Below are 136,731 nucleotides of genomic sequence, written 5' to 3'. Positions count from 1 at the left end.
GGAAGACCCCATAAAAATTTCACCACGATCGGCCCATAGGTGGCGCTACAGCACCAAATTCAAAACGAAAATTCATGATTATTCACAAACTACTTGTCCAATTTCAATGACATTGGCTAGGTTGTTGTACCATGGGCTGAAGCACAAGCCCAGAAAGTTTGACCACAATCCACCAATAGGTGGCGCTACAACAACAGATTCAATATGCAATTTCACAAGGTGCATAAGCTACCTGACCAATTTTCCACAAAAACCTTGAATAATCAGTAACGGACAGTTTTATTTCAAATCAAAGGGTTTATTTACGAACGTGACATGCTCAACTGTACAAAGAATCACTGTAGGTATCATCGTCATCACTCTCAGCATCATCTTTTGTATGATTATCACATGAACCCTCAGCAGCCTCACATTTGCAGAGCTCTGTGCATGGAAGGTTATTAAGTTTGCAAGAACAGCGGCCGCTACACTTGCTGGCAACACATGCACACTTGACGAGTTCAACAACGGCCTCTGGTGCAGGTGGAACCTTTGAGACTACAGGGACACACCTTCCATCATCTTGTTGCTTCCATCCTAAAGAAAGTGGATCTAAAACCTGTGGCTCAGCAACGATGTCTTGTGCCCATACATTGGCTTGCCAATGTGCTCGCAGAATGTGTTCGACGATGGACCCTTGCGTTGGACATATCTTTTCAACACCCTGATTGCCCTTGAGCTGTTTAAACATGTGCCACTGAAGTACTTCAGCTGATTCATACCCAGGTTTGAAGAGCTGACACACAAACTTTTCACACCCGGCTAACACCTCCAAGGATGGATGAGGGCCAACACCAAGTTCAGCAAGTGCATGGAGAACATCATCACCAGTCTTCATGAACGATTTGAAGCAGGAAGATTTACCTTTTCCTCGGATGTGACCAGTGGTATCGCAACCAGTGAGCGTGTGGAATCCTGGCAATGCGGCTGCTCGTTTGGGGCCAATGGCTGTGTAGATTGGTCTGAGTTTTATCGTCCGTCTTTGATCTCCTGTGCCCATGATGATTGCACTCTCTGGTTGAAGGTCTGGTACCCTTCGAAGGGCAAGTACCAAAACATCAGTGTCACATGAGTATATATGTGGCAGATGGGCTACTCTGCATGTCTATAGATTCTTCATTAGATTCCATCTCTGAAACCACTCCTTCCAATTCATGGATGAGGGCAGACTTGGCTGTAGTCTGCAACAGAGAACCATCAGACTTCATTAAGCTGGCATTGTGATCAGCAAATTCGTGTGTTCCCACAATGTTCTGCAGGTCCAGTTCTCTTGAGGACTTGGCAACGAGAAGCAAGCGAACAAACAAGGAGTTTGTTGCTTTCAAGCTGACTATTTCAGATGATGCCTTAAGCTTGATAGTTTTGCATCCATCTTTCCAGGTCAGATACTTCAGCTTCGTCATTTTGTCCCACATGTTCTTTTCCCCTCTGACCCTCTCATTCACAAAAGTTTCAAGTGCTCTGCTCCCTCGTAACTCAATGTCCAAGACATGGCTCTGCACTGCTGTTGTCATTATTTGTTTGGAAACAAAGTTGACTAACTTAATTTCAGCTTCATCATCGTTTTCTGGAGGACAGAAGGGGTTTGCGCTGGTCAACACATCCTTGAGTTGTTTCACAGATTTCTCCTGTCGTGCATTTCTAGTTGCTGAGTGTTGGTGATGCTTCTTTGGGTTGGCATCAGCTATGTTAAGTAGGCGCTCAGTTTCACCAGCCAGTCTTGCTAGTACTGGGGTACTCAGACAGTATTTCAGCAGACCCCGAGGATCAGTGGTTAAGCCAGAAATGGCACCTTCTCCTTTATGAATCTTGTTCACATGTTCTTGAGCGTGATCAGGTCCAATGGATGTGAAAGGAACAGGGTTGGTACTGACGACAAAATCACCACTCTTGAGATCTTGCCATACTGAGGGATGGCTATGTTCCAGGTGATGCATGTGTGCGATGTAGTCGGGTATGTTCTGGGCGTAGTCGTGTCTATTGTAGGCAAAAAAGTAAATACACATCTGCTCCAATGAGGCTAGGTGCAAGGGCCAGTTCCGATCACGAGTACCTCGTATGAACTGGAGGAGATTGTTGACCTGTCTCATATATATACGAGCCCATTTGTACATCGGGTACTTCTCATTCTCAATGTCAAATTGGTCCAGTGTTTCCATCAGCTTCAGATCACATACGATGTCTACCAGTCTGCCATGTGCTTCAGGGACACCTAGCCCATTTTCACATGCTTTTCTCAGATCTTCGAGTGCAAACGTCAAATTCAGGTGTAGCGTTGGCTGCTGTTCAAAGAAGGCGTCAATCCATAGGTCAAATATAACTTGGAGTGTGATCTGGTGAGCTTCCAATGCTCTGTTGTGGTGCTTGCCATTCAGTATTTGTACAACTGTGACAGTGCTGTATAGACCGGATTCAACCCAAGCTTCATCCAGACCGCTCCCTTCAAGGGTTGCTCCGAGACATCGTACAGCACACAGGACAACATGGAAGGCACCTGGACTTGCTATGATATTGGATTGGAACTGTTGATCAAGGAAGTTCAGTTTTCTAACCCTTTTGTACAAGTCCATGTCTAACCACACAAGTATAGGCTCAACATCCTGACTGCCTTCCATCATCAACTTGTTGAGATTATAGAGCTGAGTCAATGCTGTAGTAAGGGTCGTCCATTCATGGGCTGGTGCATTTATGAGGGGCAGTGCATGCACTCGATCAAGTGTCACAGATTCAGGGTGAGCTGACACACAAATAAGTGAATTATATGCGGTCCAGACAGGCACAGGCTGTGGTTGCACATAAGTGCCATCATGCGACTCAGCTGTGTCATCTGATGGTGTGGCATCAGTGCGATGGGAGTGGCGGACCAACAGCCAAGCTAGATCATCAGTTGCAGGTCTTTTGAGCTCCTCCTTATTCATTCCCAGTTTGAAGTTCGGATATTGCGGACTGTTCTGAGGCTTAGGAGCACCTTTTATCCAACTTGATAGCAGTGGGGTCACAGTCTTGGGTACATCCTCCAGTGACCTTGTTCCTTTTGTTGGGATTGCGTACTCCGTAACCTCCACAATTTGATCCCTGCTTGGTTCCCGTTGATACACAGCCAGACAAGTAGTTTGTGAATAGTCATGAATTTGCCTTTTGAATTTGTTGCTATAGCGCCACCTATGGGCCGATCGTGGTGATCTTTTTTGGGGGTCTTCTACAGCATATCATACACTCCTGGACCAAATTTGGTGTAAATCGGCCTGGCAGATTTGGAGATATGATGTCGACAGAAATACAGACAGACACAAAATATTGCTACACATTGCCATGTATTGCCATGGTGATCAAATATTGTTAGGGCGGGGGAAAAAAATGTAAACCGTTTTTTTTGTGTCCTCTAGGGTCCATAGAACAGAAAAAACATGGTTTACAAGAATCTTCACGAAACGTTCACTTAACTGGATTCTGCTACATAACTACATACACTACCAGCCTTCAGATACGCAAAGCCCACAAAGTAGGTGTCGGCAACTCGGCATAGCCAGTGCAAAGCAACGGCGATAGACTGTGTCGAAAGAGCAACGTTTCGAGTGACAGCCAAGAAGTTCCCTACCACAATCCTCAAGTTAAAGGTGGTGTGGGAAGCGGTTAAACTTGGAAATTGCAACAAGGACTCAGATCTATTAACCTTGCATATTGAGCTTAGCCTACACGTTTTTTGGATCTTTCTAATGAGCTGGTATTTGCAGTTGTTACATTGCTGGATAGTATAAGAAGAATTTAAATGACTCACTTAAGCAAGTGAACAGAGTTTAAAGGTTTATATAAAGGTGTTTGCATTAAGATTGCAATTTTGTGTTTTACCAAACTAAAGGGTTTAAAGGCATAATTAAGTCATTTTTGTATTTCATGATAAAGGGTTAAAATAATTAATTTTGTTTTCACAAAGGTTTAAGACGTTTAAAGGGTAACAAGCTCATTTTGTGTTTATTTAAGTAAATAGTTTAAAGGACAACTCATTTGGTTTTCAGCTAAACTAAGAAGGTTAAAGGAGAACTAACACTCCCTGTTTTTCCATAGCAATGTTTATTTATTTGATATGGACATCACATTGCACAATTGTACAATTTGTAGATGCATTGCTTACACTGTAAGCCTTGGTGTATTATCGCGAGTGCTAGTTTTCAACACCTGTGTTATTTAAAAAAATATATCAATTACACAAAGTTGAATTCACTGTGACAGTAAGTGGTGTGGGACAAAAGTACTTCAATTGCATATATTTTAATTTAATGAGTCTGAATTTACCTCAGATCTGGACAGTTTGTCGTGTATGTTCATTAACCTTTTGACTCCTTACCTTCTCAGCATCTATTGAGGGCTCAGAGCAAGTGAACATGACCACGATGGTGAAGAAGATTGTAGAAAAGGAGGGGTTCTTTGGACTCTACCGCGGCATCCTGCCCAACTTCATGAAGGTCATACCAGCGGTCAGCATTAGCCGGCCGGCCTCCGACGGGAGGCTGCCACCCTCGTCCTGGCCAGGAAAGCCCAAAAGCAGGACTGGCACATCCTGCATGGCACCACCACAACTCCAGCGCCTCCAAGCAGACTCAGGTCTCGTCACCCCTACAACAGGGCAGCACAGGAGATGCTCAACTCCATCCCTGAGGACATCTCCAGAGATGCATGGCTTGCAGCAGCGTGGAAGCAGGAGTGGGAGTCAGCCGGGCCCTCCCGCATGCACCGGTACATCTGGGAACCAGGAGCTGGTGCCATAGCTGGAGATGACCTACCTCGCCAGCAATGGACCACACTAAACCGCCTAAGAACTGGGGTTGGGCGCTTCAATGCACCAATGCAGAAGTGGGGATTGGCGGACCATTTATTAATTTATTTTTATTTATTTATTTATTTAACAGGGACAATGTACATTAATCAACACGTCATTTTTCAAATCCATGTAAATGGGCCAGTGTTAGCCATAGGCTAAATTTCATCTGTAGTCCCTGAGCAGGCTCTTCCATGCCTGCATGGAACCAGAATGCATAATTTATACACCATCGTATGCTGATATCGTGCACCGAAAAGATAGATCTTCTATTTTCAGCACACGACACCATTGTACATCCAAGTATAAATCCGGCTGAAGAACTACAGTAGAAATACTCAGTGATGATGATCTTTTGTCTATGCAGGTGATGAAAACCAGGCTGACTCTGGGGAAGACTGGACAGTACACTGGAATGTTTGACTGTGGAAAGAAAATCCTCAAGAAAGAAGGCGTGAAGGCATTCTACAAAGGCTACATTCCAAATATTATAGGCATTATTCCATATGCTGGGATAGATCTGGCAGTGTATGAGGTACACAATGTCTAAGGATACTACATTATAAAATATATGACAAGTAGTTAGACTGTATATTGCTGTATTGTGTGCGTACTCGCAGCCAGAAAAAACATAGCCTTGTCTTTTCTTTTTTTTTAAAAACATCTGTTTATGATTTTTGGCATACAAGCATTTCAAGAATGTTTAACCAGTAAGTTACAGATTGGAAAACAAATAGCAGAAACATACAAACAAACAAAACAAGAGACTTGTCTTAACATTAATACATTCATGTTTATAAATTCATTGATATAGTAGTTACACTATATATTGTGTAAACACACGCATGCACGTGCGCACACCTACACATGTATTATAGTTTTGATTTCTCCAACTGATTCTGTATATATGGCTTGCAACTACTATAACTTGGGCATAATCTGATTTCCCAAAATTCTTTCTGCCTACCATCTCTAGAGCTTAAAAAATGCCTGGCTGTCCCGCTATGCCAAAGACACATGCAACCCTGGGATTATGGTGCTGCTGGCCTGTGGTACCATCTCCAGCACTTGTGGCCAACTGGCCAGCGGTCAGCATTAGCCGGCCGGCCTCCGACGGGAGGCTGCCACCCTCGTCCTGGCCAGGAAAGCCCAAAAGCAGGACTGGCACATCCTGCATGGCACCACCACAACTCCAGCGCCTCCAAGCAGACTCAGGTCTCGTCACCCCTACAACAGGGCAGCACAGGAGATGCTCAACTCCATCCCTGAGGACATCTCCAGAGATGCATGGCTTGCAGCAGCGTGGAAGCAGGAGTGGGAGTCAGCCGGGCCCTCCCGCATGCACCGGTACATCTGGGAACCAGGAGCTGGTGCCATAGCTGGAGATGACCTACCTCGCCAGCAATGGACCACACTAAACCGCCTAAGAACTGGGGTTGGGCGCTTCAATGCACCAATGCAGAAGTGGGGATTGGCGGACCATTTATTAATTTATTTTTATTTATTTATTTATTTAACAGGGACAATGTACATTAATCAACACGTCATTTTTCAAATCCATGTAAATGGGCCAGTGTTAGCCATAGGCTAAATTTCATCTGTAGTCCCTGAGCAGGCTCTTCCATGCCTGCATGGAACCAGAATGCATAATTTATACACCATCGTATGCTGATATCGTGCACCGAAAAGATAGATCTTCTATTTTCAGCACACGACACCATTGTACATCCAAGTATAAATCCGGCTGAAGAACTACAGTAGAAATACTCAGTGATGATGATCTTTTGTCTATGCAGGTGATGAAAACCAGGCTGACTCTGGGGAAGACTGGACAGTACACTGGAATGTTTGACTGTGGAAAGAAAATCCTCAAGAAAGAAGGCGTGAAGGCATTCTACAAAGGCTACATTCCAAATATTATAGGCATTATTCCATATGCTGGGATAGATCTGGCAGTGTATGAGGTACACAATGTCTAAGGATACTACATTATAAAATATATGACAAGTAGTTAGACTGTATATTGCTGTATTGTGTGCGTACTCGCAGCCAGAAAAAACATAGCCTTGTCTTTTCTTTTTTTTTTAAAAACATCTGTTTATGATTTTTGGCATACAAGCATTTCAAGAATGTTTAACCAGTAAGTTACAGATTGGAAAACAAATAGCAGAAACATACAAACAAACAAAACAAGAGACTTGTCTTAACATTAATACATTCATGTTTATAAATTCATTGATATAGTAGTTACACTATATATTGTGTAAACACACGCATGCACGTGCGCACACCTACACATGTATTATAGTTTTGATTTCTCCAACTGATTCTGTATATATGGCTTGCAACTACTATAACTTGGGCATAATCTGATTTCCCAAAATTCTTTCTGCCTACCATCTCTAGAGCTTAAAAAATGCCTGGCTGTCCCGCTATGCCAAAGACACATGCAACCCTGGGATTATGGTGCTGCTGGCCTGTGGTACCATCTCCAGCACTTGTGGCCAACTGGCCAGCGGTCAGCATTAGCCGGCCGGCCTCCGACGGGAGGCTGCCACCCTCGTCCTGGCCAGGAAAGCCCAAAAGCAGGACTGGCACATCCTGCATGGCACCACCACAACTCCAGCGCCTCCAAGCAGACTCAGGTCTCGTCACCCCTACAACAGGGCAGCACAGGAGATGCTCAACTCCATCCCTGAGGACATCTCCAGAGATGCATGGCTTGCAGCAGCGTGGAAGCAGGAGTGGGAGTCAGCCGGGCCCTCCCGCATGCACCGGTACATCTGGGAACCAGGAGCTGGTGCCATAGCTGGAGATGACCTACCTCGCCAGCAATGGACCACACTAAACCGCCTAAGAACTGGGGTTGGGCGCTTCAATGCACCAATGCAGAAGTGGGGATTGGCGGACCATTTATTAATTTATTTTTATTTATTTATTTATTTAACAGGGACAATGTACATTAATCAACACGTCATTTTTCAAATCCATGTAAATGGGCCAGTGTTAGCCATAGGCTAAATTTCATCTGTAGTCCCTGAGCAGGCTCTTCCATGCCTGCATGGAACCAGAATGCATAATTTATACACCATCGTATGCTGATATCGTGCACCGAAAAGATAGATCTTCTATTTTCAGCACACGACACCATTGTACATCCAAGTATAAATCCGGCTGAAGAACTACAGTAGAAATACTCAGTGATGATGATCTTTTGTCTATGCAGGTGATGAAAACCAGGCTGACTCTGGGGAAGACTGGACAGTACACTGGAATGTTTGACTGTGGAAAGAAAATCCTCAAGAAAGAAGGCGTGAAGGCATTCTACAAAGGCTACATTCCAAATATTATAGGCATTATTCCATATGCTGGGATAGATCTGGCAGTGTATGAGGTACACAATGTCTAAGGATACTACATTATAAAATATATGACAAGTAGTTAGACTGTATATTGCTGTATTGTGTGCGTACTCGCAGCCAGAAAAAACATAGCCTTGTCTTTTCTTTTTTTTTTAAAACATCTGTTTATGATTTTTGGCATACAAGCATTTCAAGAATGTTTAACCAGTAAGTTACAGATTGGAAAACAAATAGCAGAAACATACAAACAAACAAAACAAGAGACTTGTCTTAACATTAATACATTCATGTTTATAAATTCATTGATATAGTAGTTACACTATATATTGTGTAAACACACGCATGCACGTGCGCACACCTACACATGTATTATAGTTTTGATTTCTCCAACTGATTCTGTATATATGGCTTGCAACTACTATAACTTGGGCATAATCTGATTTCCCAAAATTCTTTCTGCCTACCATCTCTAGAGCTTAAAAAATGCCTGGCTGTCCCGCTATGCCAAAGACACATGCAACCCTGGGATTATGGTGCTGCTGGCCTGTGGTACCATCTCCAGCACTTGTGGCCAACTGGCCAGCGGTCAGCATTAGCCGGCCGGCCTCCGACGGGAGGCTGCCACCCTCGTCCTGGCCAGGAAAGCCCAAAAGCAGGACTGGCACATCCTGCATGGCACCACCACAACTCCAGCGCCTCCAAGCAGACTCAGGTCTCGTCACCCCTACAACAGGGCAGCACAGGAGATGCTCAACTCCATCCCTGAGGACATCTCCAGAGATGCATGGCTTGCAGCAGCGTGGAAGCAGGAGTGGGAGTCAGCCGGGCCCTCCCGCATGCACCGGTACATCTGGGAACCAGGAGCTGGTGCCATAGCTGGAGATGACCTACCTCGCCAGCAATGGACCACACTAAACCGCCTAAGAACTGGGGTTGGGCGCTTCAATGCACCAATGCAGAAGTGGGGATTGGCGGACCATTTATTAATTTATTTTTATTTATTTATTTATTTAACAGGGACAATGTACATTAATCAACACGTCATTTTTCAAATCCATGTAAATGGGCCAGTGTTAGCCATAGGCTAAATTTCATCTGTAGTCCCTGAGCAGGCTCTTCCATGCCTGCATGGAACCAGAATGCATAATTTATACACCATCGTATGCTGATATCGTGCACCGAAAAGATAGATCTTCTATTTTCAGCACACGACACCATTGTACATCCAAGTATAAATCCGGCTGAAGAACTACAGTAGAAATACTCAGTGATGATGATCTTTTGTCTATGCAGGTGATGAAAACCAGGCTGACTCTGGGGAAGACTGGACAGTACACTGGAATGTTTGACTGTGGAAAGAAAATCCTCAAGAAAGAAGGCGTGAAGGCATTCTACAAAGGCTACATTCCAAATATTATAGGCATTATTCCATATGCTGGGATAGATCTGGCAGTGTATGAGGTACACAATGTCTAAGGATACTACATTATAAAATATATGACAAGTAGTTAGACTGTATATTGCTGTATTGTGTGCGTACTCGCAGCCAGAAAAAACATAGCCTTGTCTTTTCTTTTTTTTTAAAAACATCTGTTTATGATTTTTGGCATACAAGCATTTCAAGAATGTTTAACCAGTAAGTTACAGATTGGAAAACAAATAGCAGAAACATACAAACAAACAAAACAAGAGACTTGTCTTAACATTAATACATTCATGTTTATAAATTCATTGATATAGTAGTTACACTATATATTGTGTAAACACACGCATGCACGTGCGCACACCTACACATGTATTATAGTTTTGATTTCTCCAACTGATTCTGTATATATGGCTTGCAACTACTATAACTTGGGCATAATCTGATTTCCCAAAATTCTTTCTGCCTACCATCTCTAGAGCTTAAAAAATGCCTGGCTGTCCCGCTATGCCAAAGACACATGCAACCCTGGGATTATGGTGCTGCTGGCCTGTGGTACCATCTCCAGCACTTGTGGCCAACTGGCCAGCGGTCAGCATTAGCCGGCCGGCCTCCGACGGGAGGCTGCCACCCTCGTCCTGGCCAGGAAAGCCCAAAAGCAGGACTGGCACATCCTGCATGGCACCACCACAACTCCAGCGCCTCCAAGCAGACTCAGGTCTCGTCACCCCTACAACAGGGCAGCACAGGAGATGCTCAACTCCATCCCTGAGGACATCTCCAGAGATGCATGGCTTGCAGCAGCGTGGAAGCAGGAGTGGGAGTCAGCCGGGCCCTCCCGCATGCACCGGTACATCTGGGAACCAGGAGCTGGTGCCATAGCTGGAGATGACCTACCTCGCCAGCAATGGACCACACTAAACCGCCTAAGAACTGGGGTTGGGCGCTTCAATGCACCAATGCAGAAGTGGGGATTGGCGGACCATTTATTAATTTATTTTTATTTATTTATTTATTTAACAGGGACAATGTACATTAATCAACACGTCATTTTTCAAATCCATGTAAATGGGCCAGTGTTAGCCATAGGCTAAATTTCATCTGTAGTCCCTGAGCAGGCTCTTCCATGCCTGCATGGAACCAGAATGCATAATTTATACACCATCGTATGCTGATATCGTGCACCGAAAAGATAGATCTTCTATTTTCAGCACACGACACCATTGTACATCCAAGTATAAATCCGGCTGAAGAACTACAGTAGAAATACTCAGTGATGATGATCTTTTGTCTATGCAGGTGATGAAAACCAGGCTGACTCTGGGGAAGACTGGACAGTACACTGGAATGTTTGACTGTGGAAAGAAAATCCTCAAGAAAGAAGGCGTGAAGGCATTCTACAAAGGCTACATTCCAAATATTATAGGCATTATTCCATATGCTGGGATAGATCTGGCAGTGTATGAGGTACACAATGTCTAAGGATACTACATTATAAAATATATGACAAGTAGTTAGACTGTATATTGCTGTATTGTGTGCGTACTCGCAGCCAGAAAAAACATAGCCTTGTCTTTTCTTTTTTTTTTAAAAACATCTGTTTATGATTTTTGGCATACAAGCATTTCAAGAATGTTTAACCAGTAAGTTACAGATTGGAAAACAAATAGCAGAAACATACAAACAAACAAAACAAGAGACTTGTCTTAACATTAATACATTCATGTTTATAAATTCATTGATATAGTAGTTACACTATATATTGTGTAAACACACGCATGCACGTGCGCACACCTACACATGTATTATAGTTTTGATTTCTCCAACTGATTCTGTATATATGGCTTGCAACTACTATAACTTGGGCATAATCTGATTTCCCAAAATTCTTTCTGCCTACCATCTCTAGAGCTTAAAAAATGCCTGGCTGTCCCGCTATGCCAAAGACACATGCAACCCTGGGATTATGGTGCTGCTGGCCTGTGGTACCATCTCCAGCACTTGTGGCCAACTGGCCAGCGGTCAGCATTAGCCGGCCGGCCTCCGACGGGAGGCTGCCACCCTCGTCCTGGCCAGGAAAGCCCAAAAGCAGGACTGGCACATCCTGCATGGCACCACCACAACTCCAGCGCCTCCAAGCAGACTCAGGTCTCGTCACCCCTACAACAGGGCAGCACAGGAGATGCTCAACTCCATCCCTGAGGACATCTCCAGAGATGCATGGCTTGCAGCAGCGTGGAAGCAGGAGTGGGAGTCAGCCGGGCCCTCCCGCATGCACCGGTACATCTGGGAACCAGGAGCTGGTGCCATAGCTGGAGATGACCTACCTCGCCAGCAATGGACCACACTAAACCGCCTAAGAACTGGGGTTGGGCGCTTCAATGCACCAATGCAGAAGTGGGGATTGGCGGACCATTTATTAATTTATTTTTATTTATTTATTTATTTAACAGGGACAATGTACATTAATCAACACGTCATTTTTCAAATCCATGTAAATGGGCCAGTGTTAGCCATAGGCTAAATTTCATCTGTAGTCCCTGAGCAGGCTCTTCCATGCCTGCATGGAACCAGAATGCATAATTTATACACCATCGTATGCTGATATCGTGCACCGAAAAGATAGATCTTCTATTTTCAGCACACGACACCATTGTACATCCAAGTATAAATCCGGCTGAAGAACTACAGTAGAAATACTCAGTGATGATGATCTTTTGTCTATGCAGGTGATGAAAACCAGGCTGACTCTGGGGAAGACTGGACAGTACACTGGAATGTTTGACTGTGGAAAGAAAATCCTCAAGAAAGAAGGCGTGAAGGCATTCTACAAAGGCTACATTCCAAATATTATAGGCATTATTCCATATGCTGGGATAGATCTGGCAGTGTATGAGGTACACAATGTCTAAGGATACTACATTATAAAATATATGACAAGTAGTTAGACTGTATATTGCTGTATTGTGTGCGTACTCGCAGCCAGAAAAAACATAGCCTTGTCTTTTCTTTTTTTTTTAAAACATCTGTTTATGATTTTTGGCATACAAGCATTTCAAGAATGTTTAACCAGTAAGTTACAGATTGGAAAACAAATAGCAGAAACATACAAACAAACAAAACAAGAGACTTGTCTTAACATTAATACATTCATGTTTATAAATTCATTGATATAGTAGTTACACTATATATTGTGTAAACACACGCATGCACGTGCGCACACCTACACATGTATTATAGTTTTGATTTCTCCAACTGATTCTGTATATATGGCTTGCAACTACTATAACTTGGGCATAATCTGATTTCCCAAAATTCTTTCTGCCTACCATCTCTAGAGCTTAAAAAATGCCTGGCTGTCCCGCTATGCCAAAGACACATGCAACCCTGGGATTATGGTGCTGCTGGCCTGTGGTACCATCTCCAGCACTTGTGGCCAACTGGCCAGCGGTCAGCATTAGCCGGCCGGCCTCCGACGGGAGGCTGCCACCCTCGTCCTGGCCAGGAAAGCCCAAAAGCAGGACTGGCACATCCTGCATGGCACCACCACAACTCCAGCGCCTCCAAGCAGACTCAGGTCTCGTCACCCCTACAACAGGGCAGCACAGGAGATGCTCAACTCCATCCCTGAGGACATCTCCAGAGATGCATGGCTTGCAGCAGCGTGGAAGCAGGAGTGGGAGTCAGCCGGGCCCTCCCGCATGCACCGGTACATCTGGGAACCAGGAGCTGGTGCCATAGCTGGAGATGACCTACCTCGCCAGCAATGGACCACACTAAACCGCCTAAGAACTGGGGTTGGGCGCTTCAATGCACCAATGCAGAAGTGGGGATTGGCGGACCATTTATTAATTTATTTTTATTTATTTATTTATTTAACAGGGACAATGTACATTAATCAACACGTCATTTTTCAAATCCATGTAAATGGGCCAGTGTTAGCCATAGGCTAAATTTCATCTGTAGTCCCTGAGCAGGCTCTTCCATGCCTGCATGGAACCAGAATGCATAATTTATACACCATCGTATGCTGATATCGTGCACCGAAAAGATAGATCTTCTATTTTCAGCACACGACACCATTGTACATCCAAGTATAAATCCGGCTGAAGAACTACAGTAGAAATACTCAGTGATGATGATCTTTTGTCTATGCAGGTGATGAAAACCAGGCTGACTCTGGGGAAGACTGGACAGTACACTGGAATGTTTGACTGTGGAAAGAAAATCCTCAAGAAAGAAGGCGTGAAGGCATTCTACAAAGGCTACATTCCAAATATTATAGGCATTATTCCATATGCTGGGATAGATCTGGCAGTGTATGAGGTACACAATGTCTAAGGATACTACATTATAAAATATATGACAAGTAGTTAGACTGTATATTGCTGTATTGTGTGCGTACTCGCAGCCAGAAAAAACATAGCCTTGTCTTTTCTTTTTTTTTAAAAACATCTGTTTATGATTTTTGGCATACAAGCATTTCAAGAATGTTTAACCAGTAAGTTACAGATTGGAAAACAAATAGCAGAAACATACAAACAAACAAAACAAGAGACTTGTCTTAACATTAATACATTCATGTTTATAAATTCATTGATATAGTAGTTACACTATATATTGTGTAAACACACGCATGCACGTGCGCACACCTACACATGTATTATAGTTTTGATTTCTCCAACTGATTCTGTATATATGGCTTGCAACTACTATAACTTGGGCATAATCTGATTTCCCAAAATTCTTTCTGCCTACCATCTCTAGAGCTTAAAAAATGCCTGGCTGTCCCGCTATGCCAAAGACACATGCAACCCTGGGATTATGGTGCTGCTGGCCTGTGGTACCATCTCCAGCACTTGTGGCCAACTGGCCAGCGGTCAGCATTAGCCGGCCGGCCTCCGACGGGAGGCTGCCACCCTCGTCCTGGCCAGGAAAGCCCAAAAGCAGGACTGGCACATCCTGCATGGCACCACCACAACTCCAGCGCCTCCAAGCAGACTCAGGTCTCGTCACCCCTACAACAGGGCAGCACAGGAGATGCTCAACTCCATCCCTGAGGACATCTCCAGAGATGCATGGCTTGCAGCAGCGTGGAAGCAGGAGTGGGAGTCAGCCGGGCCCTCCCGCATGCACCGGTACATCTGGGAACCAGGAGCTGGTGCCATAGCTGGAGATGACCTACCTCGCCAGCAATGGACCACACTAAACCGCCTAAGAACTGGGGTTGGGCGCTTCAATGCACCAATGCAGAAGTGGGGATTGGCGGACCATTTATTAATTTATTTTTATTTATTTATTTATTTAACAGGGACAATGTACATTAATCAACACGTCATTTTTCAAATCCATGTAAATGGGCCAGTGTTAGCCATAGGCTAAATTTCATCTGTAGTCCCTGAGCAGGCTCTTCCATGCCTGCATGGAACCAGAATGCATAATTTATACACCATCGTATGCTGATATCGTGCACCGAAAAGATAGATCTTCTATTTTCAGCACACGACACCATTGTACATCCAAGTATAAATCCGGCTGAAGAACTACAGTAGAAATACTCAGTGATGATGATCTTTTGTCTATGCAGGTGATGAAAACCAGGCTGACTCTGGGGAAGACTGGACAGTACACTGGAATGTTTGACTGTGGAAAGAAAATCCTCAAGAAAGAAGGCGTGAAGGCATTCTACAAAGGCTACATTCCAAATATTATAGGCATTATTCCATATGCTGGGATAGATCTGGCAGTGTATGAGGTACACAATGTCTAAGGATACTACATTATAAAATATATGACAAGTAGTTAGACTGTATATTGCTGTATTGTGTGCGTACTCGCAGCCAGAAAAAACATAGCCTTGTCTTTTCTTTTTTTTTTAAAAACATCTGTTTATGATTTTTGGCATACAAGCATTTCAAGAATGTTTAACCAGTAAGTTACAGATTGGAAAACAAATAGCAGAAACATACAAACAAACAAAACAAGAGACTTGTCTTAACATTAATACATTCATGTTTATAAATTCATTGATATAGTAGTTACACTATATATTGTGTAAACACACGCATGCACGTGCGCACACCTACACATGTATTATAGTTTTGATTTCTCCAACTGATTCTGTATATATGGCTTGCAACTACTATAACTTGGGCATAATCTGATTTCCCAAAATTCTTTCTGCCTACCATCTCTAGAGCTTAAAAAATGCCTGGCTGTCCCGCTATGCCAAAGACACATGCAACCCTGGGATTATGGTGCTGCTGGCCTGTGGTACCATCTCCAGCACTTGTGGCCAACTGGCCAGCGGTCAGCATTAGCCGGCCGGCCTCCGACGGGAGGCTGCCACCCTCGTCCTGGCCAGGAAAGCCCAAAAGCAGGACTGGCACATCCTGCATGGCACCACCACAACTCCAGCGCCTCCAAGCAGACTCAGGTCTCGTCACCCCTACAACAGGGCAGCACAGGAGATGCTCAACTCCATCCCTGAGGACATCTCCAGAGATGCATGGCTTGCAGCAGCGTGGAAGCAGGAGTGGGAGTCAGCCGGGCCCTCCCGCATGCACCGGTACATCTGGGAACCAGGAGCTGGTGCCATAGCTGGAGATGACCTACCTCGCCAGCAATGGACCACACTAAACCGCCTAAGAACTGGGGTTGGGCGCTTCAATGCACCAATGCAGAAGTGGGGATTGGCGGACCATTTATTAATTTATTTTTATTTATTTATTTATTTAACAGGGACAATGTACATTAATCAACACGTCATTTTTCAAATCCATGTAAATGGGCCAGTGTTAGCCATAGGCTAAATTTCATCTGTAGTCCCTGAGCAGGCTCTTCCATGCCTGCATGGAACCAGAATGCATAATTTATACACCATCGTATGCTGATATCGTGCACCGAAAAGATAGATCTTCTATTTTCAGCACACGACACCATTGTACATCCAAGTATAAATCCGGCTGAAGAACTACAGTAGAAATACTCAGTGATGATGATCTTTTGTCTATGCAGGTGATGAAAACCAGGCTGACTCTGGGGAAGACTGGACAGTACACTGGAATGTTTGACTGTGGAAAGAAAATCCTCAAGAAAGAAGGCGTGAAGGCATTCTACAAAGGCTACATTCCAAATATTATAGGCATTATTCCATATGCTGGGATAGATCTGGCAGTGTATGAGGTACACAATGTCTAAGGATACTACATTATAAAATATATGACAAGTAGTTAGACTGTATATTGCTGTATTGTGTGCGTACTCGCAGCCAGAAAAAACATAGCCTTGTCTTTTCTTTTTTTTTTAAAACATCTGTTTATGATTTTTGGCATACAAGCATTTCAAGAATGTTTAACCAGTAAGTTACAGATTGGAAAACAAATAGCAGAAACATACAAACAAACAAAACAAGAGACTTGTCTTAACATTAATACATTCATGTTTATAAATTCATTGATATAGTAGTTACACTATATATTGTGTAAACACACGCATGCACGTGCGCACACCTACACATGTATTATAGTTTTGATTTCTCCAACTGATTCTGTATATATGGCTTGCAACTACTATAACTTGGGCATAATCTGATTTCCCAAAATTCTTTCTGCCTACCATCTCTAGAGCTTAAAAAATGCCTGGCTGTCCCGCTATGCCAAAGACACATGCAACCCTGGGATTATGGTGCTGCTGGCCTGTGGTACCATCTCCAGCACTTGTGGCCAACTGGCCAGCGGTCAGCATTAGCCGGCCGGCCTCCGACGGGAGGCTGCCACCCTCGTCCTGGCCAGGAAAGCCCAAAAGCAGGACTGGCACATCCTGCATGGCACCACCACAACTCCAGCGCCTCCAAGCAGACTCAGGTCTCGTCACCCCTACAACAGGGCAGCACAGGAGATGCTCAACTCCATCCCTGAGGACATCTCCAGAGATGCATGGCTTGCAGCAGCGTGGAAGCAGGAGTGGGAGTCAGCCGGGCCCTCCCGCATGCACCGGTACATCTGGGAACCAGGAGCTGGTGCCATAGCTGGAGATGACCTACCTCGCCAGCAATGGACCACACTAAACCGCCTAAGAACTGGGGTTGGGCGCTTCAATGCACCAATGCAGAAGTGGGGATTGGCGGACCATTTATTTATTTATTTTTATTTATTTATTTAACAGGGACAATGTACATTAATCAACACGTCATTTTTCAAATCCATGTAAATGGGCCAGTGTTAGCCATAGGCTAAATTTCATCTGTAGTCCCTGAGCAGGCTCTTCCATGCCTGCATGGAACCAGAATGCATAATTTATACACCATCGTATGCTGATATCGTGCACCGAAAAGATAGATCTTCTATTTTCAGCACACGACACCATTGTACATCCAAGTATAAATCCGGCTGAAGAACTACAGTAGAAATACTCAGTGATGATGATCTTTTGTCTATGCAGGTGATGAAAACCAGGCTGACTCTGGGGAAGACTGGACAGTACACTGGAATGTTTGACTGTGGAAAGAAAATCCTCAAGAAAGAAGGCGTGAAGGCATTCTACAAAGGCTACATTCCAAATATTATAGGCATTATTCCATATGCTGGGATAGATCTGGCAGTGTATGAGGTACACAATGTCTAAGGATACTACATTATAAAATATATGACAAGTAGTTAGACTGTATATTGCTGTATTGTGTGCGTACTCGCAGCCAGAAAAAACATAGCCTTGTCTTTTCTTTTTTTTTTAAAAACATCTGTTTATGATTTTTGGCATACAAGCATTTCAAGAATGTTTAACCAGTAAGTTACAGATTGGAAAACAAATAGCAGAAACATACAAACAAACAAAACAAGAGACTTGTCTTAACATTAATACATTCATGTTTATAAATTCATTGATATAGTAGTTACACTATATATTGTGTAAACACACGCATGCACGTGCGCACACCTACACATGTATTATAGTTTTGATTTCTCCAACTGATTCTGTATATATGGCTTGCAACTACTATAACTTGGGCATAATCTGATTTCCCAAAATTCTTTCTGCCTACCATCTCTAGAGCTTAAAAAATGCCTGGCTGTCCCGCTATGCCAAAGACACATGCAACCCTGGGATTATGGTGCTGCTGGCCTGTGGTACCATCTCCAGCACTTGTGGCCAACTGGCCAGCTACCCTCTCGCTCTGATCCGCACCAGGATGCAAGCTGCAGGTAAGACATCCACCACAGGCTGATACCTTGGGGTTCTTTCTATGCGGTTTACAATTTGAATGGTCTGTCATATTGGATTATAAGTAAAAGGTACAACATTAAAGGTGCTTTGTTATTTTTTTGTTTACATTTTTTGTTAAAATGTTAAAGCTCTATATTCTGATGGTAATTATTTATTTCTAACTCGAGAACTGTTCGCCCCACCGACTTCAAATTGGACACACGCGTTCCACCACAGGGACTGCAGTTCCCGGCTTTGAGTCGGTCGGACCAAAAGGCCTCTGTCCAGCCTCTGGACAGGGCCCAAATTAGCCAATTAATCACACCTGATCACCCCTATATCACCATATATGGAGCTGGCCTGTTCTGACATCACAATGTGGTTCTGACATCTGCATAGACTCCATATTTGGGCATGCCTGTGAAGAACTCCATATATGGCCATAAAAGGGACGCAGACATTATAACTGGGTGGAGCATGCATTTCTAACTTGCATCGTTCCAAGTAGGCCAGGCACTGCTCTAGTTGTTAATAGTTTCTCTTTCGCTATAATGCCATCCTGATAAACGCACTATTGTGCTGTTCCAAAGTGTCTCTCCAAGTTTCCTTTCTTTTGAATAGTGATGCTTGTTACATTTAAGGCAATGCACTTCGAATGGGACATAGTGGAAAGAAATGTCTTCCACATTTTATCTAACTTTGTCATTTTCTAATGATGTTGATTTGTGAACTACACTAGTTTTAAAAACAATGCTTTGCATTGGGAGTTTCAAGCGAGTGCAACAGACTAGGCAGCTCTATCTCCGTTTCATAAAATAAATTTTCAGGTGGGTTGCAAATTTCAGCCAATCAGGAGAGAGAACCCAACAAAGAATGTTTCAGCTTAAATGTTATAGTTCCAATTCTGTTTTCTTTTCTCTTGTTCTATGCTGTATGGGTTCTCTCTTCTAGTGGATAAAATTGGTCTTCCGATCTGGAAATATATTTTCTGTTAAAGTGTTGGAGAAACACTGAGAACCCCGTTATTGAACAATCTATACCAGGGTTCCCCAATAGGTGGCCTGCGGAGCGCCCCCTTGTGGCCCCTGGAAGGTCCCAGATATAAATGGCATTAAATGGGGGTCAGTAGCCTATGCATGTCAAACTGGGCATCCTTTTCAAATGGGGTCTTGCCCTGAAAATGAATTTTCAGGGCAAGACCTTGTGCGTGCGGACTCGGCCCCCAGCCTGGTACCCTAGTCAAAATATGGCCCTTGAGGAAAATTAATTGGGTAACCTTGCTGTATGGGTTCTCTCTTCTAGTGGATAAAATTGGTCTTCCGATCTGGAAATATATTTTCTGTTAAAGTGTTGGAGAAACACGGAGAACCCCGTTATTGAACAATCTATACCAGGGTTCCCCAATAGGTGGCCCGCGGAGCGCCCCCTTGTGGCCCCTGGAAGGTCCCAGATATAAATGGCATTAAATGGGGGTCAGTAGCATATGCATGTCAAACTGGGCATCCTTTTCAAATGGGGTCTTGCCCTGAAAATGAATTTTCAGGGCAAGACCTCGTGCGTGCGGACTCTGCCCCCAGCCTGGTACCCTAGTCAAAATATGGCCCTTGAGGAAAGTTAATTGGTTAACCCTGATCTATACTATAGTCCGGCAGCCGAGGTGGACGGGTGGGAAATTTGGTATAGTCTTTTTTTTATTGGCCTAAAATATTGTCTATATACATACATCCATGAATCCACTTGCTGACCGGCTGGAAGTATTGGGATTTTTCTTTTATAGGGGTTTCTTGTGACCCTACCATTAACATCCTACTATGGCAGGCAAAAATGTCAAACTTTCCTTTTGCTTTAAGTAGCATGTGACCATTCCATTCCGAGCATTAGTTTTGCACAAAATACACATTTTGGGCACATTTGGGCAAGTGGCTATGGCTGCTTTTAGGCCTAGGAGTGTATTTTGTGCAAAACTAATGCTTGGAATGGATTTAGAATCATGAAAAACTAGTTTGACATGTCACATGCTACTTAAAGCAAAAGGAAAATTTGACATTTTTGCCAGCCATAGGATGTTAATGGTAGGGTCACAAGAAACCCCTATTAAAAAGATTGCCCAATACTAACAGCCGGTCAGCAAGTGGATTCGTGAATGTATGTGTATATAGACAATATTTTAGGCCAATAAAAAATACTATATACCACATTTCCCACTTTAAACAAAAGAAGCCTGTCTGCTGCCGGACTACTATAGTGTTTGTTCAATTCAGGGGTCTCCCTGTTTTTCCATAGCAATGTTTATTTATTTGATATGGACATCACATTGCACAATTGTACAATTTGTAGATGCATTGCTTACACTGTAAGCCTTGGTGTATTATCGCGAGTGCTAGTTTTCAACACCTGTGTTATTTAAAAACATATATCAATTACACAAAGTTGAATTCACTGTGACAGTAAGTGGTGTGGGACAAAAGTACTTCAATTGCATATATTTTAATTTAATGAGTCTGAATTTACCTCAGATCTGGACAGTTTGTCGTGTATGTTCATTAACCTTTTGACTCCTTACCTTCTCAGCATCTATTGAGGGCTCAGAGCAAGTGAACATGACCACGATGGTGAAGAAGATTGTAGAAAAGGAGGGGTTCTTTGGACTCTACCGCGGCATCCTGCCCAACTTCATGAAGGTCATACCAGCGGTCAGCATTAGCTATGTGGTGTATGAAAACATGAGATCTAGCCTGGGCATTCAAAAGTAAGAGGCAGAGTAATCCATGATGACTGTGCAAGTGGCCATATTCACATGGCACCTACTTTGCTCAGTCTGTCAACGGATGGGGAACAAGCCACAAGCAAACAGATCCCTCCTCCCTACATCTGATATCCAGTTTACTTCACAGGAAACAGCCAACGTCAAGATGTTAAATGTCTGATTTCCCTCCAGATCTATACAGTCTACCAAAGATATTCATAAACGGGGTCCTAGTAATTAACTCCCTATGGGAGTTGTTTCATATATTCATAGATCTACATCTGAAGAAAGTGCAATATTGTATTCACACTTTGAATGTCATCATGTTTAATGTGTAACAGAGAGGCCTGTGATCTTTCCTGATTGGATTACACTTGAGTGCCGCCGGTTAAAAAGATGGGCTTCCTTTGTTGTGAAGAGAATTAGAAAATATTTTGCACTTTTCTTATGTGCCTTGAGATTTATGTTGTCAGATATCTGTGGACGTCCCCCACCATCCCATTTGCCTTTCGTTCCAAATTGTGTTCACTAAATATTTGTGTTTACATTAAAACAGTATTTTATTACAAGTGTGTGTGTGTGTGTATTATGTGATTTTACCTACCATTGCTCTGATATCGGTGTGTGCCTGTAAATGGTGTGACATACAGTATCTTGCATTTTGTTACCTTTATTTTCCTCCTAGCATTACATTTCTAGTTAATGCAAATCAAGGAGAAAACAATTAGACTTCCATTTCCTTGTTTAGGGTTGGGTGTCTTAAGCATTTACTGGCAAACTTGTGATCGACTTGGCATTTTGTGTAGCTGGATTTTTATTTTGTTAGTGGTGCCCACTGCCCATCAGATGAGTGATACAGAAACTCGATACTGAATTGATGAAAGCTTGTTTTGCAACTGGAGACTTTAAAGTGCTTTTTTTTTTATCCTGCTTGTGCTGTTACATTTATCAACAAATTGCTATTGATGCATGTTCTGACATAAAATAGGAAATTACATTGGAGCACTTAGTGTTGGGTCAGCTACATGTTGCTTAACTTGCCCATCAGAATGCCCAACACTGGTTTTAATTTATTTATTTTTTCCCAGTAAGAATTGAGGCTTGAATACCTGTACGTATAGTGGAGTAAGCAATCGCTCTATTAAAGTTAATAGGCCTATAAGTATTGGGTATGATTCACTGTTTTGCAGTCTTGGGTCAGCTACATGTAGCTTAACTTGCCCAACACTGCAGATAACAATGCATTATAGCTAATAGGCCTATTTAATGAACTTAAATAGACCTATTGCTTACTCCACTATACACCTGCAGGTATTCAAGCCTCAAATCTGACGGCCACGCTACACCAGGCTTTTCGCGCACAAAACGCGCGCGTTTGTGCGTTGAATTTAGGTCGTCCTATTTTAAAAAACGCGGGCCGCGCGTTTACCCTAAACGCGCGGCCCGCGTGTGCGTTTTTTAAAATAGGACTGGACCTAAATTCAACACACAAACAAAGCCTGGTGTAGCGTGGCCGTTACTGGGGACAAAACATAAAATAAATAATTAAAACCAGTGTTGGGCAAGTTAAGCTACATGTAGCTGACCCAACACTTATTTGACTGATAATTATTCACTTAGATTGGTTTGTAAATGGTGCATTTATATAGCGCTTTTATCCAAAGCGCGTCATTTCAGATTTAGCATTGTTCAAATTGACGTGCACATTTCAGTAGCTACAAGATTGATTGATTACTTAACAGTTTGCAAAATAGTACAGTGCTATTGAATAACTACATTCTTTCTCCTTGGCTTCAGGCTTGCATCTCAGTCACTCAGAAACCCAAGTTTATAATGTGGGATGGGCCTATCCAAAATATTCTCCTGAATTCATCCTTTTCCTTACATGTAAAATGTTACCAGTAGTTAAACTTCACATTACTTTTGTTTTGTTACTCAAGAGAAGACAAAACTGGAATAATTACTGCTCAATTACATGTATATTGCAAAAAAGAAATGATAATAGCTTGATTTGAGTAGATCTCATATCCTGTGATGTATTCATCATGTACAAGCTTATGTTGAAGCTCTATCTCACGATAGGCAGTTAACACCGTAAGCACTGATTACTCCTATTAAGATCTTATGTAATGCCTGTTCTTGTCCTATTAAAAGAACCGTTGTCACGTATGACAAGGATGTGCTCAGTTACAATACTAGATGTTCAGGCCAATAAAATCGAGAAGCCAGGGGGGAAAAGAAGGATAATTGTTTATATTGTATTAATCAGGGTTTCTTGTTCTAATTCAGATTCCATGGCAGATTCAATGGCACCAACTTCACATTTCCAGTTCATTTATATGATGTGGGAGAAATAGTTTGTCAAATATCTTCAACTGGAGTCTGACAGTCAACCGCAAAGTTCACACCCTTTCACCCTTATAAAATGTACATTTCGAAGAGCACAAATGGCCTAATTCAGAAAATAGTCTTCTCTGGGTAAATTCCACTCAGTAGAAGTGTGCTAATCAGGGAGAAAGAAGCCACAATGGTAAGTATGGAGTGCAATGCTTTGAACCAACTGGGGTACGTTGGCAGCAGAGAGAGGTCGTAGTGTAAGCTAATTCCAAGTCCCATGATTACGGTGATGATTGCTGGACTGATACTGTCACTGAGCAGCATAGCCACCCAGGCCAGCAGTGGAGGAACCACGCTATTGGCCAAGTTAATCCAATCAGGTTTCGCTGGGCTGCCCTCTGGAAGCGCAAATCCCCAGCGTGCTCCGCCCAGGAAGGAAAGGATGGACGCTCCATACGCTACCTGTGCGTAAGCCAACTGCGGGAGGTAGATCTCCGTCGAGGCCATTATTAGAGGAGCGGCGATGAAGGGGATGAGCCCAGCGAGCCCCAGATACATTGCTGGTTTGGGGCTCTTCCAGATGTCCCTCATGTCATAACGCAGAAGATCAAGCTCTCTGGGCGGAGGCTCTGGCTGCTGCCGTTTCTTCCACCACACGAAGTGTGGAAAGGCTGTGTCCTCACTGAACCAGGAGCAGCATGAGTCTGGATGCTCTGGAAGGGTGAAGGCCTCACTGAACCAGGAGCAGCACGAGTCTGGATGCTCTGGAAGGGTGAAGGCCTCAATAAACTGATAAGAGCCAAACTATGAGTCTTTAAACCAGCATCATTAATCCTAGAGGGAAGTTTGGCTGATGAAGCCCAACAGAGCGCCAGGGAACTAGATACACCATCAGGAATTCTTTCCAAGGCAGGTATCCAGGACATTTGTTGAGGACTGGCCCTCCATACCTAAACACACACACACACACACACACACACACTTAATTAATGACTTGACAGGTAACATCTTTACAAAAGATATTCTGAAAATGTACATTTTGTTGCCTAAGATTAAACATGCCCTAGAATGATCCAAGCATTTAACTGAGCTAAACACACGTACCTTGGGAGCAGTCAAAGCATTTCTTCTAACTATAGCAGAAAGCATTTTATCTGTGGAAACAGGTAAACACGTACATGTCACATTCAGGGGTTGACACTAAGGTCTCAGAGGCACTTGCCCGTCGGGCAAGTACAGGTCATGTTCTTCTAACTTCTACTTGCCCAAAGGTCATGCCCACTCCAGTAGCCTCGGAAACCCAGACGTTTAAGTAAATCATCCATTATAAAATGACAGGCAACATTTTAATTGCAGTTTAATTTAACAGTGTTTTTATTTTACTTAAAAAAACTTCATACCTCAGTGTGTATGCCATTGCCAAATACATAACTACTACTAGCTATGTATGGGTTCACATCACACTTTTACATTTTAAGTGTAGCAACAGTGAAAACAGCATATTATAGGTAAACAGTGCTCTTATTATACATTATACAGACCAAAAGACGTGTGTGTGTGTGTGTGTGTGTGTGTGTGTGTGTGTGTGTATGCATCCCCTCTCAAATACCACAGTATAATTCCCAAGCATATTTTATCCTAGCCCTGGTCCAGTGCGTTAGCGAGTCTCTCTAACGCACCGGACCAGGGCAACTCTTATCCGGCAAGGATCCCATATATGATATATCTATGTTGTTTTATCTAGAAGCAACAAAGAAGGAGAAATATTTGCAACTTCAAGTCAGTGCTGCAGCACTGAAGAGACGGACTCGATCGGACGGAGATTACAGAAATAGTCTGCTAAAACAAACAAACACAAAGTGATATTCTGAATCTTACCTTACTTTCAAGTCACGTTGGACCACTCATAAAACGTGATCATTTGTAATTTTCTATTTTTCTTCAGGGTCAACCTGAAGCTAGGATACCGTCTGTAACTGTAAACGTGTACGCAATGAATGTCATCCGGGGCGGGCTCGGAACTTTAATCTTGAAGGAACGTTCCACATAGAGCCCCAATTCCTTTAGCAGTATAATACCACTGCTGTACTATGTTACAATTTACAAACTGGTAATACAGTAAGTATTCAATCAAACATGTAGTTTATTTTGTAGCTACTGCTACTCATAGTGAATAGTGAATAGTGACATAGTGAATCATGGACTTGTTAATGCGCATATCGCTTTGCTACTGTAAAGTGTAAACAACACAGCATACGACACACGTCTCAAATCAAAGTTACATTTTATTTAGAGTTGAGTAGACATGGACATGCAAATGAACACGTACCTTCAGATCTTTCTCCAAAAACAGTTTTACTTGTTTGCTTTAAATGAAAATGATAAGAGATACTGTAATAGTTTACTTGGCTGTTTGTTTGGCACTGTCTGTGAGTCAGTGAATCTATTGTAAATATTGAGCAAAATGCATTCAACGAACTGTTGTGAATACTACTGGTGTAGTATCCACAATTGTCCACGAGGGGGCAGTAATGCAACACTAGTACATACTAACTTGGGCGGTCAGACCTTATAGGCCTATAACTCTGGCCTGGGTCAGACTCAAGAGATGCTCGGCCATAGCCGTCTTCACAAATGTGATGAGATGATCACATTTGGGCAAGTGGCTATGGCCGAATTTAGCACAAGGGGTGTTTTTCATGCAAAAATAATGCTTGGAATGGGTTCAGAATCAGAATAACCCATAGTTTGTCACATGCTAGTGCTACTTAAAGCCTAATTCAATTACCCCAAACCAGACCATATCATTAAATATACAATGTCAGATACAGTGAATTGATGTGTACAATCTAAAATTGTATTACTGCATACATATGAGAAAACATATAAATCTTTGCTAACTGCAACAGACATATTTGGACAGAAGAGATGCAGGAGGAATAAGTCCCATCTTCTAATTAACTTCAGGATAAATGGAAGACGAAATGTACAGTAGCTCCAGCCTTCCAACATGTGGTAGAAGGAATTGCTCAGGCTGCATCAGGACTCTAAAAGACACAAAATATGGACAGCTTTGAAAAATTACTTTCAAAATAGAAGTGATAACCGGCTATTTTCACAGAAAACAAATCCAAGGGTGTCATTGGATTATTTTAAGTGCATTTTGGATTACTTTACATCCCAAATGTATTAAAAATCAAGTGATAGATCATATTTAAATTTTCTTAATTATGTGTCACTATCTTCACTGATATTAAACACAGCCATCATTCAACATCATTCAAGGTGTGCCAAATACATTTTGTCATGATAAAAATAAAACCAAATCAACCTAAGCTTGGACATAATTTAAAGTAAATCTAAATTATACTGACCCCTGCACCGCAGCAGTCCCCACACAGGGCTCCCAGCAGGCCGTTTATCACCTGGACGGCACATAGCACCATCTGGCTCAAACCCATGACCAGCAGTACGGCGAACAAAGACAGATGCCAGGACACCACACCAACTGGTTCGACACACTTTGACCAAATGATGTGGTCAGATAGGTAGTTACTGGAAAAAGAGAGCAAGAAGACAGGATGGTTGGTGTTTCCCAACACAACAGCAACTATACACCAACATACTTATTGTTTGTCTTTAAATGTCTCGATGAATTGAATACACAGGACCTCAATGCAATTTGTACTTTTTTGGGTTATCCTTTTAGCACCTTTTGTATACATATGTACCACTGTACCCTTTTTTGCAAACTATTAATAAAGTATTCAATCAATCAATCAATCAATTCTTATTAACAATGTAAAGGGGAGGCCCGGGTCGGCCTAGCAGTCCAGGCACCCAGGCTGGTAATCCAGCCTGACAGTGTGTCGCAGGTTCGAGTCCCGATCCTGACGACATTTGCTGCATGTCTTCCCCCCCATCTATCTCCCTGTTTCCTGTATATCTATCAATAAAGGCAAAAAGCCCCAAAAATATCTTAAACAATGTAAAGGGGAAATCAAATACAGATTTGAAAGGAGTTTTCTGACCCCCGTAGAGGTAGAGGAAATTAGCTCAGGTGGATCTGATGAGAGTGTCTTGCTCAGAGGCACTTTGACACAAAGTGGGTGGGCCAAGGATCTAACCAGCGAAATACCGATTCCCAGATGGCCTCTCTACGGACTCAGCTACGGCTGCTCTCACAAAAAAAAGAAAAAAGCTCTCACCTGTCAACGAAAGGGTAGATCCAGTCATCGTGAGTGGTAGCATTAATGTTACACTTTGGTCCCTTGTTGATAGCCACGGCAGATATTATGACAGAGTAACCTGCCCCCAAAACACCCACACCTGCAAACAGTATGGAGCTCAGCATCTGGAGACAGAGACCAGCAGGGAAGTGGGTGGAATGGAAAGAACGGTAAAACACAAGAACAGAGAGCAAGGTTGAGAAAGTGACAGAGAGGAACACACAGATGAGGATCGAGGAAGAAACGGGAAGAAGATAACTTTTACTCATGAAAGTCAGTCAATTAAACAATCCTGCATTTGAACTCTTGAAGGACAAAAAAAAACAAGCCCAAAATGTCATATTTTACCAGCTGCACACACACACAGTCACACACACACACACACACACACACACACACACACACACACACTAGTGGGTTGTTGCTGGCTGCATGCTATCCCATTGGCTGAAAGGTCGGCTAGAGGCAAAACGTGTCTGGTTGCCTAGAGACGAGGCAGCTAATCAGGACGATAGGTAGTCAATACAGCAGCCATTGAGAAGGATAGGTCGAGTGGGCGTGAAAGCCAAGCAGAGAGAACATAGACCAGCTGTGCTTACACAGCAGCTGGTAAAAAAGTTGTTTTTGGGGATGTGCTGAGATTATTTTGGCGATACCAACTCAGAGTGAGTGTAACTGAAAGACAGAGATGTCAGAGGGGACACAGACTAGAGCCACTAAGATGGTGTGTGTGTGTGTGTGTGTGTGTGTGTGTGTGTGTGTGTGTGTGTGTGTGTGTGTGTGTGTGTGTGTGTGTGTGTGTGTGTGTGTGTGTGTGTGTGTGTGTGTGTGTGTGAGAGAGAGAGAGAGAGAGAGAGTGTAACTGCTGCTATTAAAATGCTTACTTTAAAAGGACTAAAATACAACAATTCATGGTCATAAGTTCATAAAGCATAATTCATAATAATTTCATGATGCATACAATAAATATGTGGTTCATAATTGATTTCATATGAGGTTAAGAATGTAAACATGATGTGATGATAACTTTGAGGCAGAACCAAGTTCCCTGTCTGTCAGTAGCAACACTGGACCATGTTTGATTGACTGATTGATGCATGATTGCCTGGCATTGCAGGCAGGTGGTACAAACTTTGTCTCACTCACTCGGACACTGGTCTGCATGAAGGAAGCAGCAGCACACTTGCAGTTTAGTGTGTCACAAACTGTTAAAGTAAGAAAGACGTCTGAAGCCAAAGCAGACTGTCAAAGGACATTATAAGAACTTTAAGCAACTCAAGATTCAAGAACCTCTGAAGAATCTGTTCTACAAAGGAGAGAGTGCTTTTCCTCTCCCCATAGAGCATAAACAGACGTTAAATACTTAGACTAGAAAATACTCAGGCAAAAATACGGAGAAGTTCTGCAGACAGATGGATGAAGAGAAGCACAGGCAGGCAGATGAAGGTTCCGGAGTTCCATTTATTTTCAGAGAGTACAAGACATCATTCACAGCCATGGGCCTGGCCCACCCGCCTCACGGCGTGTGAGCCACTGAACTAACTGTTACAAACATTTTCAGTAGACCTTATACACAAAGGAAATGCAAAGGTGGTCCCAACCCCCCTGTACCAAATGGTCAAACATGTCTAAATAAGGTGTTGGTCACCAGGAAGCAAGCACAGAACAGTAGGTGTCCTGCAGGCCTGGCCGTTTACTATCAGCAAGCCAGATCTTTAGGGTCCCTCCTGCAGCTGCCCATACATCCTGTCTAAACACGTCATGTCACTCTCTCAGGCCCTGAGAGACAAAGATCCACTTTAGTTTAAAACATGGTTCTTTATCTATATTAATGTGAATTGTGATTTCCAGATACATCAGACCTCCCTTTGAGACAATCATGTCTCATAAAAACGAATATGGAAACACAATTGACCCTCGTCCTCCCTTTGGCACTGACTGGAACATCAAGATGACACAAAGAAATCAAACAATTACAGTAGAATTAAAAATGGCTTACAAACTTCCAGGCATTCAAATCACATAACTCGTTACCAGTGTTCTCATTCCATTACAGTATTATCATCGGTGTGCTTATAGAACTCCCTTCTGTGTTCAATTTAATTTCAGGCTAAAACATTACATAGGAAATACAATGAATAAAAATAAGTAAGTAAGTAAATAGTAAAAAATACATTCCAGCCCGAAAACCACAGTAAGAATCTCTCTTACACACTAACAACTTCTCTGTACTGTAATCAACACTTTTAACCTTTACATAACTCAAAACATGATCATTGGCATAAATGATAACCCGTAAACATATATCTGACATTTAAACACACACCGTCGCTGAATCCAACCCCTTTTGCTTCACTCAAAAGCACCCAATTATTGAATACAGTGTGTTACGGTTCTTCAAACTTTACATCTGATGCTCTTAGCATCAGTTAATGTTAAGGATAAATGTTACCATAGTCATCCATAAAATGATTCATTTTTGTTTAGTTAACTCATCTTTTTAGGACATGCAGAAATCATCTATAATTATTTCAACACTCTAGATTCCCCAAGGCTCGTACAAATAACAGCACTGTTACCACCGGCGACCATAAACCCTACCCCCTTCCCATTTAAAAGAGCTGTATGTTTTTCCAGATCTCGTGCATGCTACTATTACCTACTAACGTTAAAATCCTAGAGTAATTTATATAACTTTAGAGTTTTCCCCACATGTCATAGCAGAAATACCTTCGTTGACTTTTCCCATTCACAAATTTATTCGAACAAAAATAAGAACTTTATGCGCAATTAGGACGATTAACACTTATGCGTACGACAGGAGCGCTGTCTTTCGCCTGACAAAGAAACATCTAACTAATTTTACTCCGGTAAATATTTCTGTTCAGATCCAAATCTCCCTTAGGCATATCATCCCCATTAAGCCAACTTCTCTAATTAAATACTGACACATAAAATCAACATACATGCCCATTACTATGTTGAACTAGACAAACGTAAACATACATTTGGAATCAAATGGAACGATATCCATCTGATATAATAGAATCTTCTGTAACGTTTCTTCTCCTTTTGTCTCACCTTCGTCATCAGTCAGCGCACACGGGCCAAACGAGCTTTGTGATGCAGTACACTTATGCACCGCATGGCGTAGGCCGCTCTGTTGTCGAGAGTTGCCCTTTGTCCGAAAACTTTCATTCTGATCCGAATTCACTTTCATCACCTCCTCCCTTTCAGTCATGACAATACAACATGACTAAAAAAACGAGAAAGCGAATCAGTGTCACCACAGGAGCCTGTAGGCCTCTGCGAGGCAGAAACTTGCGATTCGCCGCGTTGCGAGCTTGTAGATCAGCTCTGTCGAGCCACTGAATGGAACGAAGCCACGACGCCTCGCCGCCGGCGCCTGTCGAGTCGAGACGCGCCGTGAAGAGTCAATGAAGTGGCCATCGCGGCGATCGCCTCCCCTGGACCGCTGACCGCCGACGAACGCCCTCGGGCCGGGGCACGCTGTGCTCCGTAGCACCCCTCTCCCCGCCGTCCAGCCGCTGTCCATCGCCCTCTGGTCACGATCGCCGAGAGCATCACGCCGTTGCCCATCGCCGCTCCTCGGTGCAGGCCGCCTCCGTCGTGGTGGTGATGAATGAAACCCCCCCCACCGCGCCGAGCAGGCCGTCGCCATTGTCTCGCTGGTTCGACTGCAGTGCGCATAGCGCCGTCGTCGTCGCCGTTCCCCTCCGTCCAAAAAATTGCCGACCGAAACATCTATTAGACTGAATTGTCAATTGTCCACTGGTCCTCTCGCCTGACGCAAAAATGCATCAACACGACCGAGCTCGGCACCACTTTGAAGAATCTGTTCTACAAAGGAGAGAGTGCTTTTCCTCTCCCCATAGAGCATAAACAGACGTTAAATACTTAGACTAGAAAATACTCAGGCAAAAATACGGAGAAGTTCTGCAGACAGATGGATGAAGAGAAGCACAGGCAGGCAGATGAAGGTTCCGGAGTTCCATTTATTTTCAGAGAGTACAAGACATCATTCACAGCCATGGGCCTGGCCCACCCGCCTCACGGCGTGTGAGCCACTGAACTAACTGTTACAAACATTTTCAGTAGACCTTATACACAAAGGAAATGCAAAGGTGGTCCCAACCCCCCTGTACCAAATGGTCAAACATGTCTAAATAAGGTGTTGGTCACCAGGAAGCAAGCACAGAACAGTAGGTGTCCTGCAGGCCTGGCCGTTTACTATCAGCAAGCCAGATCTTTAGGGTCCCTCCTGCAGCTGCCCATACATCCTGTCTAAACACGTCATGTCACTCTCTCAGGCCCTGAGAGACAAAGATCCACTTTAGTTTAAAACATGGTTCTTTATCTATATTAATGTGAATTGTGATTTCCAGATACATCACCTCTTTTCACAACAAGCGGCCAACGAGGTATTTTAGATTAGTCTTTGATGTTGTGTTGTATGTGACACGTTCACCTGCGCATCGCGCATTTCTACATGTTTGGTATTTTCATTTGTTTAATCAATATTATGTATTATGATGCACTTTGTTGATTGATTTATGTGTATTTTTGTGTGAACATAGTTCTCACGGCATGGATGGAACAACTGAGGGATGAGAAGAATGCCCGAAATAAATGCCCGTTTATAAAGAACCGACCTGTGTCGTCAATGTTGGGAGAAGAGCTACAGTGAGAACTCGACTGCTCAACGCGGGTAGGAGAGACGCCAACTCGACTGCTCAACGCGGGTAGGAGAGACGACAACCTCCGCGGGTGACAACGCAAGAGGATCCAGCCTTCAGATACGCAAAGCCCACAAAGTAGGTGTCGGCAACTCGGCATAGCCAGTGCAAAGCAACGGCGATAGACTGTGTCGAAAGAGCAACGTTTCGAGTGACAGCCAAGAAGTTCCCTACCACAATCCTCAAGTTAAAGGTGGTGTGGGAAGCGGTTAAACTTGGAAATTGCAACAAGGACTCAGATCTATTAACCTTGCATATTGAGCTTAGCCTACACGTTTTTGGGATCTTTCTAATGAGCTGGTATTTGCAGTTGTTACATTGCTGGATAGTATAAGAAGAATTTAAATGACTCACTTAAGCAAGTGAACAGAGTTTAAAGGTTTATATAAAGGTGTTTGCATTAAGATTGCAATTTTGTGTTTTACCAAACTAAAGGGTTTAAAGGCATAATTAAGTCATTTTTGTATTTCATGATAAAGGGTTAAAATAATTAATTTTGTTTTCACAAAGGTTTAAGACGTTTAAAGGGTAACAAGCTCATTTTGTGTTTATTTAAGTAAATAGTTTAAAGGACAACTCATTTGGTTTTCAGCTAAACTAAGAAGGTTAAAGGAGAACTAACACTCCCTGTTTTTCCATAGCAATGTTTATTTATTTGATATGGACATCACATTGCACAATTGTACAATTTGTAGATGCATTGCTTACACTGTAAGCCTTGGTGTATTATCGCGAGTGCTAGTTTTCAACACCTGTGTTATTTAAAAAAATATATCAATTACACAAAGTTGAATTCACTGTGACAGTAAGTGGTGTGGGACAAAAGTACTTCAATTGCATATATTTTAATTTAATGAGTCTGAATTTACCTCAGATCTGGACAGTTTGTCGTGTATGTTCATTAACCTTTTGACTCCTTACCTTCTCAGCATCTATTGAGGGCTCAGAGCAAGTGAACATGACCACGATGGTGAAGAAGATTGTAGAAAAGGAGGGGTTCTTTGGACTCTACCGCGGCATCCTGCCCAACTTCATGAAGGTCATACCAGCGGTCAGCATTAGCCGGCCGGCCTCCGACGGGAGGCTGCCACCCTCGTCCTGGCCAGGAAAGCCCAAAAGCAGGACTGGCACATCCTGCATGGCACCACCACAACTCCAGCGCCTCCAAGCAGACTCAGGTCTCGTCACCCCTACAACAGGGCAGCACAGGAGATGCTCAACTCCATCCCTGAGGACATCTCCAGAGATGCATGGCTTGCAGCAGCGTGGAAGCAGGAGTGGGAGTCAGCCGGGCCCTCCCGCATGCACCGGTACATCTGGGAACCAGGAGCTGGTGCCATAGCTGGAGATGACCTACCTCGCCAGCAATGGACCACACTAAACCGCCTAAGAACTGGGGTTGGGCGCTTCAATGCACCAATGCAGAAGTGGGGATTGGCGGACCATTTATTAATTTATTTTTATTTATTTATTTATTTAACAGGGACAATGTACATTAATCAACACGTCATTTTTCAAATCCATGTAAATGGGCCAGTGTTAGCCATAGGCTAAATTTCATCTGTAGTCCCTGAGCAGGCTCTTCCATGCCTGCATGGAACCAGAATGCATAATTTATACACCATCGTATGCTGATATCGTGCACCGAAAAGATAGATCTTCTATTTTCAGCACACGACACCATTGTACATCCAAGTATAAATCCGGCTGAAGAACTACAGTAGAAATACTCAGTGATGATGATCTTTTGTCTATGCAGGTGATGAAAACCAGGCTGACTCTGGGGAAGACTGGACAGTACACTGGAATGTTTGACTGTGGAAAGAAAATCCTCAAGAAAGAAGGCGTGAAGGCATTCTACAAAGGCTACATTCCAAATATTATAGGCATTATTCCATATGCTGGGATAGATCTGGCAGTGTATGAGGTACACAATGTCTAAGGATACTACATTATAAAATATATGACAAGTAGTTAGACTGTATATTGCTGTATTGTGTGCGTACTCGCAGCCAGAAAAAACATAGCCTTGTCTTTTCTTTTTTTTTAAAAACATCTGTTTATGATTTTTGGCATACAAGCATTTCAAGAATGTTTAACCAGTAAGTTACAGATTGGAAAACAAATAGCAGAAACATACAAACAAACAAAACAAGAGACTTGTCTTAACATTAATACATTCATGTTTATAAATTCATTGATATAGTAGTTACACTATATATTGTGTAAACACACGCATGCACGTGCGCACACCTACACATGTATTATAGTTTTGATTTCTCCAACTGATTCTGTATATATGGCTTGCAACTACTATAACTTGGGCATAATCTGATTTCCCAAAATTCTTTCTGCCTACCATCTCTAGAGCTTAAAAAATGCCTGGCTGTCCCGCTATGCCAAAGACACATGCAACCCTGGGATTATGGTGCTGCTGGCCTGTGGTACCATCTCCAGCACTTGTGGCCAACTGGCCAGCGGTCAGCATTAGCCGGCCGGCCTCCGACGGGAGGCTGCCACCCTCGTCCTGGCCAGGAAAGCCCAAAAGCAGGACTGGCACATCCTGCATGGCACCACCACAACTCCAGCGCCTCCAAGCAGACTCAGGTCTCGTCACCCCTACAACAGGGCAGCACAGGAGATGCTCAACTCCATCCCTGAGGACATCTCCAGAGATGCATGGCTTGCAGCAGCGTGGAAGCAGGAGTGGGAGTCAGCCGGGCCCTCCCGCATGCACCGGTACATCTGGGAACCAGGAGCTGGTGCCATAGCTGGAGATGACCTACCTCGCCAGCAATGGACCACACTAAACCGCCTAAGAACTGGGGTTGGGCGCTTCAATGCACCAATGCAGAAGTGGGGATTGGCGGACCATTTATTAATTTATTTTAATTTATTTATTTATTTAACAGGGACAATGTACATTAATCAACACGTCATTTTTCAAATCCATGTAAATGGGCCAGTGTTAGCCATAGGCTAAATTTCATCTGTAGTCCCTGAGCAGGCTCTTCCATGCCTGCATGGAACCAGAATGCATAATTTATACACCATCGTATGCTGATATCGTGCACCGAAAAGATAGATCTTCTATTTTCAGCACACGACACCATTGTACATCCAAGTATAAATCCGGCTGAAGAACTACAGTAGAAATACTCAGTGATGATGATCTTTTGTCTATGCAGGTGATGAAAACCAGGCTGACTCTGGGGAAGACTGGACAGTACACTGGAATGTTTGACTGTGGAAAGAAAATCCTCAAGAAAGAAGGCGTGAAGGCATTCTACAAAGGCTACATTCCAAATATTATAGGCATTATTCCATATGCTGGGATAGATCTGGCAGTGTATGAGGTACACAATGTCTAAGGATACTACATTATAAAATATATGACAAGTAGTTAGACTGTATATTGCTGTATTGTGTGCGTACTCGCAGCCAGAAAAAACATAGCCTTGTCTTTTCTTTTTTTTTAAAAACATCTGTTTATGATTTTTGGCATACAAGCATTTCAAGAATGTTTAACCAGTAAGTTACAGATTGGAAAACAAATAGCAGAAACATACAAACAAACAAAACAAGAGACTTGTCTTAACATTAATACATTCATGTTTATAAATTCATTGATATAGTAGTTACACTATATATTGTGTAAACACACGCATGCACGTGCGCACACCTACACATGTATTATAGTTTTGATTTCTCCAACTGATTCTGTATATATGGCTTGCAACTACTATAACTTGGGCATAATCTGATTTCCCAAAATTCTTTCTGCCTACCATCTCTAGAGCTTAAAAAATGCCTGGCTGTCCCGCTATGCCAAAGACACATGCAACCCTGGGATTATGGTGCTGCTGGCCTGTGGTACCATCTCCAGCACTTGTGGCCAACTGGCCAGCGGTCAGCATTAGCCGGCCGGCCTCCGACGGGAGGCTGCCACCCTCGTCCTGGCCAGGAAAGCCCAAAAGCAGGACTGGCACATCCTGCATGGCACCACCACAACTCCAGCGCCTCCAAGCAGACTCAGGTCTCGTCACCCCTACAACAGGGCAGCACAGGAGATGCTCAACTCCATCCCTGAGGACATCTCCAGAGATGCATGGCTTGCAGCAGCGTGGAAGCAGGAGTGGGAGTCAGCCGGGCCCTCCCGCATGCACCGGTACATCTGGGAACCAGGAGCTGGTGCCATAGCTGGAGATGACCTACCTCGCCAGCAATGGACCACACTAAACCGCCTAAGAACTGGGGTTGGGCGCTTCAATGCACCAATGCAGAAGTGGGGATTGGCGGACCATTTATTAATTTATTTTTATTTATTTATTTATTTAACAGGGACAATGTACATTAATCAACACGTCATTTTTCAAATCCATGTAAATGGGCCAGTGTTAGCCATAGGCTAAATTTCATCTGTAGTCCCTGAGCAGGCTCTTCCATGCCTGCATGGAACCAGAATGCATAATTTATACACCATCGTATGCTGATATCGTGCACCGAAAAGATAGATCTTCTATTTTCAGCACACGACACCATTGTACATCCAAGTATAAATCCGGCTGAAGAACTACAGTAGAAATACTCAGTGATGATGATCTTTTGTCTATGCAGGTGATGAAAACCAGGCTGACTCTGGGGAAGACTGGACAGTACACTGGAATGTTTGACTGTGGAAAGAAAATCCTCAAGAAAGAAGGCGTGAAGGCATTCTACAAAGGCTACATTCCAAATATTATAGGCATTATTCCATATGCTGGGATAGATCTGGCAGTGTATGAGGTACACAATGTCTAAGGATACTACATTATAAAATATATGACAAGTAGTTAGACTGTATATTGCTGTATTGTGTGCGTACTCGCAGCCAGAAAAAACATAGCCTTGTCTTTTCTTTTTTTTTAAAAAACATCTGTTTATGATTTTTGGCATACAAGCATTTCAAGAATGTTTAACCAGTAAGTTACAGATTGGAAAACAAATAGCAGAAACATACAAACAAACAAAACAAGAGACTTGTCTTAACATTAATACATTCATGTTTATAAATTCATTGATATAGTAGTTACACTATATATTGTGTAAACACACGCATGCACGTGCGCACACCTACACATGTATTATAGTTTTGATTTCTCCAACTGATTCTGTATATATGGCTTGCAACTACTATAACTTGGGCATAATCTGATTTCCCAAAATTCTTTCTGCCTACCATCTCTAGAGCTTAAAAAATGCCTGGCTGTCCCGCTATGCCAAAGACACATGCAACCCTGGGATTATGGTGCTGCTGGCCTGTGGTACCATCTCCAGCACTTGTGGCCAACTGGCCAGCGGTCAGCATTAGCCGGCCGGCCTCCGACGGGAGGCTGCCACCCTCGTCCTGGCCAGGAAAGCCCAAAAGCAGGACTGGCACATCCTGCATGGCACCACCACAACTCCAGCGCCTCCAAGCAGACTCAGGTCTCGTCACCCCTACAACAGGGCAGCACAGGAGATGCTCAACTCCATCCCTGAGGACATCTCCAGAGATGCATGGCTTGCAGCAGCGTGGAAGCAGGAGTGGGAGTCAGCCGGGCCCTCCCGCATGCACCGGTACATCTGGGAACCAGGAGCTGGTGCCATAGCTGGAGATGACCTACCTCGCCAGCAATGGACCACACTAAACCGCCTAAGAACTGGGGTTGGGCGCTTCAATGCACCAATGCAGAAGTGGGGATTGGCGGACCATTTATTAATTTATTTTTATTTATTTATTTATTTAACAGGGACAATGTACATTAATCAACACGTCATTTTTCAAATCCATGTAAATGGGCCAGTGTTAGCCATAGGCTAAATTTCATCTGTAGTCCCTGAGCAGGCTCTTCCATGCCTGCATGGAACCAGAATGCATAATTTATACACCATCGTATGCTGATATCGTGCACCGAAAAGATAGATCTTCTATTTTCAGCACACGACACCATTGTACATCCAAGTATAAATCCGGCTGAAGAACTACAGTAGAAATACTCAGTGATGATGATCTTTTGTCTATGCAGGTGATGAAAACCAGGCTGACTCTGGGGAAGACTGGACAGTACACTGGAATGTTTGACTGTGGAAAGAAAATCCTCAAGAAAGAAGGCGTGAAGGCATTCTACAAAGGCTACATTCCAAATATTATAGGCATTATTCCATATGCTGGGATAGATCTGGCAGTGTATGAGGTACACAATGTCTAAGGATACTACATTATAAAATATATGACAAGTAGTTAGACTGTATATTGCTGTATTGTGTGCGTACTCGCAGCCAGAAAAAACATAGCCTTGTCTTTTCTTTTTTTTTTAAAACATCTGTTTATGATTTTTGGCATACAAGCATTTCAAGAATGTTTAACCAGTAAGTTACAGATTGGAAAACAAATAGCAGAAACATACAAACAAACAAAACAAGAGACTTGTCTTAACATTAATACATTCATGTTTATAAATTCATTGATATAGTAGTTACACTATATATTGTGTAAACACACGCATGCACGTGCGCACACCTACACATGTATTATAGTTTTGATTTCTCCAACTGATTCTGTATATATGGCTTGCAACTACTATAACTTGGGCATAATCTGATTTCCCAAAATTCTTTCTGCCTACCATCTCTAGAGCTTAAAAAATGCCTGGCTGTCCCGCTATGCCAAAGACACATGCAACCCTGGGATTATGGTGCTGCTGGCCTGTGGTACCATCTCCAGCACTTGTGGCCAACTGGCCAGCGGTCAGCATTAGCCGGCCGGCCTCCGACGGGAGGCTGCCACCCTCGTCCTGGCCAGGAAAGCCCAAAAGCAGGACTGGCACATCCTGCATGGCACCACCACAACTCCAGCGCCTCCAAGCAGACTCAGGTCTCGTCACCCCTACAACAGGGCAGCACAGGAGATGCTCAACTCCATCCCTGAGGACATCTCCAGAGATGCATGGCTTGCAGCAGCGTGGAAGCAGGAGTGGGAGTCAGCCGGGCCCTCCCGCATGCACCGGTACATCTGGGAACCAGGAGCTGGTGCCATAGCTGGAGATGACCTACCTCGCCAGCAATGGACCACACTAAACCGCCTAAGAACTGGGGTTGGGCGCTTCAATGCACCAATGCAGAAGTGGGGATTGGCGGACCATTTATTAATTTATTTTTATTTATTTATTTATTTAACAGGGACAATGTACATTAATCAACACGTCATTTTTCAAATCCATGTAAATGGGCCAGTGTTAGCCATAGGCTAAATTTCATCTGTAGTCCCTGAGCAGGCTCTTCCATGCCTGCATGGAACCAGAATGCATAATTTATACACCATCGTATGCTGATATCGTGCACCGAAAAGATAGATCTTCTATTTTCAGCACACGACACCATTGTACATCCAAGTATAAATCCGGCTGAAGAACTACAGTAGAAATACTCAGTGATGATGATCTTTTGTCTATGCAGGTGATGAAAACCAGGCTGACTCTGGGGAAGACTGGACAGTACACTGGAATGTTTGACTGTGGAAAGAAAATCCTCAAGAAAGAAGGCGTGAAGGCATTCTACAAAGGCTACATTCCAAATATTATAGGCATTATTCCATATGCTGGGATAGATCTGGCAGTGTATGAGGTACACAATGTCTAAGGATACTACATTATAAAATATATGACAAGTAGTTAGACTGTATATTGCTGTATTGTGTGCGTACTCGCAGCCAGAAAAAACATAGCCTTGTCTTTTCTTTTTTTTTAAAAACATCTGTTTATGATTTTTGGCATACAAGCATTTCAAGAATGTTTAACCAGTAAGTTACAGATTGGAAAACAAATAGCAGAAACATACAAACAAACAAAACAAGAGACTTGTCTTAACATTAATACATTCATGTTTATAAATTCATTGATATAGTAGTTACACTATATATTGTGTAAACACACGCATGCACGTGCGCACACCTACACATGTATTATAGTTTTGATTTCTCCAACTGATTCTGTATATATGGCTTGCAACTACTATAACTTGGGCATAATCTGATTTCCCAAAATTCTTTCTGCCTACCATCTCTAGAGCTTAAAAAATGCCTGGCTGTCCCGCTATGCCAAAGACACATGCAACCCTGGGATTATGGTGCTGCTGGCCTGTGGTACCATCTCCAGCACTTGTGGCCAACTGGCCAGCGGTCAGCATTAGCCGGCCGGCCTCCGACGGGAGGCTGCCACCCTCGTCCTGGCCAGGAAAGCCCAAAAGCAGGACTGGCACATCCTGCATGGCACCACCACAACTCCAGCGCCTCCAAGCAGACTCAGGTCTCGTCACCCCTACAACAGGGCAGCACAGGAGATGCTCAACTCCATCCCTGAGGACATCTCCAGAGATGCATGGCTTGCAGCAGCGTGGAAGCAGGAGTGGGAGTCAGCCGGGCCCTCCCGCATGCACCGGTACATCTGGGAACCAGGAGCTGGTGCCATAGCTGGAGATGACCTACCTCGCCAGCAATGGACCACACTAAACCGCCTAAGAACTGGGGTTGGGCGCTTCAATGCACCAATGCAGAAGTGGGGATTGGCGGACCATTTATTAATTTATTTTTATTTATTTATTTATTTAACAGGGACAATGTACATTAATCAACACGTCATTTTTCAAATCCATGTAAATGGGCCAGTGTTAGCCATAGGCTAAATTTCATCTGTAGTCCCTGAGCAGGCTCTTCCATGCCTGCATGGAACCAGAATGCATAATTTATACACCATCGTATGCTGATATCGTGCACCGAAAAGATAGATCTTCTATTTTCAGCACACGACACCATTGTACATCCAAGTATAAATCCGGCTGAAGAACTACAGTAGAAATACTCAGTGATGATGATCTTTTGTCTATGCAGGTGATGAAAACCAGGCTGACTCTGGGGAAGACTGGACAGTACACTGGAATGTTTGACTGTGGAAAGAAAATCCTCAAGAAAGAAGGCGTGAAGGCATTCTACAAAGGCTACATTCCAAATATTATAGGCATTATTCCATATGCTGGGATAGATCTGGCAGTGTATGAGGTACACAATGTCTAAGGATACTACATTATAAAATATATGACAAGTAGTTAGACTGTATATTGCTGTATTGTGTGCGTACTCGCAGCCAGAAAAAACATAGCCTTGTCTTTTCTTTTTTTTTTAAAAACATCTGTTTATGATTTTTGGCATACAAGCATTTCAAGAATGTTTAACCAGTAAGTTACAGATTGGAAAACAAATAGCAGAAACATACAAACAAACAAAACAAGAGACTTGTCTTAACATTAATACATTCATGTTTATAAATTCATTGATATAGTAGTTACACTATATATTGTGTAAACACACGCATGCACGTGCGCACACCTACACATGTATTATAGTTTTGATTTCTCCAACTGATTCTGTATATATGGCTTGCAACTACTATAACTTGGGCATAATCTGATTTCCCAAAATTCTTTCTGCCTACCATCTCTAGAGCTTAAAAAATGCCTGGCTGTCCCGCTATGCCAAAGACACATGCAACCCTGGGATTATGGTGCTGCTGGCCTGTGGTACCATCTCCAGCACTTGTGGCCAACTGGCCAGCGGTCAGCATTAGCCGGCCGGCCTCCGACGGGAGGCTGCCACCCTCGTCCTGGCCAGGAAAGCCCAAAAGCAGGACTGGCACATCCTGCATGGCACCACCACAACTCCAGCGCCTCCAAGCAGACTCAGGTCTCGTCACCCCTACAACAGGGCAGCACAGGAGATGCTCAACTCCATCCCTGAGGACATCTCCAGAGATGCATGGCTTGCAGCAGCGTGGAAGCAGGAGTGGGAGTCAGCCGGGCCCTCCCGCATGCACCGGTACATCTGGGAACCAGGAGCTGGTGCCATAGCTGGAGATGACCTACCTCGCCAGCAATGGACCACACTAAACCGCCTAAGAACTGGGGTTGGGCGCTTCAATGCACCAATGCAGAAGTGGGGATTGGCGGACCATTTATTAATTTATTTTTATTTATTTATTTATTTAACAGGGACAATGTACATTAATCAACACGTCATTTTTCAAATCCATGTAAATGGGCCAGTGTTAGCCATAGGCTAAATTTCATCTGTAGTCCCTGAGCAGGCTCTTCCATGCCTGCATGGAACCAGAATGCATAATTTATACACCATCGTATGCTGATATCGTGCACCGAAAAGATAGATCTTCTATTTTCAGCACACGACACCATTGTACATCCAAGTATAAATCCGGCTGAAGAACTACAGTAGAAATACTCAGTGATGATGATCTTTTGTCTATGCAGGTGATGAAAACCAGGCTGACTCTGGGGAAGACTGGACAGTACACTGGAATGTTTGACTGTGGAAAGAAAATCCTCAAGAAAGAAGGCGTGAAGGCATTCTACAAAGGCTACATTCCAAATATTATAGGCATTATTCCATATGCTGGGATAGATCTGGCAGTGTATGAGGTACACAATGTCTAAGGATACTACATTATAAAATATATGACAAGTAGTTAGACTGTATATTGCTGTATTGTGTGCGTACTCGCAGCCAGAAAAAACATAGCCTTGTCTTTTCTTTTTTTTTTAAAACATCTGTTTATGATTTTTGGCATACAAGCATTTCAAGAATGTTTAACCAGTAAGTTACAGATTGGAAAACAAATAGCAGAAACATACAAACAAACAAAACAAGAGACTTGTCTTAACATTAATACATTCATGTTTATAAATTCATTGATATAGTAGTTACACTATATATTGTGTAAACACACGCATGCACGTGCGCACACCTACACATGTATTATAGTTTTGATTTCTCCAACTGATTCTGTATATATGGCTTGCAACTACTATAACTTGGGCATAATCTGATTTCCCAAAATTCTTTCTGCCTACCATCTCTAGAGCTTAAAAAATGCCTGGCTGTCCCGCTATGCCAAAGACACATGCAACCCTGGGATTATGGTGCTGCTGGCCTGTGGTACCATCTCCAGCACTTGTGGCCAACTGGCCAGCGGTCAGCATTAGCCGGCCGGCCTCCGACGGGAGGCTGCCACCCTCGTCCTGGCCAGGAAAGCCCAAAAGCAGGACTGGCACATCCTGCATGGCACCACCACAACTCCAGCGCCTCCAAGCAGACTCAGGTCTCGTCACCCCTACAACAGGGCAGCACAGGAGATGCTCAACTCCATCCCTGAGGACATCTCCAGAGATGCATGGCTTGCAGCAGCGTGGAAGCAGGAGTGGGAGTCAGCCGGGCCCTCCCGCATGCACCGGTACATCTGGGAACCAGGAGCTGGTGCCATAGCTGGAGATGACCTACCTCGCCAGCAATGGACCACACTAAACCGCCTAAGAACTGGGGTTGGGCGCTTCAATGCACCAATGCAGAAGTGGGGATTGGCGGACCATTTATTTATTTATTTTTATTTATTTATTTAACAGGGACAATGTACATTAATCAACACGTCATTTTTCAAATCCATGTAAATGGGCCAGTGTTAGCCATAGGCTAAATTTCATCTGTAGTCCCTGAGCAGGCTCTTCCATGCCTGCATGGAACCAGAATGCATAATTTATACACCATCGTATGCTGATATCGTGCACCGAAAAGATAGATCTTCTATTTTCAGCACACGACACCATTGTACATCCAAGTATAAATCCGGCTGAAGAACTACAGTAGAAATACTCAGTGATGATGATCTTTTGTCTATGCAGGTGATGAAAACCAGGCTGACTCTGGGGAAGACTGGACAGTACACTGGAATGTTTGACTGTGGAAAGAAAATCCTCAAGAAAGAAGGCGTGAAGGCATTCTACAAAGGCTACATTCCAAATATTATAGGCATTATTCCATATGCTGGGATAGATCTGGCAGTGTATGAGGTACACAATGTCTAAGGATACTACATTATAAAATATATGACAAGTAGTTAGACTGTATATTGCTGTATTGTGTGCGTACTCGCAGCCAGAAAAAACATAGCCTTGTCTTTTCTTTTTTTTTAAAAAACATCTGTTTATGATTTTTGGCATACAAGCATTTCAAGAATGTTTAACCAGTAAGTTACAGATTGGAAAACAAATAGCAGAAACATACAAACAAACAAAACAAGAGACTTGTCTTAACATTAATACATTCATGTTTATAAATTCATTGATATAGTAGTTACACTATATATTGTGTAAACACACGCATGCACGTGCGCACACCTACACATGTATTATAGTTTTGATTTCTCCAACTGATTCTGTATATATGGCTTGCAACTACTATAACTTGGGCATAATCTGATTTCCCAAAATTCTTTCTGCCTACCATCTCTAGAGCTTAAAAAATGCCTGGCTGTCCCGCTATGCCAAAGACACATGCAACCCTGGGATTATGGTGCTGCTGGCCTGTGGTACCATCTCCAGCACTTGTGGCCAACTGGCCAGCTACCCTCTCGCTCTGATCCGCACCAGGATGCAAGCTGCAGGTAAGACATCCACCACAGGCTGATACCTTGGGGTTCTTTCTATGCGGTTTACAATTTGAATGGTCTGTCATATTGGATTATAAGTAAAAGGTACAACATTAAAGGTGCTTTGTTATTTTTTTGTTTACATTTTTTGTTAAAATGTTAAAGCTCTATATTCTGATGGTAATTATTTATTTCTAACTCGAGAACTGTTCGCCCCACCGACTTCAAATTGGACACACGCGTTCCACCACAGGGACTGCAGTTCCCGGCTTTGAGTCGGTCGGACCAAAAGGCCTCTGTCCAGCCTCTGGACAGGGCCCAAATTAGCCAATTAATCACACCTGATCACCCCTATATCACCATATATGGAGCTGGCCTGTTCTGACATCACAATGTGGTTCTGACATCTGCATAGACTCCATATTTGGGCATGCCTGTGAAGAACTCCATATATGGCCATAAAAGGGACGCAGACATTATAACTGGGTGGAGCATGCATTTCTAACTTGCATCGTTCCAAGTAGGCCAGGCACTGCTCTAGTTGTTAATAGTTTCTCTTTCGCTATAATGCCATCCTGATAAACGCACTATTGTGCTGTTCCAAAGTGTCTCTCCAAGTTTCCTTTCTTTTGAATAGTGATGCTTGTTACATTTAAGGCAATGCACTTCGAATGGGACATAGTGGAAAGAAATGTCTTCCACATTTTATCTAACTTTGTCATTTTCTAATGATGTTGATTTGTGAACTACACTAGTTTTAAAAACAATGCTTTGCATTGGGAGTTTCAAGCGAGTGCAACAGACTAGGCAGCTCTATCTCCGTTTCATAAAATAAATTTTCAGGTGGGTTGCAAATTTCAGCCAATCAGGAGAGAGAACCCAACAAAGAATGTTTCAGCTTAAATGTTATAGTTCCAATTCTGTTTTCTTTTCTCTTGTTCTATGCTGTATGGGTTCTCTCTTCTAGTGGATAAAATTGGTCTTCCGATCTGGAAATATATTTTCTGTTAAAGTGTTGGAGAAACACTGAGAACCCCGTTATTGAACAATCTATACCAGGGTTCCCCAATAGGTGGCCTGCGGAGCGCCCCCTTGTGGCCCCTGGAAGGTCCCAGATATAAATGGCATTAAATGGGGGTCAGTAGCCTATGCATGTCAAACTGGGCATCCTTTTCAAATGGGGTCTTGCCCTGAAAATGAATTTTCAGGGCAAGACCTTGTGCGTGCGGACTCGGCCCCCAGCCTGGTACCCTAGTCAAAATATGGCCCTTGAGGAAAATTAATTGGGTAACCTTGCTGTATGGGTTCTCTCTTCTAGTGGATAAAATTGGTCTTCCGATCTGGAAATATATTTTCTGTTAAAGTGTTGGAGAAACACGGAGAACCCCGTTATTGAACAATCTATACCAGGGTTCCCCAATAGGTGGCCCGCGGAGCGCCCCCTTGTGGCCCCTGGAAGGTCCCAGATATAAATGGCATTAAATGGGGGTCAGTAGCATATGCATGTCAAACTGGGCATCCTTTTCAAATGGGGTCTTGCCCTGAAAATGAATTTTCAGGGCAAGACCTCGTGCGTGCGGACTCTGCCCCCAGCCTGGTACCCTAGTCAAAATATGGCCCTTGAGGAAAGTTAATTGGTTAACCCTGATCTATACTATAGTCCGGCAGCCGAGGTGGACGGGTGGGAAATTTGGTATAGTCTTTTTTTTATTGGCCTAAAATATTGTCTATATACATACATCCATGAATCCACTTGCTGACCGGCTGGAAGTATTGGGATTTTTCTTTTATAGGGGTTTCTTGTGACCCTACCATTAACATCCTACTATGGCAGGCAAAAATGTCAAACTTTCCTTTTGCTTTAAGTAGCATGTGACCATTCCATTCCGAGCATTAGTTTTGCACAAAATACACATTTTGGGCACATTTGGGCAAGTGGCTATGGCTGCTTTTAGGCCTAGGAGTGTATTTTGTGCAAAACTAATGCTTGGAATGGATTTAGAATCATGAAAAACTAGTTTGACATGTCACATGCTACTTAAAGCAAAAGGAAAATTTGACATTTTTGCCAGCCATAGGATGTTAATGGTAGGGTCACAAGAAACCCCTATTAAAAAGATTGCCCAATACTAACAGCCGGTCAGCAAGTGGATTCGTGAATGTATGTGTATATAGACAATATTTTAGGCCAATAAAAAATACTATATACCACATTTCCCACTTTAAACAAAAGAAGCCTGTCTGCTGCCGGACTACTATAGTGTTTGTTCAATTCAGGGGTCTCCCTGTTTTTCCATAGCAATGTTTATTTATTTGATATGGACATCACATTGCACAATTGTACAATTTGTAGATGCATTGCTTACACTGTAAGCCTTGGTGTATTATCGCGAGTGCTAGTTTTCAACACCTGTGTTATTTAAAAACATATATCAATTACACAAAGTTGAATTCACTGTGACAGTAAGTGGTGTGGGACAAAAGTACTTCAATTGCATATATTTTAATTTAATGAGTCTGAATTTACCTCAGATCTGGACAGTTTGTCGTGTATGTTCATTAACCTTTTGACTCCTTACCTTCTCAGCATCTATTGAGGGCTCAGAGCAAGTGAACATGACCACGATGGTGAAGAAGATTGTAGAAAAGGAGGGGTTCTTTGGACTCTACCGCGGCATCCTGCCCAACTTCATGAAGGTCATACCAGCGGTCAGCATTAGCTATGTGGTGTATGAAAACATGAGATCTAGCCTGGGCATTCAAAAGTAAGAGGCAGAGTAATCCATGATGACTGTGCAAGTGGCCATATTCACATGGCACCTACTTTGCTCAGTCTGTCAACGGATGGGGAACAAGCCACAAGCAAACAGATCCCTCCTCCCTACATCTGATATCCAGTTTACTTCACAGGAAACAGCCAACGTCAAGATGTTAAATGTCTGATTTCCCTCCAGATCTATACAGTCTACCAAAGATATTCATAAACGGGGTCCTAGTAATTAACTCCCTATGGGAGTTGTTTCATATATTCATAGATCTACATCTGAAGAAAGTGCAATATTGTATTCACACTTTGAATGTCATCATGTTTAATGTGTAACAGAGAGGCCTGTGATCTTTCCTGATTGGATTACACTTGAGTGCCGCCGGTTAAAAAGATGGGCTTCCTTTGTTGTGAAGAGAATTAGAAAATATTTTGCACTTTTCTTATGTGCCTTGAGATTTATGTTGTCAGATATCTGTGGACGTCCCCCACCATCCCATTTGCCTTTCGTTCCAAATTGTGTTCACTAAATATTTGTGTTTACATTAAAACAGTATTTTATTACAAGTGTGTGTGTGTGTGTATTATGTGATTTTACCTACCATTGCTCTGATATCGGTGTGTGCCTGTAAATGGTGTGACATACAGTATCTTGCATTTTGTTACCTTTATTTTCCTCCTAGCATTACATTTCTAGTTAATGCAAATCAAGGAGAAAACAATTAGACTTCCATTTCCTTGTTTAGGGTTGGGTGTCTTAAGCATTTACTGGCAAACTTGTGATCGACTTGGCATTTTGTGTAGCTGGATTTTTATTTTGTTAGTGGTGCCCACTGCCCATCAGATGAGTGATACAGAAACTCGATACTGAATTGATGAAAGCTTGTTTTGCAACTGGAGACTTTAAAGTGCTTTTTTTTTTATCCTGCTTGTGCTGTTACATTTATCAACAAATTGCTATTGATGCATGTTCTGACATAAAATAGGAAATTACATTGGAGCACTTAGTGTTGGGTCAGCTACATGTTGCTTAACTTGCCCATCAGAATGCCCAACACTGGTTTTAATTTATTTATTTTTTCCCAGTAAGAATTGAGGCTTGAATACCTGTACGTATAGTGGAGTAAGCAATCGCTCTATTAAAGTTAATAGGCCTATAAGTATTGGGTATGATTCACTGTTTTGCAGTCTTGGGTCAGCTACATGTAGCTTAACTTGCCCAACACTGCAGATAACAATGCATTATAGCTAATAGGCCTATTTAATGAACTTAAATAGACCTATTGCTTACTCCACTATACACCTGCAGGTATTCAAGCCTCAAATCTGACGGCCACGCTACACCAGGCTTTTCGCGCACAAAACGCGCGCGTTTGTGCGTTGAATTTAGGTCGTCCTATTTTAAAAAACGCGGGCCGCGCGTTTACCCTAAACGCGCGGCCCGCGTGTGCGTTTTTTAAAATAGGACTGGACCTAAATTCAACACACAAACAAAGCCTGGTGTAGCGTGGCCGTTACTGGGGACAAAACATAAAATAAATAATTAAAACCAGTGTTGGGCAAGTTAAGCTACATGTAGCTGACCCAACACTTATTTGACTGATAATTATTCACTTAGATTGGTTTGTAAATGGTGCATTTATATAGCGCTTTTATCCAAAGCGCGTCATTTCAGATTTAGCATTGTTCAAATTGACGTGCACATTTCAGTAGCTACAAGATTGATTGATTACTTAACAGTTTGCAAAATAGTACAGTGCTATTGAATAACTACATTCTTTCTCCTTGGCTTCAGGCTTGCATCTCAGTCACTCAGAAACCCAAGTTTATAATGTGGGATGGGCCTATCCAAAATATTCTCCTGAATTCATCCTTTTCCTTACATGTAAAATGTTACCAGTAGTTAAACTTCACATTACTTTTGTTTTGTTACTCAAGAGAAGACAAAACTGGAATAATTACTGCTCAATTACATGTATATTGCAAAAAAGAAATGATAATAGCTTGATTTGAGTAGATCTCATATCCTGTGATGTATTCATCATGTACAAGCTTATGTTGAAGCTCTATCTCACGATAGGCAGTTAACACCGTAAGCACTGATTACTCCTATTAAGATCTTATGTAATGCCTGTTCTTGTCCTATTAAAAGAACCGTTGTCACGTATGACAAGGATGTGCTCAGTTACAATACTAGATGTTCAGGCCAATAAAATCGAGAAGCCAGGGGGGAAAAGAAGGATAATTGTTTATATTGTATTAATCAGGGTTTCTTGTTCTAATTCAGATTCCATGGCAGATTCAATGGCACCAACTTCACATTTCCAGTTCATTTATATGATGTGGGAGAAATAGTTTGTCAAATATCTTCAACTGGAGTCTGACAGTCAACCGCAAAGTTCACACCCTTTCACCCTTATAAAATGTACATTTCGAAGAGCACAAATGGCCTAATTCAGAAAATAGTCTTCTCTGGGTAAATTCCACTCAGTAGAAGTGTGCTAATCAGGGAGAAAGAAGCCACAATGGTAAGTATGGAGTGCAATGCTTTGAACCAACTGGGGTACGTTGGCAGCAGAGAGAGGTCGTAGTGTAAGCTAATTCCAAGTCCCATGATTACGGTGATGATTGCTGGACTGATACTGTCACTGAGCAGCATAGCCACCCAGGCCAGCAGTGGAGGAACCACGCTATTGGCCAAGTTAATCCAATCAGGTTTCGCTGGGCTGCCCTCTGGAAGCGCAAATCCCCAGCGTGCTCCGCCCAGGAAGGAAAGGATGGACGCTCCATACGCTACCTGTGCGTAAGCCAACTGCGGGAGGTAGATCTCCGTCGAGGCCATTATTAGAGGAGCGGCGATGAAGGGGATGAGCCCAGCGAGCCCCAGATACATTGCTGGTTTGGGGCTCTTCCAGATGTCCCTCATGTCATAACGCAGAAGATCAAGCTCTCTGGGCGGAGGCTCTGGCTGCTGCCGTTTCTTCCACCACACGAAGTGTGGAAAGGCTGTGTCCTCACTGAACCAGGAGCAGCATGAGTCTGGATGCTCTGGAAGGGTGAAGGCCTCACTGAACCAGGAGCAGCACGAGTCTGGATGCTCTGGAAGGGTGAAGGCCTCAATAAACTGATAAGAGCCAAACTATGAGTCTTTAAACCAGCATCATTAATCCTAGAGGGAAGTTTGGCTGATGAAGCCCAACAGAGCGCCAGGGAACTAGATACACCATCAGGAATTCTTTCCAAGGCAGGTATCCAGGACATTTGTTGAGGACTGGCCCTCCATACCTAAACACACACACACACACACACACACACACTTAATTAATGACTTGACAGGTAACATCTTTACAAAAGATATTCTGAAAATGTACATTTTGTTGCCTAAGATTAAACATGCCCTAGAATGATCCAAGCATTTAACTGAGCTAAACACACGTACCTTGGGAGCAGTCAAAGCATTTCTTCTAACTATAGCAGAAAGCATTTTATCTGTGGAAACAGGTAAACACGTACATGTCACATTCAGGGGTTGACACTAAGGTCTCAGAGGCACTTGCCCGTCGGGCAAGTACAGGTCATGTTCTTCTAACTTCTACTTGCCCAAAGGTCATGCCCACTCCAGTAGCCTCGGAAACCCAGACGTTTAAGTAAATCATCCATTATAAAATGACAGGCAACATTTTAATTGCAGTTTAATTTAACAGTGTTTTTATTTTACTTAAAAAAACTTCATACCTCAGTGTGTATGCCATTGCCAAATACATAACTACTACTAGCTATGTATGGGTTCACATCACACTTTTACATTTTAAGTGTAGCAACAGTGAAAACAGCATATTATAGGTAAACAGTGCTCTTATTATACATTATACAGACCAAAAGACGTGTGTGTGTGTGTGTGTGTGTGTGTGTGTGTGTGTGTGTATGCATCCCCTCTCAAATACCACAGTATAATTCCCAAGCATATTTTATCCTAGCCCTGGTCCAGTGCGTTAGCGAGTCTCTCTAACGCACCGGACCAGGGCAACTCTTATCCGGCAAGGATCCCATATATGATATATCTATGTTGTTTTATCTAGAAGCAACAAAGAAGGAGAAATATTTGCAACTTCAAGTCAGTGCTGCAGCACTGAAGAGACGGACTCGATCGGACGGAGATTACAGAAATAGTCTGCTAAAACAAACAAACACAAAGTGATATTCTGAATCTTACCTTACTTTCAAGTCACGTTGGACCACTCATAAAACGTGATCATTTGTAATTTTCTATTTTTCTTCAGGGTCAACCTGAAGCTAGGATACCGTCTGTAACTGTAAACGTGTACGCAATGAATGTCATCCGGGGCGGGCTCGGAACTTTAATCTTGAAGGAACGTTCCACATAGAGCCCCAATTCCTTTAGCAGTATAATACCACTGCTGTACTATGTTACAATTTACAAACTGGTAATACAGTAAGTATTCAATCAAACATGTAGTTTATTTTGTAGCTACTGCTACTCATAGTGAATAGTGAATAGTGACATAGTGAATCATGGACTTGTTAATGCGCATATCGCTTTGCTACTGTAAAGTGTAAACAACACAGCATACGACACACGTCTCAAATCAAAGTTACATTTTATTTAGAGTTGAGTAGACATGGACATGCAAATGAACACGTACCTTCAGATCTTTCTCCAAAAACAGTTTTACTTGTTTGCTTTAAATGAAAATGATAAGAGATACTGTAATAGTTTACTTGGCTGTTTGTTTGGCACTGTCTGTGAGTCAGTGAATCTATTGTAAATATTGAGCAAAATGCATTCAACGAACTGTTGTGAATACTACTGGTGTAGTATCCACAATTGTCCACGAGGGGGCAGTAATGCAACACTAGTACATACTAACTTGGGCGGTCAGACCTTATAGGCCTATAACTCTGGCCTGGGTCAGACTCAAGAGATGCTCGGCCATAGCCGTCTTCACAAATGTGATGAGATGATCACATTTGGGCAAGTGGCTATGGCCGAATTTAGCACAAGGGGTGTTTTTCATGCAAAAATAATGCTTGGAATGGGTTCAGAATCAGAATAACCCATAGTTTGTCACATGCTAGTGCTACTTAAAGCCTAATTCAATTACCCCAAACCAGACCATATCATTAAATATACAATGTCAGATACAGTGAATTGATGTGTACAATCTAAAATTGTATTACTGCATACATATGAGAAAACATATAAATCTTTGCTAACTGCAACAGACATATTTGGACAGAAGAGATGCAGGAGGAATAAGTCCCATCTTCTAATTAACTTCAGGATAAATGGAAGACGAAATGTACAGTAGCTCCAGCCTTCCAACATGTGGTAGAAGGAATTGCTCAGGCTGCATCAGGACTCTAAAAGACACAAAATATGGACAGCTTTGAAAAATTACTTTCAAAATAGAAGTGATAACCGGCTATTTTCACAGAAAACAAATCCAAGGGTGTCATTGGATTATTTTAAGTGCATTTTGGATTACTTTACATCCCAAATGTATTAAAAATCAAGTGATAGATCATATTTAAATTTTCTTAATTATGTGTCACTATCTTCACTGATATTAAACACAGCCATCATTCAACATCATTCAAGGTGTGCCAAATACATTTTGTCATGATAAAAATAAAACCAAATCAACCTAAGCTTGGACATAATTTAAAGTAAATCTAAATTATACTGACCCCTGCACCGCAGCAGTCCCCACACAGGGCTCCCAGCAGGCCGTTTATCACCTGGACGGCACATAGCACCATCTGGCTCAAACCCATGACCAGCAGTACGGCGAACAAAGACAGATGCCAGGACACCACACCAACTGGTTCGACACACTTTGACCAAATGATGTGGTCAGATAGGTAGTTACTGGAAAAAGAGAGCAAGAAGACAGGATGGTTGGTGTTTCCCAACACAACAGCAACTATACACCAACATACTTATTGTTTGTCTTTAAATGTCTCGATGAATTGAATACACAGGACCTCAATGCAATTTGTACTTTTTTGGGTTATCCTTTTAGCACCTTTTGTATACATATGTACCACTGTACCCTTTTTTGCAAACTATTAATAAAGTATTCAATCAATCAATCAATCAATTCTTATTAACAATGTAAAGGGGAGGCCCGGGTCGGCCTAGCAGTCCAGGCACCCAGGCTGGTAATCCAGCCTGACAGTGTGTCGCAGGTTCGAGTCCCGATCCTGACGACATTTGCTGCATGTCTTCCCCCCCATCTATCTCCCTGTTTCCTGTATATCTATCAATAAAGGCAAAAAGCCCCAAAAATATCTTAAACAATGTAAAGGGGAAATCAAATACAGATTTGAAAGGAGTTTTCTGACCCCCGTAGAGGTAGAGGAAATTAGCTCAGGTGGATCTGATGAGAGTGTCTTGCTCAGAGGCACTTTGACACAAAGTGGGTGGGCCAAGGATCTAACCAGCGAAATACCGATTCCCAGATGGCCTCTCTACGGACTCAGCTACGGCTGCTCTCACAAAAAAAAGAAAAAAGCTCTCACCTGTCAACGAAAGGGTAGATCCAGTCATCGTGAGTGGTAGCATTAATGTTACACTTTGGTCCCTTGTTGATAGCCACGGCAGATATTATGACAGAGTAACCTGCCCCCAAAACACCCACACCTGCAAACAGTATGGAGCTCAGCATCTGGAGACAGAGACCAGCAGGGAAGTGGGTGGAATGGAAAGAACGGTAAAACACAAGAACAGAGAGCAAGGTTGAGAAAGTGACAGAGAGGAACACACAGATGAGGATCGAGGAAGAAACGGGAAGAAGATAACTTTTACTCATGAAAGTCAGTCAATTAAACAATCCTGCATTTGAACTCTTGAAGGACAAAAAAAAACAAGCCCAAAATGTCATATTTTACCAGCTGCACACACACACAGTCACACACACACACACACACACACACACACACACACACACACACTAGTGGGTTGTTGCTGGCTGCATGCTATCCCATTGGCTGAAAGGTCGGCTAGAGGCAAAACGTGTCTGGTTGCCTAGAGACGAGGCAGCTAATCAGGACGATAGGTAGTCAATACAGCAGCCATTGAGAAGGATAGGTCGAGTGGGCGTGAAAGCCAAGCAGAGAGAACATAGACCAGCTGTGCTTACACAGCAGCTGGTAAAAAAGTTGTTTTTGGGGATGTGCTGAGATTATTTTGGCGATACCAACTCAGAGTGAGTGTAACTGAAAGACAGAGATGTCAGAGGGGACACAGACTAGAGCCACTAAGATGGTGTGTGTGTGTGTGTGTGTGTGTGTGTGTGTGTGTGTGTGTGTGTGTGTGTGTGTGTGTGTGTGTGTGTGTGTGTGTGTGTGTGTGTGTGTGTGTGTGTGTGTGTGTGTGAGAGAGAGAGAGAGAGAGAGAGTGTAACTGCTGCTATTAAAATGCTTACTTTAAAAGGACTAAAATACAACAATTCATGGTCATAAGTTCATAAAGCATAATTCATAATAATTTCATGATGCATACAATAAATATGTGGTTCATAATTGATTTCATATGAGGTTAAGAATGTAAACATGATGTGATGATAACTTTGAGGCAGAACCAAGTTCCCTGTCTGTCAGTAGCAACACTGGACCATGTTTGATTGACTGATTGATGCATGATTGCCTGGCATTGCAGGCAGGTGGTACAAACTTTGTCTCACTCACTCGGACACTGGTCTGCATGAAGGAAGCAGCAGCACACTTGCAGTTTAGTGTGTCACAAACTGTTAAAGTAAGAAAGACGTCTGAAGCCAAAGCAGACTGTCAAAGGACATTATAAGAACTTTAAGCAACTCAAGATTCAAGAACCTCTGAAGAATCTGTTCTACAAAGGAGAGAGTGCTTTTCCTCTCCCCATAGAGCATAAACAGACGTTAAATACTTAGACTAGAAAATACTCAGGCAAAAATACGGAGAAGTTCTGCAGACAGATGGATGAAGAGAAGCACAGGCAGGCAGATGAAGGTTCCGGAGTTCCATTTATTTTCAGAGAGTACAAGACATCATTCACAGCCATGGGCCTGGCCCACCCGCCTCACGGCGTGTGAGCCACTGAACTAACTGTTACAAACATTTTCAGTAGACCTTATACACAAAGGAAATGCAAAGGTGGTCCCAACCCCCCTGTACCAAATGGTCAAACATGTCTAAATAAGGTGTTGGTCACCAGGAAGCAAGCACAGAACAGTAGGTGTCCTGCAGGCCTGGCCGTTTACTATCAGCAAGCCAGATCTTTAGGGTCCCTCCTGCAGCTGCCCATACATCCTGTCTAAACACGTCATGTCACTCTCTCAGGCCCTGAGAGACAAAGATCCACTTTAGTTTAAAACATGGTTCTTTATCTATATTAATGTGAATTGTGATTTCCAGATACATCAGACCTCCCTTTGAGACAATCATGTCTCATAAAAACGAATATGGAAACACAATTGACCCTCGTCCTCCCTTTGGCACTGACTGGAACATCAAGATGACACAAAGAAATCAAACAATTACAGTAGAATTAAAAATGGCTTACAAACTTCCAGGCATTCAAATCACATAACTCGTTACCAGTGTTCTCATTCCATTACAGTATTATCATCGGTGTGCTTATAGAACTCCCTTCTGTGTTCAATTTAATTTCAGGCTAAAACATTACATAGGAAATACAATGAATAAAAATAAGTAAGTAAGTAAATAGTAAAAAATACATTCCAGCCCGAAAACCACAGTAAGAATCTCTCTTACACACTAACAACTTCTCTGTACTGTAATCAACACTTTTAACCTTTACATAACTCAAAACATGATCATTGGCATAAATGATAACCCGTAAACATATATCTGACATTTAAACACACACCGTCGCTGAATCCAACCCCTTTTGCTTCACTCAAAAGCACCCAATTATTGAATAAGTGTGTTACGGTTCTTCAAACTTTACATCTGATGCTCTTAGCATCAGTTAATGTTAAGGATAAATGTTACCATAGTCATCCATAAAATGATTCATTTTTGTTTAGTTAACTCATCTTTTTAGGACATGCAGAAATCATCTATAATTATTTCAACACTCTAGATTCCCCAAGGCTCGTACAAATAACAGCACTGTTACCACCGGCGACCATAAACCCTACCCCCTTCCCATTTAAAAGAGCTGTATGTTTTTCCAGATCTCGTGCATGCTACTATTACCTACTAACGTTAAAATCCTAGAGTAATTTATATAACTTTAGAGTTTTCCCCACATGTCATAGCAGAAATACCTTCGTTGACTTTTCCCATTCACAAATTTATTCGAACAAAAATAAGAACTTTATGCGCAATTAGGACGATTAACACTTATGCGTACGACAGGAGCGCTGTCTTTCGCCTGACAAAGAAACATCTAACTAATTTTACTCCGGTAAATATTTCTGTTCAGATCCAAATCTCCCTTAGGCATATCATCCCCATTAAGCCAACTTCTCTAATTAAATACTGACACATAAAATCAACATACATGCCCATTACTATGTTGAACTAGACAAACGTAAACATACATTTGGAATCAAATGGAACGATATCCATCTGATATAATAGAATCTTCTGTAACGTTTCTTCTCCTTTTGTCTCACCTTCGTCATCAGTCAGCGCACACGGGCCAAACGAGCTTTGTGATGCAGTACACTTATGCACCGCATGGCGTAGGCCGCTCTGTTGTCGAGAGTTGCCCTTTGTCCGAAAACTTTCATTCTGATCCGAATTCACTTTCATCACCTCCTCCCTTTCAGTCATGACAATACAACATGACTAAAAAAACGAGAAAGCGAATCAGTGTCACCACAGGAGCCTGTAGGCCTCTGCGAGGCAGAAACTTGCGATTCGCCGCGTTGCGAGCTTGTAGATCAGCTCTGTCGAGCCACTGAATGGAACGAAGCCACGACGCCTCGCCGCCGGCGCCTGTCGAGTCGAGACGCGCCGTGAAGAGTCAATGAAGTGGCCATCGCGGCGATCGCCTCCCCTGGACCGCTGACCGCCGACGAACGCCCTCGGGCCGGGGCACGCTGTGCTCCGTAGCACCCCTCTCCCCGCCGTCCAGCCGCTGTCCATCGCCCTCTGGTCACGATCGCCGAGAGCATCACGCCGTTGCCCATCGCCGCTCCTCGGTGCAGGCCGCCTCCGTCGTGGTGGTGATGAATGAAACCCCCCCCACCGCGCCGAGCAGGCCGTCGCCATTGTCTCGCTGGTTCGACTGCAGTGCGCATAGCGCCGTCGTCGTCGCCGTTCCCCTCCGTCCAAAAAATTGCCGACCGAAACATCTATTAGACTGAATTGTCAATTGTCCACTGGTCCTCTCGCCTGACGCAAAAATGCATCAACACGACCGAGCTCGGCACCACTTTGAAGAATCTGTTCTACAAAGGAGAGAGTGCTTTTCCTCTCCCCATAGAGCATAAACAGACGTTAAATACTTAGACTAGAAAATACTCAGGCAAAAATACGGAGAAGTTCTGCAGACAGATGGATGAAGAGAAGCACAGGCAGGCAGATGAAGGTTCCGGAGTTCCATTTATTTTCAGAGAGTACAAGACATCATTCACAGCCATGGGCCTGGCCCACCCGCCTCACGGCGTGTGAGCCACTGAACTAACTGTTACAAACATTTTCAGTAGACCTTATACACAAAGGAAATGCAAAGGTGGTCCCAACCCCCCTGTACCAAATGGTCAAACATGTCTAAATAAGGTGTTGGTCACCAGGAAGCAAGCACAGAACAGTAGGTGTCCTGCAGGCCTGGCCGTTTACTATCAGCAAGCCAGATCTTTAGGGTCCCTCCTGCAGCTGCCCATACATCCTGTCTAAACACGTCATGTCACTCTCTCAGGCCCTGAGAGACAAAGATCCACTTTAGTTTAAAACATGGTTCTTTATCTATATTAATGTGAATTGTGATTTCCAGATACATCACCTCTTTTCACAACAAGCGGCCAACGAGGTATTTTAGATTAGTCTTTGATGTTGTGTTGTATGTGACACGTTCACCTGCGCATCGCGCATTTCTACATGTTTGGTATTTTCATTTGTTTAATCAATATTATGTATTATGATGCACTTTGTTGATTGATTTATGTGTATTTTTGTGTGAACATAGTTCTCACGGCATGGATGGAACAACTGAGGGATGAGAAGAATGCCCGAAATAAATGCCCGTTTATAAAGAACCGACCTGTGTCGTCAATGTTGGGAGAAGAGCTACAGTGAGAACTCGACTGCTCAACGCGGGTAGGAGAGACGCCAACTCGACTGCTCAACGCGGGTAGGAGAGACGACAACCTCCGCGGGTGACAACGCAAGAGGATCCAGCCTTCAGATACGCAAAGCCCACAAAGTAGGTGTCGGCAACTCGGCATAGCCAGTGCAAAGCAACGGCGATAGACTGTGTCGAAAGAGCAACGTTTCGAGTGACAGCCAAGAAGTTCCCTACCACAATCCTCAAGTTAAAGGTGGTGTGGGAAGCGGTTAAACTTGGAAATTGCAACAAGGACTCAGATCTATTAACCTTGCATATTGAGCTTAGCCTACACGTTTTTGGGATCTTTCTAATGAGCTGGTATTTGCAGTTGTTACATTGCTGGATAGTATAAGAAGAATTTAAATGACTCACTTAAGCAAGTGAACAGAGTTTAAAGGTTTATATAAAGGTGTTTGCATTAAGATTGCAATTTTGTGTTTTACCAAACTAAAGGGTTTAAAGGCATAATTAAGTCATTTTTGTATTTCATGATAAAGGGTTAAAATAATTAATTTTGTTTTCACAAAGGTTTAAGACGTTTAAAGGGTAACAAGCTCATTTTGTGTTTATTTAAGTAAATAGTTTAAAGGACAACTCATTTGGTTTTCAGCTAAACTAAGAAGGTTAAAGGAGAACTAACACTCCCTGTTTTTCCATAGCAATGTTTATTTATTTGATATGGACATCACATTGCACAATTGTACAATTTGTAGATGCATTGCTTACACTGTAAGCCTTGGTGTATTATCGCGAGTGCTAGTTTTCAACACCTGTGTTATTTAAAAAAATATATCAATTACACAAAGTTGAATTCACTGTGACAGTAAGTGGTGTGGGACAAAAGTACTTCAATTGCATATATTTTAATTTAATGAGTCTGAATTTACCTCAGATCTGGACAGTTTGTCGTGTATGTTCATTAACCTTTTGACTCCTTACCTTCTCAGCATCTATTGAGGGCTCAGAGCAAGTGAACATGACCACGATGGTGAAGAAGATTGTAGAAAAGGAGGGGTTCTTTGGACTCTACCGCGGCATCCTGCCCAACTTCATGAAGGTCATACCAGCGGTCAGCATTAGCCGGCCGGCCTCCGACGGGAGGCTGCCACCCTCGTCCTGGCCAGGAAAGCCCAAAAGCAGGACTGGCACATCCTGCATGGCACCACCACAACTCCAGCGCCTCCAAGCAGACTCAGGTCTCGTCACCCCTACAACAGGGCAGCACAGGAGATGCTCAACTCCATCCCTGAGGACATCTCCAGAGATGCATGGCTTGCAGCAGCGTGGAAGCAGGAGTGGGAGTCAGCCGGGCCCTCCCGCATGCACCGGTACATCTGGGAACCAGGAGCTGGTGCCATAGCTGGAGATGACCTACCTCGCCAGCAATGGACCACACTAAACCGCCTAAGAACTGGGGTTGGGCGCTTCAATGCACCAATGCAGAAGTGGGGATTGGCGGACCATTTATTAATTTATTTTTATTTATTTATTTATTTAACAGGGACAATGTACATTAATCAACACGTCATTTTTCAAATCCATGTAAATGGGCCAGTGTTAGCCATAGGCTAAATTTCATCTGTAGTCCCTGAGCAGGCTCTTCCATGCCTGCATGGAACCAGAATGCATAATTTATACACCATCGTATGCTGATATCGTGCACCGAAAAGATAGATCTTCTATTTTCAGCACACGACACCATTGTACATCCAAGTATAAATCCGGCTGAAGAACTACAGTAGAAATACTCAGTGATGATGATCTTTTGTCTATGCAGGTGATGAAAACCAGGCTGACTCTGGGGAAGACTGGACAGTACACTGGAATGTTTGACTGTGGAAAGAAAATCCTCAAGAAAGAAGGCGTGAAGGCATTCTACAAAGGCTACATTCCAAATATTATAGGCATTATTCCATATGCTGGGATAGATCTGGCAGTGTATGAGGTACACAATGTCTAAGGATACTACATTATAAAATATATGACAAGTAGTTAGACTGTATATTGCTGTATTGTGTGCGTACTCGCAGCCAGAAAAAACATAGCCTTGTCTTTTCTTTTTTTTTAAAAACATCTGTTTATGATTTTTGGCATACAAGCATTTCAAGAATGTTTAACCAGTAAGTTACAGATTGGAAAACAAATAGCAGAAACATACAAACAAACAAAACAAGAGACTTGTCTTAACATTAATACATTCATGTTTATAAATTCATTGATATAGTAGTTACACTATATATTGTGTAAACACACGCATGCACGTGCGCACACCTACACATGTATTATAGTTTTGATTTCTCCAACTGATTCTGTATATATGGCTTGCAACTACTATAACTTGGGCATAATCTGATTTCCCAAAATTCTTTCTGCCTACCATCTCTAGAGCTTAAAAAATGCCTGGCTGTCCCGCTATGCCAAAGACACATGCAACCCTGGGATTATGGTGCTGCTGGCCTGTGGTACCATCTCCAGCACTTGTGGCCAACTGGCCAGCGGTCAGCATTAGCCGGCCGGCCTCCGACGGGAGGCTGCCACCCTCGTCCTGGCCAGGAAAGCCCAAAAGCAGGACTGGCACATCCTGCATGGCACCACCACAACTCCAGCGCCTCCAAGCAGACTCAGGTCTCGTCACCCCTACAACAGGGCAGCACAGGAGATGCTCAACTCCATCCCTGAGGACATCTCCAGAGATGCATGGCTTGCAGCAGCGTGGAAGCAGGAGTGGGAGTCAGCCGGGCCCTCCCGCATGCACCGGTACATCTGGGAACCAGGAGCTGGTGCCATAGCTGGAGATGACCTACCTCGCCAGCAATGGACCACACTAAACCGCCTAAGAACTGGGGTTGGGCGCTTCAATGCACCAATGCAGAAGTGGGGATTGGCGGACCATTTATTAATTTATTTTAATTTATTTATTTATTTAACAGGGACAATGTACATTAATCAACACGTCATTTTTCAAATCCATGTAAATGGGCCAGTGTTAGCCATAGGCTAAATTTCATCTGTAGTCCCTGAGCAGGCTCTTCCATGCCTGCATGGAACCAGAATGCATAATTTATACACCATCGTATGCTGATATCGTGCACCGAAAAGATAGATCTTCTATTTTCAGCACACGACACCATTGTACATCCAAGTATAAATCCGGCTGAAGAACTACAGTAGAAATACTCAGTGATGATGATCTTTTGTCTATGCAGGTGATGAAAACCAGGCTGACTCTGGGGAAGACTGGACAGTACACTGGAATGTTTGACTGTGGAAAGAAAATCCTCAAGAAAGAAGGCGTGAAGGCATTCTACAAAGGCTACATTCCAAATATTATAGGCATTATTCCATATGCTGGGATAGATCTGGCAGTGTATGAGGTACACAATGTCTAAGGATACTACATTATAAAATATATGACAAGTAGTTAGACTGTATATTGCTGTATTGTGTGCGTACTCGCAGCCAGAAAAAACATAGCCTTGTCTTTTCTTTTTTTTTAAAAACATCTGTTTATGATTTTTGGCATACAAGCATTTCAAGAATGTTTAACCAGTAAGTTACAGATTGGAAAACAAATAGCAGAAACATACAAACAAACAAAACAAGAGACTTGTCTTAACATTAATACATTCATGTTTATAAATTCATTGATATAGTAGTTACACTATATATTGTGTAAACACACGCATGCACGTGCGCACACCTACACATGTATTATAGTTTTGATTTCTCCAACTGATTCTGTATATATGGCTTGAAACTACTATAACTTGGGCATAATCTGATTTCCCAAAATTCTTTCTGCCTACCATCTCTAGAGCTTAAAAAATGCCTGGCTGTCCCGCTATGCCAAAGACACATGCAACCCTGGGATTATGGTGCTGCTGGCCTGTGGTACCATCTCCAGCACTTGTGGCCAACTGGCCAGCGGTCAGCATTAGCCGGCCGGCCTCCGACGGGAGGCTGCCACCCTCGTCCTGGCCAGGAAAGCCCAAAAGCAGGACTGGCACATCCTGCATGGCACCACCACAACTCCAGCGCCTCCAAGCAGACTCAGGTCTCGTCACCCCTACAACAGGGCAGCACAGGAGATGCTCAACTCCATCCCTGAGGACATCTCCAGAGATGCATGGCTTGCAGCAGCGTGGAAGCAGGAGTGGGAGTCAGCCGGGCCCTCCCGCATGCACCGGTACATCTGGGAACCAGGAGCTGGTGCCATAGCTGGAGATGACCTACCTCGCCAGCAATGGACCACACTAAACCGCCTAAGAACTGGGGTTGGGCGCTTCAATGCACCAATGCAGAAGTGGGGATTGGCGGACCATTTATTTATTTATTTTTATTTATTTATTTAACAGGGACAATGTACATTAATCAACACGTCATTTTTCAAATCCATGTAAATGGGCCAGTGTTAGCCATAGGCTAAATTTCATCTGTAGTCCCTGAGCAGGCTCTTCCATGCCTGCATGGAACCAGAATGCATAATTTATACACCATCGTATGCTGATATCGTGCACCGAAAAGATAGATCTTCTATTTTCAGCACACGACACCATTGTACATCCAAGTATAAATCCGGCTGAAGAACTACAGTAGAAATACTCAGTGATGATGATCTTTTGTCTATGCAGGTGATGAAAACCAGGCTGACTCTGGGGAAGACTGGACAGTACACTGGAATGTTTGACTGTGGAAAGAAAATCCTCAAGAAAGAAGGCGTGAAGGCATTCTACAAAGGCTACATTCCAAATATTATAGGCATTATTCCATATGCTGGGATAGATCTGGCAGTGTATGAGGTACACAATGTCTAAGGATACTACATTATAAAATATATGACAAGTAGTTAGACTGTATATTGCTGTATTGTGTGCGTACTCGCAGCCAGAAAAAACATAGCCTTGTCTTTTCTTTTTTTTTTAAAAACATCTGTTTATGATTTTTGGCATACAAGCATTTCAAGAATGTTTAACCAGTAAGTTACAGATTGGAAAACAAATAGCAGAAACATACAAACAAACAAAACAAGAGACTTGTCTTAACATTAATACATTCATGTTTATAAATTCATTGATATAGTAGTTACACTATATATTGTGTAAACACACGCATGCACGTGCGCACACCTACACATGTATTATAGTTTTGATTTCTCCAACTGATTCTGTATATATGGCTTGCAACTACTATAACTTGGGCATAATCTGATTTCCCAAAATTCTTTCTGCCTACCATCTCTAGAGCTTAAAAAATGCCTGGCTGTCCCGCTATGCCAAAGACACATGCAACCCTGGGATTATGGTGCTGCTGGCCTGTGGTACCATCTCCAGCACTTGTGGCCAACTGGCCAGCTACCCTCTCGCTCTGATCCGCACCAGGATGCAAGCTGCAGGTAAGACATCCACCACAGGCTGATACCTTGGGGTTCTTTCTATGCGGTTTACAATTTGAATGGTCTGTCATATTGGATTATAAGTAAAAGGTACAACATTAAAGGTGCTTTGTTATTTTTTTGTTTACATTTTTTGTTAAAATGTTAAAGCTCTATATTCTGATGGTAATTATTTATTTCTAACTCGAGAACTGTTCGCCCCACCGACTTCAAATTGGACACACGCGTTCCACCACAGGGACTGCAGTTCCCGGCTTTGAGTCGGTCGGACCAAAAGGCCTCTGTCCAGCCTCTGGACAGGGCCCAAATTAGCCAATTAATCACACCTGATCACCCCTATATCACCATATATGGAGCTGGCCTGTTCTGACATCACAATGTGGTTCTGACATCTGCATAGACTCCATATTTGGGCATGCCTGTGAAGAACTCCATATATGGCCATAAAAGGGACGCAGACATTATAACTGGGTGGAGCATGCATTTCTAACTTGCATCGTTCCAAGTAGGCCAGGCACTGCTCTAGTTGTTAATAGTTTCTCTTTCGCTATAATGCCATCCTGATAAACGCACTATTGTGCTGTTCCAAAGTGTCTCTCCAAGTTTCCTTTCTTTTGAATAGTGATGCTTGTTACATTTAAGGCAATGCACTTCGAATGGGACATAGTGGAAAGAAATGTCTTCCACATTTTATCTAACTTTGTCATTTTCTAATGATGTTGATTTGTGAACTACACTAGTTTTAAAAACAATGCTTTGCATTGGGAGTTTCAAGCGAGTGCAACAGACTAGGCAGCTCTATCTCCGTTTCATAAAATAAATTTTCAGGTGGGTTGCAAATTTCAGCCAATCAGGAGAGAGAACCCAACAAAGAATGTTTCAGCTTAAATGTTATAGTTCCAATTCTGTTTTCTTTTCTCTTGTTCTATGCTGTATGGGTTCTCTCTTCTAGTGGATAAAATTGGTCTTCCGATCTGGAAATATATTTTCTGTTAAAGTGTTGGAGAAACACGGAGAACCCCGTTATTGAACAATCTATACCAGGGTTCCCCAATAGGTGGCCTGCGGAGCGCCCCCTTGTGGCCCCTGGAAGGTCCCAGATATAAATGGCATTAAATGGGGGTCAGTAGCCTATGCATGTCAAACTGGGCATCCTTTTCAAATGGGGTCTTGCCCTGAAAATGAATTTTCAGGGCAAGACCTTGTGCGTGCGGACTCGGCCCCCAGCCTGGTACCCTAGTCAAAATATGGCCCTTGAGGAAAATGAATTGGGTAACCTTGCTGTATGGGTTCTCTCTTCTAGTGGATAAAATTGGTCTTCCGATCTGGAAATATATTTTCTGTTAAAGTGTTGGAGAAACACGGAGAACCCCGTTATTGAACAATCTATACCAGGGTTCCCCAATAGGTGGCCCGCTGAGCGCCCCCTTGTGGCCCCTGGAAGGTCCCAGATATAAATGGCATTAAATGGGGGTCAGTAGCATATGCATGTCAAACTGGGCATCCTTTTCAAATGGGGTCTTGCCCTGAAAATGAATTTTCAGGGCAAGACCTCGTGCGTGCGGACTCTGCCCCCAGCCTGGTACCCTAGTCAAAATATGGCCCTTGAGGAAAGTTAATTGGGTAACCCTGATCTATACTATAGTCCGGCAGCCGAGGTGGACGGGTGGGAAATTTGGTATAGTCTTTTTTTTATTGGCCTAAAATATTGTCTATATACATACATCCATGAATCCACTTGCTGACCGGCTGGAAGTATTGGGATTTTTCTTTTATAGGGGTTTCTTGTGACCCTACCATTAACATCCTACTATGGCAGGCAAAAATGTCAAACTTTCCTTTTGCTTTAAGTAGCATGTGACCATTCCATTCCGAGCATTAGTTTTGCACAAAATACACATTTTGGGCACATTTGGGCAAGTGGCTATGGCTGCTTTTAGGCCTAGGAGTGTATTTTGTGCAAAACTAATGCTTGGAATGGATTTAGAATCATGAAAAACTAGTTTGACATGTCACATGCTACTTAAAGCAAAAGGAAAATTTGACATTTTTGCCAGCCATAGGATGTTAATGGTAGGGTCACAAGAAACCCCTATTAAAAAGATTGCCCAATACTAACAGCCGGTCAGCAAGTGGATTCGTGAATGTATGTGTATATAGACAATATTTTAGGCCAATAAAAAATACTATATACCACATTTCCCACTTTAAACAAAAGAAGCCTGTCTGCTGCCGGACTACTATAGTGTTTGTTCAATTCAGGGGTCTCCCTGTTTTTCCATAGCAATGTTTATTTATTTGATATGGACATCACATTGCACAATTGTACAATTTGTAGATGCATTGCTTACACTGTAAGCCTTGGTGTATTATCGCGAGTGCTAGTTTTCAACACCTGTGTTATTTAAAAACATATATCAATTACACAAAGTTGAATTCACTGTGACAGTAAGTGGTGTGGGACAAAAGTACTTCAATTGCATATATTTTAATTTAATGAGTCTGAATTTACCTCAGATCTGGACAGTTTGTCGTGTATGTTCATTAACCTTTTGACTCCTTACCTTCTCAGCATCTATTGAGGGCTCAGAGCAAGTGAACATGACCACGATGGTGAAGAAGATTGTAGAAAAGGAGGGGTTCTTTGGACTCTACCGCGGCATCCTGCCCAACTTCATGAAGGTCATACCAGCGGTCAGCATTAGCTATGTGGTGTATGAAAACATGAGATCTAGCCTGGGCATTCAAAAGTAAGAGGCAGAGTAATCCATGATGACTGTGCAAGTGGCCATATTCACATGGCACCTACTTTGCTCAGTCTGTCAACGGATGGGGAACAAGCCACAAGCAAACAGATCCCTCCTCCCTACATCTGATATCCAGTTTACTTCACAGGAAACAGCCAACGTCAAGATGTTAAATGTCTGATTTCCCTCCAGATCTATACAGTCTACCAAAGATATTCATAAACGGGGTCCTAGTAATTAACTCCCTATGGGAGTTGTTTCATATATTCATAGATCTACATCTGAAGAAAGTGCAATATTGTATTCACACTTTGAATGTCATCATGTTTAATGTGTAACAGAGAGGCCTGTGATCTTTCATGATTGGATTACACTTGAGTGCCGCCGGTTAAAAAGATGGGCTTCCTTTGTTGTGAAGAGAATTAGAAAATATTTTGCACTTTTCTTATGTGCCTTGAGATTTATGTTGTCAGATATCTGTGGACGTCCCCCACCATCCCATTTGCCTTTCGTTCCAAATTGTGTTCACTAAATATTTGTGTTTACATTAAAACAGTATTTTATTACAAGTGTGTGTGTGTGTGTATTATGTGATTTTACCTACCATTGCTCTGATATCGGTGTGTGCCTGTAAATGGTGTGACATACAGTATCTTGCATTTTGTTACCTTTATTTTCCTCCTAGCATTACATTTCTAGTTAATGCAAATCAAGGAGAAAACAATTAGACTTCCATTTCCTTGTTTAGGGTTGGGTGTCTTAAGCATTTACTGGCAAACTTGTGATCGACTTGGCATTTTGTGTAGCTGGATTTTTATTTTGTTAGTGGTGCCCACTGCCCATCAGATGAGTGATACAGAAACTCGATACTGAATTGATGAAAGCTTGTTTTGCAACTGGAGACTTTAAAGTGCTTTTTTTTTTATCCTGCTTGTGCTGTTACATTTATCAACAAATTGCTATTGATGCATGTTCTGACATAAAATAGGAAATTACATTGGAGCACTTAGTGTTGGGTCAGCTACATGTTGCTTAACTTGCCCATCAGAATGCCCAACACTGGTTTTAATTTATTTATTTTTTCCCAGTAAGAATTGAGGCTTGAATACCTGTACGTATAGTGGAGTAAGCAATCGCTCTATTAAAGTTAATAGGCCTATAAGTATTGGGTATGATTCACTGTTTTGCAGTCTTGGGTCAGCTACATGTAGCTTAACTTGCCCAACACTGCAGATAACAATGCATTATAGCTAATAGGCCTATTTAATGAACTTAAATAGACCTATTGCTTACTCCACTATACACCTGCAGGTATTCAAGCCTCAAATCTGACGGCCACGCTACACCAGGCTTTTCGCGCACAAAACGCGCGCGTTTGTGCGTTGAATTTAGGTCGTCCTATTTTAAAAAACGCGGGCCGCGCGTTTACCCTAAACGCGCGGCCCGCGTGTGCGTTTTTTAAAATAGGACTGGACCTAAATTCAACACACAAACAAAGCCTGGTGTAGCGTGGCCGTTACTGGGGACAAAACATAAAATAAATAATTAAAACCAGTGTTGGGCAAGTTAAGCTACATGTAGCTGACCCAACACTTATTTGACTGATAATTATTCACTTAGATTGGTTTGTAAATGGTGCATTTATATAGCGCTTTTATCCAAAGCGCGTCATTTCAGATTTAGCATTGTTCAAATTGACGTGCACATTTCAGTAGCTACAAGATTGATTGATTACTTAACAGTTTGCAAAATAGTACAGTGCTATTGAATAACTACATTCTTTCTCCTTGGCTTCAGGCTTGCATCTCAGTCACTCAGAAACCCAAGTTTATAATGTGGGATGGGCCTATCCAAAATATTCTCCTGAATTCATCCTTTTCCTTACATGTAAAATGTTACCAGTAGTTAAACTTCACATTACTTTTGTTTTGTTACTCAAGAGAAGACAAAACTGGAATAATTACTGCTCAATTACATGTATATTGCAAAAAAGAAATGATAATAGCTTGATTTGAGTAGATCTCATATCCTGTGATGTATTCATCATGTACAAGCTTATGTTGAAGCTCTATCTCACGATAGGCAGTTAACACCGTAAGCACTGATTACTCCTATTAAGATCTTATGTAATGCCTGTTCTTGTCCTATTAAAAGAACCGTTGTCACGTATGACAAGGATGTGCTCAGTTACAATACTAGATGTTCAGGCCAATAAAATCGAGAAGCCAGGGGGGAAAAGAAGGATAATTGTTTATATTGTATTAATCAGGGTTTCTTGTTCTAATTCAGATTCCATGGCAGATTCAATGGCACCAACTTCACATTTCCAGTTCATTTATATGATGTGGGAGAAATAGTTTGTCAAATATCTTCAACTGGAGTCTGACAGTCAACCGCAAAGTTCACACCCTTTCACCCTTATAAAATGTACATTTCGAAGAGCACAAATGGCCTAATTCAGAAAATAGTCTTCTCTGGGTAAATTCCACTCAGTAGAAGTGTGCTAATCAGGGAGAAAGAAGCCACAATGGTAAGTATGGAGTGCAATGCTTTGAACCAACTGGGGTACGTTGGCAGCAGAGAGAGGTCGTAGTGTAAGCTAATTCCAAGTCCCATGATTACGGTGATGATTGCTGGACTGATACTGTCACTGAGCAGCATAGCCACCCAGGCCAGCAGTGGAGGAACCACGCTATTGGCCAAGTTAATCCAATCAGGTTTCGCTGGGCTGCCCTCTGGAAGCGCAAATCCCCAGCGTGCTCCGCCCAGGAAGGAAAGGATGGACGCTCCATACGCTACCTGTGCGTAAGCCAACTGCGGGAGGTAGATCTCCGTCGAGGCCATTATTAGAGGAGCGGCGATGAAGGGGATGAGCCCAGCGAGCCCCAGATACATTGCTGGTTTGGGGCTCTTCCAGATGTCCCTCATGTCATAACGCAGAAGATCAAGCTCTCTGGGCGGAGGCTCTGGCTGCTGCCGTTTCTTCCACCACACTGCGGAAGTGTGGAAAGGCTGTGTCCTCACTGAACGTTAAAGGTTACTTTAGTAACCACGGTTGTATATATAAATTGAACGAAATACCTTTCGTTTATGGGTAGGTTTCCTTCAAAACCTAGCTGCAGAACATTATTTTATGTACTCCCAGGACAGAAAATTCTAGAATTTTCGCTGTCCTGGGCTCTAAGGGTGACGTAGGAAGCCACGCCTATCCCGTATAGATACCTGCGTGGCTACGTCAGCCCTCATTCGGAACTTTTCTTCTGCTTTAGAGAACAGAAGGGCGTTCCACGAAAGGTATTTCGTTCAATTTATATATACAACCGTGGTTACTAAAGTAACCTTTAACGTTGTATTATATAGAAATTTCACGAAATACCTTTCGTTTATGGGACTTTATGAACTCCCGTGACCTGAACTTCCAGTGGGTCCCAGGTAAACCTTTTGGGAGGGGCTCGGACCCTTTTGGGTCCAGAACCTAGTCCTTGTGGAGAGCAGGAGGCAGCGCTATGCTGCCCTGATGCTTTACTGAGCAGCGGCCCCCAAGACCGCGTGCGCTAGCGAAGGCGCTGCCACATCTAGGTTATAGTATGTGGCGAAAGTCGAGGGTGTAGACCAGCTTGCTGCTGTGCAGACTTCCTGAATGGAGACACCCTTGTAGAGTGCCCAGGAAGCTGCCACACCTCTTGTGGAGTGGGCCCTCAGGGCTTGAGGGGAATCCACGCCTTGGCTAGTGTAGGCCAGACGGATGGCTTCCACTATCCAGTTAGAGATAGTGACCTTCGTGACGGGCTTTCCTTTGGTCCTGGCACCCCAGGACACAAAGAGTTGGCTTCCTTGTCTGAAGGGAGCCAGTCTATCCGCGTATATGCGTAAAGCTCTGACTGGGCAGAGGCAATTAAGCCTGCTGTCTTCGTCAGAGGAGAACGGCGGGGGATGGAAAGCCTGTAGGTTCACTGGCACACACACTGAGAGAGCATTTTTGGGAATGAAGGCGGGGTTTGCCTTTAGGGTGACCTTGGTCGACCCCTCATCGAACCTCATGCAGTCTGGAGAGATCGAGAGCGCATGTAGGTCGCTGACCCTTTTTGCTGTCGTGAGTGCGATCAGGAGAGCCACCTTCAGGGTTAGGAGCTTGAGGCTCACGGTTTGTAGTGGTTCAAAGGGTGCTGTAGCCAGAGCCTTTAGAACCAGGGACAAATCCCACGAGGGAACGAGGGATCTGCATGTCCTATGTTCCCTGCGTACACCCTTCATGAATTGTTTTACCAGCGGGTGCTTCCACACCGTCTGGTTATCAAAGCCTGGGTGGCAGGCAGAGATTGCCGCCAAATGGATCTTGACTGAGGAGAGGCCTAGACCACTGTCTAGGAGCTCCTGCAGGAATGACAGGACGTCGATCACTGAGGCCTGGTAAGGGACTGTTTGGTCTGGTCTTCGTGAGCACCAATGCTCGAAGACGCGCCAGGCTGTGTCGTAACGGTCCCTTGTTGACTGGGCTCTGCCTTTCTGAATCGTTTCGATTACGTTCGGAGGTAGACCCACGGCAGTCAACATCACCCTTTGACGGGCCAGACCCATAGGTCTAGGTCCTGGGGGTGAGGGTGGAAGATCTCCCCCCTCGCTTGAGAGAGGAGATCCGCTCGAAGGGGAATTCTCCACGGCTGGTCGTAGAGGAGAGGGGTTATTTCCGACCTCCAGACCCCCCACGACGGGGCTATTAGGAGCACCTTCAGACCCTGAGTCCTCACTCTGTCCAGAGTGGGGCTGATGAGGGATAGCGGGGGAAAGGCGTAGAGAAGGGTTTTGGGCCATTGGTGTGACAGAGCGTCTAGCCCCAACGTTGATGGTCCCCTGATTGCGAAGAAGAGGGGACACTTCGTGTTCTCCTCTGTGGCAAAGAGATCCACCTTGGATTTCCCAAACCTGCTCCAGACCTGGGCCACTGCATGAGGGTGTAGTGACCAGTCTGAGTAGCGGAGAGGTCCTCTGGACAGCAGGTCTGCCCCTGTGTTCAGAAGACCTGGGACGTGACACGCTACTATTGAGAGGACGCGTGTGTTGCACCACAGGATCAGTTTCTGAGCCAGTTGATGAAGACGAGGGGACCTGAGTCCACCTTGTCTGTTGATGTAGCACATGGCCGTGGTGTTGTCTGTCCTGACTAGGACATGGCAACCCAGGATGCGCTGCTCGAAGTGTTTCAGGGCGAGGAAGACTGCCATGAGCTCTAAGTAATTTATGTGAAGGGCACGTAGTGGCCCCAACCATAAACCTCTGGCTGTGAGTCCTTCCATCGTGGCTCCCCAGCCTGTCATGCTGGCGTCTGTAGTGATGACTTTCCTGATCAGAGGCTTTCCCATGGGGACGCCCTCTGAGAGGGTTTTCCTGTCTGACCACCATTGAAGGGCTAGTATGCATTGTGATGTTACTGTTACCTTCTGGTGCCGACGGTGCATTGGTACATGTAGAGAGCCTATCCATCGTTGGAAAGGTCTCATATGTAGCCTTGCTAGGCGGATTAAATAGACCGCAGAGGCCATTAACCCCGCCATCCGGAGGCATGCATGAAAAGGAATCGAGCGTCCCCTTTTGAATGACGCCACGCACTGCAGTGTTGCGTCTATTCTCTCTTGGCTCAGGCGGGCCGTGTAAGAGATTGAGTTCAGTGTTATGCCTATAAAGTCTATTGACTGTGTTGGCATAAGCATGCTCTTCTCGTGGTTTATTATAAACCCAAGCGAGTCGAGGTGGCTGAGCACACGATGTGTGTGCGACAGTGCTTCTCGTGGAGAGTCTGCAAGTAGGATCCAGTCGTCTACGTATGTAGCGAGACGGATCCCTTGCTGTCGGAGCGGAGCGATAGCTGCCGCGGTGCACTTTATGAAGACTCTGGGACTCAGTGACATTCCGAAGGGAAGGACTGTGTACTCGTACACTTTTCCTCTGAACCCGAAGCGCAGAAATTTTCTGTGCGGCGGGTAAATCGGAATGTGGAAATATGCGTCTTGCAGGTCTATTGACGTAAACCAGTCCCCTTCGCGAATTAGGCGTAGGAGGACTGGTGGAGTAAGCATTTTGAATCGCAGCTTTTTTAAGTGACGATTCAATGCCCTCAGGTCTAGAATGGGACGGAGTCCGCCCCCCTTTTTCTTTACCAAGAAATAGCGGGAGTAAAAACCGTTCATTGATTGGTCGAGGGCCACCTCTGTGATGGCGCCTTTCTGCATTAATGAATTGATTTCCTCTTGCAGAATGGCGGCCTTTTGCCCGCTCGCTTCTGAGAAAATAATTTTCCTGGAAGTGGGCGGTTTCGAGGCGAACTGTAGCCTGTATCCTGTCTGAATTGTACGGATTATCCACGGGGAAGCCCCGGATATCCGCCATTGTGACAGATGACGTGACAAAGGGTTCCCTGTGCTTGTCAGCGTGGTGCATGGCCTGCCTAGGGGAAGACTTACTTTGTGTGAAATGTCTCCCTCTAGTGAATTTTTTCGGTATTGAGTTTGGAAAAAATTGGCGTGGAGTTTTTGGCCGCTGTCACAGTGTGGGTTATCTTTCCCACTGGGCCTATGCCCTTCAGAGTTGGTTTTATTGTTTTTTGTGTTTTTTGTTTTTTTGTTTTCTTTATTGAACAACGTGGAAAAACATACACATGTGAATTGCACATAACAATTTTCGGGGTCTGTACAACGGTGCTCACAGCACTGTGTACAGGCCCCCTTAAGCGCTTCAGCGCAGGCTCTGAGGTGAGATCTGTGATCCCCACCTCTGGCCTTGAACTCTGAGTGTGGTGGGGAAGATGACCCGGCCCGGGCAGGTCATTTGCGCTTCCCCTGGCCTCGGCCTCTGGGAGCGCTCCTGGCCTTGTAGGGCGGCGGAGAGGTGCGGCGGTCTGCTCTGCCTCGGCCTGCAGGCTGTCGCTGTCTATCTCCGCTCCGGTCCTGGGACCTGGGTTTGTCATCGGTCTTGGCCTTCCAGGGTGCCTTCTTAGCCTTGGGGCGGCCTACCGGGGCGGCCTGGTTGGCCAGCGGTTCGAGCGCCTTCATCGTCTTGGTGGAGGACTCGAGCTGTTGGATGGTCTCTGACATCTTGGCCAGAGCGTCCTTAAACATACTGTCTGGGTGGATATTTCCAGCCACAAACTCTTTCTTTGTCTCCAGGGAGATGGCGCTGGTCTGATCGACCCAACGCCATCTCTCCTGGAGGATGGAACATGCCATTGCCTTGGCGTTGTGGAGAGTGGAGTCCCTCTGGAGGGTGGCCATCTCGTGATTCAGGCGGCGTAACTCGGCCAGGTCTTCTGGCAGTTCCGCTAGCTGGACTTTAATGGACTTCTGTCCCATCTCAATGAGGAGGCTCTTCATGGAACCCTGGAGGAGTGCTCCTGCATTGAGGGCCTTCGCCACGAAGGACATGTGTGCATACTGCCAATGTCGTTGGGCCCCTTGGCGCTGGCCTTGGGAAAATCCACCTTCAGGAGGGGTTCGTCCCAGGCGTGCATCATGGCCTCCTCGAAGCCCTGTGCCATAGGGAGCTTCTGTCTTCTAGGTGCAGGGGGGGGGGCGGACTCATCAGTCCTGCCTTCCCATGGTAGTACCTTGACAGTTGACTTAGGCCATGTGTGGTTACAACGTGCACTAGCCTTCCTGTATATCTCGTAAATATTGGAGTCATCCATGGGGGGTACAGGAGGCGGGGGGACAGGAGCCCTGGCTTGCTGGTGCTCCTGTATGTCCATGGCATCCAGGTCGTCGAAGGGGCGACGAGTGGTGCTGACGTAGTCCCCGGGGGAGAGGTCATCATGGCCATCTCGCTCGTCCGCGTAGGCCTCGTCCAGGACGTGGTAGTCCTGGAGTTGCTCCTGGAAGGAAGGGAGCTCGTCATCACGAAGCTCCCCTTCCTCCCTGGTAGTCCAATGCTCCCCACCGGGAGACATTGCGCGGTCTGGGGAAGGGTCCAGGCGGTCCACCATATAGCTGGGTGCAACGGCAGGCTGTCTGCGTCTAGCTGTATGTCTGGGCGGGCACTCAATGGTGGCCTGCACGACGTGTTGTCGAGCACGTGGAGCTGGGGAAGAGCGGCGCGGTGCGAAGGTATCCCTTGGCCTCGCGCCATGAGCCTCGTAATCAGTGGCCTCGTGAGCCCTGGTTGCAGAGGCTGAAGTAGCGTACCTGTCTCGGCTAGCGCCGGCAGGTGCTGCTCTTGAAGAAGAGGCTCCGGTTGGGGCTCTGTTGCCCGAGTAGTCGAGCCTCTGTCTCGGGGTAGCTCGTTGTCCCTCTCCGGTGGTGACGCGGGGCCAAAGCCCCTTTGGCGGGACTTGTATGCGAGCTCGTCGCGGGGGAGGAGTGGGGCTCCTCTCTCGGAGTCCGTGGGCGGCAAAGTTGTCATAATACCTTTGGACACGTCCGAGCCTGTTGTTTAGGACGTCGTCGTCCATTTTCTCACAATGGAGGCAAACGGGACCGATTTCCTCCATGGACTCACGGGTGTGGGTGAGGCCGAGACAATACATGCACTCGTCATGCCCGTCTTTGCCCGACATCGTGTTCCCGCATCCCCAGGTGGAGCACGTCTTTTGTTTGGGGCCTTCTTGACAGTCGGCGGGCACCGGCTGTCCTCGATGGCGTCTTTCCCCGGGCTGGGTCTCCCTCGTCAGCGACATGGTTGCTTGTAGAGAGAGGAGTCCGAGTGCTTAACAGCCACAGGTTTATCTTCCTCGTGGCGTGTAATAGTAGACCACAGGCGTATCTGCCTAGTAGCGCTAAGCTAACTATCGATAGCTTTAAGCTAACAAACGCTAGCTTTAGCGAGAGAGAAAAAGAGGCGCGAGCTGTTTTTCCGACAGGCTAGCGTAGCAACAAGTTGCCTAGAACTCACTTGTGTCGAAGTTCGGCTTTTTTTCTCGAGAAGTATCCTTCTGTTTGCTTCGAGAGTGTGCCAGAGATCTCACGGTCCTAAAGAATTAATCTCTCGGCCGAGTTTGCGAGATATATTACCCTGCACACACTGGAATGTTAAAGTTCGTTCTCGCAGCTTAGCAGAAGAAAAGTTGAATGAGGGCTGACGTAGCCACGCAGGTATCTATACGGGATAGGCGTGGCTTCCTACGTCACCCTTAGAGCCCAGGACAGCGAAAATTCTAGAATTTTCTGTCCTGGGAGTACATAAAATAATGTTCTGCAGCTAGGTTTTGAAGGAAACCTACCCATAAACGAAAGGTATTTCGTGAAATTTCTATATAATACAACCAGGAGCAGCATGAGTCTGGATGCTCTGGAAGGGTGAAGGCCTCACTGAACCAGGAGCAGCACGAGTCTGGATGCTCTGGAAGGGTGAAGGCCTCAATAAACTGATAAGAGCCAAACTATGAGTCTTTAAACCAGCATCATTAATCCTAGAGGGAAGTTTGGCTGATGAAGCCCAACAGAGCGCCAGGGAACTAGATACACCATCAGGAATTCTTTCCAAGGCAGGTATCCAGGACATTTGTTGAGGACTGGCCCTCCATACCTAAACACACACACACACACACACACTTAATTAATGACTTGACAGGTAACATCTTTACAAAAGATATTCTGAAAATGTACATTTTGTTGCCTAAGATTAAACATGCCCTAGAATGATCCAAGCATTTAACTGAGCTAAACACACGTACCTTGGGAGCAGTCAAAGCATTTCTTCTAACTATAGCAGAAAGCATTTTATCTGTGGAAACAGGTAAACACGTACATGTCACATTCAGGGGTTGACACTAAGGTCTCAGAGGCACTTGCCCGTCGGGCAAGTACAGGTCATGTTCTTCTAACTTCTACTTGCCCAAAGGTCATGCCCACTCCAGTAGCCTCGGAAACCCAGACGTTTAAGTAAATCATCCATTATAAAATGACAGGCAACATTTTAATTGCAGTTTAATTTAACAGTGTTTTTATTTTACTTAAAAAAACTTCATACCTCAGTGTGTATGCCATTGCCAAATACATAACTACTACTAGCTATGTATGGGTTCACATCACACTTTTACATTTTAAGTGTAGCAACAGTGAAAACAGCATATTATAGGTAAACAGTGCTCTTATTATACATTATACAGACCAAAAGACGTGTGTGTGTGTGTGTGTGTGTGTGTGTGTGTGTGTGTGTGTGTGTGTATGCATCCCCTCTCAAATACCACAGTATAATTCCCAAGCATATTTTATCCTAGCCCTGGTCCAGTGCGTTAGCGAGTCTCTCTAACGCACCGGACCAGGGCAACTCTTATCCGGCAAGGATCCCATATATGATATATCTATGTTGTTTTATCTAGAAGCAACAAAGAAGGAGAAATATTTGCAACTTCAAGTCAGTGCTGCAGCACTGAAGAGACGGACTCGATCGGACGGAGATTACAGAAATAGTCTGCTAAAACAAACAAACACAAAGTGATATTCTGAATCTTACCTTACTTTCAAGTCACGTTGGACCACTCATAAAACGTGATCATTTGTAATTTTCTATTTTTCTTCAGGGTCAACCTGAAGCTAGGATACCGTCTGTAACTGTAAACGTGTACGCAATGAATGTCATCCGGGGCGGGCTCGGAACTTTAATCTTGAAGGAACGTTCCACATAGAGCCCCAATTCCTTTAGCAGTATAATACCACTGCTGTACTATGTTACAATTTACAAACTGGTAATACAGTAAGTATTCAATCAAACATGTAGTTTATTTTGTAGCTACTGCTACTCATAGTGAATAGTGAATAGTGACATAGTGAATCATGGACTTGTTAATGCGCATATCGCTTTGCTACTGTAAAGTGTAAACAACACAGCATACGACACACGTCTCAAATCAAAGTTACATTTTATTTAGAGTTGAGTAGACATGGACATGCAAATGAACACGTACCTTCAGATCTTTCTCCAAAAACAGTTTTACTTGTTTGCTTTAAATGAAAATGATAAGAGATACTGTAATAGTTTACTTGGCTGTTTGTTTGGCACTGTCTGTGAGTCAGTGAATCTATTGTAAATATTGAGCAAAATGCATTCAACGAACTGTTGTGAATACTACTGGTGTAGTATCCACAAATGTCCACGAGGGGGCAGTAATGCAACACTAGTACATACTAACTTGGGCGGTCAGACCTTATAGGCCTATAACTCTGGCCTGGGTCAGACTCAAGAGATGCTCGGCCATAGCCGTCTTCACAAATGTGATGAGATGATCACATTTGGGCAAGTGGCTATGGCTGAATTTAGCACAAGGGGTGTTTTTCATGCAAAAATAATGCTTGGAATGGGTTCAGAATCAGAATAACCCATAGTTTGTCACATGCTAGTGCTACTTAAAGCCTAATTCAATTACCCCAAACCAGACCATATCATTAAATATACAATGTCAGATACAGTGAATTGATGTGTACAATCTAAAATTGTATTACTGCATACATATGAGAAAACATATAAATCTTTGCTAACTGCAACAGACATATTTGGACAGAAGAGATGCAGGAGGAATAAGTCCCATCTTCTAATTAACTTCAGGATAAATGGAAGACGAAATGTACAGTAGCTCCAGCCTTCCAACATGTGGTAGAAGGAATTGCTCAGGCTGCATCAGGACTCTAAAAGACACAAAATATGGACAGCTTTGAAAAATTACTTTCAAAATAGAAGTGATAACCGGCTATTTTCACAGAAAACAAATCCAAGGGTGTCATTGGATTATTTTAAGTGCATTTTGGATTACTTTACATCCCAAATGTATTAAAAATCAAGTGATAGATCATATTTAAATTTTCTTAATTATGTGTCACTATCTTCACTGATATTAAACACAGCCATCATTCAACATCATTCAAGGTGTGCCAAATACATTTTGTCATGATAAAAATAAAACCAAATCAACCTAAGCTTGGACATAATTTAAAGTAAATCTAAATTATACTGACCCCTGCACCGCAGCAGTCCCCACACAGGGCTCCCAGCAGGCCGTTTATCACCTGGACGGCACATAGCACCATCTGGCTCAAACCCATGACCAGCAGTACGGCGAACAAAGACAGATGCCAGGACACCACACCAACTGGTTCGACACACTTTGACCAAATGATGTGGTCAGATAGGTAGTTACTGGAAAAAGAGAGCAAGAAGACAGGATGGTTGGTGTTTCCCAACACAACAGCAACTATACACCAACATACTTATTGTTTGTCTTTAAATGTCTCGATGAATTGAATACACAGGACCTCAATGCAATTTGTACTTTTTTGGGTTATCCTTTTAGCACCTTTTGTATACATATGTACCACTGTACCCTTTTTTGCAAACTATTAATAAAGTATTCAATCAATCAATCAATCAATTCTTATTAACAATGTAAAGGGGAGGCCCGGGTCGGCCTAGCAGTCCAGGCACCCAGGCTGGTAATCCAGCCTGACAGTGTGTCGCAGGTTCGAGTCCCGATCCCGACGACATTTGCTGCATGTCTTCCCCCCCATCTATCTCCCTGTTTCCTGTATATCTATCAATAAAGGCAAAAAGCCCCAAAAATATCTTAAACAATGTAAAGGGGAAATCAAATACAGATTTGAAAGGAGTTTTCTGACCCCCGTAGAGGTAGAGGAAATTAGCTCAGGTGGATCTGATGAGAGTGTCTTGCTCAGAGGCACTTTGACACAAAGTGGGTGGGCCAAGGATCTAACCAGCGAAATACCGATTCCCAGATGGCCTCTCTACGGACTCAGCTACGGCTGCTCTCACAAAAAAAAGAAAAAAGCTCTCACCTGTCAACGAAAGGGTAGATCCAGTCATCGTGAGTGGTAGCATTAATGTTACACTTTGGTCCCTTGTTGATAGCCACGGCAGATATTATGACAGAGTAACCTGCCCCCAAAACACCCACACCTGCAAACAGTATGGAGCTCAGCATCTGGAGACAGAGACCAGCAGGGAAGTGGGTGGAATGGAAAGAACGGTAAAACACAAGAACAGAGAGCAAGGTTGAGAAAGTGACAGAGAGGAACACACAGATGAGGATCGAGGAAGAAACGGGAAGAAGATAACTTTTACTCATGAAAGTCAGTCAATTAAACAATCCTGCATTTGAACTCTTGAAGGACAAAAAAAAACAAGCCCAAAATGTCATATTTTACCAGCTGCACACACACACAGTCACACACACACACACACACACACACACACACACACACACACACACACACTAGTGGGTTGTTGCTGGCTGCATGCTATCCCATTGGCTGAAAGGTCGGCTAGAGGCAAAAAGTGTCTGGTTGCCTAGAGACGAGGCAGCTAATCAGGACGATAGGTAGTCAATACAGCAGCCATTGAGAAGGATAGGTCGAGTGGGCGTGAAAGCCAAGCAGAGAGAACATAGACCAGCTGTGCTTACACAGCAGCTGGTAAAAAAGTTGTTTTTGGGGATGTGCTGAGATTATTTTGGCGATACCAACTCAGAGTGAGTGTAACTGAAAGACAGAGATGTCAGAGGGGACACAGACTAGAGCCACTAAGATGGTGTGTGTGTGTGTGTGTGTGTGTGTGTGTGTGTGTGTGTGTGAGTGAGAGAGAGAGAGAGAGAGTGTAACTGCTGCTATTAAAATGCTTACTTTAAAAGGACTAAAATACAACAATTCATGGTCATAAGTTCATAAAGCATAATTCATAATAATTTCATGATGCATACAATAAATATGTGGTTCATAATTGATTTCATATGAGGTTAAGAATGTAAACATGATGTGATGATAACTTTGAGGCAGAACCAAGTTCCCTGTCTGTCAGTAGCAACACTGGACCATGTTTGATTGACTGATTGATGCATGATTGCCTGGCATTGCAGGCAGGTGGTACAAACTTTGTCTCACTCACTCGGACACTGGTCTGCATGAAGGAAGCAGCAGCACACTTGCAGTTTAGTGTGTCACAAACTGTTAAAGTAAGAAAGACGTCTGAAGCCAAAGCAGACTGTCAAAGGACATTATAAGAACTTTAAGCAACTCAAGATTCAAGAACCTCTTTTCACAACAAGCGGCCAACGAGGTATTTTAGATTAGTCTTTGATGTTGTGTTGTATGTGACACGTTCACCTGCGCATCGCGCATTTCTACATGTTTGGTATTTTCATTTGTTTAATCAATATTATGTATTATGATGCACTTTGTTGATTGATTTATGTGTATTTTTGTGTGAACATAGTTCTCACGGCATGGATGGAACAACTGAGGGATGAGAAGAATGCCCGAAATAAATGCCCGTTTATAAAGAACCGACCTGTGTCGTCAATGTTGGGAGAAGAGCTACAGTGAGAACTCGACTGCTCAACGCGGGTAGGAGAGACGCCAACTCGACTGCTCAACGCGGGTAGGAGAGACGACAACCTCCGCGGGTGACAACGCAAGAGGATCCAGCCTTCAGATACGCAAAGCCCACAAAGTAGGTGTCGGCAACTCGGCATAGCCAGTGCAAAGCAACGGCGATAGACTGTGTCGAAAGAGCAACGTTTCGAGTGACAGCCAAGAAGTTCCCTACCACAATCCTCAAGTTAAAGGTGGTGTGGGAAGCGGTTAAACTTGGAAATTGCAACAAGGACTCAGATCTATTAACCTTGCATATTGAGCTTAGCCTACACGTTTTTGGGATCTTTCTAATGAGCTGGTATTTGCAGTTGTTACATTGCTGGATAGTATAAGAAGAATTTAAATGACTCACTTAAGCAAGTGAACAGAGTTTAAAGGTTTATATAAAGGTGTTTGCATTAAGATTGCAATTTTGTGTTTTACCAAACTAAAGGGTTTAAAGGCATAATTAAGTCATTTTTGTATTTCATGATAAAGGGTTAAAATAATTAATTTTGTTTTCACAAAGGTTTAAGACGTTTAAAGGGTAACAAGCTCATTTTGTGTTTATTTAAGTAAATAGTTTAAAGGACAACTCATTTGGTTTTCAGCTAAACTAAGAAGGTTAAAGGAGAACTAACACTCCCTGTTTTTCCATAGCAATGTTTATTTATTTGATATGGACATCACATTGCACAATTGTACAATTTGTAGATGCATTGCTTACACTGTAAGCCTTGGTGTATTATCGCGAGTGCTAGTTTTCAACACCTGTGTTATTTAAAAAAATATATCAATTACACAAAGTTGAATTCACTGTGACAGTAAGTGGTGTGGGACAAAAGTACTTCAATTGCATATATTTTAATTTAATGAGTCTGAATTTACCTCAGATCTGGACAGTTTGTCGTGTATGTTCATTAACCTTTTGACTCCTTACCTTCTCAGCATCTATTGAGGGCTCAGAGCAAGTGAACATGACCACGATGGTGAAGAAGATTGTAGAAAAGGAGGGGTTCTTTGGACTCTACCGCGGCATCCTGCCCAACTTCATGAAGGTCATACCAGCGGTCAGCATTAGCCGGCCGGCCTCCGACGGGAGGCTGCCACCCTCGTCCTGGCCAGGAAAGCCCAAAAGCAGGACTGGCACATCCTGCATGGCACCACCACAACTCCAGCGCCTCCAAGCAGACTCAGGTCTCGTCACCCCTACAACAGGGCAGCACAGGAGATGCTCAACTCCATCCCTGAGGACATCTCCAGAGATGCATGGCTTGCAGCAGCGTGGAAGCAGGAGTGGGAGTCAGCCGGGCCCTCCCGCATGCACCGGTACATCTGGGAACCAGGAGCTGGTGCCATAGCTGGAGATGACCTACCTCGCCAGCAATGGACCACACTAAACCGCCTAAGAACTGGGGTTGGGCGCTTCAATGCACCAATGCAGAAGTGGGGATTGGCGGACCATTTATTAATTTATTTTTATTTATTTATTTATTTAACAGGGACAATGTACATTAATCAACACCTCATTTTTCAAATCCATGTAAATGGGCCAGTGTTAGCCATAGGCTAAATTTCATCTGTAGTCCCTGAGCAGGCTCTTCCATGCCTGCATGGAACCAGAATGCATAATTTATACACCATCGTATGCTGATATCGTGCACCGAAAAGATAGATCTTCTATTTTCAGCACACGACACCATTGTACATCCAAGTATAAATCCGGCTGAAGAACTACAGTAGAAATACTCAGTGATGATGATCTTTTGTCTATGCAGGTGATGAAAACCAGGCTGACTCTGGGGAAGACTGGACAGTACACTGGAATGTTTGACTGTGGAAAGAAAATCCTCAAGAAAGAAGGCGTGAAGGCATTCTACAAAGGCTACATTCCAAATATTATAGGCATTATTCCATATGCTGGGATAGATCTGGCAGTGTATGAGGTACACAATGTCTAAGGATACTACATTATAAAATATATGACAAGTAGTTAGACTGTATATTGCTGTATTGTGTGCGTACTCACAGCCAGAAAAAACATAGCCTTGTCTTTTCTTTTTTTTTAAAAACATCTGTTTATGATTTTTGGCATACAAGCATTTCAAGAATGTTTAACCAGTAAGTTACAGATTGGAAAACAAATAGCAGAAACATACAAACAAACAAAACAAGAGACTTGTCTTAACATTAATACATTCATGTTTATAAATTCATTGATATAGTAGTTACACTATATATTGTGTAAACACACGCATGCACGTGCGCACACCTACACATGTATTATAGTTTTGATTTCTCCAACTGATTCTGTATATATGGCTTGCAACTACTATAACTTGGGCATAATCTGATTTCCCAAAAGTCTTTCTGCCTACCATCTCTAGAGCTTAAAAAATGCCTGGCTGTCCCGCTATGCCAAAGACACATGCAACCCTGGGATTATGGTGCTGCTGGCCTGTGGTACCATCTCCAGCACTTGTGGCCAACTGGCCAGCTACCCTCTCGCTCTGATCCGCACCAGGATGCAAGCTGCAGGTAAGACATCCACCACAGGCTGATACCTTGGGGTTCTTTCTATGCGGTTTACAATTTGAATGGTCTGTCATATTGGATTATAAGTAAAAGGTACAACATTAAAGGTGCTTTGTTATTTTTTTGTTTACATTTTTTGTTAAAATGTTAAAGCTCTATATTCTGATGGTAATTATTTATTTCTAACTCGAGAACTGTTCGCCCCACCGACTTCAAATTGGACACACGCGTTCCACCACAGGGACTGCAGTTCCCGGCTTTGAGTCGGTCGGACCAAAAGGCCTCTGTCCGGCCCAAATTAGCCAATTAATCACACCTGATCACCCCTATATCACCATATATGGAGCTGGCCTGTTCTGACATCACAATGTGGTTCTGACATCTGCATAGACTCCATATTTGGGCATGCCTGTGAAGAACTCCATATATGGCCATAAAAGGGACGCAGACATTATAACTGGGTGGAGCATGCATTTCTAACTTGCATCGTTCCAAGTAGGCCAGGCACTGCTCTAGTTGTTAATAGTTTCTCTTTCGCTATAATGCCATCCTGATAAACGCACTATTGTGCTGTTCCAAAGTGTCTCTCCAAGTTTCCTTTCTTTTGAATAGTGATGCTTGTTACATTTAAGGCAATGCACTTCGAATGGGACATAGTGGAAAGAAATGTCTTCCACATTTTATCTAACTTTGTCATTTTCTAATGATGTTGATTTGTGAACTACACTAGTTTTAAAAACAATGCTTTGCATTGGGAGTTTCAAGCGAGTGCAACAGACTAGGCAGCTCTATCTCCGTTTCATAAAATAAATTTTCAGGTGGGTTGCAAATTTCAGCCAATCAGGAGAGAGAACCCAACAAAGAATGTTTCAGCTTAAATGTTATAGTTCCAATTCTGTTTTCTTTTCTCTTGTTCTATGCTGTATGGGTTCTCTCTTCTAGTGGATAAAATTGGTCTTCCGATCTGGAAATATATTTTCTGTTAAAGTGTTGGAGAAACACGGAGAACCCCGTTATTGAACAATCTATACCAGGGTTCCCCAATAGGTGGCCTGCGGAGCGCCCCCTTGTGGCCCCTGGAAGGTCCCAGATATAAATGGCATTAAATGGGGGTCAGTAGCCTATGCATGTCAAACTGGGCATCCTTTTCAAATGGGGTCTTGCCCTGAAAATGAATTTTCAGGGCAAGACCTTGTGCGTGCGGACTCGGCCCCCAGCCTGGTACCCTAGTCAAAATATGGCCCTTGAGGAAAATGAATTGGGTAACCTTGCTGTATGGGTTCTCTCTTCTAGTGGATAAAATTGGTCTTCCGATCTGGAAATATATTTTCTGTTAAAGTGTTGGAGAAACACGGAGAACCCCGTTATTGAACAATCTATACCAGGGTTCCCCAATAGGTGGCCCGCGGAGCGCCCCCTTGTGGCCCCTGGAAGGTCCCAGATATAAATGGCATTAAATGGGGGTCAGTAGCATATGCATGTCAAACTGGGCATCCTTTTCAAATGGGGTCTTGCCCTGAAAATGAATTTTCAGGGCAAGACCTCGTGCGTGCGGACTCTGCCCCCAGCCTGGTACCCTAGTCAAAATATGGCCCTTGAGGAAAGTTAATTGGGTAACCCTGATCTATACTATAGTCCGGCAGCCGAGGTGGACGGGTGGGAAATTTGGTATAGTCTTTTTTTATTGGCCTAAAATATTGTCTATATACATACATCCATGAATCCACTTGCTGACCGGCTGGAAGTATTGGGATTTTTCTTTTATAGGGGTTTCTTGTGACCCTACCATTAACATCCTACTATGGCAGGCAAAAATGTCAAACTTTCCTTTTGCTTTAAGTAGCATGTGACCATTCCATTCCGAGCATTAGTTTTGCACAAAATACACATTTTGGGCACATTTGGGCAAGTGGCTATGGCTGCTTTTAGGCCTAGGAGTGTATTTTGTGCAAAACGAATGCTTGGAATGGATTTAGAATCATGAAAAACTAGTTTGACATGTCACATGCTACTTAAAGCAAAAGGAAAATTTGACATTTTTGCCAGCCATAGGATGTTAATGGTAGGGTCACAAGAAACCCCTATTAAAAAGATTGCCCAATACTAACAGCCGGTCAGCAAGTGGATTCGTGAATGTATGTGTATATAGACAATATTTTAGGCCAATAAAAAATACTATATACCACATTTCCCACTTTAAACAAAAGAAGCCTGTCTGCTGCCGGACTACTATAGTGTTTGTTCAATTCAGGGGTCTCCCTGTTTTTCCATAGCAATGTTTATTTATTTGATATGGACATCACATTGCACAATTGTACAATTTGTAGATGCATTGCTTACACTGTAAGCCTTGGTGTATTATCGCGAGTGCTAGTTTTCAACACCTGTGTTATTTAAAAACATATATCAATTACACAAAGTTGAATTCACTGTGACAGTAAGTGGTGTGGGACAAAAGTACTTCAATTGCATATATTTTAATTGAATGAGTCTGAATTTACCTCAGATCTGGACAGTTTGTCGTGTATGTTCATTAACCTTTTGACTCCTTACCTTCTCAGCATCTATTGAGGGCTCAGAGCAAGTGAACATGACCACGATGGTGAAGAAGATTGTAGAAAAGGAGGGGTTCTTTGGACTCTACCGCGGCATCCTGCCCAACTTCATGAAGGTCATACCAGCGGTCAGCATTAGCTATGTGGTGTATGAAAACATGAGATCTAGCCTGGGCATTCAAAAGTAAGAGGCAGAGTAATCCATGATGACTGTGCAAGTGGCCATATTCACATGGCACCTACTTTGCTCAGTCTGTCAACGGATGGGGAACAAGCCACAAGCAAACAGATCCCTCCTCCCTACATCTGATATCCAGTTTACTTCACAGGAAACAGCCAACGTCAAGATGTTAAATGTCTGATTTCCCTCCAGATCTATACAGTCTACCAAAGATATTCATAAACGGGGTCCTAGTAATTAACTCCCTATGGGAGTTGTTTCATATATTCATAGATCTACATCTGAAGAAAGTGCAATATTGTATTCACACTTTGAATGTCATCATGTTTAATGTGTAACAGAGAGGCCTGTGATCTTTCATGATTGGATTACACTTGAGTGCCGCCGGTTAAAAAGATGGGCTTCCTTTGTTGTGAAGAGAATTAGAAAATATTTTGCACTTTTCTTATGTGCCTTGAGATTTATGTTGTCAGATATCTGTGGACGTCCCCCACCATCCCATTTGCCTTTCGTTCCAAATTGTGTTCACTAAATATTTGTGTTTACATTAAAACAGTATTTTATTACAAGTGTGTGTGTGTGTGTATTATGTGATTTTACCTACCATTGCTCTGATATCGGTGTGTGCCTGTAAATGGTGTGACATACAGTAGACGCATCTTGCATTTTGTTACCTTTATTTTCCTCCTAGCATTACATTTCTAGTTAATGCAAATCAAGGAGAAAACAATTAGATTTCCTTGTTTAGGGTTGGGTGTCTTAAGCATTTACTGGCAAACTTGTGATCGACTTGGCATTTTGTGTAGCTGGATTTTTATTTTGTTAGTGGTGCCCACTGCCCATCAGATGAGTGATACAGAAACTCGATACTGAATTGATGAAAGCTTGTTTTGCAACTGGAGACTTTAAAGTGCTTTTTTTTTTTATCCTGCTTGTGCTGTTACATTTATCAACAAATTGCTATTGATGCATGTTCTGACATAAAATAGGAAATTACATTGGAGCACTTAGTGTTGGGTCAGCTACATGTTGCTTAACTTGCCCATCAGAATGCCCAACACTGGTTTTAATTTATTTATTTTTTCCCAGTAAGAATTGAGGCTTGAATACCTGTACGTATAGTGGAGTAAGCAATCGCTCTATTAAAGTTAATTAATAGGCCTATAAGTATTGGGTATGATTCACTGTTTTGCAGTCTTGGGTCAGCTACATGTAGTGTAAGAGCCAAAGTGGTTACTATGTGTAATTCATGTGTTTTATTTCATTTTTGCCTTATTAGTGCATTTATGTATAATGTTGTTGACCTGCTTTCCATGCTTAGCTATAGCTGTTTTGCAGTTGGTAAAGAGCGCCCCCTAAAGTTTAATTTAATGTTTATTATGCGCAGCTGAGGAGGTTAATTGGTGTGTTTTATGCAACTGAGAAAGAGAAAAGACGGACGCTAGTTTGACACGTTGGAACACAACATTTTGACCGTAACTATTGGGTGATTTTTCCTGTTACTGGAACCCAAGAAAGATAACAGAAGACATTTCGTGTTTTGTGCAAAGAATTAAGGAAAGGACTATACTTTTGTTTGTATGCATTTTCTGTACTGCCGCTTTTCTTCACTAAAACTCCATTATTCATCTGCGCTGCCTGGAGTCTGTTCTGTGAGTACCGTGGTCCAGTTTATGCCCTTGGGATGTGCAAACACTATGTGCCCACTGTAGTTACGTGTCACTAAACCCTGCTTCAAACTGGTGAACGTGGCTTTGGAAAGAAGTGGAAATATTATTATTATTTTTGGAAAACAAATGCCACTACATTAGTCAAAATGTTTCCACATGAATGGAAAACGCTAGAAAGTGCCTTCTGAGCAACATATGCACCAAGCAGCAAGCCTGAAACCGTTTTTTGTGGAACTTGTGACTGTTTAATTGAAGATTATATTCGATTTTGTGGAAAACTGTCATAAGTAGCTCGGTTTCACGTAAAGCTGGTGACGTCATTATGGAAGACGAGAGCACGATGCAATCAGAGGGTGCAGTGTTCGACCCTGGCCATAAGAGGGAACCAAAGCCTACCCCTAAGGCCTTAGAAGACAAACTGCACAGGCTCATGAATGCAAGGAGATACAAGCTCAGAGTATTTACTGCAAAGGAGAAGGAAATTGAAATGTTTATGGAACATGATTGCAATGTGGAGGAAATTGAAGATGTACTTTTGGTAAACCTACAACAAATCCTTGAAGGTTTCATTGAAGCAAACAAAGTTGTGCTGCCTTTAATTAATGAGGAAGAGCAAAATGTAGACCAAGAACAATGGTTTCAACCAAAACTAGACTACTTCCATGATTTTATTAAGAAGACAAATGAATGGATAGTGGAAGCCAAACAAAGACGGCTTACGACGGCACAGGAATGACGAAGATGTGACCCCCATGGACAGTGTCTCTGTGGTGTCCACATTAAAACGCAAAACAGACAAATCCAGTACTGGACATGGGTCTGTCAGTGGTCTTTCCCGGCACAGCGGTGCTTCAGCAGCTTCCTCAGCTCGTTTAAGGGAAGAAGCCAACAGAGCAGCATTAATCGCAAAGGCAGCTGCCATACAGAAACAACAAGAATTGGATTTACAACAAGCACAATTAAATGCTAAAATGGCACAGTTGGAAGTGGAAACCGCTATTGCAGAGTCTACTGCAAAAATCAAGGTTTATTCAGAGTTTGAAGCCCCACAGCACAACATGCGACGACAGATGAAGCCTGAAGAGGGCGCTATTTTTTCTCCTGTGCAGCAGCAAAGAAACACAGGCTCGTTGCCACGACGGGTGAAGCCTGAAGAGGGCGCTACTTCGGCTCCTACTCACCCACAAAGGCAGATGGGCTCATTGCCACACGCCGCCGATGTCAGACGCAAGACGACGGGCTCAGTACCACAGTATATACCTGGCTTTGCTGATGTCAGGTCTGTGAGATATCAGGATCAGCCACCAAGGCAGGAGTACGCCTATGGTGAGCAGCAACAAGAGGATGGTATGGGGAACATAGTTAAAGTGATGCAGAGGCAGAACGACATTACGGAGATGCTTGCAAGGCAACAACCGATTTCTCATCTTCCTCAAGTGAACATCCCAGTGTTCCATGGCGACCCACTCCAATACAGATCCTTTATGAGAGCGTTTGAACACGCAATTGAATCAAAGACACAGAACGATGCAGACAAACTCTACTACCTAGAACAATATACTTTGGGAGAGCCGAGAGATCTCATCAGGAGCTGTCAACATATGACATCTACGCGTGGTTTCAAAGAGGCAATGAAGCTACTCACAGAACATTATGGAAATGAGTTAAAGATCGCCACTGCTTACATGGAGAAGGCATTCCAGTGGCCTTCAATAAAGTCAGAAGATGGCCAATCACTGCACTCTTTCTCACTGTTCCTTGTGTCATGTCGCAATGCCATGGAGGACATTGAATACATGGATGAGATGGACAACCCTGCTAACATGAGAGCCATCATCTCAAAGCTCCCTTACAAACTCCGTGAGAGATGGAGAGGTGCTGCTTTCGACCTCCAAGAGAGAGGGCGGGGACGAGCCAAGTTCTCGGACTTAGTCAGGTTCATTGAAAGGCAGGCTAAAGTCACCATGGACCCGCTCTTCGGGAATATTGCAGACGCTGGGCCTTTATCTAACTTTGTCATTTTCTAATGATGTTGATTTGTGAACTACACTAGTTTTAAAAACAATGCTTTGCATTGGGAGTTTCAAGCGAGTGCAACAGACTAGGCAGCTCTATCTCCGTTTCATAAAATACATTTTCAGGTGGGTTGCAAATTTCAGCCAATCAGGAGAGAGAACCCAACAAAGAATGTTTCAGCTTAAATGTTATAGTTCCAATTCTGTTTTCTTTTCTCTTGTTCTATGCTGTATGGGTTCTCTCTTCTAGTGGATAAAATTGGTCTTCCGATCTGGAAATATATTTTCTGTTAAAGTGTTGGAGAAACACGGAGAACCCCGTTATTGAACAATCTATACCAGGGTTCCCCAATAGGTGGCCTGCGGAGCGCCCCCTTGTGGCCCCTGGAAGGTCCCAGATATAAATGGCATTAAATGGGGGTCAGTAGCCTATGCATGTCAAACTGGGCATCCTTTTCAAATGGGGTCTTGCCCTGAAAATGAATTTTCAGGGCAAGACCTTGTGCGTGCGGACTCGGCCCCCAGCCTGGTACCCTAGTCAAAATATGGCCCTTGAGGAAAATTAATTGGGTAACCTTGCTGTATGGGTTCTCTCTTCTAGTGGATAAAATTGGTCTTCCGATCTGGAAATATATTTTCTGTTAAAGTGTTGGAGAAACACGGAGAACCCCGTTATTGAACAATCTATACCAGGGTTCCCCAATAGGTGGCCCGCGGAGCGCCCCCTTGTGGCCCCTGGAAGGTCCCAGATATAAAACTCACATCACAGCTGTCACTCGATCCTGTAGGTTCACACTCTATAACATACGACGAATTAGACCGTTCCTCACCCAGGAATCATCCCAGCTCCTAATCCAGACAACAGTCCTGTCAAAACTTGACTATTGTAACTCTCTCCTTACTGGCCTACCGGCATGTGCACTGAAGCCTCTCCAACTGATCCAAAATGCCGCAGCTCGCTTGGTCTTCAACCAGCCAAAATTCTCACATGTCTCCCCCCTGCTCCGCTCCCTGCACTGGCTCCCGGTCGCTGCCCGCACAGAATACAAAACTCTGATGTTGGCATTTAAAGCAACCAAAGGTATGGCTCCCCCATATCTTGCCAGCATGATTGAACCCTACAAACCCTCCCGCGCACTCAGATCAGCCAACGCAGGGAAGCTGGAAGTACCCTCACTAAAAACGCCGGGACAACGCTCCACACGTCCCAAACTCTTCTCCCTTCTGGCCCCAAAACTGTGGAATGCACTTCCCGTTGCAATCAGAACTGCAGCATCACTCCCGATCTTCCGCCGTAGTCTGAAAACCCACCTTTTCAGACTCCATCATGGCCCACAGCACTTACCCTACCCCCCTTAGACAGCACTTCTTAGACTTATATAGCATTTGAAACAGACTTATAGCATGTCATGTAGACAGCACAATAAGTGCATTGTATGTAGTCATAGCACTTCATAGTATATAGTGTATAGTAGTCATAGCACTTCATAGTATATATGTACAGCATAGTATAGCATATATGTGTAGTTTATATGTATAGTGTCATTATATAGATATGTTCTAGTTATAGTTTATATGTATAGTGTCATTATATAGATATGTTCTAGTCACGTTCTTAGCTTACGCATGTTTCGCGATAAATGCTTTTTTACATATGTGATGTATTCCCATGCTTTTTGTTCTTGCTTATTGTAAGTCGCTCTGGATTAAGAGCGTCTGCTAAATGCCTAAATTGTAAATTGTAAATTGTAAATGGCATTAAATGGGGGTCAGTAGCCTATGCATGTCAAACTGGGCATCCTTTTCAAATGGGGTCTTGCCCTGAAAATGAATTTTCAGGGCAAGACCTCGTGCGTGCGGACTCTGCCCCCAGCCTGGTACCCTAGTCAAAATATGGCCCTTGAGGAAAGTTAATTGGGTAACCCTGATCTATACTATAGTCCGGCAGCCGAGGTGGACGGGTGGGAAATTTGGTATAGTCTTTTTTTATTGGCCTAAAATATTGTCTATATACATACATCCATGAATCCACTTGCTGACCGGCTGGAAGTATTGGGATTTTTCTTTTATAGGGGTTTCTTGTGACCCTACCATTAACATCCTACTATGGCAGGCAAAAATGTCAAACTTTCCTTTTGCTTTAAGTAGCATGTGACCATTCCATTCCGAGCATTAGTTTTGCACAAAATACACATTTTGGGCACATTTGGGCAAGTGGCTATGGCTGCTTTTAGGCCTAGGAGTGTATTTTGTGCAAAACTAATGCTTGGAATGGATTCAGAATCATGAAAAACTAGTTTGACATGTCACATGCTACTTAAAGCAAAAGGAAAATTTGACATTTTTGCCAGCCATAGGATGTTAATGGTAGGGTCACAAGAAACCCCTATTAAAAAGATTGCCCAATACTAACAGCCGGTCAGCAAGTGGATTCGTGAATGTATGTGTATATAGACAATATTTTAGGCCAATAAAAAATACTATATACCACATTTCCCACTTTAAACAAAAGAAGCCTGTCTGCTGCCGGACTACTATAGTGTTTGTTCAATTCAGGGGTCTCCCTGTTTTTCCATAGCAATGTTTATTTATTTGATATGGACATCACAATCACATTGCACAATTGTACAATTTGTAGATGCATTGCTTACACTGTAAGCCTTGGTGTATTATCGCGAGTGCTAGTTTTCAACACCTGTGTTATTTAAAAAAATATATCAATTACACAAAGTTGAATTCACTGTGACAGTAAGTGGTGTGGGACAAAAGTACTTCAATTGCATATATTTTAATTGAATGAGTCTGAATTTACCTCAGATCTGGACAGTTTGTCGTGTATGTTCATTAACCTTTTGACTCCTTACCTTCTCAGCATCTATTGAGGGCTCAGAGCAAGTGAACATGACCACGATGGTGAAGAAGATTGTAGAAAAGGAGGGGTTCTTTGGACTCTACCGCGGCATCCTGCCCAACTTCATGAAGGTCATACCAGCGGTCAGCATTAGCTATGTGGTGTATGAAAACATGAGATCTAGCCTGGGCATTCAAAAGTAAGAGGCAGAGTAATCCATGATGACTGTGCAAGTGGCCATATTCACATGGCACCTACTTTGCTCAGTCTGTCAACGGATGGGGAACAAGCCACAAGCAAACAGATCCCTCCTCCCTACATCTGATATCCAGTTTACTTCACAGGAAACAGCCAACGTCAAGATGTTAAATGTCTGATTTCCCTCCAGATCTATACAGTCTACCAAAGATATTCATAAACGGGGTCCTAGTAATTAACTCCCTATGGGAGTTGTTTCATATATTCATAGATCTACATCTGAAGAAAGTGCAATATTGTATTCACACTTTGAATGTCATCATGTTTAATGTGTAACAGAGAGGCCTGTGATCTTTCATGATTGGATTACACTTGAGTGCCGCCGGTTAAAAAGATGGGCTTCCTTTGTTGTGAAGAGAATTAGAAAATATTTTGCACTTTTCTTATGTGCCTTGAGATTTATGTTGTCAGATATCTGTGGACGTCCCCCACCATCCCATTTTGCCTTTCGTTCCAAATTGTGTTCACTAAATATTTGTGTTTACATTAAAACAGTATTTTATTACAAGTGTGTGTGTGTGTGTGTATTATGTGATTTTACCTACCATTGCTCTGATATCGGTGTGTGCCTGTAAATGGTGTGACATACAGTAGACGCATCTTGCATTTTGTTACCTTTATTTTCCTCCTAGCATTACATTTCTAGTTAATGCAAATCAAGGAGAAAACAATTAGACTTCCATTTCCTTGTTTAGGGTTGGGTGTCTTAAGCATTTACTGGCAAACTTGTGATCGACTTGGCATTTTGTGTAGCTGGATTTTTATTTTGTTAGTGGTGCCCACTGCCCATCAGATGAGTGATACAGAAACTCGATACTGAATTGATGAAAGCTTGTTTTGCAACTGGAGACTTTAAAGTGCTTTTTTTTTTATCCTGCTTGTGCTGTTACATTTATCAACAAATTGCTATTGATGCATGTTCTGACATAAAATAGGAAATTACATTGGAGCACTTAGTGTTGGGTCAGCTACATGTTGCTTAACTTGCCCATCAGAATGCCCAACACTGGTTTAAATTTATTTATTTTTTCCCAGTAAGAATTGAGGCTTGAATACCTGTACGTATAGTGGAGTAAGCAATCGCTCTATTAAAGTTAATTAATAGGCCTATAAGTATTGGGTATGATTCACTGTTTTGCAGTCTTGGGTCAGCTACATGTAGTGTAAGAGCCAAAGTGGTTACTATGTGTAATTCATGTGTTTTATTTCATTTTTGCCTTATTAGTGCATTTATGTATAATGTTGTTGACCTGCTTTCCATGCTTAGCTATAGCTGTTTTGCAGTTGGTAAAGAGCGCCCCCTAAAGTTTAATTTAATGTTTATTATGCGCAGCTGAGGAGGTTAATTGGTGTGTTTTATGCAACTGAGAAAGAGAAAAGACGGACGCTAGTTTGACACGTTGGAACACAACATTTTGACCGTAACTATTGGGTGATTTTTCCTGTTACTGGAACCCAAGAAAGATAACAGAAGACATTTCGTGTTTTGTGCAAAGAATTAAGGAAAGGACTATACTTTTGTTTGTATGCATTTTCTGTACTGCCGCTTTTCTTCACTAAAACTCCATTATTCATCTGCGCTGCCTGGAGTCTGTTCTGTGAGTACCGTGGTCCAGTTTATGCCCTTGGGATGTGCAAACACTATGTGCCCACTGTAGTTACGTGTCACTAAACCCTGCTTCAAACTGGTGAACGTGGCTTTGGAAAGAAGTGGAAATATTATTATTATTTTTGGAAAACAAATGCCACTACATTAGTCAAAATGTTTCCACATGAATGGAAAACGCTAGAAAGTGCCTTCTGAGCAACATATGCACCAAGCAGCAAGCCTGAAACCGTTTTTTGTGGAACTTGTGACTGTTTAATTGAAGATTATATTCGATTTTGTGGAAAACTGTCATAAGTAGCTCGGTTTCACGTAAAGCTGGTGACGTCATTATGGAAGACGAGAGCACGATGCAATCAGAGGGTGCAGTGTTCGACCCTGGCCATAAGAGGGAACCAAAGCCTACCCCTAAGGCCTTAGAAGACAAACTGCACAGGCTCATGAATGCAAGGAGATACAAGCTCAGAGTATTTACTGCAAAGGAGAAGGAAATTGAAATGTTTATGGAACATGATTGCAATGTGGAGGAAATTGAAGATGTACTTTTGGTAAACCTACAACAAATCCTTGAAGGTTTCATTGAAGCAAACAAAGTTGTGCTGCCTTTAATTAATGAGGAAGAGCAAAATGTAGACCAAGAACAATGGTTTCAACCAAAACTAGACTACTTCCATGATTTTATTAAGAAGACAAATGAATGGATAGTGGAAGCCAAACAAAGACGGCTTACGACGGCACAGGAATGTGACGAAGATGTGACCCCCATGGACAGTGTCTCTGTGGTGTCCACATTAAAACGCAAAACAGACAAATCCAGTACTGGACATGGGTCTGTCAGTGGTCTTTCCCGGCACAGCGGTGCTTCAGCAGCTTCCTCAGCTCGTTTAAGGGAAGAAGCCAACAGAGCAGCATTAATCGCAAAGGCAGCTGCCATACAGAAACAACAAGAATTGGATTTACAACAAGCACAATTAAATGCTAAAATGGCACAGTTGGAAGTGGAAACCGCTATTGCAGAGTCTACTGCAAAAATCAAGGTTTATTCAGAGTTTGAAGCCCCACAGCACAACATGCGACGACAGATGAAGCCTGAAGAGGGCGCTATTTTTTCTCCTGTGCAGCAGCAAAGAAACACAGGCTCGTTGCCACGACGGGTGAAGCCTGAAGAGGGCGCTACTTCGGCTCCTACTCACCCACAAAGGCAGATGGGCTCATTGCCACACGCCGCCGATGTCAGACGCAAGACGACGGGCTCAGTACCACAGTATATACCTGGCTTTGCTGATGTCAGGTCTGTGAGATATCAGGATCAGCCACCAAGGCAGGAGTACGCCTATGGTGAGCAGCAACAAGAGGATGGTATGGGGAACATAGTTAAAGTGATGCAGAGGCAGAACGACATTACGGAGATGCTTGCAAGGCAACAACAGATTTCTCATCTTCCTCAAGTGAACATCCCAGTGTTCCATGGCGACCCACTCCAATACAGATCCTTTATGAGAGCGTTTGAACACGCAATTGAATCAAAGACACAGAACGATGCAGACAAACTCTACTACCTAGAACAATATACTTTGGGAGAGCCGAGAGATCTCATCAGGAGCTGTCAACATATGACATCTACGCGTGGTTTCAAAGAGGCAATGAAGCTACTCACAGAACATTATGGAAATGAGTTAAAGATCGCCACTGCTTACATGGAGAAGGCATTCCAGTGGCCTTCAATAAAGTCAGAAGATGGCAAATCACTGCACTCTTTCTCACTGTTCCTTGTGTCATGTCGCAATGCCATGGAGGACATTGAATACATGGATGAGATGGACAACCCTGCTAACATGAGAGCCATCATCTCAAAGCTCCCTTACAAACTCCGTGAGAGATGGAGAGGTGCTGCTTTCGACCTCCAAGAGAGAGGGCGGGGACGAGCCAAGTTCTCGGACTTAGTCAGGTTCATTGAAAGGCAGGCTAAAGTCACCATGGACCCGCTCTTCGGGAATATTGCAGACGCTGGGCCTTTATCTAACTTTGTCATTTTCTAATGATGTTGATTTGTGAACTACACTAGTTTTAAAAACAATGCTTTGCATTGGGAGTTTCAAGCGAGTGCAACAGACTAGGCAGCTCTATCTCCGTTTCATAAAATACATTTTCAGGTGGGTTGCAAATTTCAGCCAATCAGGAGAGAGAACCCAACAAAGAATGTTTCAGCTTAAATGTTATAGTTCCAATTCTGTTTTCTTTTCTCTTGTTCTATGCTGTATGGGTTCTCTCTTCTAGTGGATAAAATTGGTATTCCGATCTGGAAATATATTTTCTGTTAAAGTGTTGGAGAAACACGGAGAACCCCGTTATTGAACAATCTATACCAGGGTTCCCCAATAGGTGGCCTGCGGAGCGCCCCCTTGTGGCCCCTGGAAGGTCCCAGATATAAATGGCATTAAATGGGGGTCAGTAGCCTATGCATGTCAAACTGGGCATCCTTTTCAAATGGGGTCTTGCCCTGAAAATGAATTTTCAGGGCAAGACCTTGTGCGTGCGGACTCGGCCCCCAGCCTGGTACCCTAGTCAAAATATGGCCCTTGAGGAAAATTAATTGGGTAACCTTGCTGTATGGGTTCTCTCTTCTAGTGGATAAAATTGGTCTTCCGATCTGGAAATATATTTTCTGTTAAAGTGTTGGAGAAACACGGAGAACCCCGTTATTGAACAATCTATACCAGGGTTCCCCAATAGGTGGCCCGCGGAGCGCCCCCTTGTGGCCCCTGGAAGGTCCCAGATATAAATGGCATTAAATGGGGGTCAGTAGCCTATGCATGTCAAACTGGGCATCCTTTTCAAATGGGGTCTTGCCCTGAAAATGAATTTTCAGGGCAAGACCTCGTGCGTGCGGACTCTGCCCCCAGCCTGGTACCCTAGTCAAAATATGGCCCTTGAGGAAAGTTAATTGGGTAACCCTGATCTATACTATAGTCCGGCAGCCGAGGTGGACGGGTGGGAAATTTGGTATAGTCTTTTTTTATTGGCCTAAAATATTGTCTATATACATACATCCATGAATCCACTTGCTGACCGGCTGGAAGTATTGGGATTTTTCTTTTATAGGGGTTTCTTGTGACCCTACCATTAACATCCTACTATGGCAGGCAAAAATGTCAAACTTTCCTTTTGCTTTAAGTAGCATGTGACCAGTCCATTCCGAGCATTAGTTTTGCACAAAATACACATTTTGGGCACATTTGGGCAAGTGGCTATGGCTGCTTTTAGGCCTAGGAGTGTATTTTGTGCAAAACTAATGCTTGGAATGGATTCAGAATCATGAAAAACTAGTTTGACATGTCACATGCTACTTAAAGCAAAAGGAAAATTTGACATTTTTGCCAGCCATAGGATGTTAATGGTAGGGTCACAAGAAACCCCTATTAAAAAGATTGCCCAATACTAACAGCCGGTCAGCAAGTGGATTCGTGAATGTATGTGTATATAGACAATATTTTAGGCCAATAAAAAATACTATATACCACATTTCCCACTTTAAACAAAAGAAGCCTGTCTGCTGCCGGACTACTATAGTGTTTGTTCAATTCAGGGGTCTCCCTGTTTTTCCATAGCAATGTTTATTTATTTGATATGGACATCACAATCACATTGCACAATTGTACAATTTGTAGATGCATTGCTTACACTGTAAGCCTTGGTGTATTATCGCGAGTGCTAGTTTTCAACACCTGTGTTATTTAAAAAAATATATCAATTACACAAAGTTGAATTCACTGTGACAGTAAGTGGTGTGGGACAAAAGTACTTCAATTGCATATATTTTAATTGAATGAGTCTGAATTTACCTCAGATCTGGACAGTTTGTCGTGTATGTTCATTAACCTTTTGACTCCTTACCTTCTCAGCATCTATTGAGGGCTCAGAGCAAGTGAACATGACCACGATGGTGAAGAAGATTGTAGAAAAGGAGGGGTTCTTTGGACTCTACCGCGGCATCCTGCCCAACTTCATGAAGGTCATACCAGCGGTCAGCATTAGCTATGTGGTGTATGAAAACATGAGATCTAGCCTGGGCATTCAAAAGTAAGAGGCAGAGTAATCCATGATGACTGTGCAAGTGGCCATATTCACATGGCACCTACTTTGCTCAGTCTGTCAACGGATGGGGAACAAGCCACAAGCAAACAGATCCCTCCTCCCTACATCTGATATCCAGTTTACTTCACAGGAAACAGCCAACGTCAAGATGTTAAATGTCTGATTTCCCTCCAGATCTATACAGTCTACCAAAGATATTCATAAACGGGGTCCTAGTAATTAACTCCCTATGGGAGTTGTTTCATATATTCATAGATCTACATCTGAAGAAAGTGCAATATTGTATTCACACTTTGAATGTCATCATGTTTAATGTGTAACAGAGAGGCCTGTGATCTTTCATGATTGGATTACACTTGAGTGCCGCCGGTTAAAAAGATGGGCTTCCTTTGTTGTGAAGAGAATTAGAAAATATTTTGCACTTTTCTTATGTGCCTTGAGATTTATGTTGTCAGATATCTGTGGACGTCCCCCACCATCCCATTTTGCCTTTCGTTCCAAATTGTGTTCACTAAATATTTGTGTTTACATTAAAACAGTATTTTATTACAAGTGTGTGTGTGTGTGTATTATGTGATTTTACCTACCATTGCTCTGATATCGGTGTGTGCCTGTAAATGGTGTGACATACAGTAGACGCATCTTGCATTTTGTTACCTTTATTTTCCTCCTAGCATTACATTTCTAGTTAATGCAAATCAAGGAGAAAACAATTAGACTTCCATTTCCTTGTTTAGGGTTGGGTGTCTTAAGCATTTACTGGCAAACTTGTGATCGACTTGGCATTTTGTGTAGCTGGATTTTTATTTTGTTAGTGGTGCCCACTGCCCATCAGATGAGTGATACAGAAACTCGATACTGAATTGATGAAAGCTTGTTTTGCAACTGGAGACTTTAAAGTGCTTTTTTTTTTATCCTGCTTGTGCTGTTACATTTATCAACAAATTGCTATTGATGCATGTTCTGACATAAAATAGGAAATTACATTGGAGCACTTAGTGTTGGGTCAGCTACATGTTGCTTAACTTGCCCATCAGAATGCCCAACACTGGTTTTAATTTATTTATTTTTTCCCAGTAAGAATTGAGGCTTGAATACCTGTACGTATAGTGGAGTAAGCAATCGCTCTATTAAAGTTAATTAATAGGCCTATAAGTATTGGGTATGATTCACTGTTTTGCAGTCTTGGGTCAGCTACATGTAGTGTAAGAGCCAAAGTGGTTACTATGTGTAATTCATGTGTTTTATTTCATTTTTGCCTTATTAGTGCATTTATGTATAATGTTGTTGACCTGCTTTCCATGCTTAGCTATAGCTGTTTTGCAGTTGGTAAAGAGCGCCCCCTAAAGTTTAATTTAATGTTTATTATGCGCAGCTGAGGAGGTTAATTGGTGTGTTTTATGCAACTGAGAAAGAGAAAAGACGGACGCTAGTTTGACACGTTGGAACACAACATTTTGACCGTAACTATTGGGTGATTTTTCCTGTTACTGGAACCCAAGAAAGATAACAGAAGACATTTCGTGTTTTGTGCAAAGAATTAAGGAAAGGACTATACTTTTGTTTGTATGCATTTTCTGTACTGCCGCTTTTCTTCACTAAAACTCCATTATTCATCTGCGCTGCCTGGAGTCTGTTCTGTGAGTACCGTGGTCCAGTTTATGCCCTTGGGATGTGCAAACACTATGTGCCCACTGTAGTTACGTGTCACTAAACCCTGCTTCAAACTGGTGAACGTGGCTTTGGAAAGAAGTGGAAATATTATTATTATTTTTGGAAAACAAATGCCACTACATTAGTCAAAATGTTTCCACATGAATGGAAAACGCTAGAAAGTGCCTTCTGAGCAACATATGCACCAAGCAGCAAGCCTGAAACCGTTTTTTGTGGAACTTGTGACTGTTTAATTGAAGATTATATTCGATTTTGTGGAAAACTGTCATAAGTAGCTCGGTTTCACGTAAAGCTGGTGACGTCATTATGGAAGACGAGAGCACGATGCAATCAGAGGGTGCAGTGTTCGACCCTGGCCATAAGAGGGAACCAAAGCCTACCCCTAAGGCCTTAGAAGACAAACTGCACAGGCTCATGAATGCAAGGAGATACAAGCTCAGAGTATTTACTGCAAAGGAGAAGGAAATTGAAATGTTTATGGAACATGATTGCAATGTGGAGGCAATTGAAGATGTACTTTTGGTAAACCTACAACAAATCCTTGAAGGTTTCATTGAAGCAAACAAAGTTGTGCTGCCTTTAATTAATGAGGAAGAGCAAAATGTAGACCAAGAACAATGGTTTCAACCAAAACTAGACTACTTCCATGATTTTATTAAGAAGACAAATGAATGGATAGTGGAAGCCAAACAAAGACGGCTTACGACGGCACAGGAATGTGACGAAGATGTGACCCCCATGGACAGTGTCTCTGTGGTGTCCACATTAAAACGCAAAACAGACAAATCCAGTACTGGACATGGGTCTGTCAGTGGTCTTTCCCGGCACAGCGGTGCTTCAGCAGCTTCCTCAGCTCGTTTAAGGGAAGAAGCCAACAGAGCAGCATTAATCGCAAAGGCAGCTGCCATACAGAAACAACAAGAATTGGATTTACAACGAGCACAATTAAATGCTAAAATGGCACAGTTGGAAGTGGAAACCGCTATTGCAGAGTCTACTGCAAAATTCAAGGTTTATTCAGAGTTTGAAGCCCCACAGCACAACATGCGACGACAGATGAAGCCTGAAGAGGGCGCTATTTTTTCTCCTGTGCAGCAGCAAAGAAACACAGGCTCGTTGCCACGACGGGTGAAGCCTGAAGAGGGCGCTACTTCGGCTCCTACTCACCCACAAAGGCAGATGGGCTCATTGCCACACGCCGCCGATGTCAGACGCAAGACGACGGGCTCAGTACCACAGTATATACCTGGCTTTGCTGATGTCAGGTCTGTGAGATATCAGGATCAGCCACCAAGGCAGGAGTACGCCTATGGTGAGCAGCAACAAGAGGATGGTATGGGGAACATAGTTAAAGTGATGCAGAGGCAAAACGACATTACGGAGATGCTTGCAAGGCAACAACAGATTTCTCATCTTCCTCAAGTGAACATCCCAGTGTTCCATGGCGACCCACTCCAATACAGATCCTTTATGAGAGCGTTTGAACACGCAATTGAATCAAAGACACAGAACGATGCAGACAAACTCTACTACCTAGAACAATATACTTTGGGAGAGCCGAGAGATCTCATCAGGAGCTGTCAACATATGACATCTACGCGTGGTTTCAAAGAGGCAATGAAGCTACTCACAGAACATTATGGAAATGAGTTAAAGATCGCCACTGCTTACATGGAGAAGGCATTCCAGTGGCCTTCAATAAAGTCAGAAGATGGCAAATCACTGCACTCTTTCTCACTGTTCCTTGTGTCATGTCGCAATGCCATGGAGGACATTGAATACATGGATGAGATGGACAACCCTGCTAACATGAGAGCCATCATCTCAAAGCTCCCTTACAAACTCCGTGAGAGATGGAGAGGTGCTGCTTTCGACCTCCAAGAGAGAGGGCGGGGACGAGCCAAGTTCTCGGACTTAGTCAGGTTCATTGAAAGGCAGGCTAAAGTCACCATGGACCCGCTCTTCGGGAATATTGCAGACGCTGGGCCTTTATCTAACTTTGTCATTTTCTAATGATGTTGATTTGTGAACTACACTAGTTTTAAAAACAATGCTTTGCATTGGGAGTTTCAAGCGAGTGCAACAGACTAGGCAGCTCTATCTCCGTTTCATAAAATACATTTTCAGGTGGGTTGCAAATTTCAGCCAATCAGGAGAGAGAACCCAACAAAGAATGTTTCAGCTTAAATGTTATAGTTCCAATTCTGTTTTCTTTTCTCTTGTTCTATGCTGTATGGGTTCTCTCTTCTAGTGGATAAAATTGGTATTCCGATCTGGAAATATATTTTCTGTTAAAGTGTTGGAGAAACACGGAGAACCCCGTTATTGAACAATCTATACCAGGGTTCCCCAATAGGTGGCCTGCGGAGCGCCCCCTTGTGGCCCCTGGAAGGTCCCAGATATAAATGGCATTAAATGGGGGTCAGTAGCCTATGCATGTCAAACTGGGCATCCTTTTCAAATGGGGTCTTGCCCTGAAAATGAATTTTCAGGGCAAGACCTTGTGCGTGCGGACTCGGCCCCCAGCCTGGTACCCTAGTCAAAATATGGCCCTTGAGGAAAATTAATTGGGTAACCTTGCTGTATGGGTTCTCTCTTCTAGTGGATAAAATTGGTCTTCCGATCTGGAAATATATTTTCTGTTAAAGTGTTGGAGAAACACGGAGAACCCCGTTATTGAACAATCTATACCAGGGTTCCCCAATAGGTGGCCCGCGGAGCGCCCCCTTGTGGCCCCTGGAAGGTCCCAGATATAAATGGCATTAAATGGGGGTCAGTAGCCTATGCATGTCAAACTGGCCATCCTTTTCAAATGGGGTCTTGCCCTGAAAATGAATTTTCAGGGCAAGACCTCGTGCGTGCGGACTCTGCCCCCAGCCTGGTACCCTAGTCAAAATATGGCCCTTGAGGAAAGTTAATTGGGTAACCCTGATCTATACTATAGTCCGGCAGCCGAGGTGGACGGGTGGGAAATTTGGTATAGTCTTTTTTTATTGGCCTAAAATATTGTCTATATACATACATCCATGAAATTCATGAATCCACTTGCTGACCGGCTGGAAGTATTGGGATTTTTCTTTTATAGGGGTTTCTTGTGACCCTGCCATTAACATCCTACTATGGCAGGCAAAAATGTCAAACTTTCCTTTTGCTTTAAGTAGCATGTGACCATTCCATTCCGAGCATTAGTTTTGCACAAAATACACATTTTGGGCACATTTGGGCAAGTGGCTATGGCTGCTTTTAGGCCTAGGAGTGTATTTTGTGCAAAACTAATGCTTGGAATGGATTCAGAATCATGAAAAACTAGTTTGACATGTCACATGCTACTTAAAGCAAAAGGAAAATTTGACATTTTTGCCAGCCATAGGATGTTAATGGTAGGGTCACAAGAAACCCCTATTAAAAAGATTGCCCAATACTAACAGCCGGTCAGCAAGTGGATTCGTGAATGTATGTGTATATAGACAATATTTTAGGCCAATAAAAAATACTATATACCACATTTCCCACTTTAAACAAAAGAAGCCTGTCTGCTGCCGGACTACTATAGTGTTTGTTCAATTCAGGGGTCTCCCTGTTTTTCCATAGCAATGTTTATTTATTTGATATGGACATCACAATCACATTGCACAATTGTACAATTTGTAGATGCATTGCTTACACTGTAAGCCTTGGTGTATTATCGCGAGTGCTAGTTTTCAACACCTGTGTTATTTAAAAAAATATATCAATTACACAAAGTTGAATTCACTGTGACAGTAAGTGGTGTGGGACAAAAGTACTTCAATTGCATATATTTTAATTGAATGAGTCTGAATTTACCTCAGATCTGGACAGTTTGTCGTGTATGTTCATTAACCTTTTGACTCCTTACCTTCTCAGCATCTATTGAGGGCTCAGAGCAAGTGAACATGACCACGATGGTGAAGAAGATTGTAGAAAAGGAGGGGTTCTTTGGACTCTACCGCGGCATCCTGCCCAACTTCATGAAGGTCATACCAGCGGTCAGCATTAGCTATGTGGTGTATGAAAACATGAGATCTAGCCTGGGCATTCAAAAGTAAGAGGCAGAGTAATCCATGATGACTGTGCAAGTGGCCATATTCACATGGCACCTACTTTGCTCAGTCTGTCAACGGATGGGGAACAAGCCACAAGCAAACAGATCCCTCCTCCCTACATCTGATATCCAGTTTACTTCACAGGAAACAGCCAACGTCAAGATGTTAAATGTCTGATTTCCCTCCAGATCTATACAGTCTACCAAAGATATTCATAAACGGGGTCCTAGTAATTAACTCCCTATGGGAGTTGTTTCATATATTCATAGATCTACATCTGAAGAAAGTGCAATATTGTATTCACACTTTGAATGTCATCATGTTTAATGTGTAACAGAGAGGCCTGTGATCTTTCATGATTGGATTACACTTGAGTGCCGCCGGTTAAAAAGATGGGCTTCCTTTGTTGTGAAGAGAATTAGAAAATATTTTGCACTTTTCTTATGTGCCTTGAGATTTATGTTGTCAGATATCTGTGGACGTCCCCCACCATCCCATTTGCCTTTCGTTCCAAATTGTGTTCACTAAATATTTGTGTTTACATTAAAACAGTATTTTATTACAAGTGTGTGTGTGTGTGTGTATTATGTGATTTTACCTACCATTGCTCTGATATCGGTGTGTGCCTGTAAATGGTGTGACATACAGTAGACGCATCTTGCATTTTGTTACCTTTATTTTCCTCCTAGCATTACATTTCTAGTTAATGCAAATCAAGGAGAAAACAATTAGACTTCCATTTCCTTGTTTAGGGTTGGGTGTCTTAAGCATTTACTGGCAAACTTGTGATCGACTTGGCATTTTGTGTAGCTGGATTTTTATTTTGTTAGTGGTGCCCACTGCCCATCAGATGAGTGATACAGAAACTCGATACTGAATTGATGAAAGCTTGTTTTGCAACTGGAGACTTTAAAGTGCTTTTTTTTTTTATCCTGCTTGTGCTGTTACATTTATCAACAAATTGCTATTGATGCATGTTCTGACATAAAATAGGAAATTACATTGGAGCACTTAGTGTTGGGTCAGCTACATGTTGCTTAACTTGCCCATCAGAATGCCCAACACTGGTTTTAATTTATTTATTTTTCCCAGTAAGAATTGAGGCTTGAATACCTGTACGTATAGTGGAGTAAGCAATCGCTCTATTAAAGTTAATTAATAGGCCTATAAGTATTGGGTATGATTCACTGTTTTGCAGTCTTGGGTCAGCTACATGTATCTTAACTTGCCCAACACTGCAGATAACAATGCATTATAGCTAATAGGCCTATTTAATGAACTTAAATAGACCTATTGCTTACTCCACTATACACCTGCAGGTATTCAAGCCTCAAATCTGACGGCCACGCTACACCAGGCTTTTCGCGCACAAAACGCGCGCGTTTGTGCGTTGAATTTAGGTCGTCCTATTTTTAAAAACGCACGCGCGGGCCGCGCGTTTACCCTAAACGCGCGGCCCGCGCGTGCGTTTTTTTAAATAGGACTGGACCTAAATTCAACACACAAACAAAGCCTGGTGTAGCGTGGCGTACTGGGGACAAAACATAAAATAAATAATTAAAACCAGTGTTGGGCAAGTTAAGCTACATGTAGCTGACCCAACACTTATTTGACTGATAATTATTCACTTAGATTGGTTTGTAAATGGTGCATTTATATAGCGCTTTTATCCAAAGCGCGTCATTTGTCATTTCAGATTTATCATTGTTCAAATTGACGTGCACATTTCAGTAGCTACAAGATTGATTGATTACTTAACAGTTTGCAAAATAGTACAGTGCTATTGAATAACTACATTCTTTCTCCTTGGCTTCAGGCTTGCATCTCAGTCACTCAGAAACCCAAGTTTATAATGTGGGATGGGCCTATCCAAAATATTCTCCTGAATTCATCCTTTTCCTTACATGTAAAATGTTACCAGTAGTTAAACTTCACATTACTTTTGTTTTGTTACTCAAGAGAAGACAAAACTGGAATAATTACTGCTCAATTACATGTATATTGCAAAAAAGAAATGATAATAGCTTGATTTGAGTAGATCTCATATCCTGTGATGTATTCATCATGTACAAGCTTATGTTGAAGCTCTATCTCACGATAGGCAGTTAACACCGTAAGCACTGATTACTCCTATTAACACTTTGATTGCTGCAAGATCTCAACAGGCCTATTTGGATGTTGCTGCCGTTTAACATTGCACAAAGGCCTTGTTCGGGGGCCCACAGTAAAATGTTCTCTTATAGCGAGAATCACACGCCTACATCAAAAGAAAGCTGAACTTGTCCACTTCAATTAAAAAAATACATTTTGATTTTACCATGTTCCATTCTGGAGATATTGACCTTTTTGCAACACCTGCATTTGCCTGGAAGTGGTTATCTTGAACAGCGAGCAGAGTTATGGATGGTTTAAAGTCAGAGACATTGACAGGCAGATATAAAATTGAACCCAATAAATATCCTATACATCCTATACACCGAATGAAAGCCCTGAATGTGTACTTTTACGAGGAAAACAGTAAACATTGATCCCATCTACAGTTAGACAGTAATTGGTTATTGAATGCAGCTTGTGCCCACCAGATAACTTCAGAGAAGACATGGACGTGAACTCCTCAATATTCACAAAATAAGGCCTATAGCGACATATAAATACTATATACCGTATGAAACAGAAGACTCTCTGCTTTCATAAGGAAAAAAATTGTACTGTAATAATAAAAAAATCACACCCCTGTGAAGTGAGCAGTGCAACTCTACTTCTCTACTTATTCACTACAGCTCGCTATATACGGACTGAGGCAGAAAGTCATGTAAACCTTTTATTTACAGTTTGGTCTGTAAACTTCTACTGTAATAATAAAAATCACACCCCTGTGAAGTGAGCGTTGCAACTGTTCTGTACTTATTCACTACAGCTCGCTATATACGGACTGAGACAGAAAGTCATGTAAACCTTTTATTTACAGTTTGGTCTGTAAACTTCTACTGTAATAATAAAAATCACACCCCTGTGAAGTGAGCGGTGCAACTGTTCTCTACAGTTGCACCGCGCAACTATAAAGAACAGTTGCACCGCTCACTTCACAGGGGTGTGATTTTTATTATTACAGTAGAAGTTTACAGACCAAACTGTAAATAAAAGGTTTACATGACTTTCTGTCTCAGTCCGTATATAGCGAGCTGTAGTGAATAAGTACAGAACAGTTGCAACGCTCACTTCACAGGGGTGTGATTTTTATTATTACAGTAGAAGTTTACAGACCAAACTGTAAATAAAAGGTTTACATGACTTTCTGCCTCAGTCCGTATATAGCGAGCTGTAGTGAATAAGTAGAGAAGTAGAGTTGCACTGCTCACTTCACAGGGGTGTGATTTTTTTATTATTACAGTACAATTTTTTTCCTTATGAAAGCAGAGAGTCTTCTGTTTCATACGGTATATAGTATTTATATGTCGCTATAGGCCTTATTTTGTGAATATTGAGTTCGGGTCCATGTCTTCTCTGCAGTTATATCTGGTGGGCGCAATGTGCATCCACCCAGTATCCAATTTATGACAAACTGTACATGGGATCAATGTTTACTATTTTCCTCGTAAAAGTACACATTCAGGGCTTTCATTCGATGTATAGGATGTATAGCATATTTATTGTGTTTATTGTTATATCTGCCTGTCAATGTCTGACTATAAACCTTCATAACTATGCTTTCTTTTTGATGATGATTGCCGCCTCGCCTAATCTATCTCACTGCTTTCATTGTTTTGATCGCAGTAACATTGGGGGGGGGGGTCATGGGCACATTGGGCAGCAAAAGTCTTGATCCGTACGGCTATAAAAAGTCCCATTCCACCGTTCGGTTCAGAACTATAGTATAACGCGTTGTCATCAGCTGATTTTGTTTTTCAAGCTAGTGTAGGGGAACATGCCTGGGCATGCTAGCCTGGCACGGCCAGACTCATAGCGAGGGTTCACTGATGTTTCCTCCGGGGAAGAATCTTCAGTGAATCCCCGCTATGAGGCTGGCCAAGCCAGGCTATGGGCATGCAGCTTGGGGGCGATGGAGGGGGAAAAAAGCGTCACCCGGCTGTGATGTCGACGAGAAGGAAAAAATGACTTCCACAGATGACAACACCACGGTTTAGGTCGCGGAAAAGTTCGTTATACATTACACCCGGGTCGATTACGTCCCCGACGCGTTCATTGCGGTCTTATCACTACAATTATAATGAATAAAAAAGCGTTACAATCACACGTCTGAGCGATCTCCGATTATGACGGCTCTGCATGGCGATACGTGATCCACCAACGGAACACTGTCTTGTCGTGGCAGCCCCTCGATACTGTGGTTAGTTCGTAGTATTGTAGGCTCGGGGATCGTTTGGTCGCTACAGTATGAAGAAGGAAACATGCATCTGTCCATGTGTGTTGCAGATGTTATGCATTGCAATGCCGATCTGGTGCATATGTGTTTAGGCAATAGGCAGCGTTCCGTTCAGCGTTCAACTGGCTTCTACACGTAAAGCGGCCAGCCCTCCTGTTTTCAGGAGGGGAGGGGGGTTTTAGTTTTTTGTTTTTTTTTCTGATCACGTGAGCGGGAGTAAGCAGCAATGATAGGGCGATGGTTCTTCATTGTCCGGGTGGGTAAAAAGATGAATGAAAGTATTCTATAAAAAAGTGATTGAAACGTATTGATACGTGATCCGCACCCGACGTTTGATTAATTGATAACGTATTGATACGCGATCCGCGTTGGGAGTGTTAAGATCTTATGTAATGCCTGTTCTTGTCCTATTAAAAGAACCGTTGTCACGTATGACAAGGATGTGCTCAGTTACAATACTAGATGTTCAGGCCAATAAAATCGAGAAGCCAGGGGGGAAAAGAAGGATAATTGTTTATATTGTATTAATCAGGGTTTCTTGTTCTAATTCAGATTCCATGGCAGATTCAATGGCACCAACTTCACATTTCCAGTTCATTTATATGATGTGGGAGAAATAGTTTGTCAAATATCTTCAACTGGAGTCTGACAGTCAACCGCAAAGTTCACACCCTTTCACCCTTATAAAATGTACATTTCGAAGAGCACAAATGGCCTAATTCAGAAAATAGTCTTCTCTGGGTAAATTCCACTCAGTAAAAGTGTGCTAATCAGGGAGAAAGAAGCCACAATGGTAAGTATGGAGCGCAATGCTTTGAACCAACTGGGGTACGTTGGCAGCAGAGAGAGGTCGTAGTGTAAGCTAATTCCAAGTCCCATGATTACGGTGATGATTGCTGGACTGATACTGTCACTGAGCAGCATAGCCACCCAGGCCAGCAGTGGAGGAACCACGCTATTGGCCAAGTTAATCCAATCAGGTTTCGCTGGGCTGCCCTCTGGAAGCGCAAATCCCCAGCGTGCTCCGCCCAGGAAGGAAAGGATGGACGCTCCATACGCTACCTGTGCGTAAGCCAACTGCGGGAGGTAGATCTCCGTCGAGGCCATTATTAGAGGAGCGGCGATGAAGGGGATGAGCCCAGCGAGCCCCAGATACATTGCTGGTTTGGGGCTCTTCCAGATGTCCCTCATGTCATAACGCAGAAGATCAAGCTCTCTGGGCGGAGGCTCTGGCTGCTGCCGTTTCTTCCACCACACTGCGGAAGTGTGGAAAGGCTGTGTCCTCACTGAACCAGGAGCAGCATGAGTCTGGATGCTCTGGAAGAGTGAAGGCCTCACTGAACCAGGAGCAGCACGAGTCTGGATGCTCTGGAAGGGTGAAGGCCTCAATAAACTGATAAGAGCCAAACTATGAGTCTTTAAACCAGCATCATTAATCCTAGAGGGAAGTTTGGCTGATGAAGCCCAACAGAGCGCCAGGGAACTAGATACACCATCAGGAATTCTTTCCAAGGCAGGTATCCAGGACATTTGTTGAGGACTGGCCCTCCATACCTAAACACACACACACACACACACACACACACACACACACACACACACACACACACACACTTAATTAATGACTTGACAGGTAACATCTTTACAAAAGATATTCTGAAAATGTACATTTTGTTGCCTAAGATTAAACATGCCCTAGAATGATCCAAGCATTTAACTGAGCTAAACACACGTACCTTGGGAGCAGTCAAAGCATTTCTTCTAACTATAGCAGAAAGCATTTTATCTGTGGAAACAGGTAAACACGTACATGTCACATTCAGGGGTTGACACTAAGGTCTCAGAGGCACTTGCCCGTCGGGCAAGTACAGGTCATGTTCTTCTAACTTCTACTTGCCCAAAGGTCATGCCCACTCCAGTAGCCTCGGAAACCCAGACGTTTAAGTAAATCATCCATTATAAAATGACAGGCAACATTTTAATTGCAGTTTAATTTAACAGTGTTTTTATTTTACTTAAAAAAACGTCATACCTCAGTGTGTATGCCATTGCCAAATACATAACTACTACTAGCTATGTATGGGTTCACATCACACTTTTACATTTTAAGTGTAGCAACAGTGAAAACAGCATATTATAGGTAAACAGTGCTCTTATTATACATTATACAGACCAAAAGACGTGTGTGTGTGTGTGTGTGTGTGTGTGTGTGTGTGTGTGTGTGTGTGTGTGTGTGTGTGTGTGTGCATCCCCTCTCAAACAAGCATTTGCCCCATCGGGCAACCTGCACGCAAACTCTACCTGCCCAAAGTTTTATTGACCTGCCAGGAGCAGGTGGGCAAGTGGGCAACCCTTTAGTGTTAAGTTGACTGTGAACCCCTGTGTCACATTAACTATTTCCAATTCCATCTCATCAAAGTGCATACATACGTCATGACCCTATCAAGACAGAGGCACATATGAGTCATGACAGGACTCAAACCCTAATTCCGCAGCCGCACCACAGTATAATTCCCAAGCATATTTTATCCTAGCCCTGGTCCAGTGCGTTAGCGAGTCTCTCTAACGCACCGGACCAGGGCAACTCTTATCCGGCAAGGATCCCATATATGATATATCTATGTTGTTTTATCTAGAAGCAACAAAGAAGGAGAAATATTTGCAACTTCAAGTCAGTGCTGCAGCACTGAAGAGACGGACTCGATCGGACGGAGATTACAGAAATAGTCTGCTAAAACAAACAAACACAAAGTGATATTCTGAATCTTACCTTACTTTCAAGTCACGTTGGACCACTCATAAAACGTGATCATTTGTAATTTTCTATTTTTCTTCAGGGTCAACCTGAAGCGGCACTGTTCTTTTGGCAAATCTAAGTGAGCAAATATAAGACTTCCGGTGGACGATCTCTTCAAAATAAGAGTACCCTCTAGAGTATTGAAAAAAAGATTAATTTGCACATTAAAACTATAAATTAAGCATTTAAACGATGCTATAGGACACACATTATGTTTCTGTGTAAAAATAAGTAATAAGTAATGTTTCTGTGTAAAGAAGCTAGGATACCGTCTGTAACTGTAAACGTGTACGCAATGAATGTCATCCGGGGCGGGCTCGGAACTTTAATCTTGAAGGAACGTTCCACATAGAGCCCCAATTCCTTTAGCAGTATAATACCACTGCTGTACTATGTTACAATTTACAAACTGGTAATACAGTAAGTATTCAATCAAACATGTAGTTTATTTTGTAGCTACTGCTACTCATAGTGAATAGTGAATAGTGACATAGTGAATCATGGACTTGTTAATGCGCATATCGCTTTGCTACTGTAAAGTGTAAACAACACAGCATACGACACACGTCTCAAATCAAAGTTACATTTTATTTAGAGTTGAGTAGACTTGGACATGCAAATGAACCTTCAGATCTTTCTCCAAAAACAGTTTTACTTGTTTGCTTTAAATGAAAATGATAAGAGATACTGTAATAGTTTACTTGGCTGTTTGTTTGGCACTGTCTGTGAGTCAGTGAATCTATTGTAAATATTGAGCAAAATGCATTCAACGAACTGTTGTGAATACTACTGGTGTAGTATCCACAAATGTCCACGAGGGGGCAGTAATGCAACACTAGTACATACTAACTTGGGCGGTCAGACCTTATAGGCCTATAACTCTGGCCTGGGTCAGACTCAAGAGATGCTCGGCCATAGCCGTCTTCACAAATGTGATGAGATGATCACATTTGGGCAAGTGGCTATGGCCGAATTTAGCACAAGGGGTGTTTTTCATGCAAAAATAATGCTTGGAATGGGTTCAGAATCAGAATAACCCATAGTTTGTCACATGCTAGTGCTACTTAAAGCCTAATTCAATTACCCCAAACCAGACCATATCATTAAATATACAATGTCAGATACAGTGAATTGATGTGTACAATCTAAAATTGTATTACTACATACATATGAGAAAACATATAAATCTTTGCTAACTGCAACAGACATATTTGGACAGAAGAGATGCAGGAGGAATAAGTCCCATCTTCTAATTAACTTCAGGATAAATGGAAGACGAAATGTACAGTAGCTCCAGCCTTCCAACATGTGGTAGAAGGAATTGCTCAGGCTGCATCAGGACTCTAAAAGACACAAAATATGGACAGCTTTGAAAAATTACTTTCAAAATAGAAGTGATAACCGGCTATTTTCACAGAAAACAAATCCAAGGGTGTCATTGGATTATTTTAAGTGCATTTTGGATTACTTTACATCCCAAATGTATTAAAAATCAAGTGATAGATCATATTTAAATGTTCTTAATTATGTGTCACTATCTTCACTGATATTAAACACAGCCATCATTCAACATCATTCAAGGTGTGCCAAATACATTTTGTCATGATAAAAATAAAACCAAATCAACCTAAGCTTGGACATAATTTAAAGTAAATCTAAATTATACTGACCCCTGCACCGCAGCAGTCCCCACACAGGGCTCCCAGCAGGCCGTTTATCACCTGGACGGCACATAGCACCATCTGGCTCAAACCCATGACCAGCAGTACGGCGAACAAAGACAGATGCCAGGACACCACACCAACTGGTTCGACACACTTTGACCAAATGATGTGGTCAGATAGGTAGTTACTGGAAAAAGAGAGCAAGAAGACAGGATGGTTGGTGTTTCCCAACACAACAGCAACTATACACCAACATACTTATTGTTTGTCTTTAAATGTCTCGATGAATTGAATACACAGGACCTCAATGCAATTTGTACTTTTTTGGGTTATCCTTTTAGCACCTTTTGTATACATATGTACCACTGTACCCTTTTTTGCAAACTATTAATAAAGTATTCAATCAATCAATCAATCAATTCTTATTAACCATGTAAAGGGGAGGCCCGGGTCGGCCTAGCAGTCCAGGCACCCAGGCTGGTAATCCAGCCTGACAGTGTGTCGCAGGTTCGAGTCCCGATCCCGACGACATTTGCTGCATGTCTTCCCCCCCATCTATCTCCCTGTTTCCTGTATATCTATCAATAAAGGCAAAAAGCCCCAAAAATATCTTAAACAATGTAAAGGGGAAATCAAATACAGATTTGAAAGGAGTTTTCTGACCCCCATAGAGGTAGAGGAAATTATCTTAGGTGGATCTGATGAGAGTGTCTTGCTCAGAGGCACTTTGACACAAAGTGGGTGGGCCAAGGATCTAACCAGCGAAATACCGATTCCCAGATGGCCTCTCTACGGACTCAGCTACGGCTGCTCTCACAAAAAAAAAAGAAAAAAGCTCTCACCTGTCAACGAAAGGGTAGATCCAGTCATCATGAGTGGTAGCATTAATGTTACACTTTGGTCCCTTGTTGATAGCCACGGCAGATATTATGACAGAGTAACCTGCCCCCAAAACACCCACACCTGCAAACAGTATGGAGCTCAGCATCTGGAGACAGAGACCAGCAGGGAAGTGGGTGGAATGGAAAGAACGGTAAAACACAAGAACAGAGAGCAAGGTTGAGAAAGTGACAGAGAGGAACACACAGATGAGGATCGAGGAAGAAACGGGAAGAAGATAACTTTTACTCATGAAAGTCAGTCAATTAAACAATCCTGCATTTGAACTCTTGAAGGACAACAAAAACAAGCCCAAAATGTCATATTTTACCAGTTGCACAGTGCACACACACACACACACACACACACACACACACACACACACACACACACACACACCATCTTAGTGGCTCTAGTCTGTGTCCCCTCTGACATGTGCTGAGATTATTTTGGCGATACCAACTCAGAGTGAGTGTAACTGAAAGACAGAGATGTCAGAGGGGACACAGACTAGAGCCACTAAAATGGTGTGTGTGTGTGTGTGTGTGTGTGTGTGTGTGTGTGTGTGTGTGTGTGTGTGTGTGTGTGTGTGTGTGTGTGTGTGTGTGTGTGTGTGTGTGTGTGTGTGTGTGTGTGTGTGTGTGTATGACGTGTGTGTGTGTGTGTGTGAGTGAGAGAGAGAGAGAGAGAGTTGATCAGTCATTACACTTACACCCATGCACACGCTCACACATACATTCCTGAGGTATTGATCCTTTTTTTTTAAATGTGTGTGCGCAGTACTAGTACAATAGCAGCTTTATGTGAGAGGGTCATGTGAAACATTGGAATTTCCTGTCATATCAACCACATTTCTTATCTAAAACATCTCAACTTGATTTGATTTTAAACAACGTAACAGATTATTTAGATAGATAAGTTGATTTGGTTGGGTTAGGATTTGGTTTGGATGTTACAGCTGTAACGCACCAGCAAATTTTATCGGTTAAATAAAAAAAATACATTTTGCTCACCGCAAATCTCCGCCCACAGCTTTCATTACCACAGCAACCACAGCAATCGTTGTTCTTCAGACCCAGGAAGACCAGAGCTGGGAAGATCATCTGACGCGCACGCACGCACGCATGCACACGTCCAAACACGCACGCACGCACGCACGCACGCACGCACGCACGCACGCACGCACGCACGCACGCACACACACACACACACACACACACACACACACACACACACACACACACACACACACACACACACACACACACACACACACACACACACACAGAAATACAATAGATACAATATATATTTAAGTATGTAGAAAGAAAAACCTAATAGGCCTACGATTTGTGTGAAAAAGTGAATTTCTACAAGGCAAGTTTCCTGTCAGTGTGGTAGCCTACTCACCAGAACACCAGATCCCAAAAGTCCACCAAAGTACCACACCTCGTCTGTGATGTGTTCACTGTCCACAGTGTGTCCCGCAGGGAAGAACAGCAAGATGTTACACAGCACGCACACCATGGCCAGCGGCATCAGACTGATCCCCAAGCATTTCGCAAAACCACCTGAGCACATCCTGTCACAAGGCTGTCACCTAACAGTAAGGCTAGCACTTCTACGGGCTGTGACACTTATAACTAAGATCTATTAGACGTTTGTTGGTATAGACTCAAATCTCCTCTCTTCTGGTCTTCTAAGACACTTTTCTAATTAAACGTTGTTAATTCTGCTCCACAGCATGGACTGAACACTACTGCACAACATCCAGTTCATCAAGAGGCCAGACACTGATGCCACGACTGTTGGTTTGGCGCTCTGTATGTACGCTTGTACCTCTCTCTACACCTGTAGTCTCTTGTCTCTTGTTCAAACTTTGTCAAAGCTAGCAGTTTCTCTCCAGCCAATCTGCACCTGTCTCTATACTTCTTACAATAAAAGTGCAATTAATCGTATCCTGTGTTAAATGCCCCTGTCCTCTTGCAGGCCTATCCTGTGTCTACCTCAATGGTCCTGCATGCAGCTGAGTTAGTTTTAGTAGGGATGAGGTTTTATAGACACCTGTTGGGTGTAGATATGATGTCACCATTTCACAGACATGAACAGCCACCTTGGATATGGCATGATCACAGTCTCTCTCTCTCGCACTCGCGCTCGCGCACGCACACACACACACACACACACACACACACACACACACACACACACACACACACACACACACACACACACATACAATAGTTAATGTTTTACCATGTGTTTAGTAGAGACAGGTGTGTATCCATGCTTCTGAATCAATAACTTCAACTAGTGGGACTATAGGTGCTCAGAGAGAATTTACAGGAAATTCACTGGTATTCCTCATGGCTTGCACCTTGTTTGGGGTGCACCCTGAAAGAATGCGTAAGCAGACACACGGTGCCTTTATAATGTTTCAAGCCTGTTGAATTAAAGGCCCTTTACTTATCAAACCCTTTTTATACCCTTTGGTCAAAAATGTTCCATTCTCAATTCTCCTGATTGTTTTAGTTGGTTACTAGTTGGATTTATAGATTACATCATATTAGCCATCATATAATTTACAGTGTGTAACCGCATGTGCCTATCCTGGGCATGTCATGAACATTTATCGAAAATAGGCAAACATTTTGTGATCTGGTACGATTGGCTTTACTTGAAGATATTTGGTGTGGAGGGAAACGTGGAGGGCCCAAGGTTCAGTGGTGTAAAAAGTACTCAAATGTTTTACTTAAGTAAAAGTATCAATACTGCAGTGTAGAAGTAGGCCTACTCTGTTACAAATAAATGTCCGGTATTAATGTCCGGTACTTATTGTAAGTCGCTTTGGATAAAAGCGTCTGCTAAATGACTGTAATGTAATGTAATGTAAAAGTGTACTTGTCTTGGGTACAAAAAGTATTGATGATATCAATAGCCAAAAGTAGTCATTATGCAGAATGTCCCATTTCAAGTTTTAAATGGCCGAAATGTAGGATATATTGGGCTGAAGTGCATGGTTAATGTATGTTTTGTAATAATCAAAATCTACAAAGTAACTATAGGCCTAACTAAGTTTTCAAATAATTGCAAAAGTAGGCTACAATATTTGCCTCTGAAATGTAGTGGAGTAGAAGTAAAAGTAGGCCTAGACATTTTGAAATAGCCTACTAGTTACTTTACTTTAAATATTGATTTGCATCTGAGATGTAGAGTGATGTATTTATTCTCTCCTTACTGCATTACTGTATTGCACATTTGAACTTCTGGCTAGACGCCACACCACACTTCATTTCATTGTCAAAGTACTGTGCAGTGACAATAAATTGAATCTGATCTGAGTAGAAAATTATTGTAGCCTATTATTACTACAGCAATAACACTATTATTATGAAAATTAATGCCCGGCCCTACCTGGGCCCTCATCAAAACCTGTACACTGTTCTGACATTCCATGTTGATCTGACATCATCATCATTTGATTGATTGATTGATTCATGAATGTATTAACAGATTGGAGACTTAGATTGGAGAATTACAGTACATTTCAAGCACAACTCAATACAAAACTGTTAACTGTGGACGACATTTACACTTGTTTACAATAGGGCCAACCATGTTCAATTCATCATAACAATTAGAGACGTACAAATATACTCTTCTATAGGCCTATAGCTAAAAACAGGAAATTATCATAGAGGTAAAAAAGGGAAAAAAAACAACATATACAGGGGAAAAACGGGTGGGTGGGGGATTCAAGTTTTTCTGGGGCCAGTTTCGAATTGCAGCCGTCTGTAGGTGCCCTTTGAGAGCAGTCAAGGGATTCACATGTCTTAAAGGGATAGTTCAGATTTTTTGAACTTAAGTTGTATGAAATACTTGCCATTAATATAGTGGTTGCAACTGTATTAATTGATTGCCCGAGTCCTGTGGTGGGAGTTCTGCTCTGGTTTTGGTGAAATATCAAGTAGTTCCGGTCATTTTGTGGGGGGCACTGGGGGCCACGCAGTAAAAGTAAATGAATCCACAAAACTAACGTAATTTGTATTGTTGACCTATTTCTAAAATATTAGTGCAACTTCCGTTCTTTTTTTACCCCTCTATCACACAGAACTATGTTTTTTGTGTCCATATCACTACGCCCAAAAAATAGTTCCATGTGATAGAGGGGTCAAAGTTGAACGAAAGTCGCGCTAATATTTTAGAAATAGGTCAACAATACAAATTACGTTCGTTTTGTGGATTCATTTACTTTTACTGCGTGGCCCCAGTGCCCCCCACAAAATGACCGGAACTACTTAATATTGACCAAAACCAGAGCAGAACTCCCACCATGGGACTCGGGCAATCAATTAATACAGTTGCAACCACTATATTAATGGCAAGTATTTCATACAACTTAAGTTAAAAAAATCTGAACTATCCCTTTAATGACTGTGGGTAGAGCATTCCACATTTTGGTGGCATAGGAGGGAAAATAATATAGTCCCTTGTTTGTGCCGAATCTGGGTTGCACATGGTTTGTTGCACTCCCTCTGGTGTTATGGGTGTGGACTTCATTGACATTAAGGAAGTATTTAGACAGGTACATGGGTATCTTGGTGATCTTGTGGACCAGACCCATTGCAAGATGCTGTACTCTGTCGTCAACTCTAAGCCATTCCAGTCTGTCAAAATGGGCAGGGGTGAGGTGGGTCCGAGGAGTGAGGCCAAGTAGTAACCTGACCAGGTTGTTTTGGGAAGTCTGGAGCCTTGTTTTATCAAACCCTATACACTCAAGACATTTCCAGTACAGAATTCATTCCTGATCTGACCCCCCATGCCAAAGCGCCAGCGCTCGCCCAGCAGTCTGCTGTCAATGAGGCGGATGTGAAGGGCGATCGGTCGCTTCTCGCCCTCAGGTGTCTTATTACTGGTTATGATTCATAACTATTTAATATAAAAAAATATTATTACTACAATGTAGTAGGACTATTTGTAAAATAATTCGTTTGTTGATCTCGTTGTGGCTCCTTATTATTATTTTTTATATAGAAGCATTGTTTTGCCTTTGTTTTTTTATCGTGACGTCACAACAATGCGACAATATACCGGACGGCGGCGGTCTCTCCTCGTCGCAGCCTACACACGTATGCAGGGGTTGTCGTGTTGTTGTTGTTGCCAGTCAAATAGTTATGGTCGATCATGCCAGTCTTGCCAGAGGACTCCTTTCAATGGCTCTGGTTGTTGCAGCCAACTCTATGGTCCACAGCGAAAACAACGTACGAGACGAGCATTGCAATTAAGTCCCAAAGTTCTCGTGGAAACAGAAACAGCGTGCCGTAACTGCCGTTTCCAGACCATGCATACATAGCACCTAAAACAATGGAAATGATGTTTTCCTCCCTGCTTCGATATGGTATTGATAACCGGGAAGAGATCCCCAATTCCCCATTGATTCCCAAGCAGTCGCATGCAGCAGCAGGCAGCTTCGACTCTCGAGGAGGGTAGTAGGCTAGCTCCTTTCGGAACCCTACGTTAAAGTTTCTGACATTTTGATGACTTTGGGGTCCAAAGGAGCTCAACCCGGGGGGTCCGGAGACGGGCTAGTAGTAGGCTAAAGTAACTCGACCAGGCTTCAGCGGGGTTGACTTTAATGATTTACCTCTTATAGAAGGATGGACTTTGAACACGCTATTAGAACGGAGTTTCATAATTTCATTGATAAAAAGGTCTATATAGGCACGGGGTTTAGTGGTATAGTAGTCTCATCTGGGCTGCAGTGGGGACATATAATGGATGCAGAGTTGATGTTCTCCTCTCACCGTTCACCTGTTGTATGTTTACACGGCTGTGCGGCGTCCAGTCAGTCTCTGGCTACCAGCATCGGACTGGGTGAGAGACACAGAGACACCGAAGTTTATAGAACTGACTATTTCTGACACAATTTGAATGTACAATTCTTGGTTGTGTAAGCTTTTGATTGATTCATTGATTGATTGAATATTGTATTAATAATTTGCAAAAAAGGTATAGCCTAGTACACTAGTACAGGTCAGGTACACAAAAAACCCAGGGCATATATTTCCATTGGTCCTGCATGTATTCAATTCATGAAGCTAGTTTTCCAAGTTGCAACATGTGGAGCTTGGTTTACACATTCCTATTTCCTTTATTCCCTTTTAATTGTTGATACATTATGTTGTTTTGACCGTTTGTCAATTAAGTATCTTTTGTTTTCTCAAATATTGTGTGTGTGTGTGTGTGTGTGTGTGTGTGTGTGTGTGTTGCGTGTGTGTGTGTGTGTGTGTGCGTGTGAGACAGACAGACAGACAGACAGACAGACAGACAGAGCGAGCCCTGAAACATGACTGTCGAGCGTCATGTGAACCATGGCTGACAGACACTGAGGGTACATTTTGTATATGGCCTTGTTGTCTGTCTTTACTATTAATTGTGAAGGGTTATGGAGGGACATGTGGGTAATGAATGGCTGCCTGAGTCTGACTTAAATCAGCTATGACACCCACCCCGCTGCAGACTAATGAGTTGTATACTGTACACTGTAAACAGTATGATAGTTGAATTTGTAACAAGGCTATGTACTAACACTGGCTGTATCTCTGTGTAAAGTTCATATCCTAGTAATGATTAACAGTGACTGATTAATATTCATTTTGTATTGTGTGTGTGTGATGTGTTGTGTGTGCTTGTGGCACAGACATCTTAAAGCGTGGAGGGAATGCAGCAGACGCAGCGATTGCCATAGCAGCAGCATTGTCTGTAACGGAGCCATTCAGCACCGGTCCAGGTGGAGATGCCTTCTGCCTGTTTTACAATGGAAACACTGGAGACATTACTGGAATCAATGGCAGGTAGAGAGTCTCTCTCTTTGTCTGTTCGTTCCTATCATATTGAGTCTGTTTCCAACAAAAGGTTTGCCTGGTCCATTGTTTGAAACTCTTTGTGCGTGTGTGCGTACAGTATGTGTGTGTGGCGTGCTTCAGTTACGCCACTTGCTTTTTGTCCAAACCCTCAGTACTCAGATAAAATGAATGTACACTCAATGACATTACAACTTCTATAGAGGATATGCACATGCATAATGTGAGTGGCAAAGTGAGCATATATATATGCAATCATATAGGACTTTTCTGTTTGGATGTAGGCCAGAAAGTAGTTTTTTGCCACTCAGTAGGCGTTCCCGCATAACTTCTAGGTATGATGATGATGTCACACACATACCCTCTATAGAGTGCCGAAGTCCTGACATCACTCGCTCATCCCCTGGTTCTGCCTGGTTAAGTAATTTCTCTATTGAGAATAACATGGGCTCATCTTAAAATCATTTCATATAAGCATTGTGGTCCAAAAATAAACAAGCTGTCTCTGCGATCTAAAATTGGGGGATGACTGGTCTAATTTATTTATTTATTTTCCACGATTGGTGCTGCAATGGCCATTCTGGCTGTAGTCTAGTCTACTGTACATGCAGTAACTAAACTACAGTTGCTCTCTCAGTCTCATCAAGGTGCACACCCCCCAAAAAAACATTTGTCCCCGCACTCTTTATGTCCTGACGGTGCCACTGTGCACATGCAAATATGAAACGACTAGACAGAAGGCATTCACATTTCTTTGCGTTATGGGGGATATTTAGGTTTTAAGCACATATAATCACTCTGAGGTGTGAGGTTCCATTATAATTAACTTGACCTGCATTAATATGGATTGAACCGACACTTTATGATGTGAGAACAACAGATCTGTATTCCCTTCCTAGAGTGGAATGGTGAGTGGAGTTAAATTGCTTGAGAGGGATTAAGCGGATCTCTCTATCTCTCTGACTTCCATTCTCACCTCAGTGGGCGTTCCCCTAGAGCCCAGACGCTGGACTTCCTGGAGGGGCGTGGTTACAGTGCTGAGGCCCCTCCCCCATCATACGATGCCTTAAACATCACAGTACCGGGAGCACCTGCATGCTGGTGTGATACTGTCCGACTGTTTGGTAGTCAGAAGGTATTGCAAGGTGTTTTATTTGTGTACCTTTTTGTATGTTTGTGTCCTTGTGTATGTACTATACAGAAGGTCTGTATTTAATGCAACATTCATGACAGCCTCACGGTAGCCACACATATAAATAACATTTGTAACATTTAATGTACACACTATATCTCAGTGACGGTGTACTGACTGATCTTAGTATGTTCACCTAAGAGTGTTAAGGAGCAAGGAAAAGTCTTGCCTCATCTTATTGTCTTAATATCCACGTTTACTGTCAAACTGACACACTTCCTGCTCATTCAGGCTTCCTATGAGGTCATTGTGTGTGTTTCCTCTTCCTGTTTCCCCAGCTCTCCCTGCAGGATGTGTTGAGTGGGGCGGTGGAGCTGGCAGAGGTGGGGTTTCCTGTGCACGAGGTGACGGCTCATCACTGGGCTCTGGGCGTTGCTGCCCTGCGGCGTGCTGGGAAGGAACTGGGCGGAGACCTGCTGATTAATGGTCAGGCACCAAATCATGGACAAGTATTCAGAAACCCTGCCCTGGCGCACACCCTGAAGGTAATCCTTGAAAGTCTAAAAACAAAACATGTCATGGCTCAAATGGAATGGTCAAAATGTATTCTCTGTTTAAAGGACCAATACTGGGAGCAGAATTCCGCCCCCTGACTTGTTGACTTCTTAGAACGTAACTGCTAGGAAGAGGCAAGGGGAGTTTATTTGTATTGCACATTTCAACAAGGCAACTTCCAGGGGGAAATGACATAATGATTAAATTGGGGAGAAAATGAACAGCTGATGATTAAAATAATCATTATAAGTGAGGGAATGGTCGTATGAGAGGACATAAAGAATGAGAAGCACCAGAGGGTGCCTGGTGGGACCTTCGGAGACGAGGAGAAGGAAGGGGAGGAACAAAAAAGGAAACCAGACCCAGGGCCAAAATACGGGTCCGGGGCCTGCTGAAATAGTGCTAAATCGGTGCAGAAATGCGTCGGCAGAACCCGTCACCCCGCTGTTGAAGCGAACATTTTCAGCAGCAGCAATCCCAAAACCTCCACCCCCCCACCTCCCGGATCCCACTGATGAAATTCCGTCTCGAGAGGCATCAAACTTTTTTCGTAGCCACAGGAGCCGTGAATGGTTAATCTGGCCCTGCTGGAGTGACACTCCTCTGTCCAGTGGTGTAGTCACTGTACTGTATGTTTGAATGTCGTCATAGTGATATTCAGAGCTATGCCCATTCTCTGCTTTCCTGTGTGTGTGTGTGCGCCTATGACCACCGCGTTTGTGTGCGTGCGTGCGGGCAGGCAGGCAGGCGCGCAGGATCATTATTTCTGTCACGATGTAGGTGAATGTGTGCTCCTATTGATCTGCCTAGTATTGATCGAGGCGCACCTTTACTTCACTGATACTAACAAGCTTAGGCATTAGTGCGTCCATACTCCTCCACCACCAACACACGTGCACACGCACGCACGCACGCACGCACGCACGCACGCACGCACGCACGCACGCACGCACGCACGCACGCACGCACGCACGCACGCACGCACGCACGCGCACACACACACACACACACACACACACACACACACACACACACACACACACACACACACACACACACACACTGTCCAGGAACAATGAAACAATAGTGGTGACCTTAGGCTTATATTGATGGAAGGTTTCCATTGCACCATAAGGCCATTCCTCAGGCATGACTCTACAGTCTCCCACCTACACACCCTCTTTGTCACCTGAATGTATTCCTTGGACAGATTTTTCACATTTCTGTGCCATCGCAGCATTCCAATACACTTTTACCTACCATGAAATCATTAAATCTCATCTTCCATATTGCCCTGGTTCTGTCGTCATATTTAGTAGCGGAGCAAACAAAATCTTACCGTAAATTCTACTTTTCAACAACGGTTGGTCTACTGGCGGAACAAGTCAATACTGGGCTGGAGGGAGGGGGGGAGAGCGCACGATCAGGCCCTGTGAACTTTGGCTAAAAGCTTGCGTTTAATCCTTGTGGGTTCTTGTTTACTAATCTTGGTTAAACTACAGCGCTTGCCGGCATCATAACAACTGTCATGGCAGTTGGCTACAACACAAATTGTCTTCCTCTTCCTCTTCAAAATAAGAGACACTTGTAATGATTTGTCAAGAGTCCCGGGCTTGGGAACGGCCATACCCCCAGCTCCCCCTGATGGCCCGCCCCTGGTTGGTCACATATTTGATCATATAGCTTTAATAATATATTCACCTGTCATCAAGGCTGTCATCAATTTCTCATTATAATTTAACAAAGAAAATGACGGGGAATGAGAATTGACTGCTGTTGTCCATCAATGTTAATGTGTTTATAAACCTGTATTAACAGGCAGACAAAATAAATGGGTAGAAAACCAAGACAGTTAACCACTAACCAGCCAACAAGAAAGACTTAACAGAAATACTGTACATATTATCAACTGCTGTGTCGTCTCCCCAGGAGCTGGGACAGCATGGTAAACCATGGCTGGTTCTACCTTGTACTGTGGATATATTGATTACCGGTAGTTGTTAATTTGGTGTCCGGGTAGCTCAGTCGGTAGAGCTCTCGCCTTTGGACCACAAGTTCATGGGTTCGATCCTGGGCACCGCCAACTCAGCGTATTACTGGCTGACACCGTCAATAAGCCACTTCCGACCTTCTTAATTTGTTTTCAACAGCCTTTTCCCCCAATTTAGTCATTCTGACAATTACCCAATTTCCTTTGTACTGTAGTGAGTTGTCGCTGCTGACCACTACTGGTTGCTTGATTTTCTATCGAGTATGTAGACAAGCACGTCTCTTCCAAAGTTCCGATACACGTGAAGTTTCTAAAGCGCTTATTTTCCCCTGCCGGTGAAGAGTTATATTGTGTGGAGAGAGACATGCTATTCTTCCAAAAGCAGCTTCGCACTGAGCAGACACAAATGCAGCGACATAGATTGTCCTTCTCACCCAGCTTCCCTAACCCAAACGAACTTGGAACAGCCAGCCAAGACGACCCCTAGTCTCCGCAGTGGTGGGCAGGAACATTACCCCCGTTGTTCCGCCTGAGTGCCAGTTTAGTTTGATTGATTGATAATCCACCAAACTTCCATGGGTGATAGCTTTTTGCACTATTGTTAATTTAATTAGTTGATGTGTGAATGTGTTGACAGGAGCTTGGTGAGCGTGGTAAGACAGCTTTCTACCAGGGCAGAGTGGCCCAGGCCATTGTTGATGTCATCGGCCAGAATGGAGGAGTCATGACACTGGACGATCTCAGAGGTCATGACAGTGAAATGATGACGCCCATCAGCGTAGAGTATAAGGTGAGGTCCTTAGCACAGACACACAGGAGCCACATTCCAATACTCTAACTTCCGCCTGCATTCGGCAAGAATACTAATGTGACTCATTGTCTCGTGGATTCAGGGCGTACGTCTGTGGGAGCCACCTCCTAACAGCCAGGGATTGGCTGCCCTCTTGATGCTCAACATCCTGGAGAATTTCCCGCTTAAAGGTAATAACAACATTTAAAAAAAAGATCTAAAGAATAACATCATGGGTCATCAAGAGTCAAGATAATGTGACAAAATATCGAGCCGTGTGTGTGTGTGTGTGTGTGTGTGTGTGTGTGTGTGTGTGTGTGTGTGTGTGTGTGTGTGTGTGTGTGTGTGTGTGTGTGTGTGTGTGTGTGTGTGTGTGTGTGTGTGTGTGTGTGTGTGTGTGTGTGTGTGTGTGTGTGTGTGTGCGCGCGCGCGCACACAAAGCTCTAGGCCACAACAGCTCTGATTACATCCATGTCCTGGTAGAAGCTATCCGTCTGGGAACCACAGACACGCGGCATCATCTCAGCGACCCAGATCATGTGAGCATCCCTCTGGAAAATCTATTGGACAAGGACTACAGCTGCCAACGAGCCAAGGGAATCAACATGGATAGGTGTGTGCGTGCGTGTGTGCGTGTGTGTGTGCGTGCGTGTGCGTTGACAGCAGATTGTCTCTGCTTGCTCAAGAAGGTAGAATAATTGACGCTTTTCTACCCTTTTACCTGTCTCCCTGCTGTGTCCGTGGATTTGCGTACCTACACTACAGGTCATCTGTCTGTAATGTGTATGTGGCTGTACTTGTGCGTTTGTGTGTGTTTTGGCAACAATGAGTTTATTCAGGCGCTATTACCGTAGACTTTGAACTGTTCTGGGGAGAAAAACAAACACACACAGACAAAACTATAAAACACTGTTGCTCTCACATGGAAGCTGACACACGCATGCGTTCATACTCTCAGTTCTGTTCTTGTTAAAAAAGTATAATCACTTTAGACAGATTTCTGGGCTTAAATGTCACCCCGTATTGCAATGCAGCACATACTGTACACACATTCATACACAAACCATTTTCTTGTGGAAGAGAACAACAACTAATCCCAGTCCAATCCAATGTTGCTTTTACAGTATTTTCAAACTGGTTCTTTGATTTATGACGGGTTTTGTACTTGACGAGTGGAGATTGGTTGTGTGCGGGATTTACATTTATTTTTTAAAGTAGAGATAGTTTGAAGTTATGATCAAAACTGATAGGTAATGTCACGTGTACATAATATAAAGCCTAGGACCATCTATATATACAAGTGAGAAGTTGTACCCAACCCAGGAAAAGGGACCCAAAGTCACACACTGCATACATCACTGACACGTCACTGACACACTGCAACACACTACACTCACACGGCAGTCACGTCACACACTTACCCTCCGCGTCGTTCGGCCGCTATCTCCTCATATCGCGCCGAACGCCGCCCCTCAACACCAACCGCGGAACATCACTCATTGCACTGACACCAACGTTGCCTCCCTTCCACACCCACGCCGGCATTGTATCTCTTCACAACAAACAATATCTCCCCAAGCACCCACACCCCCGCACGCACACACTCACATGTTGCCAGGTCTATTAAAACAAGCCCAGAAAAAATGCCATTCAACACGCTACTTACAACTCGCTTACAATTCGCGGACCTGGCAACACTGCATCCCGTGATTCCCCTCTTTTCATTGGCTGCACCGCCAACATTGATGCCACTATGTAAACAACACCGCAAACCCTGACTTCCTACAGCCTACAGCCTATACTTACACACACTACCACTCGCTTACAATACGTGGACCTGGCAACACTACATCACCCCTTCCCAATGGCTCACAACCCCACCACGTGACCCAGTGGCGGCCGGTCCATAGGGGGCGCTGGTGCGCCGCACCACCATGCACAACCCCTGAATAAAACGTGAATAAGAATGACGGAGAAATGACATCTGCAGCCTGTAATTTATTTAAAATCAGCAATCCAGAAACGTCAATATTATATAATATAAGGAACCACTAACCAAAGGCAGTGATTACAAGTTGTATTATGCTGCCACGTTGTATTCTGCTGCCATGAAATGTCACATGTTGTTTACGTTGTGTGACGTTTCTGATTGGTTACTGAGTGTCACATGTTGCTGCGCGTTCATCTGGAGCATAGATATATACAAACACTAGATGGCTCAAGGCGGAGTTTCTGACGTCGTTCACCCGGCAGCCATCTTACTTCGGGGCTACAGTACAGTATGTTCAATGGCAGCTCAAACATAAACAGTCATAACTCGCTCAAATCTTGACGGATTTACAAACGGGTTGGTTTATTACAAACGTTGTCAACGTGGCTATGATTCAGACTTCAATACAAACGATAGAAAGCCACTGGGTCGAAAAATGTGTGCGATCAATGTTATTCACACCACAAACCACTTGGGGGCAGCATAAACATCACAACACAGTTTGACATATAGTTTAACACACAGTCAACACAGACGCTAGAAAAACATGAATGATGAGCCACATGGAGCCAGGTAAAGATAATAATTCATTTTCATAATGGAACAACAAGACAATGACAAAAAAAAAACTGTAGCCTCAATCTACATGGCAAATGCAGTGAAATTAGCCATGTTTGGCAATGCCATGTTTATTTTGTATTTTTAAAAGCCTTCCATTGAATGTGATGATACCTATAGTGCATGTTTTCTTGATATTTTCATAGCGCCCTCTCTAGGACAAAAGTCACCAGCCGCCACTGACGTGACCCACGTGTTTTTCGTGATACCTTTCACACTTCCGGAAACACTACCGGAAGTTACACAGTACACACACACACACACGCGTGCACACACACACAGTGTACAGCCTGCCGGAAACCAAACGTAGAAGAAGAACAACAACAACACAGGTTCTACACTGATTCTAACTTGGACGGAGAGCACCGCGATTACATACACAGTTACAATAATGCAAACACGACCGTGTCGACACCTGACGTCGTACAATCAGGACGAACCGAGGCGCATATATGGATAAGAACAACAACACTACACGCGCGCGCGCGCAAGCGCTGCAGCACAAAACAGCTACATACAACGCGTGTCACTGTGGACTTCTGTATCTGGGGACTTCTGTATCGCAACGCGGGGCAACGGAACTCTGGGATGAGCGGGCCGAAGGCCCGCGAAATTCTAGTACTGTTACATACATTTGTTTGATTAAACAAATTAAGAAATCGTTCTGTAAACTTGGTGAGAATCGAGGCACATGACAAAATACTGTATATCTCTGTCTGTCTGTCTGTCTGTCTGTCTGTCTGTCTGTCTGTCTGTCTGTCTGTCTGTCTGTCTGTCTGTCTGTCTGTCTGTCTGTCTGTGTATTTTGACAGGGCCATGGAGGCGGTGGAGCCTGGTTTGGTGACAGGAAGTGACACGGTGTATTTCTGTGTGATCGACAGCCAAGGAAACGCGTGTTCATTCGTTAACAGCATCTACATGAGCTTTGGAACCGGTCTGGTCCCATACGACTGTGGGTTCTCACTACAGGTCTGACTCTCTCAGAGAGAGAGAGAGTGAGTGACTGAGTGACTGAGTGAGAGTGTGTGTGCACGCACATTTACTTGAGTAAAAGTACAAAATGGTACTTAAGTAGTGTACACAGTACTTGAGTACATATACTTAGTTACTTTCCACCTTTTCTCTCCTCCTCTCTTGCAGAATCGCGGCAACAACTTCACTTTGCGTCGTAACCACAGCAACTGCATTGCTGGTGGGAAGCGTCCCTACCATACCATTATGGCCGCCCTCCTTACCGACTCTTCCCCCAAATCACACAAACCCCGCCTCCTCGCTGCACTGGGGGTCATGGGAGGTTTCATGCAGCCACAGGGACATGTGCAGGTAGTACCCCCCCCCCCCCCCCCCCCCAGAGACAGAGTTTAATGTGGAAATAGATTAGTTATTATAAATAGATTCCAACCATATCAGTTTGCTACTCTGATGGTGAGTTGATGGGCACGGCCATCGACAGCTTGCTCGGGAGTGCTATGCCTCGTGCCTGAATAAAATAAATAACCCAGTGGAAAATCTTGCTCTGTGATTTGCAGCTGAATATTGTTTATTTTTTACTTTACTTTCTTACATGTAATGATTTGGGAATTATCTTTTTTATTAATATTTTATCCCACGATTTTGTAACCCATTTTTCACCCCTGTGTCAATTATCTAATGTGATCCTGGGCTCTACACACCCTACGCCAACCTAGTCCCCATATATGGGGGACATGGGGAGAGCAACAGACTTGAACTCATGCTTCCTTCATGCTTGAGTGTCCAAGTTGCTCCTTTACACCTGACGGGGGGAGTTTCCCTGGTTGGACGTAGCGCGTGGAAGGAACACGTTATTCCAACCAGTTCCTTTCCTCTCCATGAAGAATCTTTTGAGTGAAGGTTTTAATCGTCCTTTCTTTTGTGTACAGGTGTTGCTTAACATGCTGGAGTTTGGAATGAACCCTCAAGAAGCTCTCGATGCACCAAGAGTCTATGTACACTATGACCCCTCAGGTATACAAAAACACAAACACACTTTGAATATTTTCCTGCTGTGTTTTCATACAAGATTGTCCTTGTAAAAAAAAAAATTGGTTACTCGACAACCAAACCTGTGACAATAATCAATCACCATCATGACCTGTGTCAAATAGGCTAGTGCACTTTGACAGTGCATCCTGAATTACTTGAAAGCAATACTGCACTTCATGCACAGGTTACTTTGGTTACAAATCTATATTGCCCATTAAAAAGCTGCTATACCATAGATCCACTTTATACCTTTGTACATTGTTCCTGTATGTATGTGTTTATGCTTGTTTCCTAGTGTAACGTATTCCACTGTCTACCTGTTTTGCTTTTATTTTTCATTTTGTTTGTATGTATTGTGTGGGAGTATGGATGAAAATTAGCATCTTTGCTAAATCCGGCGTATTGTCATTGCATTATCATGTAATGTTCATTTATATGCACTGTCCAAATAAACTAATATTAAATGTAAAGTCACACCTTCTGTATAGACCAATTATTTGTTTACAAACATTGGGACTGGGCGCACGGGTGACTGTTTCATGTAATCAATTCCCAACAGATCTCCAAACCTGTTGTTTTGGGGAGCGCTGGTTTCAGTCCATTCAACCTCCTTGTGAGTTGGCTAGTGAGATGCACCCTAGGAGACATTTATACTTCAAAGCCCAACAGTATTGCGCACAGAGAACAGCTGATATACAAGCTCACATCGCATCGCAGATGCGACTGTTGTGAGCGTAGAGGTCTGCGTGCGCAACACCATCACGGGACGAAGCATAAATTATACTTGATGGCCCGCTGCAGGTGCGCGTGCAGCCGTGCACAAATAGGCTCTGCTGCCGTGTTCATGAGCGCACCTCCCGTTCTTATGACAGCGACTGGAGGTGTGGTTTTGAGGACAACTGTTTTGAATTGCTATTATTGTTCAAACACAACAGAAACCAAGGATTATATATTTCAAGGGCGAGAGATCACAATAAAAATCCTAATCATTCTTCCTCCAAACTGGGAGAAAAACAGCATCTGAAAGTTTGATGGGGCATTTTTACACGTGAGTGCAGTTAGAACTTTTCCATTGCATCTTATGAGAGGTGGTGTTCTTCTGCTGCCTTTATGCGCGCGCATGCCGTTTCTTATCAGTGTGACACTGACGTCGTCTGATAAGGCGTCTATTAGAGACACATTTTGGTCATGGGAGTCTGACTGATTGTTGGCCTTGTGTGCGTAGATGACCAGGTGTTGGTCTGACTGATTGTTGGCCTTGTGTGCATAGATGACCACCTGGTCTGACTGATTGTTGGCTTTGTGTGCATAGATGACCAGGTGTTGGTCTGACTGATTGTTGGTCTTGTGTGCATAGATGGCCAGGTGTTGGTCTGACTGATTGTTGGCCTTGTGTGCGTAGATGACCAGGTGTTGGTCTGACTGATTGTTGGCCTTGTGTGCGTAGATGACCAGGTGTTGGTCTGACTGATTGTTGGTCTTGTGTGCGTAGATGACCAGGTGTTGGTCTGACTGATTGTTGGTCTTGTGTGCGTAGATGACCAGGTGTTGGTCTGACTGATTGTTGGCCTTGTGTGCGTAGATGACCACCTGGTCTGACTGATTGTTGGCCTTGTGTGCGTAGATGACCAGGTGTTGGTCCACCTGGAGGACGGTGTGGACCAAAAGGTTGCCGAGGAGCTCAGGAGGCGGGGCCACCACGTCAAGTGGCCAGTCACAGGTAATTTATTATTACTGGTACTACTATAGTAGCCCTGTTATTTGTTAACTATTTTATATTCAGCAGATGATGGATGGAGCCCGCACACCACAGGTACAAAAATTAAGAATTATTGAGAATTCTGACCTATTCTGAACTATTTTATATTCAGCATTATTTAACCCATTCAGGCCTGACGTCGAAATTAAAAAAAAAAGTTTTCTAAATCATGACAATTTTCGGAAAGATTTGAGGCACATTTTAACGATTTTTCAAAAATAGCAGACCTACAAGTTCGAGTGGCGCGCTATGAGCTTGTAGATCTGCTATTTTTCAATAGCTAAATTATAACAATGTTTAAAACACCAAAAGGGGTTCCCACCCAAAATGGGTTAATGGTTAATGTGGTTAAACGCTAACATGACATGGATGTGTTCCAGGTCTCAATGGATTAACTAAAGTGGTATTTTAGTTTGTATTATAGGAAGTTTACCTGGTGGATTAATTAACACATGGAATATTCTATTCAATTATTACAGTGATGGTACAACCCTTGTTTTTATATTTTCTCACACAATTCCCTTCCACCCCTCCCTAACCCTCTCCATCCACCCACCATCTTCCCCACGAGGCCAGCCATACAAACAACAATATAATCTACATGTATAAAAACAATAAGTTGGGTATACAATTTAAGACATAAGGAAACAAAACACTTGTTGTTCAAAGAAGGAATTAATTAATAATTAATGAAAGGAAAAATAAATAAATAATTAATTATAAAGTAAATATAAGGAATATTCTATTCAATCTACAGATGTAAAGTCATAATTTTCCAGTTTCTGTCCGTATTCATTTAATAATATTCATTTAACATGAAAGCTGTGGGTTATTATGGCCCAGTAGTTTGACACAGAGTCACCCATTTATCCAGCTATCCAGAAATGAAAGGAGCCAAATGTTCAACTTAACACATGACCATGGCGGGTACAGTCTGTGGCATGGATGGTGCAAGCTGCATCACAACACAAGCACAAGAAATAGGGATAAAACTAAACATATAAACATTGATTTTTGATGCCATGATACCTAGTGTGCAAGTCAAACTTAGGTTACTTACGTACTTGCCAAGATGACAGAAAGGTGTGATGGCATCAGTAGACCTTCACTCATTCCCAAACTCGAGACCCAAAAGAGAAATTTGATGGATCTCCCCGGGTTCCAAACTAGTGAACATGTCTGATCTACAAGCTCACAACATGTCGAAATACTTGTAGATGCCATTTTCACTACTTTTTTATTTTATTTGAATTGTTATGTTTGTTATGGATTATTTTTTAATGTAAGTTCTTTCATTCATTCCTATACTCCCAGGACATGAAAGGTATCGGTTTGGGCGGGGTCAGATCATCACTGTGGGGGATTGGTGGAACCCATCTGTCCGTCAAGCCGATCGTCCAACCAGAGTGCTGTGGGCAGGGTCAGATCCCAGAGCAGACGGGTGTGCAATGGGGTACTAGACCAGCTTTTTTCTTTGTGTTCATAACTTGATAATTGAATAGACTTAATACATTCGATTGATTGATTGATTGATTGAATGAAAGTACAGCAATACAAAGAAAAGGCAAATGGATGAGACGCAAAAAAGCCAAAGGCTTGTTTCCATTGTGGTCCATTAAACATTCAACACTCAAACAGCTGAACAAACAACGATATGAAATACAAATGATTGCTTATGTCCCTGGTTCTCAATGTGGGGTCCCCAGCTAAATGATTGATCGTTAGGAACCAAATGGACCCTTACAGGTCTCCAACTCTGAGCATGTACAAATTGAACCAAATGGACCTGTAATCTTGACACCATATTGGGGGTCCTTGAAATTAAAAAGTTGCTATGAAACCGTGTCCGTGAAGATTCTGAAGAGTTATCCTGCTTTCGCTGGAAAACATGTCTAGGGTCTTCCCATATTGCCAAACTGTGTTCTGTAAAGTTGTTTATAACCATGAGTCACACATCCATGTGCTTCTGATCCTTCATCCTCTCTAGACTTAAGCTTCAAGTCCAAAGTCACTTAATTAACACATTAAGTGACTGTGGACGTCTTGGGTATTACCGCACGTGCATAGCCCAAGACGTCTGTGGACGTCTTTGAAAAAAGAAAAATAATAATAATAGTTTTATTTATTTTTTATTTTTATTTTTATTTTTATTTTTATTTTATTAAAAAAAATCAGAAAAATCAAAACAATGATTTTTTTTTAATACATGGTGCCAAAGTTTGTGTTTTCGCCATTGAGAATGCATTTGGCGTTTAAATTAAATAACTCAGAAACTATAAAACATTTCAAAGTAAAAAGTGTGTCTCCACAGTCAGCTGAATTATAAAAAATGTGAATGGATTTTCTAGGTGAAAGTGATTTTTGGGCAGTTTTGCGTGGGCTCTCAATGTGTTTTAAGTAGCTGGATAGCATTCTAACGCTGGTTTGTTGATGGACAGAAGAGAGTCTGTGGTATTAGCATATACACTATGGCCTAACCCTTAGAGTCTGTGGTATTAGCATATACACTATGGCCTAACCCTTAGAGTCTGTGGTATTAGCATATACACTATGGCCTAACCCTTAGAGTCTGTGGTATTAGCATATACACTATGGCCTAACCCTTAGAGTCTGTGGTATTAGCATATACACTATGGCCTAACCCTTAGAGTCTGTGGTATTAGCATATACACTATGGCCTAACCCTTAGAGTCTGTGGTATTAGCATATACACTATGGCCTAACCCTTAGAGTCTGTGGTATTAGCATATACACTATGGCCTAACCCTTAGAGTCTGTGGTATTAGCATATACACTATGGCCTAACCCTTTTATGACCCTCTTGGGTCATATAGTGCAGTGGTTTCCAAACTCGAGACCCAAAAGATAAATGTGATGGATCTCCCCGGGTTCCAAACTAGTGAACATGTCTGATCTACAAGCTCACAACATGTCGAAATACTTGTAGATGCCATTTTCACTACTTTTTTTATTTTATTTGAATTGTTATGTTTGTTATGGATTCTTTTTTAATGTAAGTTATTTTGATTTATTTTTATTTTTGTTCTTAAATCTTTTTAAATAATGTAAAAAAAAAAAAGATTATAATAATCGTGACCCACTGTTTGGGAAACACTGATATAGTGCACCTAATTGACACTGGTACTGTATGCCCGATCCGCAGGGAAAAGTTGTCAAATGCAGCGATGGTGCCAAGGAAATGTATTTTAAAAGATTAAAATAAAATCATAAAATGAAAGAGAGATAATGCTTAATAACGTGCACCTTCATTTGAATGCTGTGGTACAGACATCAGGTACAGGGTGGGGCATGCATCCCTATTTGCATTGTTCATAAGTAGGCCGGTGCCCATCGGGCACTTTTGTAGTAGTAGTAGTAGTAATAATAATATAACCAGTAAGACGCCCTGAGGCCGAGAAGCGAAATAACAGAGGGAAACGTCCCGTATGTAGTGCCCAAGACGTCTGTGGACGTCTTGGGCATTTTTTGAGTGTTGCAAACCATTCCAAAAACCAGCTTTGTCTGTATCTATGTTTGTGTACCTGTATATGTGTCCGTGCACAGGTGAGCATGGTTGCTATGGTTAGTGTGTGACGTCACTGACATAGCTGATCAGGCTATATAAGACCTTGCACCACTCAGTTCACACGGGTGTGATTTTTATTAAAATGGGTAGTTTTCAAGTGTTTCATATAATTCATATAACATATGCTTGTTTTATGCAAATGTGTTTATTATTCAAAGCTTGCAGGGGTTATTGTCTTGATCCCTATGACTTTATTTTCCCGGATTCACAACCGAACGCCAAACTATTTATTTGGAATTCCCGTTCTACT

At 43.0% G+C, this 136,731-nt stretch overlaps 13 protein-coding genes and 3 long non-coding RNA genes across 19 annotated transcripts in view; 5 read left to right on the top strand and 11 right to left on the bottom strand.

Moving 5' to 3' along the window:
• Positions 1-18,076: 18,076 nt before the first annotated feature.
• Positions 18,077-21,936, top strand: LOC306926171 (mitochondrial adenyl nucleotide antiporter SLC25A24-like; the record flags this gene model as incomplete). Its single annotated transcript, XM_079505434.1, has 3 exons — positions 18,077-18,250; positions 18,693-18,843; positions 21,416-21,936. The coding sequence occupies 3 exons, from the start codon at positions 18,077-18,079 to the stop codon at positions 21,595-21,597; spliced, it is 507 nt and encodes a 168-aa protein (XP_079361560.1). The 3' UTR covers positions 21,598-21,936.
• Positions 21,937-23,823: 1,887 nt separating this feature from the next.
• On the bottom strand, positions 23,824-24,590 carry LOC306926170 (transmembrane protein 69-like; the record flags this gene model as incomplete). Its single annotated transcript, XM_079505433.1, has 1 exon — positions 23,824-24,590. A coding segment is annotated over one exon (543 nt), but the record flags the coding sequence as incomplete, so codon positions are not given.
• A 9-nt stretch (positions 24,591-24,599) lies between these two features.
• LOC306925875 lies at positions 24,600-25,910 on the bottom strand. Its single transcript, XR_013790315.1, has 3 exons — positions 25,806-25,910; positions 25,032-25,081; positions 24,600-24,877 (listed from the first exon to the last, which is right to left on the bottom strand). It is a non-coding gene; the product is annotated as an uncharacterized lncRNA (long non-coding RNA).
• A 544-nt stretch (positions 25,911-26,454) lies between these two features.
• LOC306926426 (transmembrane 4 L6 family member 4-like) lies at positions 26,455-32,910 on the bottom strand. The gene is made up of 4 exons (XM_079505700.1): positions 32,830-32,910; positions 28,136-28,281; positions 27,302-27,482; positions 26,455-26,974 (listed from the first exon to the last, which is right to left on the bottom strand). The coding sequence occupies exons 2-4, from the start codon at positions 28,279-28,281 to the stop codon at positions 26,957-26,959; spliced, it is 345 nt and encodes a 114-aa protein (XP_079361826.1). The 5' UTR covers positions 32,830-32,910; the 3' UTR covers positions 26,455-26,956.
• Positions 32,911-44,667: 11,757 nt separating this feature from the next.
• On the top strand, positions 44,668-48,527 carry LOC306926169 (mitochondrial adenyl nucleotide antiporter SLC25A24-like; the record flags this gene model as incomplete). Its single annotated transcript, XM_079505432.1, has 3 exons — positions 44,668-44,841; positions 45,284-45,434; positions 48,007-48,527. 3 exons carry the CDS (start codon positions 44,668-44,670, stop codon positions 48,186-48,188), a joined length of 507 nt encoding a protein of 168 aa, XP_079361558.1. The 3' UTR covers positions 48,189-48,527.
• A 1,887-nt stretch (positions 48,528-50,414) lies between these two features.
• On the bottom strand, positions 50,415-51,181 carry LOC306926168 (transmembrane protein 69-like; the record flags this gene model as incomplete). The annotated part of the gene is made up of 1 exon (XM_079505431.1): positions 50,415-51,181. A coding segment is annotated over one exon (543 nt), but the record flags the coding sequence as incomplete, so codon positions are not given.
• A 9-nt stretch (positions 51,182-51,190) lies between these two features.
• On the bottom strand, positions 51,191-52,501 carry LOC306925917. Its single transcript, XR_013790321.1, has 3 exons — positions 52,397-52,501; positions 51,623-51,672; positions 51,191-51,468 (listed from the first exon to the last, which is right to left on the bottom strand). It is a non-coding gene; the product is annotated as an uncharacterized lncRNA (long non-coding RNA).
• A 544-nt stretch (positions 52,502-53,045) lies between these two features.
• LOC306926467 (transmembrane 4 L6 family member 4-like) lies at positions 53,046-59,500 on the bottom strand. Its single transcript, XM_079505772.1, has 4 exons — positions 59,420-59,500; positions 54,727-54,872; positions 53,893-54,073; positions 53,046-53,565 (listed from the first exon to the last, which is right to left on the bottom strand). Exons 2-4 carry the CDS (start codon positions 54,870-54,872, stop codon positions 53,548-53,550), a joined length of 345 nt encoding a protein of 114 aa, XP_079361898.1. The 5' UTR covers positions 59,420-59,500; the 3' UTR covers positions 53,046-53,547.
• A 4,610-nt stretch (positions 59,501-64,110) lies between these two features.
• Positions 64,111-68,185, top strand: LOC306926167 (mitochondrial adenyl nucleotide antiporter SLC25A24-like; the record flags this gene model as incomplete). Its single annotated transcript, XM_079505430.1, has 3 exons — positions 64,111-64,284; positions 64,727-64,877; positions 67,450-68,185. 3 exons carry the CDS (start codon positions 64,111-64,113, stop codon positions 67,629-67,631), a joined length of 507 nt encoding a protein of 168 aa, XP_079361556.1. The 3' UTR covers positions 67,632-68,185.
• A 1,672-nt stretch (positions 68,186-69,857) lies between these two features.
• Positions 69,858-70,642, bottom strand: LOC306926166 (transmembrane protein 69-like; the record flags this gene model as incomplete). The annotated part of the gene is made up of 1 exon (XM_079505429.1): positions 69,858-70,642. A coding segment is annotated over one exon (561 nt), but the record flags the coding sequence as incomplete, so codon positions are not given.
• Positions 70,643-76,876: 6,234 nt separating this feature from the next.
• LOC306926708 lies at positions 76,877-78,169 on the bottom strand. The gene is made up of 3 exons (XR_013790422.1): positions 78,065-78,169; positions 77,283-77,332; positions 76,877-77,134 (listed from the first exon to the last, which is right to left on the bottom strand). It is a non-coding gene; the product is annotated as an uncharacterized lncRNA (long non-coding RNA).
• Positions 78,170-78,883: 714 nt separating this feature from the next.
• On the bottom strand, positions 78,884-82,085 carry LOC306926165 (transmembrane 4 L6 family member 4-like; the record flags this gene model as incomplete). Its single annotated transcript, XM_079505428.1, has 4 exons — positions 78,884-79,233; positions 79,561-79,741; positions 80,395-80,515; positions 81,902-82,085. 4 exons carry the CDS (start codon positions 82,083-82,085, stop codon positions 79,216-79,218), a joined length of 504 nt encoding a protein of 167 aa, XP_079361554.1. The 3' UTR covers positions 78,884-79,215.
• Positions 82,086-83,738: 1,653 nt separating this feature from the next.
• Positions 83,739-87,798, top strand: LOC306926164 (mitochondrial adenyl nucleotide antiporter SLC25A24-like; the record flags this gene model as incomplete). Its single annotated transcript, XM_079505427.1, has 3 exons — positions 83,739-83,912; positions 84,354-84,504; positions 87,063-87,798. 3 exons carry the CDS (start codon positions 83,739-83,741, stop codon positions 87,242-87,244), a joined length of 507 nt encoding a protein of 168 aa, XP_079361553.1. The 3' UTR covers positions 87,245-87,798.
• Positions 87,799-110,350: 22,552 nt separating this feature from the next.
• LOC306926593 (transmembrane protein 69-like) lies at positions 110,351-112,737 on the bottom strand. 3 transcript variants are annotated; one of them, XM_079505943.1, is made up of 3 exons: positions 112,625-112,737; positions 111,591-111,640; positions 110,351-111,408 (listed from the first exon to the last, which is right to left on the bottom strand). In XM_079505943.1, the coding sequence occupies exons 2-3, from the start codon at positions 111,633-111,635 to the stop codon at positions 110,575-110,577; spliced, it is 879 nt and encodes a 292-aa protein (XP_079362069.1). In that variant the 5' UTR covers positions 111,636-111,640; positions 112,625-112,737; the 3' UTR covers positions 110,351-110,574. The 3 variants fall into 3 exon arrangements, with proteins under 3 accessions (XP_079362069.1, XP_079362070.1, XP_079362071.1); XM_079505944.1 differs by having other exon boundaries at positions 112,630-112,731; XM_079505945.1 differs by lacking the exon at positions 111,591-111,640 and having other exon boundaries at positions 112,625-112,705.
• Positions 112,738-113,362: 625 nt separating this feature from the next.
• On the bottom strand, positions 113,363-116,775 carry tm4sf4 (transmembrane 4 L six family member 4; the record flags this gene model as incomplete). The annotated part of the gene is made up of 5 exons (XM_079506170.1): positions 113,363-113,994; positions 114,322-114,502; positions 115,158-115,303; positions 116,208-116,297; positions 116,605-116,775. The coding sequence occupies 5 exons, from the start codon at positions 116,773-116,775 to the stop codon at positions 113,977-113,979; spliced, it is 606 nt and encodes a 201-aa protein (XP_079362296.1). The 3' UTR covers positions 113,363-113,976.
• A 3,604-nt stretch (positions 116,776-120,379) lies between these two features.
• The window catches only part of LOC306927131 (glutathione hydrolase-like YwrD proenzyme), a 33,594-nt gene continuing 17,242 nt past the window's right edge, over positions 120,380-136,731 (top strand). The window contains exons 1-12 of one of the 2 annotated variants that reach the window (XM_079506802.1): positions 120,380-121,068; positions 121,895-122,048; positions 123,039-123,192; positions 123,528-123,734; positions 126,372-126,524; positions 126,628-126,715; positions 126,966-127,137; positions 129,945-130,101; positions 130,273-130,455; positions 131,034-131,118; positions 132,761-132,856; positions 134,210-136,103. In XM_079506802.1, the coding sequence (XP_079362928.1) occupies positions 120,852-121,068; positions 121,895-122,048; positions 123,039-123,192; positions 123,528-123,734; positions 126,372-126,524; positions 126,628-126,715; positions 126,966-127,137; positions 129,945-130,101; positions 130,273-130,455; positions 131,034-131,118; positions 132,761-132,856; positions 134,210-134,355 (1,812 nt within the window). In that variant the 5' untranslated portion in view covers positions 120,380-120,851 and the 3' untranslated portion in view covers positions 134,356-136,103. Of the gene's footprint in view, positions 121,069-121,894; positions 122,049-123,038; positions 123,193-123,527; positions 123,735-126,371; positions 126,525-126,627; positions 126,716-126,965; positions 127,138-129,944; positions 130,102-130,272; positions 130,456-131,033; positions 131,119-132,760; positions 132,857-134,209; positions 136,104-136,731 lie in introns of those variants that run through there. The other variant, XM_079506801.1, reaches the window with a different exon arrangement.

This window comes from Electrona antarctica (genome assembly GCF_951216825.1).
Source record: "Electrona antarctica genome assembly, chromosome: 7".
NCBI lineage: Eukaryota > Metazoa > Chordata > Actinopteri > Myctophiformes > Myctophidae > Electrona > Electrona antarctica.
Note: the sequence above shows the minus strand (reverse complement) of the source record. Positions and strands in the feature narration are given on the sequence as shown.

Excerpts from the sequence above, each read along its gene's own strand:
- LOC306926426 (XM_079505700.1), bottom strand. The coding sequence starts at position 28,281 with ATGCTGAGCTCCATACTGTTTGCAGGTGTGGGTGTTTTGGGGGCAGGT. Across the intron at positions 27,483-28,135 it reads ATCTACCCTTTCGTTGACAG|TAACTACCTATCTGACCACA; the intron begins GTGAGAGCTTTT and ends CTCTTTTTCCAG.
- LOC306926467 (XM_079505772.1), bottom strand. The coding sequence starts at position 54,872 with ATGCTGAGCTCCATACTGTTTGCAGGTGTGGGTGTTTTGGGGGCAGGT. Across the intron at positions 54,074-54,726 it reads ATCTACCCTTTCGTTGACAG|TAACTACCTATCTGACCACA; the intron begins GTGAGAGCTTTT and ends CTCTTTTTCCAG.
- LOC306926593 (XM_079505943.1), bottom strand. The coding sequence starts at position 111,635 with ATGCTTTCTGCTATAGTTAGAAGAAATGCTTTGACTGCTCCCAAG. Across the intron at positions 111,409-111,590 it reads ATGCTTTGACTGCTCCCAAG|GTATGGAGGGCCAGTCCTCA; the intron begins GTACGTGTGTTT and ends GTGTGTGTTTAG.